Source organism: Tenrec ecaudatus, chromosome 13 (assembly GCF_050624435.1).
Source record: "Tenrec ecaudatus isolate mTenEca1 chromosome 13, mTenEca1.hap1, whole genome shotgun sequence".
Classification (NCBI taxonomy): domain Eukaryota; kingdom Metazoa; phylum Chordata; class Mammalia; order Afrosoricida; family Tenrecidae; genus Tenrec; species Tenrec ecaudatus.
The window spans coordinates 72,264,725-72,408,903 of record NC_134542.1 but is presented as its reverse complement, the minus strand read 5'-3'; the positions used below and the strand labels follow the sequence as shown (position 1 = coordinate 72,408,903).

Below are 144,179 nucleotides of genomic sequence, written 5' to 3'. Positions count from 1 at the left end.
GTTTTCATATGCCAATATTTTAAAAGTGGGAATGCCTAATGCTTTCAAAATAGCAGTTTCTAATTGATGCAAAATACTTGCCACATGACTTAGCTGGTAAAGGGGAAAAATAAAATAAAATATAGCTATTTTCCACCTAAGAACTATTCCATAGCCTTGGATTTGAGGGATGCAGTATACTGTTAGAAATGATGAGTGAGTTAAAAATTCTGGTTAAGCTATTAACCAAAAGGTTGAAGGTTCAACCCTAAAGATGTGACAGTCTGCGTCTTTAAAGCATTATCTCATTAGAAAACCCATGGAGCAGCTCCATGCACGACTCTAGGGCCACAATGAACGGGAATCAACTCCATGGAAACAGGTCTATGAATCACTCAGATCAACCTAAGTTGGAATTGCAGCTCACTCAGTTTTCTGATTGTGTGGACATGTGTTTTCCCTTTTCTAAGCTTGTTTCCAGATTTGAAACGTGAAGATGACAGTAGTGCCCATCCTTATAATTTTACTGTGTGCATTGCAATAGATCATGCATGCATGCAAAATAGCAAAACAAAAACCCAACTCATTGCCACCGAGTCAATGCTGACTCAAAGTGACCCTGTAGAGCAGGGGAGAACTGCCCCATTGGGTTTCTGAGATTCTACATCTTCATGGGAGTAGAAAGCCCCATCTTTCTCTCATGGAGTGACTGATGGTTTTGAACTTTGGACTCTGTGGCTAGCAGCCTATCTCATAACCACTACACCACCAGAGCTCCCAATGCAGGAAGAGTCATTCACTTTACACAGATCCATGTGAAGAGACTGGAGTGGCGCAGATTACAAGGGAAATTCAATAGATGTTAAATCTCCAAATGCTAAGGATTTAATCTTACACTTGTGTGACACAACTGGCTAGTGTCAAGGGAGACTGAGACTGCAATATGTCTCTCCATGGAGAACCACTGAGCGTTCCTATAGGGACCTACACCATAACACCAGTGTCAGTAGCACCACAGCACAATCAATTACACAACACAGGCTCAGACAAGTCACTGAAATGAGATTAGTCACTTCACATGACTCAGAATAAATGAAGCATCCTTAATAGCATTACTTGACCTATTTTAAATTTGATAAAACTTTGTAACATGATATTTCATTTGACTCAGAAAAATGCTAGAGGAGATACCAGAAAATAAAGTCAGTTAGTGAGAAGGCATCTTAAGGAACTCGGGATTTGCAATTGTTTGCATTAGCGAAGGAATAGTTCACCCTTCAACGAGTACTGAGCTTGGTCGCAAGACACCACAGAATGCCTTTGTAAGCTGTACACACACTCACCATACTTGCAACCAATCAGTAGAAACTAGATCTTGGGTAAAAGGCACCCCCCCAAAAAATTACCTGCTACTCTCCCTTCTAGAAATGCTCTCTAATTTATTTCAATACTCCCTTTCATGGGTTTCACAGAGCACCATCTAAAATCCCTTTTGCAAGTGGGAAAATAAAGGAATCAAGATAACCAACTCATAGCTGGAAATTTCCATCACAGCTGTGCCTGTGGATGTGGGAGGAGCAGGTCAGCAGACACAATTGGCTGCTGCTGATGGGAAGCAGGAACGCGGGTCTGAAAGCGTTGGAGTCACGCCCTTCATTGCAGTGGAAGCAGCCTTTTCTCAAGGCTCTGAAAGGGAGCTCAGACCACATTTCAGACCTCACGAAACTCATCAATTAGATTGGCGCTCTTTTTATGGTGAATGCACCCTCATTACTGCAGGGTGGGAACTATCAGAGCCACGCTGTGGAACAGGTATCTGGGTCTAAAGAGAGGCTTGAGCTCCATCAGGGAAAGCAAAAGGAGAGTGCCAAGCAAACTAGCGCTGCCTCTTGACTCAGTGGTACTCGAAGTTCTCTCCTGAATCTCCCCTCTGAGGCCGTCTTTAGGGCCTTTCACGACAGCACTCTTACTGAGGCGTGCCATGCATCCCTCAAGAGAATCATCAGCCTGGATTAGAGAAACTTACAGATGTGGACACCACTCTGGGAGGCCACAATTTCTGAAAAGTTTGATTGTGAGCCAGAGGTGCTGGGTGTTGTGCTAGATGTTGTTAGAAATACAATCTCTGATTCAATCTTTAGGTGCTAAAGATCAGACTTTCTATTCCCTTAACGACGGTCTCTGGGACCCACAGGAGCAGTTCTACCAAGACCTGTGGGGTCGCCTTGCATCGGAACGGACTCCATGGCAGAGTTTGGTTTGGGTACTAAACTTACAAGGAATATTGGGAGCACTATAGTATTAGCATATGACTGTGAGCCCAAGGTCAGCAGGTCAAACCCAGCATTCCCACTCTGAGTCACATACGTTGTCAGCTGCTGTAAAGAGGAACAGCAATGAAACCCTGTGTAAGGTTTCTCTGTTGGAATGGACGCCATGGCAGAGTTTTGTGTGCATATCTTACCCTGCCATCAAGTCATGGAGATTTATTCATGTGGTTCTGTGAGCGAAGGAGCAGAAATCTGCCATCAAGTTGAATCTGATCTGTAGTGACCTTGCAGAACAGAGTAGAAGTGCTGCTTTGGGTTTCTAAAACGTTAAAACAATAGACAGTCTCATCTGCTCCAGGGGAGCAACTAAGGGGTGCTAACTGATGACCTTGCCGTTCATAGCTCAAGGCAAAGCTAAACCTATCACCCTTTAAACCTGATTTGATCTCTTTACTTTGAAAACAAAACAAACAAAAAACACCAGAACAAAAACAAACGCCCTTTGCTGTGTTGTTTGGATCAGCAGGTTCTTTACAAAGGTGGACTAAACCTAGGGGAAAGGGAACCATGGCCTGAGAGGAGGATGGTGTTGTTGGTGCTGTGGAGTCAATATCTGCGCATAGCTACCCCACATCTGCGCATAGCTACCCCACATCTGCACATAGCTACCCCATGTCTGCGCATAGCTACCCCACGTGGCTAGGCTTTCATCTTTATGGAGACGAAGCCCTGGTGGCACTTCCAAGGAAGCATTAGCGTATTCACTACAAGGACAGTGTCTCATACCCACTGCATGCTCCTAGGGAGAGACGTCGAGGCTCTCTGCCCCTAGGAATATTTAACTAACTAACTTACCACCATAGAGGCCATGCCCCAGAAATCCTCTTTGGATGAGTCAGACTTGACAAAAAGACAGTGAATTTGTGTTTTTCCAATTTGTGATTTCCAAGATTGTGACGTTTCCAATCTTTGTGGGTGTAGACTGCAGTCTTCCCATTGTAGAGTGAGTGTCTGGGTAGGTATGAATTGCCAAGTTTTTACTTACCAGCCTAGTGCTTAAAAATGGAACTCCTGCAAATGAGTCAATTCCAACTCATAAAGACCCTAGAGGCCAGGGAAGGTTGCCCAGTGGGAAGTTTCCAAGACAATAACTCATTACAAGGGTAGAAAGCCTCATCTTCTTCTCTCAGAGTGCCTGGTGGTTTCGAACTGCTGACCTTGTTGTGCTTAGAAGCCCAATGTGTAACTACAATGACACCAGGGCTCCTTTATTGAGTAATAAAAACTCAATGCCATTGAGTTGATGCTGACTCTATAGGACAGGGTAGAACTGCCCTGGGGTGGGGGTGGGGGGGTTTCTGAGACTGCATCTATTTATGGAGATAGAAAGCCCTTCTCTTTCTCTTGAGGATCAGCTGGTGGAGAGTTAAAATTAAGAAGGTCCTGTTGACAGAGAAGGTCTTTGTTGCTTTACTCCTAAGGCCCCACAGTTCTACGTTGCCGTGATTAGGAACAAGATGACATCCTGGGTGTGTATCCCCTACCTCATTTTAAAACAGCTGTTTGGGAGCATGCTTATCCCATATCCTTCTATTCCCACCCCAGAGTCCGGTTTGGTTTTATCTATATATTCAAGCAGGCATTATAAAGTACATATTCTAGTATTGCTGAAAAAAGAGCTCCATCTACCAACCTCCTCTTATCTTGGGAGTATTCTGCACTTACAATGGCTACCATGGAACACATTGTCAAGTTCGAGGACATCAGGGCTGCTTCGTGGGATTTACAGGCTGAGGAGATTTTTAGTCATCAGCCCTGAAGCAGGCAGGGTGAGGAAAATGCTGTGCTACAGTATTAGGAAGGAGTTTCTCATTCTCCTGCTCCTCTGGGCCTTCTGGTGAGCCTGTTCCGGGTAATTTGTCTTTCCATTGCTAAAGCGAGTAAACAGACAAGGGAAGGAGGGCCTCTGGTGCCTGAACCCTTTCCCTCTTTCAGGCCAACATCATCTCTCACAAAGTTCCAGGGATGTAAATATCGTAAAGGCCAGTGGTTCAAACCTTCCTAATGCTGCAACCCTTTAAATCAGTTCCTCGTGTGGTGGTGACCCCCACCAACCATTAAATTATTTTCATTGCTCATTCATCACTGTAACTTTGCTATTGTTATGAATCAGGCAGCCCCTGTGAAAGGGTTGTTCGACCCCCAATGGGTTTGCCACCCACAGGTTGAGAACCGCTTGTATAGATCATCATGAAAATGGTCTCATTACTTAGATCTATCTTCCATTACAATATTTAATGTCAAAGGCCTTAGTATTCTCATGACCAGTTGTTGGTTTGGGTTATTGTTGTTAGATTCACTCACTGCCCCCCCCCCCACCCACACCCCCCAAAAAAAGAATTTATCATGACTCTGAATTTCTCACAGCCACCTCAATCTCAACTCTGGAACTGCAAACAGCTTGGATGCATCTCGACAAACACAAGAGCTTTAGTAATATTCCCAATGGTTTCCAGCAATGCAGTACTGTACGATATAAAATGTATTAGACATTTTAACGTATAGACTTCTTGAGCCTTGTCAATTATCGAGAGCTGGGTCTCTAGGGGCAATTCTTCTAATGAATGCGAGGCGCTCTGCCCAAGCTGGGGCTGGGGGGATGGATCACCTGTTTGTGAAAGATATGGTTCAGCTGCTACCCTGACAACAAAGCTGAGCACCTCAGTGACCCAAGGGACTCCAGAGATGCCTGCTACTGTTTGACTGCAAAAGGAATTGGAAACGTTCCAAAGACACAGCAGGTGCAAACAAAACAAGACAAACAAACAAACACCCCAATTTTATTCTCTTTAAAGCAATCATAGGTTCAGGCAGGAGTCTGGGTCACTGAGCAGGTGTACAATACATAAAAACACACTAGGAAAGTGTGTAAGATCTGACTGTCTTAAGGTTGTCTTCAAGTGCAGTCAGCTCCTGGAGACCCCGTGTGTGTCAGAGGAGCAGGGCTCCACAGGACTCTCAGCGGCTGATAGTTTAGAGACATACAGCCACCTCTTTCTTCAGAGGTGCCTCTGAGTGGGTGTAAACCTTTGATCTCTCAGTTGCCAGCCAAGCATGAATATCAGTTTTGCCACCTTAGGATTCCATAATCTCTGATAGTAGGTTAAAAAGCAACAACAGTAGAAGAAACACTCAACAAGACACAACCATAGGGAGAAACAACAACTTCACAATAGTTTGAGATCATCATTAAAGTCCCTTTGAGATTCGTACAGAACTGAACTCTATTTGCTGAAAAAAAGGGGAGAATTAGGACCAGCAACGAGGCAACATATCCCCCACACAATTTAGTGATATTCCTGGTCTCCTTTACTTTTCAATTAAAAAAATATATTTATTGTGTTGCTGCTGAACTAACAAGAACAAGAGAGAGAGAGCATGAATAAGAAGGACTGTTCTGAGAACTGGTTTAAAGTCTTAGGCACTGGTCTGACCACTCTTTCCATCTTTCTGGCCCATTCCCCTCTCCACCTAACACCATTCTGGGACCGTCTATGATGGGAATATTCTGCTGTTCCCATGCTGACTCATAACAGGAACCTTGACTTAAACAAGGCAAGTAACTATTTAAGGATACAGATGAAAATAACTTCACAAGACTGTATTCAGTCCAAGGGGGTTGTGAATCATTGCTCTTAGAAAGCCTTTGCCACCCAGGGAATTTGTGTGTGTGTGTGTGTGTGTGTGCGTGTGTGTGCGCGTGCAAGCAGGAGGTCACACAGGGAGATCAACCTTCCTAGTGGATAATGTATCGCCTGTCTGAGATCTGTTTGTGTCTCCCAGCCTTGTAAAGTGCTACTGAAATGGGACCCCACCCACCCCCACCCGCCCCCACCCCCAGCAATTGAGGCAAAAAGCCTTGAGTTCTATACTACTGGGCTGCTTCTCAAAGAAATGTTTTATTATTAACTAACTGATGCTCAAAACACACCTGCGGCACTGCTAGTAGGGCTCCGTCATTCTCCTGAGTGGTAAACACATTAAGGCTTTATGTGAAGTCATCAATAAGTGACAACACCAAAAGTAAATCTAGGAATCTGTGTCTAAAATGCCTACAGCGGACTGCTGGATTCTCCCTCTTCAGCCTCTATCCTTCACATCTCAAAGACCAACCAAATTCACTGCCATCTAGTCAAGTGCAATAGGGTTCACATGTACTTAAAATCCACGTATCCAAAATCTAAGGGAGAGTAACGCTAGTGGGAGGAGCTCTGGTAGTGTAGTGTATTACCTGTATGGCTGCCAACTCTGCAAGGTCCCCAATTTGAATTCACCGGCAGATCGGTAGGAAAATGATTAGACTTTCTACTCCCATAAAGATTTACAGCCTGGAAACCCACAGGGGCAGGTGTAAGCTGCCCAAAGGTTGTTCTGAGTTAGAACTGGCACAATGGCAGGAAGGTTGGTCTTTGACGTCCTGGCAGTGTAGCAGGAAGTCCTGGTGGTGCAGCGATGACACAATGGGCTGCCGTCTCAAGGTCAGCAGTTTTAAACCACCAGCCACTCCACGTAAGGAAGAGGAAGCTTTCTATTCCCACAAAGAGTTACAGTCTTTGAAACCCACAGGGGTTGTTCTAGCCTGTCCTGTAGAGTCATTTTGGGGTGGAACCAACTCAACAGTAGTGCCTTTGGTTGGGTGGTGGATTATGGTTTGAGCTACTAAGCAAACGGTTAGTGCTTGGAACCCAAAACCTGCTCCACAGGGGAAAGATGAGGCTGTCTGCTCCTGTGAGAATTCAAGTCTCAGAAATCATGAAGCAAGTCACTCTTGCTGCCCACTAGAGTCAGCGTGAGTCCAAGTTGACTTGATGGAAGTCCATTTGCTTGCTTGTTGGTAGCTTTGTTTTCATGTCCCCACAAGCAGCCCTAGAAATGTAGCTTCGGCCACAGGCTGCTAACCTGCCAGCCGCTGTCTGGCTGTCTGCTCCTGAAAAGATTTAAGGTCTCAGAAACCCAAAGTAGGGTCCATGAGTAGGAATCCACTTGACAGCAGTGAGTTTTTGGGTTTTTTTCTCATGTTTTGAGAAGGCGCTTTTAAAAAATCATTTTATTAGGGCCTCATACAACTCTTCTCACAATCCATACATACATCCATATACAACTCTTATCACAATCCAAATATACATCAATTGTGTAAAGCACATTTGTACATACACTGCCCTCATTCTCAAAACATTTGCTCTCCATTTAAGCCCCTGGAGTTTGTTTTGTGTTAGTAATCCTACATTTTAACTTAGAGATTTTTGTAATAGGACCCTCAGGTGACAGACTGTATCAGGTAGCAGGCATCAGAGGACCCCCCCACCTCAAAAAAAACAGGCATTTTCTTGTGAACAAGGGGGTTGGGGTCTCAGAATGGAGAACCAAAGCCCATTGGTAGACAATTGTACATCCCCTCACAGAAGAGTCACAAGGAAGGAACTAGCCAGCCAGGGTACAGTACAGCACCCACAAAGCAGTTATTTCATGCTTCCTTCCCCACTCCCACTCTCATGACTCCAGTTCTATCTTACAAATCTGGCTAGATCAGAGCATGACACTGCTACAGAAAAGAGGTCTTGACACACAGAATCCAGGACAGATAAACCCTTCAGGACCAATAATGAGAATAGCAATACTATGAAGGTAGGGGGAAGGTGGGGAGAGAATGGGGAAACTGATGGCAGTGATCGATGTACCACCCACCCCACAAGGGAAATGAACAACAGAAATGTGGGTGAAGTGAGACCGCACATGGTATAAAATATGAAAATAAAAATAATTTATAATTTATCAAGGGTTCATGGGGGTAGGAGGGTGGGGAAGGAAGGGGGAAAAAAAGGAGCTGATACCAAAGGCTCAAGAAGAAGGAAAATGTTTTGGAAATGATGATGGCAACATATGTACAAATGTTCTTGATACAACTGATGTATGGATTGTTATAACAGCTGTAAGAGCCCCCAATAAAATGATTTATCAACTCTTTTTAAAAGAAAAATTAGACTAGCATTTTCAAATGAAATATATGATGTCCAGTTAAATTTGAAATCCAGATAAACCCTGATTACTTTTTCAAAATATAAGTGGGCCCCTCTCAAGTACTCCCTCAACACAAGAACACTTTGTTCTAACAATTCAGCAGTCTGAGATGCTCACCGGCCTGGCATGATCACTGATGCCAATGGGTGCACAGGCAAATGTGGTGAAGAAAGCTGATGGTACCCGGCTACCAAAAGATATAGTACCTGAAGTCGCTGAAGACAATGGGTGCACAAGCAAATGTGGTGAAGAAAACTGATAGTGCCCAGCTATCAAAAGACATAGCACCTGAAGTCTTAAAGACCTGAAGATAAACAAGCAGCCATCTAGCTGAGAGACAACAAAACCCACATGAAAGAAGCACACCGGCCTGTCCTGGCTAGATCACTGAGGACAAAATGGGTGCACAAGCAAAAGTTGCGAACAAAGCTGATGGTGCCCAGCTATCAAATTATATAGCATCCGGGGTCTTAAAGGCTTGAAGACAATCAGGTGGCCATCTAACTAAGAAACAACAAAGCCCACAAGGAAGAAGCACACCAGCCTACCCCGATGCAAACGCTGAAGACAAAGCAGGTTCAAGGGCAAGTGCAGTGAAGAAAGCTGATGGTGCCCAGTTGTCAAAATATATAGAATCTGGGGTCCCATGGCTGGAAGATAAACAAGGGGGCATCTAACTGAGAAACAACAAAGCACACGTGGAAAATGCACACCAGCCTGTGAGATGACAAGGCATCGAAGGGATCAGGTGTCAGGCATCAAAGACAAAAAAAAATCATAGCATTGTGAATGAGGGGGAGTACAGAGTGGGAACCCAGGACCCATCTGGGGGAAATTGGACATCCCCTTACAGAAGGGCTCTGGGGAGGTGATGAGCCAGTCAGAGTGTAGTGTAGCAATGATAAAACATACAATTTTCCTTAGTTCTTAAATGCTTCCTTCCCCCACTATCATGATCCCAATTATACCTTAAATAACTGGCTGGACCAGAAGATGTACACTGGCACAGATAGGAATTGGAAATACAGGGAATCCAGGACAGATGAGCCCCTCAGGACCAGTGGTGAGAGTGGCGATATCGCGAAGGTGGAGGGAGGGTGAGGGAGAAATGGGAAACAGATGACAAGGTCTACATGTAACCTCCTCCCTGGAGGACAGACAGTGGAGAACTGGGTGAGGAAGACATCGGATAATGTAAGATATGATAAAATAATGATCATTTATAAATTATCAAGGGTTTGGGGGGAAGGAGGAGCAGGGAGGGAGGAGAAAATGAGGAGCTGATGCCAGGGGCTCAGGTGGAGAGTGGGTTTTTGAGAATGATGATGGCAGCATATGTACAAATGTGCTGGACACAAATGATGTATGTACAGATTGTAAAAAGAGTCATATGAGCCCTTAATAAAATGATATTTTAAAAAGTAAAATAACAATATACACTAGTTTATTGCTTTATTGATTATCATACACAGATATGCATCACTTAACATTCTGTGGAATCAGAATAGTATATGATTTGGACATTGTGTGAACATACTATTATACAGAATAGATACGTTTGTACAATATGTTACATAGAAAACCTGGTGGGAACTGTTTACATGTTGGGCTGCTAATCGCAAAGTCAGCAGTGCAAAACCACCAGCAGCGCCCCATAAAAAAGATGAGGCTTTCTACGCCCATGAAGAATTACAGTCTCAAAAACTCCCAGGTACCATTCTACCCTGTCCTATATGGTCGCTATGAGTCAGAATCAAATTGATGGCATTGAATTTGGTCTTGTTGCTGTTATGATATCATATTATACCGCAGATATACTCTATATATGAAAGAGTGCACCTGTCTGTATAACATATGTACTCTATATATTATCCAGGAAGAGATGGGGCTTTCTGCTCTCATAAAGCTTTACAAACTCAGCAACTAACAGGGGTAATTCTACCCTGTCATATGAGTCGGAATCGACTCAGTGGCAGTGAGTTTGGTTTGGGTTTATATATTACACAACAAAGATACTTCTACATATCTAAGTCACTTCCTGGCAAGTTGGTCTGGCTCTCTGTTATTGGAGCCTCAGGATTTGCAAACTTAAACCTGCCGTTGGCTTTGTGCTCTCTGAGAGCAGTCACTCGGAGCCAAGTCTGCATCCACAGTCCAGAATGCCAGAGTGCAGCAGCCACCTTCCAGCGTCTTTCCTCAGGCACAGGCCCACTGGACTGGGAAGGGCCCACACACCCTTAGCAGCCAGCAGTGGGAGCCCAGGCAGCTGTGGTTTGGCTGCCTCAGGTCTGGTCAAGAGGTGCAAGCCCTGGCGCCAGTGCCAGAGGCTGCAGGCCAGCTTGGGGAGTCCGCTTGTGGGCACCATATTCTACAATGGCCCCGCTTCCTGGTGCCCTTCCAAGCAAGCCCGCCCCGATCCTTTGGACTTTACCCAAATGGATGTTCTGCGGTGCATATCGGTAGTTTCCTTCAAAGCAAAAATAAAAAGGATTTCAACTGTAAAACATGACCAAAAAAATCAGAAATTTTCCTGACGTTCAGCAAACTCAGGTGTAATCTTTCTTATTTTTATCTTATCCCTCTCACTGTAATAACTGTAGTAACTAGTAGCCAGTACTAAAATGACAATCCATTTTAATCATTCAATACAATCTCATTTATTTCTGCATTAAATCAAAGGAGCCCAATGGCATAGTGGGTTGGTTAAACATTGGGCTGCTAGCTAGTCTCCAGTGTTCAAAAGACCAGGCACCCACAGGTGAGAGATGAGGCGTTTGCTTTTATTTCTCTGGAGATGTACAGCCTCAGAAACCCGCTGGCAGAGTTCTCGAGTCCCACTGAGCTGTGATTGATTCGACGGCAGAGATTGAGCTGTGGCTGCATCTAATCTGATTCTCTTCAGTCTACTCAGTAATTTCTCTTCATCTGCTAATTCAGGAGTAGCAACTAGTCTCACCAGCAGGGGAAGGAAGGAGAGAGAAAGAGTCAGAGAGAGAGAGGAGGAAAGAAAAGAGAGAGAGAGAGAACATTTCTGCACAGTAGAATACATTCAGTACATTTTAAGTTAAGGAACTTTTTTACAAAGAATGCTAAGTAGGTGACGGGGCAGGGTGCTAAAGAAGCCTCACCGCCATGAAGCAGATGCGGATGCATCGCGACCCTGTGGGACAGAGTGCAGCTGCCCCGGTGTGTTTCTGAGACGGGAACTCCGTATCAGACTAGAAAGTCTCTTCTTCCTCCCACGGTGGTTTCCAAGTGCTGACTTTATGGTTATCATCACAATGCATAATAACCAAGAAGGCAATAATTTGAAAATATTTCAAATGAGCATGTTTGATCTGCTCCATTTTCCAGTGGGGAGACTTTGCGTTGTTTGCAAATTTGTCTACCAGCTAGGTTAGTTATAATTAAACCAACTCATAGTACACACACATTTATGGACTGGGTAATTCGAACTAGGACGACTCTAAGGTTCTTTGCCATAGGAAAACTCTTGAGATTCTGTTTTCCCTACATCAGTCATTGGTAATTTGAGCCTTTAGCAGAATCAAGATGACCAAACAACGAAGGCATCCCGCACTAGCCCCCCAAATGACTCCACAACAAACTCACTGCCGTCAGTGGAGCCCGGCTCAAAGAGACCCGAGAGTGCAGAGTGGACCTGCCCCTGTAGATTTCCGAAGCTGCAAATCTTTAGGGAAGCAGAAAGCCTCATCTTTCTTCCGCAGAGCAACCAGTGGTTTCCAAGTACTGACCTTGTGATCAGCATCCTGAGGACTAACCCGGACCCCACTAAGGCTGCTCTCACATGCTTAGCCATCTCAGTGGCTTTCTGTTTCTGACACCCTTCTCCTGGTGGGCAAGAGCCCCACGAAGCCTTTCACGAAGGCAGGCTTCCCTACATGAGCCACTAGAGACTCACTGCCATAGAGTTGATGCTGACTCATAGTGGCCCTACTGTGAGTACACAGACTGTAACCCTTAATGGGAATAGAGCAGCTGGTGGTTTCACACTTCTCAGACCTTGCAGATGTCAGCCCAACACATAACCACTACACCATCAGGGCTCCCCCCAAACCCAACCCAATAAAACAGCTTGTTTGCCCATCCTTTAAGGGTTGAAGTATTAAATAGTATGGCTCAAGAATTCTGTGGCAGGGTTGGGAAATCAAAATGCATTAACTTTGGAAAATGACAAGTACTTTCTATTATTTCTTTAACTGTGTCTCTCCTATCCTAGACACATAGACTGAGCTCTTAGTGATTTATCCGCAAAGTAAGGACATAGAGTTATATGTTATGAGAATGTTTTCAACTTAGTCATCTGTGATTTCATGATTTTAAATACACTATCATTCATCATGCAGTTGCCAGCTGGTGGACACTAGGGCATAAGTGAAAGGTTATGCATGGTCTAAAAAGAACATCCCGAATGCCTACATTATCCAGTGCAAATGCAGTAATACATCATGAGCAGCACATTATTAAACAACATATGACTAACTAAGAGTGAAAATGGGAATTTCTAGAACTAGGAATATAGTCAGGGTGAATGTTATTGTGATAACATTTCTTTAAAATGAAACAATCTTTATTTTGGCAAAATTGTATGTAAAAAGCTTAGAATAATTTACACAGAAAATGTCTATTTTCTAATTGAAACCTAATATATGCACATACAAGTGGGACAAAAAAATCACCTAATATTTGGATACTAACAAAGAGTGCCATGTAAAGAATTAAAAACAACAAGCACAAAACTTGAAGAAAGACTCAAAATATACAGAACTGGAATTTAAAACAAAAACACACACAACAGGGTAGGGGAATAAGCAAGTCAGAAATGGTTCTTATATGTTTTATCATGCACATTATCATGCCTAAACCTTGTCATCAAAGTCCAGCTTCCTGATGCTGAGCTAAGGAATTCTGGGATGGTACATGTCAAAGGTGAAAGCATGTCTCCTTTTCGAGCAGGAGAGATGGGTCATGTGATGATGTTCTATTGCAATATCTCCATGGCTTCCTTGCCAAAAGCCTGATGCATATTTAATCACTTTATTTAATGGATGTGAGCTCTCAAGTCACAGCTTCCCATTAGGAAAGCTCTTGCTCCAGTTCAGCCGAGCACTCTCATTGCATTTCCTGACTTTGTGGTTTCTGAGAGGCAGAGCTGGTGGAGAATTCCCTGGCTGATCCATCTGTCTTCACTATAGACAAGAAAATATAAATCATCCAAGTCATTAAATGTGGGGGCTGGGTAGAATGTCCAAAACATTTGAGTCAGGTGCCCATAGAGCTAATTTTAATAACTAGAGAATAGATCCTGCCTTTCTCCCACCCCAATGCCTTATTGTACATATAGAATTTGTTGGATTGGCTGGTGTCTATTCTGCTGTGTTTAATCTTGAAAACAACAGCATCAAACATTTTAAAGATGACATAATTTAAAAGATCAATGAAGCACATATATGCATACAGAAGGAGAGTTTGGTAGCAAAGAAATGGTTCACACAGTTGCAGTGGCAGACAAAGCTCATGCCCATGCATCAGATGGCAGGCTCACGGCCTCTCTCTTAAATAAGGTTGCTGCATGGATGGTGATCAGCAGGTGAGAGAGCAGGCTAAATGAATGAATTCAGATAGGCAGGTAATATGGTATGCCTCTGTTCAATTCCAAAAAAGTGGAAGTCAGAGGATGAACCAGATGCAGGATCCAGACCCAGCAAAAAACAAGCAGGCTTTTCCATAGTATCCACTGAGGTTGGAAGCATGTCACACCCAGAGGAAACTTCCTTTCAATTGATTGGAGGAACACTGTAATCTGCTTCTCACCCTCACCTTCTCACAACTGGTTGGCTGCTCATAGCAGAGCCAAGTTAGAGGCGATTGTGTGGTGTTAGAGCACATCATGGGGATACTAGGTCTTAACTGTCAACCACCACGAACGCTAGCCCAGACAAGTTGACACAAATTTTATCACAATTCTATTCAACAAACATTCGCGTGGATGACATAGGCATCAGCCACCAATAAAATAAAATAGAACCTATAAAATAACAACAAATTTTCAAAAATTTAACCACCATCGCAAATTAGTGATAGCACAAACTAAAATCCTAACACTTAGTGAGAGCAAGAATATAGTAAAATTGAAACTAAGAAACTAGATAATGCATTAGCAAGGACATTAAATTCTGTATTGAAGTACATAGATCTTCAGAAAAACAATCTTCCAGCACAAAATATTAATCAGTAGACTAAAATATAAATGCTACTTTTACTCGGTGCACCTTCATTAGAATTTTAATGAATTGATCTAAATCTTTGTTTCGATCCTTTTCATTTTTCTCATAGTAATATTATAGGGGCTTTTCCTATAGATTGATCAAAAATAATATTTTCCTTCCATATCATTTGAAGAAAACTTTATGTTATTCAGATTAAAAGGGAATAAAAATAAAAGAATTTCAAAATTAAGCCTGTTCTAGGGACCTGAATATCCCACTTGGAAAAGGCATCTAGTTTCTAGGGCTGCTCTGTTCATATGCTTCCATCAATAGAAAGATCTTGGCATCATTTCTTTCTTTTTCTTCTTTTCCCCCAATTGATTTATTGAGATATAATGCACATGTCATACACTTCCATAATTCAGTCGTATTTAAAAAGAGTTGTGCATACATCACCATGATCAGTCCTAGTACATCCTCCCTCCTCTGCTATTCATTATTTGGTCCCCTTGCTTCCCTTCAACTTTCCCCCCAACCCCCAATAAGCAATTACATCAGTTATTGTCTGTACAAACCCGTCCCTTCAGTGGTTCATCAACAGGGAGATATACCAAAGAACAAAAGGGATTAAAAACTACACACACACACACACACACACACACACACACACACACACACACACACACACGCCAGAGAGAAACAAGGAAGGAAAACATATTAAACCTAGAAAAACTCCAGAATCTGTCAAGAGGGAGATCAAATGACCAGGTATCAAATTACACCTCAGTTCCATCTACCGTAATCAAGTTTATAATAGTCTCTCTGATAACAAGGCTGTCGTGGTCAGAAGGGCTCTTCCGGAGGCCTAATAAGAACAGGTACTCTGTAGACAGATTTTGGGCTTCCACTGTCCTCCAGAGTCTTCTATAAATTGATTGTTCACAGTTCATGCTCTGATACCTTTCCCTCCATCAGATTTGTATTTTGCTACGTGTCACCTTTGGATCATGTAGACCGGTGTGCTTCTTCCATGTGGGCTTAGTTGACACCTCTCTTAGATGGCTGCTTGTTGAAATACAAGCCTTTGTATTTAAGATCCCAGACACTACACTTTTTGACAGCTGGACACCATCAGCTTTCTTCGCCATAGTTTTCTGTAGCACCCATAGCTTCCGTGATTTCTTCATCAAGGAGAGTATGGAGCAGAGCCATGTCCTAAGAGCTAAATGTTCTTGGATTGGGACTAGAATTGTGAGAGCCCAGAATCCATTCACTTGTCTATGGATTACGTACACTCTGGTTCCATTTTTGTCCTTTTATGATAAAGAGCAATATTAATCATCCCCCTGATGTGTAAGACAATTCCCTTGATAGTGCCAATTTATCCAATGGCATAGAATTTAACATCCTGCTGAGAAAAAGAAGCAAGTATAGCCTAGCTGCGAACCGCAGTCCATGAGTTGTTGATTAGTATGATTGAATTCTTATGATTGAATAATTCAATAAGTATGATTGAATAATTGAGCTCTATTTACATTGACCATGGGGGTTGGTGCTAGGGGAAATTTTTCAGTAACATTCATTTCCAAGGGCAGATTGTTACCTATCAGATTAATAAAGGTTATATTAAAGTAAGGAGAATGTTAAAATTGTAAATACATGATGGTTCTAAGCCACCTTTCATGGGAAACCCACTAAGCCAGGCATCTTAACAAAGGCCCAACAACTTCCAATGCCCCGGCCTTGGGGCGTGTTCTCGCAACAGAGTATTTGTGTCTTAGTTCCTAGGGGTACAGGTAATTTTGTGGTAAGGTCCGGGAACTAATGAGATTGACTGTGTCAGTGGTTTTCAAATTAGGAGGCCCGGAGGTGTTCAAATCATGAACTGTTTTTTCTAAACTATGATTTAAAATTTCCAAGGACTCTACCTCTCTTTTACTTTTATTGTATCTTATTTTATCTGTTTGGGTTTTGCTGTCTTATTGAAGGGCGGTAGGCTCTGTTTAAGGAGTTATGTGATAGACTTGATTCGACACTGGGCGGTTAACAGCAAGATCAGCAGTGCAAACCTATCAGTGGCTACGTCAGAGAAGGATGAGACGACACTACCAGAAAATCTCATCTTTCCCCTTCAGAGGCCCTGGGGGGTTTGAACTGTTGGCCTTGAGGTTAGCAGCCTAATTTGTAACCCCCTATGCCATAAGGACTCCTTTTAGGGCCCTGGGAACTAAAAATAAATGCAGGCAGAAGCACTTTTTATAGAAGCACGTTTTACTTAAGGCCAATTAACTAGGATGTCCTATGAAACCATAACCCTAACCTCCAAACCAAAGCACCAAATCCCATAAGGTATTCTGTTGTACATTAGCAGTCTCAGCAGCTCCCTTCGGGAGGAGGGGTAGGAAGCATTGCTGCTAATGTATATATCACACAATTTTTGACAAATCAACTTTTCACATGTGCACCACTTATTGGCCACTCTATTTTATTTCTCCAAAGGCCAATCACAATGTTTTCTATTGCTTGCCTGTTCAAAATCCCACCTTTTTCTGCACTTTCACCTGTCCAGATCAACTAATTATTTATATTTCCATATTGAGCTTAACATTTCTTATGCAAAGGGGTCTGCCTGGCTTACCAAATGTCAAATATGAACTCTTTACTAGCTCATCCTGCCTGCATCACTCCTATCTGTTTCAGGCGCCCACCTGGCCCCAAATGTTGATTCTAGTTATGATGGTGCGCCATTTACTCAAACTTCTCCATGGCCCTCTCCTTCAACCACACTCTGAAATCCTTAAACAGAGATCTGTCTTAGGCATTGGCTTTTAAATTACATGACATTCAGTCCATCATAAGAACTTGTTAAATGCCTATTAAATAAAGACAACAAAATATTTCTGCCAACGCAAACAGCTGAAGAAGTAAACGCCTATCGTTTAGGTACCAAACCTGTCATATTGATTTATATGTAAATTTCAGTTCCTATGTTTTAGGTCATTATTGTGGCCACTGTGTCATTCCATCTCTTTGAGGATCTTCTGTTTCGCTGACCCGCTAATTGGCCAAGCAAGATGCCATCAACTAGAGCAGTGGTCCTCTACCTTCCTAATGCCGCAGCCCCTTAACACAGTTCCTCGTGTGTGGTGACCCCAACCATAACATTATGGTTGCTACTTCATTAACTGTCATTTTGCTACTGTTATGAACAGTCATGTAAATATCTGATAGGCAAGATGTATTTTCATTGTTACCAACCGAACACAACCAAGGCATAGTGATTACTCACACAAACAATATGGAATTATATATTGCGAAATATTTGTTTCTAATGACAAATAAATGAAATTCTGTCCTGAAGCATGGTGTAGCATGGGTAACAGTCTTCCGCCGGGTACTCTTATGTGGGCATATCTGCGTGTGGGTGGTTTTTCAGTTTCTAAGACCATCAGAAATATGTATTTTCCCATGTTCTTGGGCGACCCCTGTGAAAGGGCCGTTCGATTCCCAAAGGGGTCGCGACCCACAGGTTGAGAACCACTGCTCTAGAGACTGGTTCAGTCTACTAGTATGTGCAAAGTACATGAGAGGAAGTTTTGCCACTCGCTTCTGAGTAGCTTTCTGGCTACACCATTGTAAGAGAGATGTATTTATTCTTCTGCAAATCCACATATATTCCACATTCTTCACCAGCACCATAAACCCAAGGCATCGGTCCTTCTCTGGTCTTCTTTACTGTCCAACTTTCCCGTGCACACGAGGCCACTGAAAATACCACAATGTGGTCAGGGGCACCGTAATCCTCTAGTACTTCAAAGAGGTCATGTGCAATGGATGCGCCAAAGGCAATACATTCTTTGATTTCTTTATAGCTGCTTCCATGAGCTTGATTATAGATCCAAATAAAATGATATCTTTAACTTCAATGTTTTCTCTGTTTATCATGATGCTGAACCAGTTGTGAAGCTTTTTGTTTTCTTCATATTAAGTTGTAATCCACACACTTCCTCTTTGCTTTCTGCTGCCAAGGTTGTGTCACCTGCTTATGGGAGGTTGTTAATAAGCCTCTCTCCAATTCCAATTCCATACCAATTCTTCCATTTAGTCCAATGTCTCAGAAATTTGCTCAGAATATAGACCAAATAAATATGGTGAAAGAATCATACACTTTTCTTGATTTTGAGCCATGTGATTCACCTTGGTCCATTTGAAAATTTTCCTTTTGGTCTGTGTACAGCTTTCTCATGGGCACAATAGAGTGTTCTGCGAGTCCCCTTCTTCGCAATGTTAGCTATAATTTGTGATGAACCACACCCCAAATGCCTTTGCTTTAAAACGCAGGGCAGAGTTCTTCTGGCATTCTCTGCTTTCAGTCAAGATCCAGCTGAAATCAGCAATGACAGACCTCATACCATGGCCTCTTCGGAATCCAACTTTAATTTTTAGCAATTGCCTGTAGGTAGACTGCTGCAACTATTTTTGAATTATCTTCAGCAAAACTTTACTTGGGTATAATACTGATGATATGAGTGGGAAAGTTCTGCATTCTGTTGGATCACTTTTCTTTGGGGTATAGATTTCTATAAATGGAGATACATCACACATTTACCATTATGTTGTTGCTGCTAGGTACCACGGAGCTGGCTCCAATTCATAGGGACCCACCCGCTCGCTGTACATCAGAAGGAAACCTGGCCAGTCCTGTGTCATCTCACAATTGTTGTGATGTTCCACCTCCACTCCCAAGGGAGCTGTTAAAACTGCTAATATGTAACCAAACACCTATGGGATTTGGTGCAGATATAGCAACAAGAGGGCAGATCAGGAGTTTTAACATTTGGGTGAAGCAGAGCAGTGACCTGACTTGGAGAAATTGTGGTCTGAAGCCCGCTACAATCGTAATTCTCCTTCTGAGGGCACCACTCAAGTTTCATAGCAATAACATCACTGGCATAGGGAATAGGAAAGGTTTCTCGGCAGGCTGTACGGCTCTGAAAGTGTTAGCCTCGCCAAAATTTTACCACTCATCCGTCACCTGCATCAGGCTCCGGAAAGGGCTCCCTATGTCCCGTCCAATCCCCCGTTTCAGGGCTTGGGTCTGTAGTGGGTTCTATTCTGTTTCTCATTCTTGTTCAACCCAATTGTAAAACCTTGGTCTCTTCTGGTCTCACTGTTTGGCCATCACTGAACTCGTTCGATACCCCTGGATATCAATTTACCTGCTGAAGAATACCTTAGTTATTTCCAATTTTGACAATTATACATAAACATTTTTGGTGTGGGTGTTTATGTCAATATATGTTTTCACTTATTTGAGGAAATGCCTACTACGTGAAGGTTCTGTCTTATGCAAAGGCGGCAACTGTGACTATTTCAAAATGTTCTTTTTTTTCCTCCTTTTTTTCCCTAGTATGTCAGCTACCCTTTAATTTTGCTTCTCAGAAGCTTAGTTTTGAAAAAAAAATAACCAGAGTTACTAATGAAAGGAATTATATTCTAAGAAAATAATCACATTTGTTTGTATTCATTTTTAATAACGTAAGATCCATTTATTTTCTATATATAAGTTCTGAAATGAATGGTCTTTCCCCAAAAACATGTGCTGGATTCTTCATCCTTTACCTGTGAATAAAATCCCATTTAGAAATAGAGTTTTCTTTGTTATGTTTATGAGGACTTATCTGTGTGCCTTAAACTGACTCCATTTTGAGTTATAAAAAGGACAAATGAGGCCTTCAGAGGTAATGACAAAGGTGGAAAGACAGATGCTCTGTGGTGACTGCCAAGAACTCTGGAGAATTACAGAAAAGGATTTCCCCTTCGAGTGTCCTGGAGTGGACAGACAGACTTCCTCTAGTGTCTGAGCCCTGAACTCGCACTTCTAATTTGCTAAAGCATGAGAAAATAAATCTCTGCTATTTAAAGTCACCCACTTGTACTGTCCATCAGAGCGGTGCTCTGAAATTAAGATATGCATCAGCAGGAAGTCCCGGCTTAGGAAAGAAATAACCCCTGTGTCTCTGGGGTCTTGTCTGAAGCACAGAGAAGCTCTACCTCCCATGAAATTATCCAGCTCAACCTGTGCCTTCTCTTTTCTCAACGTTCGGTCACCCACCTCTTCAGATCCTCTGTCCGACCATTTTACATTTGGAATGTACTTCCAGATAGAATGAACTCCAGTTTTCAAAGCTTATACAATGTGATACATTGTAATACAGATTCTGCTCCTCAAAATCCTTTTACGTGTATTCTTTATGCAGTTACTAAAACTTATTCTAGATAATTCTGTGCACACGCTGGGTAAAATACAAAGCATACACCACACCAATAATGTAAACATGTACAATTCTGTACTACTGATCGTCTTCTTCCATTTGTGTAGCCATTCTCTATATTTTTCCAAATAATTTCATCACCTTTAACATAACCCCTGTGCCCTAATCAAAAACTCCTTCTTTTCCTCTACCACCTCAGGACAGATTTGGGGAACCCATTATTTGATTGCTTTCCTAGACTGCAGGGCAGGTAAATGCTTTCAAGAATACAGTATTTTTTTACCTTTCCTGGTTGAGTCCAAATTGTAGATTTATGACTTGGATTTCCCCCTAAACATTAATCTTTATTTTTGAAGAATAAGTAAAATCATAAAGCTCAAAAATATCTATAATGAGAAGTGTGTCTTCCTCTCTCCTCTGTTACCCAGATTCCGCACCCCAGAGGCAACCACTGGGAACAATCCCTTGTGTATTCATCTATCTATGTGTTTTTATAAACATGCATAACCTATTCATTTTCCTTTGTACACAAATAAGACTCCCTATGTATGTTGCTTTATGTCTTGCTTTTGTTACTTAAGTGTATAACTGAAAAACACTTCTACATTTCTATTTATAAATAAGTTTTATTTCAATGGTTTTATATAATTAAATGTTATGTGTGTATCATGAACTGAGAGGTCCTGGTGGCATGGTGGGTTATGTGTGGGCTGCTGACCTCACAGCAGTTTGAAACCACTAGCTGCTCTGCAGGAGAAATACTAGGCTTTGTACTCCTATAACGTGCTGTAGTCATGGAAACCCACAGTCAGACGACTCTGCCCCATAGGGTCAGTGAGTCGGAATGGCTTCGAAGGCAGTGAGTTTGAGGTGTTCCTAGCTGCTGAACATTTGTGTTGTTTCCAAAGCAGTAAGGATTATCTCCCTTTAAGTAGCTTCCAATGTGTGGAGTGACAATTGTAAGACAAGCACCTAAGAGCAAAATTTCTGGGTCATAACTGTATGTGTTTTTAATTTGGAAAAATATATACATTGCAAGTTGTTCTCTGCTGGACTTGCCCCAGTTCATACCCTTTAAGAGTGTATTGGGAATTATTTACATACAACAAATTCAACATTTTAAAAAATTTATTTAGTTTTCAATTTGGGGGAATGTTCATTTCCTGCAGTTGGAGTTTGCAGTGTAAAGACCTTTCTACAAACTCAGAAGTCACTGTGCTTGTTTATTTTAGAACTATCTGTCTAAAGATAGTATGAATTGTGTCCCCCACCCCCAAATACATGGGACTTACGAAAAGTTATGGAAAAAGGCGTTAAAAGATAATGAACGGCTCTGCTTACTGTCTGAAGTCCCTTCCTATGTATTGAAATCTTAACCACAGTACATGTAAATATCACTTTATTTGGAAATAAACCAAGAAAGTAAGGAAAAAAGATCCCATTACTACGGAGTTGACTCTGAACCATACTGTCTCTATACAGGGTTTCCAAAAGTAGATCACCTCAACTTTCCCCTGGTGGCTTAGAACCATGAACCTTGTGACATATGGCTTATCTTTAGAGTTATGAGGCGTAAAGGTTTTGGGTATTTTTTAACACTAATGATGACATACCAGTGTAATGTGGGTACTACATCTAAGCATTTATTTATCAAAAGAACTAAAGCAGAAATAAACACATAGGAGGAAGGGAAAGACAGGTGAGGTAGAGAGCTAAAGGCAGAAATGCCAAGTATGGATGGCAATTCCTAGACGCTGAATAGACCAAGAAGGACCTATTCGTAGAGCTACATCCTGAATAGGAATTCCTTGTCTCCTGAAGGTTAAAAAAATAATGTTTTTATTTTAATAAATCATTTTATTGGGGGTTCTTACTGCTCTTATAACAATCCAAACATCCATTGTATCAAGTACATTTGTACATGTGTTGCCAACATCATTTCTAAAACATTCTCTTTCTACTTAAGCCCTTGGTATCACCTCCTCTTTTTTCTGCTCCCTCCCATACCCATGAACCCTTGATAATTTATAAATTATTTTTATTTTCATATTTTATACCATCTGCTGTCTCCCTTCACCCACGTTTCTACTGTTCATGAAAAATAAATTTCTATTCTTTAGAACCATCATCCATTTGTAACATATCTGTGATGGCAGCACTATGTAATTAATACTTTATTCATCTTTTTACTGGAGTGCTAGTCCATTTCTTATTAATTTTATGAATTCTTAACATATTAATAGAATTAGCCCTCGCCTGCAATATAAAATGCAAGTATTTTTATCAGGTTGCTGCTTGGGACGAAGAGCAGACTAATGGCCCCTTTTACCTTTCAAAGCTTTAGTTTTTTAAATAAAGACAAATCCATCAATTCTTTCTCTAATTACTATGGTGGATATTTTTGTTCAATTTTTCATTTTCGAAAAGAGAAAATTTTCCTCTAATGCTTTTGTTGCTTACTGTATATACTCAAATATAAGCTGATCTGAGTATAAGCCGGGGTACCTAATTATTACCTGGGAAACCAAAAAAACTGATTGACATGAGTATAAACTTAGGGTGGAAAGTGCAGAAGCTATTGGTGAGTTTCAATAATCAAAACAAATGAAAATAAAATTACTAAAAATTGAGACATCAGTGGGGTAAAGTACTTAAATATTTATTTTAAATAAAAAACATAAATAAAAGGACAAATCATTTAACATTAGTAAATCAGCACAGCAAGTGGAAAATAGGTTCAACAAAAGCAATAAGGTATCAACAATGATACCTTAAGAGTACTATTCCCTGAGCTCAATCAGCAACTAAGCTGAAATGTAAAGAGTTAAAATCCTTCAAAACTGGATTCTTCATCATCATCCGTATCCCAGTGCAGAGCTTCAGCTGGTGTGAGGTCATCATAGACGCTGTCCTCACTAAGATTGCCGCCATCACCATCACTGCTGTCCTTTTCATACAAAGCGCAGTCTTCACTGCTATCCATAGCATTACTAATACTACATTTCTGGAAGGCACGTCGCACCATGTCTTCTGGAATGTCTTCCCATGCATCTCGAACCCATTTTGCTATTAACTCTGTCAGGCTGCATGAGATTTCCTCCTTTTGTTAGTCGGGCTTGACCAGATGGCATCCATTCATGCCACATCCTTCGCACACGGTCTTTAAAAGGCTTATTCAAAGATACATCCAGAGGCTGCAGTACAGATGTAAGCCCACCTGGAATAACGGCTACAGTAACTTTACTAGATTTTGCCAATTTTTTATGTCATCTGATAGGTGGGCTCTGAACATATCCCACACAAGTAACAATGGCTTTTTCTTTAAGGCTGCTCCTGGTTGTCGGTTCCAAATTTCTTCCAGCCATTTTTTTGTTCCGTCTTCATCCATCCAGCCTTTAACATGTGCACGCACAGTAATTATTGGTGGGAAATTGATCTTTTTAGGCAAGGTCTTTCTTTTAAAAATAATAACAGGATGCAGCTTAGTTCCATTAGCAAAACATGACAGACAAAGAACAACTGTAAAGTGTTTTTTTCATTTCCTGTGGTTTTGAGAAAAATGGTTTCTTTTCCTAAACTTGCCACAGTTCTGTTGCTTGGAAGATCAAAAGTCATGGCAGTTTCATCCAAATGCCAATATCTGCCAGGTCATAATTATAAATCCTTCTTTATTTTATAATAAATGCCTGGAATGACATAATTTTTTCTTCAAGTTCTTATGGCGATTTCTGGGAAATCTTTGTTCTTTGTCTCAAACATAGTAAGTCAAACCTATTCATGAAGTGGGTACACCATCCTGCTGACGCAGCAAATTGTTCAATGCCTGGTGCTTTATATTTGTCATCCTTAGCCATTTGTAGAGCATGTATGTGGATTCCCATGCGTGTTATGCAGTAACCATTTTGACGACACTCCATAACCCATTTATGCAATTCACTCTCTAGAGCTCCATAAAAAGACGTTAAACCACGATGAGCTTTGTTAACTTTTGGAATCTGTTCCAAGTCAACCTTCATTTTCCACCACTCCCTCACTTGCTTTTCGTCAACACAGAATTCCCTCCCTACTTGCAATGCTGTTATTGCTCTCTTCTGCTCTTGAGACAACCTACATTTTGAAACCAGCCTCATATGACCGGCGTTTTTGTTTTGATTCAAGAATATCCATTTCTAATAGGATAAAAAAATAAGACTTTGAAAAAGAACTTTCATGGTAATACTCCCTCCCCTGCCCTCTGTGATGTGTTAGCTGAGAGGGGTGGGGGGAGTCTGTGTGGGTGGGGGATGCAGGATGTGAATTAACACAGAGACCAGTGGGGAGAGATGGAGCACAGCCACAGCCTCATCCTTACCAGTTCAGCTGCTGGCATAAGTGAATCACTAGGGGTGCTTCTGCGAATTGGAGCCGTCCACATCATAGGACAGCTCTGATTGGTCAGATGTGAGCAAATAAACAAACATTCAAAGCCCTGCAGTGTCAGTGGGACTTTGAATGAACAGCAGAGAAACGGCAATCACCCGCGAGATAATGGGCACTCGTCCAGTTACCTGGGTGGGGAGGGGAGGGGCAACGAGATGTTACACCTCTACACCTTGCTGGGGTACCACTGACCTGTGTATAAGCCGAACTCCAGTTTTTCAGCACATTTTTTGTGTGCTGAAAAACTCGGCTTGTACACGAGTATATACGGTACATGCATTACAAAATCATTGTGTGTACAACATAAAAAATCCAATAATTATTCCAAAATCTAAAAAGTATCTTGATTTGTTAATGATAAATAAACCCTTTAATCAACTAAAAACATAGACTTCTTTTGGCAACAGTTAATATTGTGATTTACGACATATTTTCAGGATCAAATGTGAGTATCATTTCATAGTACTCTTAAGTAGTTTCACACTTCTATTTAGGTATGTCCAGATTACTAGTTTCCAGTGTAGGACAAAATAATGTTTCAGATGTCTTCTATCTTCCTTTTTTTCTTGTCCTGCACACAATCACATTATTTCCTCCATTCTTCCATCCACAAGTACTACTACATTGCAATCTTATTCTCAGTGTTGTCCATTTTATCGCCCATAGATGCATAAACTGCACCCTAAACAATTACATACACAGATTTCTTTTCTTTTCATAGTTAAGTCTTATGTATTTTTAAATGCACCAATAAATGTATTTATTTATAAATTATACAAGTGTATAATTGTATAATATTTTATGTACATTGTAAAACACAAAAAATAGACATTTAAAAGGATGAGATTACATACAAATGACCACTGTAACATTTTTCCAGTGGGTGTAATCATCTGTGTATAACTGGGATATATACATCCCTACCCCCACTCTGCCCTACCCCACCTGAAGCCATTGCTATTGAGTGTCAATGATGATCACTGCATTTGGATTGTGAGCTCAGATTTCAGAAAAATATACAAAGGCACAGCGTTTTCCTTTCTTTTTTTAATCCTCCTTTCCATTTTGTAAAATGGCCCTAGAAATGAGTTTAAATATGATATGATACTTGATGCCAACTCCTTGAGACAAACTAGGTCCAATCACTACTCAGCTGGTAAGTGTCACTTGGTGGCTCTTTGTTAGCTGTATGCTTTAAGGCAGACTACATAGGCGATGTGTCTCCTAACTGTACTACAACATTCATTCCGGAGGAGTCCCTTGGATCATCTTGTAAGGTTCTTGTTCCCAGTTGACCCTTAATATGCTATTTCCCTAGAGGTAAAAACTAGGAGGCAAAGGGTCTAAATATAGAGGTCTAAATACAGGCATGTACATATGTAAATATATTTATGTAGGATGATGGGGAAATACATCTATGTGCATATATTTTTAGGTTTAGTATTAAGGTAGCAGATGGACATTGGGCTTCGACTCAAGTACTCCCTCACTTTGTTCTATTAAACTGGCATTCCATAATCCTCACCTTCCAGACATGATCGCTGAAGACAAAGCGGTTGCATAAGCAAATGTGGTAAATAAAGCTGATGGTGCCTGGCTATCAAAAGATAGAGTGTCTGGGGTCTAAAAGGATTGAAGATAAACACATGCCTATCTAGCTGAGAAGCAACAAAGCGCACATGGAAGAAGCACACCAACCTGTGTGATCAAGAAGTGTCAATGGGATCAGGTATCAGGCATCAAAGAACAAAAAAATCATATCATTGTGAGCTGAATGAGTGTGGAGTGGGGACCCAAAGCCAACATCCCCTTACAGAAGGGTCGTGAGGAGGAGAGGAGCCAGTCAGGGCACAGTGTAGCAACCATAAAACATACATCTTTCCTCCAGGGTTTTTATGATTCCTCCCCCGCTATCATAATCCCAATTCTATCTTACAAATCCGGGTAGACCAGAACATGTAGCCTGGTACAGACAGGAACTGGAAATACAGGGAATTCGGGACAGATGAGCCTCTTAGGATCAGTAGTGAGAGTGGCGATACTGGGAGAGTGGAGGGAAGGTGTGGTAGAAAGAGGGAACCAATTACAAGGAACTACATATAACCTCCTCCCAGGGGGATGGACAACAGAAAAGTGGGTGAAGGGAGAGACGTTGGATAGTGTAACAAAATAATAATTTCTAAATTATCAAGGGTTCATGAGGGAAAGGGGCGGGGAGGGAGGTGAGAAAATGAGGAGCTGATATCAAGGGCTCAAGTAGAAAGAAAATGTTTTGAGAATGATGATGGCAACAAATGTACAAATGTGCTTGATACAATGGATTGTGATGAGTTGTATGAGCCCCCAATAAAATTTTTTAAAAAGGTGTTATTTCCCTGTCCTTACACAATTTAACATAAGAGTTTTGCACAGAATAAAAATTATTTATTATATTTGAAGTCTCTATTTTAAAATGTGTTATTCCACAGAAAGTGTTAGCCACAAAAGTAGATGCCACAATTTTTACCCTGAGAAAACATTCATTTTATTTCGGTCCTCACAGAAAGTGAAGACATAATTTATAAATAAAATTTTCTATTAAAAATGTAATGTAGTTAATAAATGTATTCTTACCCTATGACATACGGGCAGCACTACTCATTGGACTAGAAAGACTAGTAAGTTAGTGGAGTTCAAGTGAATATAAACCCACTGCCACTGAGTCCGTTGTGACTCACAGCGAACCTGTAGGGCAGGTTAGATATTCCCCTGTGGATTTCTGAGACTGTAACTCTTTGTGGAATTCAGAAGCCCCTTCATTCTCTCATGGAGCCACCAGTGGTTTTGAACTGTTGACCTTCAGTTAGCAGCCCAATGAGTGACCATTTCCACCAGGGCTCCTCTATAAGAACATACAATAGGATTTTTCATTGTTTTAAAATGTTTTTTCTCATTTTTCCATAAATATCTCTCTGTGTAAATATTAACTTGTATATTTGCTTCTTTTTTAGGGGTGTGTGTGTGTTAAAATTGTAGACCCTAAAAGTAGAGTTATTAAAAGTACATTAAATTCAAATTAGATTATGTCTCACTGTTATTGAACCAATGCTGACTTATAGTGACGCCCCAGCCCCCACCCACCAATGGGTTTGCGAGACTGTAACTGTTTACAGGAGCAGAAAGCCCAGTCTTTCTCCCACAGAGCAGCTGGTGCTTTTGAACTGCCAACCCTGAGGATCTAAGCCCAATACGTAATCACTAATCACCAGAGCTCCTGATGGTGACAAGTTGGTAAAAGTTAACAGATGTTAAATCCAACAAAATCACCCTTATTTAAAAAGAAAACAAACAAAAAACTATATAATGTAGATCATTATTCTGACATAATTCATAGAAACTTTTATCATAAACTTGCCAAAATATTTTACTTATATTTTAATGCAAAAAATTCCTCTTTAAGTTCTGAATCTATTTCTCCAATAGTTCTCCAATTATTTGTACTAATAGTTTGCCCTGATTGTTAAAACGCCCATTGCTGGAGTATATACCAAGGTTCCATAGGACGCGAGACAAGAAGAGCACACCGGAAAGGGAAAGAAGCAAGCCTTGCAGAGGAGGAGGGCTGGATTACTGGCAGTGTCCTCTTTCCTTCTAAATTTCCAGGTGAGCAATCAGATGCAATTAGAGCTTTATTGTATTTTTGATAAATGATGCAAAGAGCTTTGTAGAAAATCCAAGGAAGACATTTTCAAGAAATTTATGATCAATAATAGCACTTGACAAAACAATAGGAAATCACAATATGAATAGTAATGAAATCACAATTATGGTGATGGTATATTTTAATGATAACTTAGGGCATTTTTGGCTCCCTATTATATCACTATAAAAATTCAATGGTATTCCATTTTCTGTATTAAAGAAGCAATAACGTTTGACTTAAAATACAATTGCTTTAAAGAGAGAGGGGAGGAAAGAACTATCTTCTTAGTGGAGGTAAAAGGATATAGAGCAATTTGATTCCATAATGTCATCTGTGGCAGAATAATTATGTTTACTGGCATTGGTCAAGGCATGCTCTGCCTTTCTGTCCTCCTTATCATCGCCTGGCATTTTTCCTTACCACCCTGAATGATTTAATTCCTCCAAACTCCATTCCATGTCTAGCTGCCAATAGCTAAAGGCTCTCCCTCTAGGCTGAGGTCATTTCCTTTCCAGGTACAAAAAGGGGGAAGAGCAAGTAAAACCTTCAATGAAGACATTTTTTCCAGATGGCAAGGCACCAAGACTGTCCTCTCATAATCCACAAACGCATTCCACTCACCTTCTCTGAATAGTCTTCTATACATTTTCTTATTATTTTCATGTAATTTTCTTTTTTTATTAAATCATTTTATTGGGGGCTCATACAACTCAGCACAATCCATACATCCATTGTGTCAAGCACATTTGTACATTTGTTGCCATCATCATTCTCAAAACATTTGCTTTCTACTTGAGCCCTTGATATCAGCTCCTCATTTTCCCCTGCCCTCCCCGCTCACCCCTCCCTCATAAACCCTTGATAATTTATAAATTATTATTGGTTTCTCATATCTTACACTGTCCAATGTCTGCCATCACCCACTTTTCTGTTGTCCATCCCCCAGGGAGGAGGTTATCTGTAAATCCTTGTGATTAGTTCCCCCTTTCCACCCTCCACCCTCCCGGTATGGTCACTCTCACCACTGGTCCTGAAAGGATCATCTGTCCTGGATTCCCTGTGTTTCCAGTTCCTATCTGTACCAGTGTACATCCTCTGGTCTAGCCAGATTTGTAAGGTAGAATTGGGATCATGATAGTTGGGGGGAGGGGGGAAAGCACTTAAGAACTAGAGGAAAGTTGTACGTTTCATCGTTGCTACCCTGCACCCTGACTGACTCATCTCCTCCCTGTAACCCTTCTGTAAGGGAATGTCTAGTTGCCTATAGATGGGCTTTGGGTTTACGCCCTGCACTCACCCTCATTTACAATGATATGATTTTTTTGTTCTTTGATGCCTGATACCCAATCCCTTCGACACCTCGTGGTCACAGAGACTGGTGTGCTCCTTCCATAGGAGCTTTGTTGCTTCTGAGTTAGATGGCCACTTGTTTATCTTCAAGTCTTTAAGACCCCAGACACTATATCTTTTGATAGCGGGGCACCATCAGTTTTCTTTACCACATTTGCTAATGCACACATTTGTTTTCAGTGATTGTGTTGGGAAGGTGTGCATCATGGAATGCCAATTTAATAAAACAAAGTGTTCTTGCATTGAAGAAGTACTTGAGTAGAGGTACAATGTCCACCTACTGCCTTAATACTAAACCTATAAATATATGCACGTAGATCTATTTCCCCACCATCTTGTATGAATATATTTACATATGTACATGCCTGTATTTAGACCTCTATAAATGCCCTTTGACTCCTAATTCTTTCCTCTATGTCCTTTTACTTTCCCCTTGTCCCACTATCATGCTCAGCCTTCATTTGGGTTTCAGTAATTTCTCTTGGTTGCATTGCCCTTGATAAAGCCATGCCAGGCCTCTCACACCCTCCTTGTCACTAATTTTGGATCACTTGTTGCTCTCTTGTCCCTGGGTTTGTCAACACCCCTCCTTTCCCCCACTTCCTCCTATCCCTTGTCCCCCTGTAACCATTGGCCCAATTGTTTTCCCCTCCAGACTGTTCATCAAGCCTATGTTATCTAGATAGACCTACAGAGATAATAGCGTGCACCAAAAAACAAGGCATAGCAAGACACAGCAACAACAGAGAACACAACAATCACAACAAAAAAGAAAACCAATGACCCAGCAAAGAATGATTTTAAAAAGGAAAAAAAAATTAAATTAAAAAAAGAAAGGAAACCCTGTAAATAGATTAAGGTCTAATTTTTTACCTCTAAGCATGTCCTCCAGTCAAGTCCTACGGGGTGCCACGCTCTGGTCCCAAAGCCTATCTTTTGCACTTTCTCGGGAATTCCCTGCTCTGCTCCTCCCATTGCTCTGAAGCACACCTTTAGTGTTTTGGCTCGGTTTCGCGGGGTGTAATTTTCATTTTATAAAACGTTGCTGTCAGTGGTTTTAGTCTAACTCGGTGATTCTGAAGAAGGAAGGCCCTCGCACGGTGTCAGAAGCGATTAGCTAATCTGATGGCTATGGGCCACTTTCAATTAGCACACAGACGCACACCAGCAAACTGGAATAACCATGATGCTTAATGCTACTGGCAATCCTAACACAACCCCTGGTGACAATTCGTGACACAACTGAATCCTTCAAGACTAAACGTAATTGCTGAATTCTTTTAAAAATGAATAAAAGTCAGTTTGCCAGATATACACATACATATATAAATCATTAATCTAGTCACCTTACTAAGAACTAAATTCCCAAGCAACATTTAAGAGCAAAATACTTTCAATTATATTTTAAATACACTAGCTCAAAATAATTAAAGGAGAACAAATCCCTGCACTCTGACCTTATCATTGCCTAGCATGAATTTTGAAGTGGCCTTCCAATGTGGATGAGTCCACATCGTCTCTCTGAGCACCCAGGGGGCGTTTGGCTGTTGGGAGATAGTTTGCAGTTGGGCCAGAAAAAAACACTAAGCTGAATCAAGCACACCTGCAATCTATGCCCTCAGTCTCACCTGAACTCACTAAGTGTCCAAAATTATGACAATATAACATTTTTTATTTAGTCGTCATTGAGTGATTGATCTTTCCTATTCTTTTTGAAGGACACAGAATGAATCCTAACTAACAAAGCCATTATTGTAGATTAGCAGTCATTCAAACTAAAATCATACGGGTTCAGGTATGCCAATTTTCTCTTTAAATACATACTAATTTAGCTTAATTTGGTCCATCCCTTCCTGAGAATGCTCACTGTTGTTAGATGCTCTTGAGTCGGTTCCGACTCAAAGAAACTCTGTGTACGACAGAGCAAAACAGCTCGTGGGCCTGCACCCACCTCACAACTGTTCCTCTGTGAGCCCACAATTGCCGCCCCTTGTGTCACCCCATCTTGGTGAGACCTTCCTCTTCCCTGCCAAGCCCCCCCACACTTCTCGAGGTCCTTCTCCAGACACTGGTCTGTCCTGAAAACATGTCCAAAGTACGTGAGAATGAATGCTACATATATTATAATCTATCCTTGAACCCTATGGTGAAATAACTCATATCTTTTATAGTTTGTTTTTTACATACCTATTACCAACCTCCTATTCTTTTACACCAGGTACTGTGCAGGAGGCTGAATCCACGTTAAAGAGATGGTGTCCCTTTCTTTGGGAAATTCAGCATACAAATCCACAAAACATCTGTACGCCATAATAAGCACTGGGATTGGACCACACAAGGAACCGAGCTAGAGTCACAGGGCACAGCCTGCACTCACAAGATGGTCAAGAAAGATGTTCGAGAATGTGTGAAGAAGAGAACTTTAAACTGAGATTTAAATTTGGGGAAGGAGCTAGCCAACAAGAGAAGGGAACAGTGCAGGCACTAGGACCAGCATTTGAGAAGGCTTTTATTCAAAGGAAGACAATTGTCCTGGGTGTTCTTGGTTCAGAAGCCAAAAGTGGCAACACGAACATACATGAAGGACAGGGGTTCATTCCACGGAGGCTGAGGACGTGGCCAGAGCTGGGAGTGAGCTGTGAATGACAAGACAGAGTTTGCTGTTTTTGTTGTAGTTCATCAGTTTCTGTGTTTCTCTTTTTCTAGGCAGTCAGGAGCCAGTGGACCATTTTAAGGGAGACATGATGTCATCATTGCTTGAATGGAAGTCGAGAGACCAATGTGAACACTGTAACAGGATCTCAGGTAAATTATGATGATAACCTGAACAAATGTATTGGCAATTTGATCTAGAAGAGAGACTGGAAGACGTACATCAGAAATGTACGACTACATAGAGATAATTAGAAAGACAGATAGCTAGAACTCAGTTTTAACTGAATAGGGAGGCAATGGGATCATGGAGTCAACACAGCATTCAAAGGTGACTTGAATACTTGGTAGGTTGGGGAGGCATTATTCAAATGAAAAACTGAGGGCAAGAGACCTGAAACAGAGTTTGAAGAAAAATCCTAATGACCCATCCATCTACAATAATATACTTTAAATCTCCAGAAAAGGTTGGGCTTTTCCTTAAAAGAAGCCCACACAATCGTCCCAGTACTTCACTCACTTTCACGTGCTCACAGGAATTGGAAAGGTTGCCACGCATACAAAATGCAAGGTTCTACAAAAATGTCTTGTCACAGTAACAGTGGGTTGGTCATATTAAATAAAGTGATGAGGACCCCCCATTGGTTTTCTCTCTGATATTCTTTTTCTTTGCTACCAAAAGCCCCTTCAGCAACAGGTAGGAAAAACAGAGAAGCATTCCCAGGGGTGAACCCGCATGGCTAAGCTACCTTCTGTCTCTAGGAGAGGAAGGCAGGCACAGCCAAGCTTCTGGCAAGAACCCAGAACTGACTCATCTTTGTTCTGTAAAATAAAATCACATCTTGGGAGAGTCCTGACCTGCACCTTAAGCATCATGGCAGATCATAAACTTGCCTTTGTAAAAATACGTCACTATGTCCCTGTGATGGAGTGAATCACTTCTACCATGGGACTTCTAAAACCAGCTATTATGAAAAACCCACGTGTTTATTATTATTATTATTATTTTATTTTCATCTTAAGCAAAACTGAGATCCCCATTGCCTGAATGGAGGGCAGATCTTCCATTACATCTAATGTTTTCTTCTAGCTTTTTTTTGCATACGTGAATAAGCTATTCCAGCAATCATAATTATCCCACACATAACTATCCTAAAATACCAGCTTCCAATAATTAGTAAAACTGAAGAGAGGGAGAGAGAGAGAGAGCTCTACTTACCATAGATTCTAAGAAAACTAATTTTGGTTCAAAATGTTTCAAATAGTGGAAAAGACAGAAAAAAACTTGTTAAGAAGATGGAAAATGAAATCACTGGATTTGGACTATCGCCTATCAACATATGGATAGGTTTTACAGATGTTAAAACATAATTCATGGGACTTTATTTTGAATTTCCAAAAGCAAGCGACCCAAAGAGGGCTACTTCTTCCAAACCTTAACAGGCAAGAGAAATGCAGAAATAACATCAGTGGGGTTTCTGAAAAAAAAAAAACGCAACCACCAAACACAGACTTCAAACTCTTAGAAATCCACCCTCCCTCTAAACAGCTAATGTGGATTTCCTCTTTACAGACCTGAGCACTGGAGACCCACCGGAAGCCACTCACACACAGGAGAATTGTTCTAGGAGTCGTACATTCTTATGAGCGATGCAACTTAAAAACTAAAGCGCTAAGTCAACGAGCAGACTGTTTGCTATATAATCACTTACAAAAGTTGGCTTTCACTGTTTCTAGCTTGGTCAAGTGGCTTGGATCATTTCATTCGTCTTTAATACGAGTCACAGAATGGTCTGTCTTTGGAAGGGACCGCTGCAGCCCGAACACGAGGTTAAGAAAAGAGGATTCTGAATGCTACCTAAAGTCCTCTCCGTGGGTTTTCAAAAGCACAAGGGCAGGGACGAGGCTGGGTAAGCGGCCTGTGTAAGCATGAGCATCCCTGAGCTCCAAAGGGCGCGGCGCGGCGCGGTGCGGCGCTCTCGGCGCAGGTAGTGTCGGCTCTGCCCGTTCTGCCACCTCAGCTTGGCTGATGGGCTTATAACGCATGTCTTTTACCGGGAAAGAGAACGGATGGGACCGACCACGAAGCCCCTCGAAAGACCAGGGTAGCGAAGCCTGAAAGAAAGCAAAGACCTACAGGTCCCTCTGAGTTCTCCTCCACATTTGCCGAGCCTGGAGGCAGACGCGCACGCCGCCTAGGACTGGCTTTGCCAATCGAAATAGTTGTCTTTCTAATCCCCCCTCTTCATCCCGTCGCTGGGACACTCCCTCCCCCCCCACACACACACACACCGCCACCAAGCTTCGCTCCCCGGAACTTTCAAGGTGCGTGGCACAGGGGGGCCAAAACCAAGCGATGAGAAACAGACACAGGTGGGTGTGGCGCTCGACAGGAGCCGAGCCCAAACTGGGGCTCCGTTCCTTCCCGCCAGGCGACAGGAGCAGGAGGAAGAGCGCTTACCTGCAACCGGGCCCTCCGGCCGTGTCCACCCAGGAACCTGCGGGGTCCGCCCCGGAGGAGCGGGTCTCCGCGGAACCCTCCCGGCGGCCCCTGGCGATTTCTCGGCCCTTCTCCCTCTTTGGGGGTTGGGGGGCTCCTGTTGCTCAGCAGACTGCCGCCGCGACCGACCGCTGGCACCCCGGCTGCCAGCCAGGCGTGAGGGTGGAGTTGGACAGCAGACACCCGCAGCAGGAGCCGACGGCCGTCCCTCCCAGACGCGCCCTGGAAAGCCGGAGCCCCGCCCACCGCGCGGCAGAGCCCGCCCCTCCCTCCGGCCCTCCCAAGGGCGGTGCGGGGCGGGGTCGCGGCTCTGGGCGCGGCGGGGGCCCTTGAGCATCCTCTGCACCGAGCGCTCCTCGCTGAGCTGGGCGGGCGTTGCGGGACCCCCTCCTCTCCCTCTCTGTTGGGAAGGATGGACACGGTGTGTCCGTGCTGGGGGCGGGGACGGCGTGCACACTCCAGGGCCGATCTGCAGCTTGGAGAACCTTTGGGCACTGCCCCCCGCCCCCACCATCCACGCCCCCTCTTCCTGCTCTGCAGAATCTCTTAGCGTTTCCGAGAAGCCACTTAGTGCGGCTTGGCGGCTGGGGACCGGGAGAGCCACTCCGGAGGAGGGGGAGACCACTGCAAAGGCCATGAGTAGGGGCGGAGGCCAGAGCCAGCCGGCCTCCGCTAGCACAGTGCCTCTGAGACTCCGGGCTCCTGGGATTGGAGGCTGGGAATCCGTTCTCCCCTGGGGCTTTGCCCATGGAGACTGGGGCGGTAGCGCACCAGACCGGTCTCTAGGCAGCAAGCTTTCTTTTTTTTTTTAAACCGGCCATCGATTTGCAGAGCCTTCTAGGCGGGTCTAGAATGCATTGCGTCTGTCTCCATCCCTTCCTTGCCCGCCCTCAGCACCCCTCCCCGCTCTGGGTGGATTGAAGGCTCAGGGGTTGGCATAGGTGGGGAAGGAGATTGGGACTGGGCACTGGAGGCTGCCTTTCTCAGATTTGGGATTCACTCACTGGATGCGACCTCTGTTAGCAGTCTTTGGGTTCTGGGTTTCAAAGCTGGGCAGGGGCAACTTCAAAAGAGAGCCTCACAATTCATTGTAGGGGGGAAGGGGGTTCAACATCTGGTAGAAATAGAATTGAGCTATCTTTACAGATGAGAAACAGGCCCTTTCTACCTAGTGGGTGCTCCGAGGAAGACAGTGGAACAGGTTGGATTTGAGGATTCGGGACATAGAGAGGGCAGACGGTTTCAAGTAGAAACGGAGTAGTGGGTGTTTTCAGATATAGAGTTACTCACGTTCACACCTTTTCTTTAGCAAGTAGAGTGTAGCAGGGATCCCTGGTGGCCTAGTAGGTTAGGAGGGGGCCTGCTAACCTCACGGTGCACCGAAACCACCATTCAGCTGTATACTCCTGTTCTGTCAGGTGCCATCCACTCGGTTAGACTCTCAGCCGCTCGATGTACTTACTACACAATGCAACACCATCTGGCCCTATACCATCCTCATAATTGTGCTTCTGTTTGAGCCCATTGTTTGTTTGTTTATTACATACTTTTATTGGGGGCTCTCACATCTCATCACAATCCATACATTCATCCAAATGTGTCAAGCACATTTGCATCTTTGGTCATTCTCAGTGTCACGTGACGGCCAGGACAAGTCCGTTGCTGAGATAGAAAGAGGAGCGCTGATGGAAGAACAATGAAACTTATCAATGTCATTTAATTAAAAAAATCATTTCATTGGAGGCTCATACAACTCTTATCACAATCCATACATCCATCAATCATGTCAAGCACATTTGTGCATGTGTTGCTATCATCATTTCCAAAACATTCTCTTTCTACTTGAGCCCTTGGTATCATTTCCTCATTTTTTCCCTCTCACACGATCCCTCGCTCATGAACCCATAATAATTTATAAATTATTAGTATTTTTTCATGTTTTATACTGACCAATGTCTCCTTTAACCCACTTTTCTGTTGTCCATCCCCCAGGGAAGGGGTTATAGATAGATCATTGTGATCAGTTCCCTCTTTCTCCCCCCACCTTCTTCTTACCCTCCTGGTATCGCTACTCTCAATATTGGTCCTGAAGTGTTTGTCTGTTCTGGAATCCCTGTATTTCCAGCTCTTATCTGTACCTGTGTACATGCTCTGGTCTAGCCAGATTAGTAAAGTAGAATTGGGGTCATGATAGTGGAGGGAGGAAGCATTAAAGAACCAGAGGAACTTTGTATGTTTCATCAGTGCTATATAGCACCCTGGCTGACTCACCTCCTCCCTATGACCTTTCTGTAAGGGGACGTCCAGTTGCCTACAGATGGGTTTTGGGTCTCCACTCCGAACTTCCCCTAATTCACAATGATACAATTTTTTATACTGGCTTGTGTTAATCTGGGTACTTTAGAGAAACAATTCCACAGAAACTCATGTATAAAAGAGAGCTTTATATAAAGGTTAAGTGTGCATCAAGGAAACATCCCAACCCAACCCAGTGTGCCCAAACCCATAAGTCCAACATTAACCCGTATGTCAGACACCAATCCACGAAGTCCTCCTCCATCTCACAAAACACACACTATGACACCTACTACAGGAGGAAAACTGAATCAGTGAACGTGTAAGCATCTCAGTACTGGCAGGGGTCTCCACATGGCTGCTCCAGCACCCAGGGCTGCATCAGGGTAGGTCCATGTGGCTGCTCCTTGGGAATGTCTTCCAGAAAGTGATCTTTGCCAGCTGAAGCAGGAAACTGACTAAGGCAGCTGCACCCTGGTGCAACCATCACAAAGCATGAGATGAGAAATAGAAATGTGATGCTCACCAAGCCATTTATCTCTCCACCCTTCAATTAACCCCTTATGTGTTTATTGGTCAGTTTGGCACAATTAACTACCTCATGGGTCTTTGCTGCCTGATACCTGAACCTATCAACACCTCGTGATCGCACAGGCTGGTGTGCTTCTTCCATGTGGGCTTTGTTGCTTCTCAGCTACATGGCCACTTGTTTATCTTCAAGTCTTTATGATCACAGATGCTATATCTTTTGATAGCAAGACACCTTTTGCTTTCTTCGCCACATTTGCTTATTTATCCACTTTGCTTCAGCAATTGTTTTGGGAGGGTGAGCATCATGGAAAGCCAGGTTAATAGATCCAAGTGTTCTTACATTGAGGGAATACTTACGTGGAAGCCCAATGTCCATCTGCTACTAATACTAAACCTATATGTACATGTACATAGATCTATTTCCCCATGTTCTATATTAATTTATTTGCATATGTACATGACTGTATTAGATCTTTATAAATGCCCTTTGCCTCCTAGTTCTTTCCTTTATTTCCTTTTACTTTCCTCTTGTTCCACTATCATATTCAACTTTCATTTGGGTTTCAATAATTCTTCTCAGTACATTCTCCCTCAATTATTAATAAATATGGTACAAAATTAATAAAAATATATATTTGAATTGAACTGATAAAGAATGGTTTTATATGGATTCATTATGGGATGTTAGGCTCAGATTTTATTGTTAACACCACAATCCACTACCTGCAAAGCATCACTCGAGATACCTACATATATTGTGCAGAATCATCCATTGTGTTAGTGAACTATGGTATTGTTGAGTTGGTGAGTCTGTTCCAAATCATAGTCACTCATGTGACAGACTCAAACTGCCCTATTGTGTTTAAAAGAATAATATTTCTAAATGCAGATTGCCAAATCTTTCTCCCTAGGAGCTGCTATGTGGATTTGAGCTTCCAGCAGCCATTGTGACAACAGTTCTCCGTTGATGAAATGTAGCCATTTTTAATAAGAAAGAAGAATATTTTCTCTTGTGTTGTGAATAGATTGGTATCCAACTTCTGTTGCCACTAACGCCTAATATAACCATTTGGATATATCCATATAATAAGGTAAGTCAAAAATTATTTCTATAAAATCATATTGTTGTTCTTGGGTTCACTTAAGTTGGTTCTGACGGATAGCAACTATATGTATAGCAGAACGAAACATCGCCTGGTATTCATCATCCTCAAAATTTGTATTATATTTGAACCCATTATTGCAGATAGTGCATCAATCACTGCCATTGAGTCGCCGGAGGATCTCTCTATCTTTGGTGATCCCCTGTTTACCCAGAATCTTGTCCTTTTCCAGGAACGGACCGCTCCTAATAACATGTCCAAAGTACTTGAATGGCTTGCCTTACTCACTTCTAAGGGACATTCTGGCTGTATTTATTCCAGGATAGATTTGATTATCCTTCTGATAGTTCATCGTATTTTCAGTATTATTCCTCAGCACCAGAATTCAAATCCACTAGTTCTTCCATGCACCTCCTTATTCGCTGTCCAGCATTTATGTGCATGTGAGGCAACTGAAAATGCCATGGTCCAAGTCAGGTGCACCTGTGTCTTCAAAGTGAAGTCTTTGCTCTTCAACCTCTGAAGAGGTCGTGTGAAATAGACTTTCCCAATGCAAAATGTAGCGTGATTTCTTGGCTACTATGTCCATAAATTTTTACTGTGGATCCAAATAAAATGCAATCCTTAGCAACTTTGATCTTTTCTCCATTTATCATTGTTGTATATTTGCCCAATTGTGAGGACTTTTCTTTTCGCTACACTGAAGGCTCCATGCTTTGATAGTCACATGAAAGTGCCTCATGTCTTCTTCACTTTTAGCAATTAAGATGGTGTCATTCGAATAAGCCTTCCTCCAATACTGATGCCACGTTCTTGCAGAAGTCATTGATTTGTATCATTAGGATACATTTTCCAACTGCTGTTCCTTCGACTATATTTTCATCATTCATATACCACTTACTAATAATTGCCAATAAACCTTGATTGCATGCTTGATCAGGCTGAAGAATTGGTAGAATTCTTCAAGTTCTTCATCATTGGCTTTAGAGTTTGGTGTGTAAATTTGAATAATAGTTGTATGAACTTGGCTTCTTTAGCATAGTACTTCAAAATACATCTTAAAATGTTCTTTCTGGTAATGAATGTTACACTATTCCTCATGAATTTGTCATAGTCAACCATATGATTGGCATCAAAATGTCAACATCAGCCAATTTTAGCTACTTAATATTGAGGATATAGATAAAATGATTGAACTATTGAATTGTATGATGTGTAAATTACTTGCACATAAAACTGCTGAGAATAAGGAAAGTCATAGACACCTTTATTAAAGAGAAATATAAAATTGTGACTGGACTTTTCCTTCTTCTGGGGCTACACCTTTTGAATACTATGCATAGATGAATTGAGACCATAGAAATAATCTCTTTTTACTTCTCCTCACCTCTCTTTCTCTGTCTCTTTATACACATGCACACAAGCACACACACACGCACACACACACACGCTCACACGCACGCACACACGCGCGCACACACACGCTCACACACGCACACACACACTCACACATATCTGTATGCTAACTGCTCACTCACAAGGACGTACCATTCTTAGCATAGACCTAGGTTCTTGGTAGAGGTTTTCAAAAATAAAATCTATTTGTTCTTTCTTATAAACTTGATGACATATGTCATTATCCTTTCTTAGTTACCTTTCTCTTTCTACCCCTGTATTTTCTCTCCATCAATTTATATTGTATGCCGTTCTTAGTCTCCAGAACATTCTATAATATGTTGCTTTTAGTCTATGTGGTCTTTGTTTTTATTGTTCTTCCAACAGGTTTAGGATATTTGTTTTAGAGTTTAAACCCAGAAAAATACTATCTGAAAAATATATATTAAATATTTAATAATATTTATTAAATATTATACTAGAAATCTTCGCGAATTCACCAAACACTAAGTGATGATGTCACATACAGATATAAGTAGATAATGCCTTTTGTGAAGTTAAAAGAAAAGGTTGATTGAGGAAGCAAAGAGGACACCTCGTAGAACAAATCTTAAGCAATCATGAAAATAATTTATAAAGTGAGTTAGATCTGATCTTATATAATTTAAGCAGATAGAAAAAGTAGAGTTTTGTGTTTAGAAAATGTCACACATCGAAACTAGAACAAAGCTGAGGGCTCGTCCTCCACACCAGCTATGTGGACAACTGCCCCTCACCCCAGAAGAATTTACTTGAGAGGACGGCACTGAAGCTGCAGCTAGGGGAGAGGGGCATGTCTGATCAGAGCAAATGGGAGCAAATGAAGGGGGAGGAAGAGAGAGTGGAGCTCATCTTGGTCCATCAGGCCTGGAGGACGATATCCTCACTCTGAACAGCCAATGGACAGAGTGGACAATATGGAAGATCTCACTACAAGGCACACTGTCCCTTGATAGCTCAGGGCCCTAAGGGGGACAACACTGGAGACTCAGTGTCGGGACTGGACCAAACTGACCTTGTGACATGGAGGTAAACCACTAAAAGCGTGGGGCAGAGCAACCGTGGGAGCAGAGCAGGGAGCCCCTGAGGGAGTACAAAGGACAGACTCTGGAGCCAGAGCATGGTACCCCATTGGACCTGACTGAAGGACACGCCTAGAGATCAAAAATCAGACCTTGATCTATTTATAGGTTTTTCTTTCTTTCTAAATATTTTTCTTTTAATTAATTTATTCTTCTATGGGTAATTGGTTCCCTTTTTGTTGTCATCGCTGTGTTCTCACCCAGCACCTATCTGGCTATGGCTTGATTTTTGGTGTATATTATTACCTCTACAGATCTACCCAAATAAGATAGACAGGATGAATAGTCTGGAGGAGAAAACAATGGGACCAATGGTTCCAGGGAAGGGGGGGGGACACACAGGAGAGGGGCAGGAGGGGGTAAGGAGGTGGTGTTGACCAACCTAGGGACGGGGGAACAATAAGTGATCCAAAATCAGTGGCAAGGAGGGTGTGAGAGGCCTGGTAGAGATTCAGCAAGGGCAAGGTAACTGAGAGAAATTACTGAAACCCAAATGAAGGCTGAGCATGATAGTGGAACAAGAGGAAAGTGTAAGGAAATAGAGGAAAGAACTAGGTGATTAAGAGTATTTACAGGGGTCTAAAGACTGGAATGTACATATGTAAATATATTTATATAAGAGTGTGGTGAAACAAATCTATGTGCATATATTTATACGTTTAGTATTAAGGCAGCAGATGGATGTTAGGCCTCCACTCAAGCACTGACTCAATGCTAAAACACGTTGTTCTATTAAATCGTCATTACAGGATGCACACCTTCCCAACACGATTGCTGAAGAAAAATGTGTGCATAAGCAAATGTGGTGAAGAAAGCTGATGGTGCCCAGCTATCAAAAGATATAATGTCTGGGGTATTAAAGGCTTGAAGATAAACAAGCAGCCATCTAGCTGAGAAGTATCAACACCCACATGGAGGAAGCACACCATCCTGTCTGACCATGAGGCGTAGAAGGGACCAGTTATCAGACATCAAAGAACTAAAAATCATATCAGTGGGTGCCCACCGACCTGATACGATCAATGAATACAAACGTGTGAATACACAAATGTGGTGAAGAAAGCTGATGATTCCCGGCTATCAAAAGATATAGCGTCTGGGGTCTTGGAGGCTCGAAGTTACAAGTGGCCATTTAGTTCAGAAGCAACAAAGCCCATGTGGAAGAAACACACCAGCCTGTATGGCCACAAGCTGTCGAAGGGACCAGGTATCAAGCATCAAGGAACAAAAATTCATATCACTGTAAATGTGTGAGTGCAGAATGGAGACTCAAAGCCCATTGGCAGCCAGCCAGACACCCCCTTACTGAAGGGATGTGGGGAGGTGATGAGCCAGTGAGGGTGCAGGGTAGCAACGAAGAAACATATAACTTTCCTCTAGTTCTTAAATACTTCCTCCCCACCACTATTATGATCCCAATTCTACTTTACAAATCTGGCTAGACCAGAGGATGTACACTGGTACAGATAGCAACTGGAAACACAGGGAATCCAGGACAGATGACTCCTCCAGGACCAGTGGTGATGCCTGGAGGGTGGAGGGAATGTGAGATAGAAAAGGGGAACTGATTACAAGAATATACATATAGCCTCCTCTCTGGGGGATGGACAGTAGAGAAGAGGGCAGGGGGAGATGTCAGACAGTGTCACATATGACAAAATAATAACAATTTATGAATTATGAAGGGTTTATGAGGTAGGGGAGTGGGGAGGAAAGGGCAAAACGAGCAGCTGATATTAAGGGCTCAAATGGAAGATAAATGTTTTGAGAATGATGATGGCAACAAATGTACACATGCGCTCGACGCAATGGATGTATGTATGGATAGTGATAAGAATTGTATGAGCCCCAAATAAAATTATCAAAAAATATATTTTTTAAAAACTAGAACAAAGATAGGAGATTTACTTTAAATTGGTTGTTAACATAGAAATTCACATTTTTATCTTTGTCATGATTGCTACTCCAAATTCCAAAGCTAAAATGTTTCTGGAAGAGAGGTAAATATAAATTTAAAATAACATATTTAAATAATATAGAACTAGCACAGTTCATTTTTGTTGATTAAAAAGTTTTTCCTTATAGAATTAGAATAGATTCATCTTCTAATATTTGTTAATGGCAATGGCCCACCATAAGAAAAAAATATGTGAAAATGGAAGAACAGAGCTAAGTTTATGTGTGTGTATTTCACAATAGTATTCAAAAGCAAAGTTTCAAAGTAGAATTAAAAGGAAATAAAAGTGTTATTAAAACATGGGTATAACAGTGAAGATTCTCAGACAGCCACTGAAATGCTAAGAAAGAAAGGTCACTTTTGTATAATGAAGCAGATGAAGAACATGATTTCCTAGATGTGTCAACCTCAGAATGGTTGCAAGTCTTCTATGGTGCCGTCCAGCAGTTTTACTCTAAGGCTGGTCTGTTTCTGAGCAACAGCTAATAGAAAACAGTAGGTGGAAACATCCCTGGATATACCCCCTAACACACACACACACACACACACACACACACACACACGCACGCGCGCGCGCGCACAACATATTGATTGATTAATAATTCATGAAGAATTCTCTCTATAAGGTTAAACAGTCCCCTGAAAAGATTCTTCATCAAGACCATGCTTCTGCAGATATTGTTGCGGATTACATACACATTACATAACAATGCCATTACTGACTTCTCTTTCTGTCTGAAGTCTTAAGCAACTGAACGAGAAAACAGTGTTTTCAGATATGATACTCAAGCATGAGTATCAAGCCTGAGAGAAGATGAGCCTGTGGGTCAGAGTTCCTTAAAGAATAGAACTGTTACTGGGAAAGTGCACCAGAGTTCTAGAATCAGGTTCTCATGCTACTGGCTTACAACTGATCTGTGGCAGGGTGTGTTAGTCTGTGATGACTAAAGAAACAAATTCAAAGATACTCATATGTGAATAAGAAAGCTCTTTATATATAAAAGAAGTTGAATATTGAGAAAACTCCCCAGCCCAGTCCAGATCAAGTCCATAAGTCTGATGTTAGCCTATATGTCTGATACCAATCTATAAAGTCCTCTACAGATGCACGCAACCCATGCAATGACGCCAAATGCAGGACGATCACAGGCCAGTGGGTGGAAAGTCTTGTGGATCCAGTGTCAGTGGAAACATCTCAGTGCTGGCAGGGGTCTCCACATAATTCCTTTAGCTCCAGGGCTCTAGTGTAGCTCCATGTGTCTTGTCTGCAGAAAAGTCTCACAAGTAGAGTGTCTGTGTGTCCTGCCTCCAGCAAGTTATTTATCTCCTTAGCGCCTCCAAATGAGGGCATCAAGCTGCAACCTGATTGACAGGCTTAACTCTACCCCTTCACTCTTAAGTCTCAAATTGACAACAGAGTATCTAACTACCAGACAAGGCAAGAACTAATACAAAAGAGCAAGTTAAAAACATCCCTGGATAACACACACACACACACACACACACACACACACACCCCAAACCCTACTGTCACGGAGCCCATTCCACCCCATCGCCACACTATGTATGGTTACAGATGCAGCAAAACTTTATGGGAACAGATAGCCTCATCTTTCGCTCATGGACAGTGGGTGGTGGATATACTTACTTAATCCATTGAAATATAACAGGGTATAATTTTAATGTATTAGGTAAGCGTAGTATCTTGAAATATTTTTTACAAAGATCAAGATTATCACAGCTTCTTGTTCTATTGTTTCAAATAATACCAATAATATATTTGTCTGCATGGACAAATATAAGCCTGGAAATAAATTAATCAAGCTATTAAAAAACAAATTGTGAGTGAAATATGGAATAACAAGGGTTAGTAATATTCTGTTTTGCATATATATTTGAAAACATCTGTATATATAGAATCTATATAACCTTTAAATGTTGTACTTAGTATTATTTATTTAAATAGTAACTTTTCGCTTCAGACATGGTTTTCCCATAGAGACGACACATGATCTGAAATTCAGGAGGCATTCTTGTGGTACAATGGTTAAAGAGCTCACTGGTCACACAAAGGTCAGTGGTTGGATCCAAGGGAGCCAGTTGTGGTGGTCTGCTTTCTTATACATTCACAGCTCTAGAAATCCTATGGGGCAGTTTCACTCTGACTTATAGGTACATGATGAATCAGAATCTACTTTATGATAAATAGCTTGAGGTTTTGTCTCTTCTTATATTTTAAGGGATATGTAATTTTCATAGGTGGCACAAACCATTAGTACTCGACCTCAAGGTTGACATTTCTAATCCACTCAGTGGGGCTGCAGACCAAATGCCTGATGGTCTGTTTCTGTAAACATCGTAGTCAAGAGAATTTAAGGACACAGTTCTACTCTATAACTCATGGCATTGTCATGTGTTGGAATCAACTCAATAGCACCAGATTTGGTTTTGGTTGGACACAAGTAGAAATTTCAAAGGATCTTCTAGAATAAGACAGACTAGGAAGAAAGGTCTGGCTTTCAACTTACCCAAGGCAGCTAATGAAAACCCTACAGTAGGTTGTGCAATTATTCATGGGAATCAAGCCAAGCTGGGCGATGTTTCTTTCTGTTGTTCAAAGGATAGCCATGAATGTTTGCAGTGAATAGGGATGGCAACGAAGAGAGAGGTGAGGCTGGGACTGGCTGCAGAGGCCCAAAGTTCAAAGAGATTTTGATGGATGGCTAAAAAATGTGTGCTATTTAAAGATCCTCCCATTTTTAAGTACTAAGTTTGTTACTTAAAGATTCCTCAAATGCATCTTTTCATAATGTAAATAATTAATTAAAAGTTTTCTTTGAAACCTCAGACTTATAAATAATCAGACTAGCACTTCTTGTCCTTTGAAAAATATATCTTTTTGTTATGGCCTGATATTCTCAAATATATATTTCTTCTTCTATCATAAGCAATTGAGTCAATAAACTTAAACCTGTATAACACTAAAAGGCAAACACTAAATACACCAGATTAAAAAAAATTTAATGTTTTGATTTAAAACTTTAAGTTTTATAATCAATGAATGTATGTGATAAGGGGTTTAAACATGACCTATTCCAAAGAAATGTGTTAGGGGAAAATCTGACACCTCTATAATATATGTTTTAGAAATTGTTAAGTAGCAATATTTTGTGTATTATAAGGAGCTTACTTTTCTCAACAAAACAAGGCAAAGCAAAACAAAACAAAACAGAGGGTGTCAGGGAAGGGTTCTGGGACCAGTGACACGTTAGCCCAAGGAAGTAAGGGATGAGCCCTGCAGATAGACCAGCTTCAGGCAGCTGGAGCAGCAAATGCAGAGCCTGAGGGCGACGAGATAGTCCTGACGTTTTTGAGGAATGACAGAAAGCCTGGTTGGAGCAGATCCAGTGCCAGAAGATGAGCCCCACGGTTGGGAGACACAAAAACATGACTAGGGGAAGGCTGCCACCTCGGAGTACATCTGGTCTTGAGAACATGGATGGTGAAGAGCTTTTCAAATCTTTATTCGCTAATGAGGAATGGCTTAAACAGGAGAAGAAATATCTGAAACCACCACGAATAATGAGAACACAGAAGGCACCACGTTTGAATTTGGAAAAATGGAAGTAATAAAAAGTTAAATGAAAAGTAGAAAGATCAGTATCCTAGGCTGAAGTTGACTGATTTGAGTCATTTTAAATTGGGCAGTCATATGGTTTACTATACCAGAAATGAATCATTTAAGAGGAATGCCAGTACATCCTTGGTCACAATGAATATTTCAAGATCTGTCTTGAAATGCAATACTGTATATGATAGGAGTATATCTACATATCCACAAAGAAGATCAGTTAATATAACTATTATTTCAATGTATGCACCAACCACTAAAGGCAATGAAAAAGAAATTGAAGAATACTATCAACGTCTTTGATATGAAATTGATCAAGCATGCAATCAAGATGCATGGATAATTACTGGAAATTGGAACATGAAGGGTGGAAGCAAAGAGGAAGAACAGTAGTTGGAAATATGACCTTGGTGATGGAAGCTAATCTGGAGATCACATGGTGAAATTTTGCAAGACTAGAAACTTCTCCATTTCAGATAACTTTTTCAACAACCTAAATAGCAACTGTATACATGGTACTTCCAGACAGAATACACAGGAATCAAATTGACTGTCTGTGTGGAAAAAGCAGATAGAGAAGTTTAATATCATCAGCCAAAACTAGCTCAGGGGTCTACTATGCAAAAGCCCATCCATTTCGTCACATGCAATGTTGAATTTGAAGAAAATTAAAACAAGTCTTCAAGAGCCAAATATGACCTTAAACCTTTCAAAAACATATTTAATACATTGAGGACTAATGACAGAAGGCCTGACAGGGTGGATGACATGAAGAACATCATACCTGTGCCCATTCATAGGAAAGGAGACCCAATGTACGTGGAAGTTATCAAGCAATATAATTAATACCACATGCACATAGACTTTCACTGAAGACAACTTAAAAAAATGTTACAACAATACGTTGACAGAAACTGCCAGAAGTTCCAGCCATACTCTGAAGAGGACATAGAACAAAGATGCCATTGCTGAGGTCAGATGGATCTTAGCTGAAGGCAGAGAACACTGAAAAAGGTCCCTTACATTGGATTGACTCTACAAAGGCATTTGACTTTGAGAAAATATCAAACTATGGGTAGCATCACAAAGAATGCACATTCCAGAACACTAAATTGTGCTCACATAGAACCAGTCCATAGACCAAGAGGCAGTCCTTTGAACAGAACAAGGGGGTTTGCCTGGGTAACAATTTTTAAAAAGCTGTGTGTCAGGGTTTTATCCTTTCACCAATTTATGAAATCTGTATTCTGAGCAAATAATCTGAGAAGTGGACCATATCAAGAACTTAGCATCAGGACTGGAGGAAATTGCATTAACATCCTGCAATATGCAGATGATACAACCTTGCAGGCTGAAAATGAGGAGGACTTGAAGCAATTACTGAGAAAGATCACTGCTCAGTACAAAGAGAACAAAAAGCCTTAGAACTGATCAAAAGATAACATCATGAAAGAGAGAGAAAGGATTCAAGTTGCTAAGGATTTCATTTCACGTGTTTCCACAATACATGCTCATATAAGCACAGACACACGTGAGAGTTGGGCAAGGAACAAAGGCGACTAGACGAACATCGAAGCCTTTGCATTGCAGTGTTGGCAAGGAACATTGAATAGATCATAAACTGTCAGAAGAATAAATAATTATTTCTTGGAAGATGTACAGCCAGAATGTTCCTTGGAAGTGAATATGGCAAGACTTATCTAAAATGTTTTGAATATGTTACCAGAAAGGACCAGTCACTAGAGAGAGGAACTACACCATGTGGGGTCTCTCTCCCAGCTCTGGCTGATTGCCAGGGGTCTCCTGCATGTTTTTGCTTGGAGATAGTATTTTTTTGCTCCTGTGTGGATGTCTGATCTCAGTTCTGCTTTTTTCCTTCCCTAAACCACCACTCATCAGTGATTAGGTGGAGGAGTTACCTTAGTTTAGGATACCCAGGTTGATGAAACAAAAGAAAACTTTTATTTCCAAACAAGGTCACATTCACAGGTGTAGGATTAGGACTTCCATATTTCTTTTTGGAGGACACAATCTAATCAATAGCAATGATACTATATTTATCTAGTTGAGGTGAAATACACATGTAGAAAATATTGTTCAGGCAATATGTGGTCTATGTAGAAGAAAAAAGAAACATAAACAAATGGGTCTTGGTCATTCATGGATTCTCAAATAACCTGGTGTCTCAGATCAATTTCATTTCTGCCAGAGAAATGAAATAGCATCATAGTACAATACAGTGGAAAAAGTATGGAAGCTGGATTCTGACTTGCTATTTTCTCCATTTCTGTACATGTGTTTTAAAATCTCTATGTATTTCTATTCTCTCTTCCATGATTGGAAAGTTTTGTTCTAAGTTACAATGAAAGGCCTTTCTTCGCTTACATTTTAAATTTGTTTCTTTGAGCAACATCTATTCATGTTTCCTCTGTAAGGGTCTCTTAATAGGTGTTGCCAAAATGATAGATCAATGTTTTTTTTAATACAATTTAAAGTAAATAATTAAATGAGGCCTCGGTGTTAAATATTTAGTTATTATTATTAAGTATCGAGGTATAGCATAATCTGGTGTCCACTTGAGACTATTAAGAGCAAAGGGGGGAAGTTTAGCCTGCCAGTTAGGTCACAGAGTGATGACCTTATTTGGAGGCACAGAGGAGCTAGATAGCTCACTGGAGGCCAGGCCCACTCTCTTGCTGATTCTTTTCCTGTTAACAAGCCACATGGACCTATGCTTCTGGAGCCAGAGCCCTAGAGCAGGAGGAGCTATGTGAAGACCCATGCCAGTGCTGAGATGCTTTGACCACCATTGAATCCACAATCCTTTCCACCTACTTGGTGTGATCTTCCTGAATTTGATGTCATTACATGTGTTGCATGAGTCTGAAGAGGAATTTATAGACTAATATTGAACACAGGGGCTAATATCGGAATTATGGACTTGATCTGGACTGGGCTGGGACGTTTTCTTAATATTCAATTACTCTTTGATATAAAGTTCTTTCTTATACACATATGAGTGTCTATGAATTTGTTTCTCTAGTCGACCTTACACTAACACATTATGGTACCTTGGGAGTGGCGGACTAGAGAAACAAATCACAAAGATGGAGAGCAGATGCTTGTTTGACTTCTGGCTCATGGTAGTTTTTCTCATTTGGCTAGCCAGGGGTCATGAATAGTATAATAGTTTACTTGGTTGCTTTCTGGAAAGAATGTGGGAATTTAAATATTTTATTCCTGGAAATTGTGTTTGGTTAATCCTATCTGAAATGGTGAAAATGATTGTGATAAATGTGAATCTTGAGTTCTGGTGGCAAAATCGCCTTTTCAACTTTTCTGAGGCCATGCTGCTTAGTGAAAATGGCTGACTGAGGTCAAAATGCGTGACAGAAGGTCCCGCTCTGGTTTGAGGCAATGAAGCCAGAGTCACAAGGCCATATTTTCTATCAGTGGAATTGTTTAAATACGGATTAAGATAAGATAGATAAGAATTGAACTTGATTATTTTAAGAATTAAGTTTAGGATTCAACTGTACTAGGTTTATATTGTTTTCTTTTGACTATTGTTAGTGATATAATGATTGATAGAAATGATTATTGGGAAATATAAATAGAGAGTTTAGAAGTTGTTTCAGCCACCAATTTGAATCTATAAATGGTTCCGGACAGACCTGCAAAGAAGGCTCTGAAAAGCTAAGTCCCACCTGATGTCTTGAGTGCTCTGGACATTCAAAGGTGAAGAGATTTGCTTAGGGGGCTGTTGACAGGTTGAAGCGAAAAAGGAACAATTTTGGTTTTTGAGTTTTGGTCTAGTGGTTTGTATCAGAAGCTTTAAAATATTTGGAGCCATAGAAGGACCTCTGCTCTAGGACTGGATGTTAAAGGAAGCCTGTGGGCAGGCTGAAATGCTTGCTATATGACCACCTGGATCCACTTGTTGAGTGGAAATAGGAGAAATGCAGCAATAAAGAGACGGGTTGAGTCTGGCCACTGACACCTGTGGACCTGGTTCATGGGGAGCAGAGGAGAAAACAAGAGTGGCTGACTAGTCTGAAGTTCATGATCCAGCACAGGGGGGCAAGGGTTGTTGAGAATTTGTGGTGGGGCACATGGTTGAAAGGCAAGGCAGCCAATGGGCACCCTGGTGAGGCTAAGTGAGGCAGCCCACACTGAATTGACTAAAACCTGATCAGATGAAGAGATTTTTCAGCCTGTGAACTGGTACATTTTACTGCTATCTTTATGAACCACCTGTCCTGATTTGACTTTGCTTATGGATGCAATAAGGCTTCACTGGGTTCTAATTGGATTGAAGATTCTTCACATCAAAGGCCATTCTTATCTCCTCAGAAAGCTGGGTTGATATAAGTGGGCAGTATAGAAATTCGATACCAGAGTGGATAAAGGCATGAAGTGGCTGTCTGTAAAGCTTTCAGAGGTGGGGGAACATATTCATATGATTAAAGGATTAAGGTGTAGGTGTTACTTAACTGCAATTGTTGGGTAACGAATATTGTTGTTTTGCTCACTTATAAAATATTATGTTTAAATGAAGATGCCAGATATTGAATTGTATGTATTTAATTCTATCCTGTTAGGTACAGATATGTTTTTATTATTGTTTGTTTGAAACTATATATGGTTAAACAGTTGTGTGAAAGTGTCAAGTTGACAAGAAGTGGTCGTGGTAGTTACATAATCTGGTGTCCACTTGAGACTATTAAGAATGAAGGGATTGACGGTTGTCTGTCTATCAGTTTGCAGCTTTGATGACCTCATTTAGAGGTGCTATGGAGATAAATAGCTCTCTGAAGGCCAGACCCACTTTCTTGCTGCTTGTTTCCTTGCTGATAAGCCACATGGAGCTATGCTGATGGAGCCAGAGCCCTGGAGTTGGAGGAGCTCCAGGAGACTCAGGCCAGTGCTGAGATGCTTCCACCTCCACTGGATCTACAAGATATTCCATCCACTGGCCTGTGATCTTCCTGCATTTGACATCATTGCATGTGTTGTGTGTGTCTGAAGAGAAGTAGACTGGTGTGGTAGTTAGATGATCTGTTGTCAATTTGAAGGATTAAGAGTGAAGGGGTGGAGTTTAGCCTGTCAACCAGGTTGCAGCTTGATGACCTCATTTAGGAGGCTCTAAGGAGACACAGGCGCACTCCCTTGGAGACTCTTTAATAACAAGGGTCATTCCCTGCGAGATATTGCAGCTAACAAGACACATGAAACCACACTAATGCCCTGAGCTGAAGGAGCCACATGGAGACTCCTGCTAGCACAGAGATGCTTACAATGCCCCTGCATCCACAAGACATCCCACCCACTGGCCTGTGATATTCCTGCATTTGGCACCATTGTATGTGTTTCATGAGTCTGAAGAGGACTTTCAGATTGGTATCTGATATATGGGCTAATATCAGACGTACGGACTTGGTTTGGACTCGGCTGGGATGTTTTCTTAACATACAATTATCCTTTGATACAAAGATCTTTCTTATACACACGAGTGTCCATGAATTTGTTTTTCCAGTCCAGTGGTTGTCAACCTTCCTAGTGCTGCGACCCTTAAAACAGTTCCTCATGTGGTGGTGACCCCCCCAACCAAAAAATTATTTTTGTTGCTACTTCATCACTGTAATTTTGCTATTGTTATGAATTGGGCGACCCCTGTGAAAGGGTCGTTCCATCCCCAAAGGGATAGCCACGCACAGGTTGAGAATCGCTGCTCTAGTCAACCGTGATTAACACAAATAGTGACATGGGACAGTTTCCTTCTGATGCGACTCGCGACTAATTCTATCACATTGCATAGAGTGGATACTTATCGTATCCTCTTAATTTTCATACAGAAAGTGCAAAAATCAGTTTATTCTGCACTCATATCCATTTTTTAAATAAAAGCTGCAACTACTGCCACCTGGTGTCGAATATTAGTCTTTCGTCTGTACAAAAGTCATCAGAAAACATTTCTATCCTAGTCTCCTTCCATTGGAAGCAAGGGCGAAGTGTGTCTGGTTGTTGCTCAGATTTAAGCACCACCCTGAGTTGGAAGGAGCCAAGGGAACCACTTCTTGGTATTTCTAAGTAAATTTTAGCGAAGTTCTTACAGGTAGTAAATTTGAATGATTTGATTTGGATTCTTGCTTTCTCCTTTTTAAAAACACATATAACCTCGCTCCATTGAGGCCATGCTGACTCAGCCACCTGCTGTGGATTCCAAGACTCTAACTGTCTGAGGGAGGAGAAAGGCCAGACTTTCCTCCTGAGAGATGCGGCGTCTGTGAAACGCTGACCATGTGGATCGCAGCCCAACTTTTAAACGTCTAAGGGCTTCAAATAGTTTGTGAAAGCGTCTATGTATTATCTTTTAATTTCAGTTCCACTAATTTTTTGACATACTCTTATGGTTTCAATACATTTTTAAGTGTTTTACAGAACCTTTACTTTGTCCACCTGTGATGCTTCACCACAAAATTTATTTCATTCACATTTGGGGAATATACAGTTTAGAGAGGAACCTAATTGAATTGCATAATTTTTATTACATTTTCTCCCGATTTAAAGCAAACAAACCAAAACAAATATAAAAAATGATTTTATTGGGGGAAATTAGAGCTCATATAACGATTCAGACATCAATTGTATTGCCATCATCATTTTCAAAACATTTTCTCTCTACTTGAGCCCTTGGTATCAGCTCCTCTTTTTCCCTCCCTCGCCACCTTCCCACCCTCAGGGACCCTTGATAAATTATGAATTATTATTATTTTCATATCCTTCCCTATCTGCGGTCTCCCTTCACCCATGCTTCTGTTGTTCATTCCCCTCAGTGGAGGTTGGGGCAGGCGATGCCTTATACATTGATCATTGCAATTGATTTCCCTTTCTCCCCATTCTCCCCACACCTTCTCCTTCCCTCAAAATTTTTTAAGATAGAAAATACACCATCTAATAGATATATAAATTTAAAAACAAGGGAAAGGAAAAGTCAAAATACCTGTAGAAATTAAGATATGGCTTCTCAAATATTTCATTAGGAAAAATGTGAATGTAATGAAACTTTTATACCATATAATTTAATTTTTAAATATGTTTTTGTTAGTTGTCATTGAGTTGGTTCTCATTCATAGTGACATCATATATCACAGGACAAAACCTTGCCTGACTTTGCACCTGATTTGCAATCGTGGTGATGTTTGAACTCACCGGTGTGACTCCACCACCTGCCTCTCACTTTGGCGTGCGTGGTGGCTTGCACGCTGTGAAGCGACATGGAGGTTCCACCTCGGCTGCACCATGGTTGTTTCAAATACCCTCAGAGTCGCCCTTGCTACTATTGTTAGGTGCTGTCGAGTTGTGTCCATCTCAGTGACCTATGTACAATAGAATGTAGCACTACCTGGTCCTGCGCCACCTTCATGATTGCTGTTATGTTTAAGCCTGTGGAGAGAATGTCTAAGTTATGCAAGACAAAGCCTCGCAATCATTGCCTCTAAGGAACATTCTGGGTGCACTTCTTCCAAGCCAGATTAGTGGGTTCGTTGGGCAGTCCATGATATTTCATCATTCTTCACCAGCACTGCGATTCAAATGTATGGATCCTTCTTGTCTCCTTTTGTCAATGTTCACCTTTCACACACACATGAGGCAACTGAAAATGCCATAGTTTGGGTAAGACACACCTTAGTTTTCTTTGCATTTCAGCACATTCTAGAGAACTTGTGCAGGAAAGTTTAGGAGAAAGATGAGGCCTTCTATTCCCACACAGTTACAGCCTTGGGAACTCTTGGGGGGTTGGGGGGGAAGGCGGCACTTCTACCCTGTCCTGAGGGTTGATAAGAATCTGAATTGACTCCATGGGAATAAGTTTTGTGCAGATTTACCTAATGCAGTCCACCATTTGGCCTCTTGATTACTGCTTCCATGACAAATAATTGTGGATTCAAGCAAAATGAAATCTTTGACAATTTCTATCTTTTCTCTGTTCATCATGATATTATCTATTCTTCTAGTTGTTAGGATTTGGGTTTTCTTAAGTGGAGTTTTAATCTCACTGAGGCCTGAAATCTTGATCTTCGTCAGCAAGTGCTTCCATTCCTCCTCAGTGTCAGGAAGCAAGGTTGTATCTTCTGCATATCACAGGTTGTTCATAAACCTTCCCCCCAATCCTGACATTGCATTCTGCTATCTAATCCAGCTTCTCTAATTATTTGCTTGGCATAAAGATTGATTAAGTATGGTGAGAGGATATGACCCTGATGCATAGGTTTCAACAGTTTCTAGACTGAGGCGGATGAGGAGAAAAGGCCTGGCATGCTACTTCTGAATGTTAGCCTACGAATTACGACAGACAATTTAATAGCGTCTCAAGTCAAATATGTTGGGATTTATGAAAAAGATATTTTTGTTTATTCCATTTACAATATAACAGATGGAAATTAAAGATAAGGTTGTTAGGGCCACTACCTAGAATCATTGGCTAGACAAGAAATTAAAGAGTGGAATAAGGTAAACGCTCATGGAATGAAAGTAGTGTTGGAGGAGAGATGAGGGAAGTGGGTAGCTAATACTGCCTGTGGAGAAGTCATGCTTTAGAAAAGATAAGCCTTCAGCTCCCCAGGAGATGCTATTGAATTCCTGGGACCCTGTGGTTTGGCTGGAATTATTCTTCAAATTTCATGTGCCTGAGTATGCAAAGATTTGAACAGTCTCTAATTGATTTCTAAGAGTGACTAAACAAGAACGAAATCCACCACCATCTGCCTGATTTGATTCAGAGAGAGAGAGAGAGAGAGAGAGAGAGAGAGTAAAAATGCAAATCATTACAGGAAGAATCAGCATAATCTCTTGCCTACAGAGCAGCTGGTGGATTTGAACTTCCAACCTTGTGGGCTCACACTCACCTGCAGAACTCATTGTGTCACCAAACCTCCTTACAGAGACATATGTTCTGAATAAACTCAAACCAAACCCAGGCTTAATGCCGTCAGGTCAACTCTGACACATGGTTATGTCATGCATTACAGAGTGGAGGTAAATCTATTTTATTTTAAACCAAGTAGTTGTCGGGACACAAGACTGAAGGACTCTTCATCTTGGCACCTACACTTACACCTTTTCACTTTGCCCTCCACTGCGGCATGAGTGAACTGCTTAAAATCATCTCTCTCCCTCTAGGTCTATTTTTCTTTTTTTTGATTTGTATTTCCTTTATTTATTTTTTTTTAACAATTTATTGGGGCTGATACAATTCTTTTCACAGTTCATACATATACATACATCAATTGTATAAAGCACATCTGTACAGTCTTTGCCCTAATCATTTTTTTCTCTTTTCTTCTTTTACATTTTATTAGGGACTCCAACAACTCTTACCACAATCCATACATATACATACATCAATTGTATAAAGCACATCCATACATTCCCTGCCCCAATCATTCTCAAGGCATTTGCTCTCCACTTAAGCCCCTTGCATCAGGTCCTCTTTTTTTTCCCCCCCTCCCTCCCCTTTCCCCCCTCCCTTATATGCCCTTGGTAATTTATACCTCGTTATTTTGTCATATCTTGCCCTATTCGGGGTCTCCCTTCCCCCCTTCTCTGCTGTCCCTCTCCCAGGGAAGAGGTCACATGTGGCTCCTTGTAATCAGTTCCCCCTTTCCAACCCACTCACCCTCCACTCTCCCAGCATCGTCCCTCACGCCCTTGGTCCTGAAGGTATCATCCACCCTGGATTCCCTGTACCTCCAACCCTCATATGTACCAGTGTACAGCCTCTGTCCTATCCAGCTCTGCAAGGTAGAATTCGGATCATGGTAGTTGGGGGGAGGAAGCATCCAGGATCTGGGGGAAAGCTGTGTTCTTCATCGATACTACCTCACACCCTAATTAACCCATCTCCTCTCCTAAGCCCCTCTATGAGGGGATCTCCATTGGCCGACACTTGGGCCTTGGGTCTCCACTCTGCACTTCCCCCTTCATTAAATATAATATATATATACACATACATATATACATATACACATATATACACATACATACACACACTTATATCTTTTTTTTTTTTTTGCATGATGCCTTATATCTGGTCCCTTGGGCACCTCGTGATCGCACTGGCCGGTGTGCTTCTTCCATGTGGGCTTATTTGTTTCTGAGCGAGATGGCCGCTTGTTCACCTTCAAGCCTTTAAGTAGGTCTATTTTTCTTAAGAACTTTAGCCTGAGAGACTAGAGAGATGAACTCAAGGCACTGGCTTGTGGGCAAAGTCCCCTTCATCTCCCTCTCATAGCAGTCCTGGGCTTGCATACTCATCAACACCTCATATTTGTTCTTGTGTAAGATTATGTTTAAGATTCATTTTACTCAGATATTGCTCATCAACACAACTTTTGGGATGAGACAATAGCAAATGCTTTTCAGAGGGAATAAAATTCATTCCTTTTAAAATCTAGGTATCTATCTCAACCTGAGGGAGTTCATGAACTGTAGGCAGCTCTTTCATAAGTATATGTGGCACTGAAGTAAAAATGAAATGAAAATAAAACTGTCATAGTCGCATTTAAAGGACATTATTCAGATAATGGTAATTTTGTTTGTAAAGATGTGTTTATGGCTCTCAAATAATTTTTAAATGTTGTGAAGGACAGGATTGGCTCTTCCATCTCCAAAGTTTGCTGACCTCTGATCTAGACCCCAAAATCCCACCACACTCTCTGCCTCATTCTGACTCATAGTAACCCTATTGTACAGGGTAGAACTGCCCTGTGGGTGTCTGAGACTATAATTCGTTATGGGTGTAAAAAGCCTCATCTTTCTCCCAAGGAATGGCTGGTGGTTTTGAACTGCTGACCTTGAAGTTAGTAACCTAAAGTGCAACCAATGCACCATCAACCTTCATCTATAAAGATAGGTTTATCCAAACATAAAACCACACTCACTGCCATCGAGAGCCCCTTGCTGACAAAGATTAAGCTTTACAGCGTCCAATATGGGTTAGAGCTCACTGTAAAGAAAACAAACCCTTCACAGTTGGGCCAGTAGGAAACATCATGGTACACAGAGGAAAGATTGACATTGTTCAGGAATTCATCTTGCTTGGGTCCACAATCAATGCTACTGGAGGTAGCAGTCGAGAAATCAAATGCTTTGGTTTGAATAAATTGACTGTGTGAGACCCTTTTAAAGTTTTGGAGAAGAAGGAGATATCATTTTGAGGCCAGAGTTATGCCTGACCCAAGCCTTGGTGTTTTCAATCTCATATGTTTGTGCTGTTTAGATGTTAAATAAGGAAGACGGAAGAGGATTTATGCATTTACATTTTGGTGTGGGCAAACCATCTTCACATTACCGTGGGTTGCCAAAAGAACAAACAAGTATGTCTTGGAAGAAGAAGTACATTTTATTAGGGACTCATACGATCCTTATCACAAGCCATCCATCCATTGTGGCAAGGATATTTGTACATTTGTTTCCCTCATCATTCTCAATATATTTGTTTTCTACTTGAGCCCTTGGTATCAGCTCCTCATTTTCCCCCTTATAGGCAAGGCTAGCAAGGCTTAGTCCTGTGTCCTTTTGACACATTATCAGGAGAAACTACTCTCTGGTAAAGCAGAAAGACAGCGAACAGAGAGGAAGAGCCTCCAGTAGATGGACTGACATGGTGGCCTCAAAGATAACAATATTGAGGATGGCCCAGAACCAGAGTCACTATAAGTCAGGACCAACTAAAGGCACCTTACAACAGTAATTTATACACACATGTAAGCCGTATGTATGCATACTAATATATATGTATAATTTATTAATTCAAATTAACCTACAACTTAATTTTCTTTTGACAGTTACACTATGTGTACTTATTTTCCTCATTTGTGCTTAGCATTTTGCTCATGCTGTGTTCTGTTCAATTAAGTGCTACTTAGAGCGATCCAATGACATAAAGTAGTATTGCGTCACAAGATGCCCAAGGCTATCATATTAACCGAGCAGATAACCGTGTACACATTTCTCCTCCAGAAGGATGATAGGTTTCAGCTGCTAACTTTGGTTAGTAGCCATGCTTAACCATTGAGCCACCAGGGTGCATTTTGCTGGGGACTTTGTTGCTAGGTGCCGTTCAGTTGGTTCCACCTGACAGGGAACCTATGTATAACAAAATGACACTCTCCAGTCTCGAGCCATCTTCACAATTATTATATTTGAAACCTGCATGCAGCATCCAGAGAAGGAAGAAAGAAAGTATATAGGGTCACTGCCCCCAAAAGTGCTATGTCAACCATCTCAAGAGATAATGTACGATCAAGAACAAATGGAACTGAAGGAAGAAGTCCAAGCTGAAGCTTCCTCCAATCTTGATTCAACATTCTTCTTCACATAGGACAGCTTCTGGTATACATATTTTTAATTAAAATATCATTTTATTGGGGGATCTTACAACTCTTATTACAATCCATACAACAATTGTATTCGGCATATTTGTACATATGTTGCCATAATTCTTTTTTAGACATTTACTTTCTACTGGGCCTTTGGTATCAGCTCCTCTTTTTACCCTCCCTCCCTCCACCCTCGTGACCCCTTGATAGATTATAAATTATTATTTTCATGTGTCACACTGACCGCTGTCTCCCTTCCCCCTTGGTTTCTGTTGTTCTTCCTCCTGGAGAGGGGTGTATGGTTATGTGTCAATCATTGTGATCTGATCCCCTTTCCTTTCCTCCTCTCCCTGCCTTCCCCCTACCGTCTTGTTATCACCGTTCCCATTCCTGCTCCTGGATCCCATTTGCTGTGAGTGCTTATCTTTTATCTACACCTGTGTACCTGCTCCGGTCCAGCCCAAAGGGAGGGGCACCACTGGGACCATGAGAGTGGTGGTTGAGGAAGCCTCAAGGAACTAGAGGAATATTGTGTTTCATTTGTGCTTTACTGCAGCCTGATTGACCCATCCCTTCCCTGTGAACCCTCTATGGGGGGATGTTCCATTGTCTACAGAAGGACTTTGAGTCTCTTCTCTGAGCCCCCTCATTCTTAATGATATGTTTTTGTTTGTTTGTTTGTTATGGGTCTTCTGATGTCTGTTACCTGATCCTGATGACATCTCATGATCGCACCAGCTGGTGTGCTTCTTGCATGTAGGCTTGTTGCTTCTCTGCTAGATGACCTCTTGGTAACTTCAAGTCTGTAAGACTCCAGATGTATAGCTTATGGTATTATTTGCTCAGCAAACATTAAATAAGCATGGTGACACTATAAAGCTCTGACACACAACATTCCTTGTTTTAAACCAAACAGCACTCCCTCGTTCACACACACACACACACACACACACACACACACACACACACACATAATGTTCTGAGTGAGCACAATTAAGCGTTCTGGAATTCCCATTCTTCTCAGTGATGCCCATAATTTATTATGATCCACATATAGTCAGTAGAACACAAGTAAACATTTTTCTAGTATTCTTTGCTGTCGGTCAGGCACCACCTGGTATCAGCAGTGATATCCCTACTGCCAAGCGTTCTTCTGAACTAGTCTTGAAGGTCTTGCATCACTCTGTGGTTTTTGTTGTAACTGGGGTGGCTTTGAGGAGATATACTGCTGTGAAAGTTTCTAAAGTATCTCCAGCATAACTTTATTTGCATGTGGTAATAATGACATTGTGTGATTTTGCATCCTGTTGGGTCTATAGTCCTAGTTGTGTTCAGAGGATAACAAAGCTTGTAATAGTTAACCTTTCATGAATGGAAATACAAGGGCCTGTGTGTGGTGTTGTATTTTTTGCATTGTTTTGGTGTCATAATTTCTTAAATGATTTATCATTTTAAAAGCAAGAATAAATTGAAGTCAAAATGGTAATTTCCTAGTGCTTATCAGATTTATAGGGCAGGATTCTATTTTAGCAATTTTCATAGCTAACATATTACTATGTAGAAAATAATTTTAGTGCTATTAACTCTAAATATGAGAAAACTTGTGAAATATGTTGAGTTAATGTATGGGGCTTTTAATTTTTACATGTACATATGTATTTAAATAGATAGCTGGGTAGATAGATGGAGCTTTCCCAGTCATCATACTCCATGCTGAAGCAACTTAGAATCTCATTTTTTTCACTCCTTATATTAGCACATTTAATTTTGATATCTTAAATAAACAAATATAAACAGGAATCTCTAAGTTATGAGACAATAATGATAACACAGCAATGATATAAATTAGACTTTCTATTGTCAGTGTCCACCAGGCTGTCCAGAGAACCAAAATGAATAATTCCATCTTGTAGTTTTAGAGAAAACAGGATCGTTGATACTTAATATTATTACATAGCAGTGATAACAAGCACTGAAGTGAAAGGATACGAAACCAAACCACGCATGGGGATGTGCATGTCACTGGTTTGATGATCACTGAGTGGGTCACATCCCACAGCTTCTCTACACACGGCCCCATCAGCAATTACCCGTGATAATGTGGACACCTCACAACTGCTGCACAGTGGAAGAATTACTCGTGATTTCCACACTCGTGTCTCTGAAATGTTTTACATCAGTCTGGTTTATTGCTACGATTTCCAGAGTTTTCTTTAGAAAATAATGTAGGTCAAAGAGGACTAATGCACAGACAATCAATACCTTGGAAGGCTTTCAATCCCTTTTTCTTCCTGCCTGGATCAATTGCTATTGAAGGTATGTGATTCCGTCCCTCAGAGCGTCTTTGGGAATAGCTTTAAGTGAAGAGAGCTTGCTACGACCCCCTGTTTATAAGTGTACGTTATTCATGATATATATCCTTTGACCTGACAGCCACAGCAGCAGAGACTCCTGGCGGATCTTGGATAGTTTGCTGGAATTGCTCTGCAGTACAACCTGTGTACTGGGAAGACCCAGTGATTTCTTCTGCGTAAAGCAATGTGAGAACACCGAGTATAAACCGACCCAAATATCAGCTGAGGCACCTAATTTTACCACAAAAACTACATTTAAAAATGTGCTGAAAACTCGGCTTATACACGAGTATATATGGTAAATATATTTTAGGAGGACAGCAGATATCTTAGAGATGAATCTTGGCCATCTTTTGTGTTGTAAAAGGAAAACAAATCAGCAAGCCTCTTTCTTCAAATGGATGTTGCTGCTGTGGAGTATTGCTTGGCACAAACACGTCGGTGCTTCACCATGATGTACAAAAGCAGGTCTACTCGGGCGGGAGAACACATTCTTTTCTTGATCAGAACTATTAAGCATGATTGATAGGACAATTGGAGAGACGTACTCAGCAAACAAGGTGGCTCTTTGTGACAGTGTGGGATATCTAATGATTGCAAAAAGGCATTCTTGCTTTACACTGAACTAAGCTGAGATTACAACAATTTTCCTACCAATTGAGTTGTAAGACTATGTCATGAAGTTGGACAAGATAAATAGAGAATTGTCTTCTTTCTTGCTTGGCTAAGCCCCACTATAAACTCTGCAAGTGGTCCAAAAGGCAACTCAAGAGGAAGAGAGAGAAAGATGGTTGGAGGAAGGCAGGCTGGTTGGAAACACACAGATGGGAGGAGCATCTCAAATTCCACTGGCCAATCAAAGGACACCAAGCCTGCCATTTTCTTACCTGATTTAGCAATAGAAAGCAGCCTAGGTAGGTTTATTCCTCTCTGAGTCAAATAGACATTTCTTTGGTAACATTTGTATGTCTGACAAGGAAGAGCAGTTAGAAGGCTCACGCATAATCTAGGGGTCTGAGACTCCCTCTTTTTAAGGAAGATACTGAGGTGCGCAGGTGGCATTACCTACCCACCTCAGTATCTTTCCCACGCTACAGCAAGTGGAGAAGATTCTTTTATCCTGTGGTTGTTACATACCGTATATACTCGAGTATAAGTCGACCCGAACATCAGCAGAGGAACCTGATTTTACCACAAAAACTTTGTTAAAAAATATGCTGAAAAACTTGGTTTATACACAAGTATACACGGTAGTATGGTGTGAATTTGAGACTATTAAGAGTGAAGGGGTGGAGTTTAGCCTGTCAATCAGATCGTAGCTTGATGACCTTGTTTACAGGCCCAATGGAGAGAGCTTACTGGAAGCCAGAGACACTCACGTCCTATGAGACATTCCTGTTGACAAACCACATGGAGTTACGCTGATAAAGACAGAGCCGTGGAGCTGGAGGAGCCACATGGAGACCCACGCCAGTGCTGAGATGCTTCCACCATCACTGGTTCCACCTACTGCCTGTGATCTTCCTGAATTCAGCGATATTGCATGACTGCGTCAGTCTAAAGAGGAATTTATGGACTAGTAGCGACGTATGGGGCAATATTGGACTTATGGACTTGATCTGGATGGGGTTGGGATGTTTTCTTAATGTACAATTGTTCTCTGGTATGAGGTTCTCTCTTACACACACATGCATGTTTATGAATTTGTTTCTCTAGTCCACCCTGACTAACACAGACCCTGAGGACGAGGCTCCCCTTCTTTGCTCACAAACCCCAGGGTCAGCAGATCCCAGCAACAAAGAAGGTACAATTACAAGCTCTCCAATAAGGCCTTGGTCTCAAAGGAAGCCAGTAGCAATGAAGGATCCCACAGATTCCTTCTCCCTGGAGAGCTATCTGGGGAGCTGGCCTCAGGGGCCCTCTCCTGTTCCCTCAGGCAACACCTGAAGAAGCACCGCATTACCCAAAGACTAAAAGAATTTTATGATCACTGCGAAAATTATACTAAAAATTATGCTGAAAATGTAACCTAAAATGAATTACTAGCTGATAAAATTAAAGATCTAAATAGCATTCAATCTCCTTTACATAACAATAAAATATTCTGTATATATGAAGAGTCATCCAGCATCACAGGAACCCCAGTTCACAAATTGATTGAGACAGGCAATTGGTTGATACCAGTACTGAGATGAATAAAACGTTAGGATTAACCAAGAAGGAGTTTAAAACAACCCTTCTAACAAAAATGAATCCATCATATATATTTTCATGAATCAACTAGAAAGAAAAGCTATACAGAATAATAGGATTTATTAAAAATGAAATTTATAGAACTGAAACTTACAATAACAGTATAAGAAAACAAAATTGGACTGAATGAACCTAATAGAAGAATAGAAATGACAGATCCTATAGGACTGTTGTATCTGAGGACAAAACAAGAAAATGCATCCAATCTGGAGGACATAAAAAACAGGAAATAGGTTGAAGTGAAAAAAAAATTAGCAGTGATTTAGGAAATCGAAACAATAACAAAGAGAATAAGTAAACTCCATCATTCATATGGCATCATCCCAGTAAGAAGAGACAGTGACTAAATATATTTGATAAAATAATGACTGAAAATGGTCTAATTTTGGTGAACCTGAGTGACCCTCAGGAGCTCTGGTGGTGTAGTTACACACTGGGCTTCTAATCGCAGGTCCATAGTTTGAAACCACTGACTGCTCCACGGGAGAAAGAGGAGACTTTCTATTCTTTTAAAGAGTTAGAGTCTCAGGAATCCACCATGGCAGTCAGTTCTACCCGATCCTATAGGATTGCTTATGAGTCATAATTAACTTGATGGAAGTTAGGGTTTAGGATTTTTTTGGCTTTGTGTGACCGTCACAGGATAAACCAACTAATCCACAGAACACACAATGATTAAAATCTTGCAAACAAATAATAAAGCAATATATATATATATCCTATTATATATTATCTCCAAGATAGTTGGAGGAGAAGAGTCACTCAGGGTTCAGTGTAGCATCGATGAAACATACAACGTTCCTTTAGTTCCTAAATGCTTCCTACCCCCCACCCCCACTATCATGATCCCAATTCTACCTTACAAATCTGACTGGACCAGAGGATGCACACTGGTGTAGATAGGAACTGGAAACACAGGGAATCCAGGGCGGATGACCCCTTCAGGACCAGTGGTGAGAGTGGCGATACCAGGAGGATGGAGGGATGGTAGGATACAAAGGGGGAACCGAATACTAGGATCCACATATAAACTCCTCCCTGAGGGATAGACAACAGTAAAATGGGTGAAGGGAGACATTGGACAGTGTAAGATATGATAAAATAATAATAATTTATAAATTATCAAGGGTTCATGGGGTGGGGAGCAGGGAAGGAGGGGAAAAATGAGGAGCTGATACCAAGACCTCAAGTGGAAAGCAAATGTTTTGAGAATGGTGATGACAACAAATGTACAAACGTGCTTGACACAATGGATGTATATATGGATTGTGATAAGAGTTGTATGAGCCCCCAATAAAATGATTTAAATTAAAATAAATAAAAGTAAATTACCTGCAAAAAAGGAGAAATTTTCTGTGTCGAATGAGAAAAGCCCTGGTAACAAGGTCAGTGGTTCAAACCTACAAGTCCTTCCAAGGGAGCAAGCTGAAGCAGTCCACTCCTATAAAGACTGACAGGCTTGGAAACCCCATGGAGCAGTTCTCCTCTGTCATTATAAATTGGAATCCTTTCGGTGGAAGCTGGTTTTGAGGGGGCTTGTGTTGAATGAATTTACTTTTTTCACTATCTGATAAAATATCACTTCAGGCACGTTCTTTGTCAGCCTCACTTCTAAGTATACCCATGATGATGAATTATAAACACTTGTATAGTTATGTTTCCCCCAGTAGGCAGTGAGTTCTTTAAGTTGAGATTCATAATTGTACGCATAGATAGATTCTGACTATTTACCTTAAGCGTCTAGTCTTCAGTAAATGTTGAATGAGAACACATTTATCTTCCCACCCTCCCAGGTTTGTCTCCATTTAAAAAATCCCCTCCACTGATGAGGGGAGGGAAGAGATAGAAAGAAAAATCCTTATTTTGTCTCAGCAGTTTAATTCATTGAAAACTTCTGTCTCCATCCAGGTAGTGTATTATGAGAGACTTAGTGTGCAGAATGGTTAAGGTTCTGAAGCTAGGTCTGATTTGGTGTGGAGTCCTGGATTTGTCACTTCAAGTTCTGTGCTGTATACAGCCTTTCACAATGTTTTAAGCCTGACCGTTTCCATTTATAAAAGGAGTGAGATCATTGCTTGATGGGTTGTGGTGAGCACGAACTGTGATCATATGTGGTAACTACTTCATGCAAGGATCAGAATGCTCAAGAAAAGGTAGCTATTTCTATTATCTGTAAAAACACTTCATACAACGTTATATGGAGGGGTGAAATATACAGAGAAATGTTAAAGAAGCAAAAATTATCATGTAAGCATTGGACTGCTAATCACTTGACCACTGGTTCAAACCTACCAGCTGCTCCCCAGGCTAAAGATGAGGCTGTGTGCTCCCTTAAAGACTTATAGTCTCAGAAATCCCATAGAGGGTCCCTATGAGTTGTGGATTGGATGGCAGTGGGTTAATGCACCATAGATTTGATTTTAGCAATGTCTCCCATAAGGCAAGCAGATATATATAGTAAAATTATAGTTTGGTAAGAGGAATTCCTTTTTACAATTTAACAGTTTTTAGTTGGTTCTTGGAAACTTGTTAACATTTTATTAAAAGAAAAAAAGTGTTCTAAAAAATACCATGTTTGGTTTTTGTGTTTTGAACCTGAGGTAAGATTTTAGCAAGTAACTTATGGTTTTTATTTTCTTTTAATGCAAAGCTATCAACCTGATTTATTGAAAGAAAAACAAAACATGGTTAACAAGTTGTGTTTATTCTTTTCTATTGTATCGAAAAGTAAAATATATTGAAATACTTTGTTAAAAATAAGTCTTTACATGGTTTTTAGAAGTTGAGTGGCAAACACAGTTTACAGGTAAAACTAAATTTTTCAAACAAAATCAGTTGGTGGTGTTTATGAAATTACAGAAGCAAGTTGTGATCCAGTTTAAGTATCTGAAGCAGTTCCCACATTAAGACATTCTCAAGAAATAGAGAACAGAGAAACTTAGGTAAAGCACCAGCTGTCACCAGGTTATCTAGTGAACGCGGATTTCTCCCTGGCTCCCACCACGTGGACGGAGAACGGGAGGAGAAAAGGAAGGAGCAATTATAGAAAGCAGCAGGACCCTGAAATCATATTTGCTCAAGGAATCTCCCAAAGGCAACATGGTCACGTGATTACATTTCTGAGGAGCAGAACATGTTATAATAAGTAAGGCTCAAGATCATGCATGCATAATAAAATACAGTTACTGACACAGTTACTGGCACTAAATGTAATACAACACATTTAAAGCCAATGATATAGACATATTTTCTTAATGAATCCCTTAGTCTATCACAGGAATGTTGAAACCAATCTTCATACAAAGGGAATCTCTAACGCCAGAATATCTAACTGCATGGGTGTGATTGTTTCTATTTTTCTAAAGAAGTCAAGAGACCAACTATTTGTACCTATCTTTCAAAAACATTTCCACAGTGACAACGCACTTTTAGGGTTTTCAAGTTGTTCAAATCGGAAATGTTTTCTACAGCCATTATTTTTCATTATTATATGATGCGATAAAAAGCAATAAAAATAACCTAAATGGAGAGAGATGATGTAAAAGCTAACTTGCATATACTAATGTTATCAAACAATAAAAATAATGACCAGCATCAATTTTTATCTTCTAGTTTGCAGCCCTCAGAGTTTGAGGATCATCTTCTTCCTCTGAACTGTAAAAGTCATCAAGTTCAATGGCAAGTATTTCAAAGCGACCACAGTTTCCAATTAAGGACCAACTATAGCCCTCAACTTGCCTTATTCATACTGTGACATGCATCTGGCAGATCTAATATAGCTGATGTAACGTTCTGAATAAATGGTAAACCACTTGGTTTTACAGTTAGGTAAAGCTTATGTCTATTAACGTACTCTATCACAACATTTTAGTGAACGTATACTTTAGAAAAGTGTAGAAGGAAACAAAGTAGGCCACAACTCTAGTTCACGATAAACTCTCCATTCTATAACCGATTCTCTTTTAGAGTTGGAGTTTAGGGAGGATTACCCAGAGAGATGAGAACTAAGGAGACAGAGAAGAATGAACAGTGTTATTTCTTATGAGCCAAACAAAATAACAATAACAACAAAAACCAAGCAAACAAGGCCCTCTGCAACTGAACTGAATGGCAACTTCTAAGGAATCCCTCACAAAAATTTATATTTTTCTTGGCAAGTTAATGATTTAATGACTCATGCCATCTCATTCTGATGGAAACACCATGGGACATTCAGAAAGGACGTATTTGTAGCTAAGTCCTACTAGTGGTACCTGGAGGCCGAGCACATTAGATAGCAGGTCTACCAGAAAGGCCCCGTTGGGGTCTGGAGTCTGTAGCAAGGCCTTTCCCTCCCTCCAGAAGTGCCGTTCTCGGGCAGAGAGAAAATGCGCAGCACACTGTCCAGTGTCAACGTGAAGCACATGACCACTCTGCCGCAGTAAGGGCGCTGTCTTTCCTGACAGACTGATTAGATTGGATCTTTACGAGCAGGGTGCGAATTTGGCCTTGAGCCTTGTGAATGCATGCTTAGTGTCCGTGACCTGGAAACAGTTCATCTTTCCTTTTATTTCACTGATCTTCACCTTTTGATTTATGACTTAAACTTTGAACATATTGTGGTATATGAGGAAGGTGAAGGGGTTGCTTTAAATTGTTGATCTTCCCTCAGCTTTACCCAAATGTTTTTCTTCTTTAGTAGCCTTGACATCTTCATCATCATCTATCATATGAATGTCTGATGTATTTTTGACATTTTGCCTCAAACGATAACTTTTATAAGCTCGTTGAATGATAGTGGCTGAGACGGTTTCCTGTTTTCGTTTTAGAGTAGTTGTAATTGGCTCATATGTGATCTTAAAAGGATTGGCTAGCATGAACCCCGTTTCTATCTCTGAAAGCACTTTCTCCATCCTCTCATCTTTACCCAAAACTCTCCTCGTCAAAGCAAGTAAGATGTCAAGGCAATGAATTCGGTCCCCAACTGCCATGGGAAGGTCCATAGCAACGAGCTGGCCCTTGTTTGGTTTTGCCATGAGAAGAGGGGGAGGCAGAGCCGCTGCCAAGTCTGAAAGCTTGCTAGAGTCTATGTACTGGGTCTTCTCAGGATCAAACCTCTCCCACACCTGGAAAAACCTCCTAAAATCATCTTCACTCAATGTTTTGGCTTTTTTTTTAGAAACAATATTGAAAAACTCCATGATAACCACAATGTACATATTGACAATGATCAGCCACGCTATGAAGATATAACTGACAAAGTAAGCAATCCCAACGTAGGGGTTGCCACAATCGCCTCGAATCTGGGTCCCAGGGTTAATTTTATCAGGATCGCAGTCAGACCATTTACTGTGGAAAATTGTATTGAGCATCCCGTCCCATCCAGCAAATATGGTAACCTGAAAAATGCAAAGCATACTGCTGCCAAAAGTTTCAAAGTTGGATACATCATTGATTCCAAGTTCCTTTTTAAGATAGGCAAAGTTGTACATCCCCAAAATGGCATAAGCAAACATGACCAGGAATATGAGAAGACTGAGGTTCAGCAGTGCTGGGAGGGAGAACATCAGAGGAAGAAGAAGATTGTGGAACACTTTCGGTCCTTTCCCAAGACGCAGGACGTGGATGATCCTTGAAAGAAGAATCAGTTGGGTGAGGGTGGGAGAAATAAGGTAGTCTGTCATCACATGGAGAGCTATGCCTGAAGTGGACAAAAGATAAAAGAGTAGATGAAATTATTCAAATCCATTTTCATTTAGAAGAATATAAATGGTTTATATTTCATTGTTGTTTATACATTATGCTGGCTTGATGAAATGATTAGTCCCTCCTGTTTTATGGTGGCACACATTGAAAGTTGGGGGTAGCCAAATTCCCATTGTGGCAATTGCTAAACTCTTTTAAGATTACGATGGATTAAATACTTCTGGAATCGTGTGGCCCTAATCTATAGAGTCGGATGGTAAGTCTATTTTATATCGCTTTTGGCTCAGGAAATTTAGTTAATTCCAACCTTTGATGAATTTTTAATAGTCATTCCAATATGCAAAGACTAATGACATAGTTTGCCCTCATAAACCTTATCATTTAGAAATCAAATATTGTAACTAATTATAATATGAGGCAGAAAGACATAGTTTGTAAATGTTGTTACAGAATTGACATAAAGTGATTCAAGCATTATAATTGAATTAAATACACTTATTTCATAAGTAGCTTTTGGGTCTTTAGGCCCACTAAATGTGAATTGCCTAAGGGATTCTCTATCCTCATGGAACTTTTTTCTAAAAGTGGTGGGTCCACAGGGACGGATGGGAATGAGATGTTGGTGTCAGTACAAAACAGAGTAAAATATAATTTCTGTAATGAAAGAAAGCTTTAAAGGTGCTCTTTGGGAGTGCCAGAGAGAATGTGGTTCTTTTTTTCAGTGTGAAGGTGATGAAGAGAGACTCCCGTGAAGCTTATGAGATGATACGTTTGCTGAAACTGGAAGGATCATGCTTCACACTTCTATTAAAATGTGGTCACTATCCAAGATGTCAGTCCCTCTAATGTTCTGTCTAGCAATGCCCTCATTTTGTATAGCTCGTGTGAAGCTTTGTTCAGATCCAAGTTCTCATCCCTCAATTATCTTCTGAACACTTAGTTTATGCATGAGACATCCCTACTTTATTGTAAATGAATTGTCCTACATTATCATTAACCTTTCAACTCTTTTTCCCCCTCCTTTTTTTTTTTCAGAATGTGAAATCTGACTCCATCCTAAGGACCTGAATTTCCTTTTAGTCCTCTCAGATATTGACAGCTCTCTCCTCCACTCCATGTTTCTCAGGGTACAAAGATACAAAAAGCTGTTTTCATTTTCCCAATGTGATTTCAAAATCATTCCTCTTCCCTGGTCTTGAAATTTCTAATACTTTGTAAATAATGTCATTCACCTACATAATCTCTACCGTTTAATGATCTACTGATTTCCCTTTAATTATATTCATTGACTATTTTAAATGCTTGACTGATTGTCTCCCTCTAGATGCCTGTACCCACAATCAACAGTCAACAGCCCATCCCAAAGTTAGCCTCTCAGTCTTCAACATACTCAACTTCATAATTTTCTATCTGTAGCCACATTCTAAATCCAGGAAACAAACCTGTCTTAAATTTCTAATTCAAATAGCCCTGTCTGACAACAATTTCCTCTTTTTACAAATCTTTGACTTTTAATCCCATGTTCTTGTTAGGTGTTATCCAGTAGACTTCTACTCATAGCAGCCTCCTATGATGGAGAATACGTGCCCTGTAGGGTGTAAGCTGGAGTCTTTACAGGAGCAAAACGCCAGGTCTTTTTCCCATGGACCACTGAGTGGTTAAACTAACACTTAACACCAGGCTCTTTGATTTTATAATTCCTCTGTTTTCTTTCTATTGGTCCCCTTTTGTTTCCATATTCTTTATTACATTTCTTTTACATTCTTATCAATAATTAATGACAGTTTCAGCGAATTTCTAGGAGCATAAATGGAAAGGCAGTTTATATATTTTATTACTTTAAATACCTAGAGCTGTGCATGGCATGTAATAAAAACTCAAATATCGCCCCTACGCCCGTGAAGCTTACATTCTAGTATATATGTTATGGGAAGACATACATAAAACAAATTCCTCTCTCCTTCAAAATGTTGTCTCTTCAATCTTTTGTTAAGCTATCTCCTTATCTAATAGATTTCTGTTTGGATTTCACATCTGCTAGGAAATCTTCTGTGACCTCTGCTTAAGCATCCTACACTCTGTTATGTTGTGGTCACACATCATAGCCTTGAGCAAACCATCTTAACATGAAGAGTTTAATTATCTGTGTCTCTTAGTAGAAAATAAACTAGGAGCAGGCAAAAGTTATGCTTATGTTTTTATAACTGATTTTTTTGCATATAGCATAATATCTACTCACAAAGAGAGTAGTAAAATATTTGTTAAAGAGTGAAATCGAATATTTGTTAAGGAAAGACTGTAAGGAATAACTCAGAAACAAAAACAAAGCTACTGCCATCTAGTCCATTCCAGCTCCTAGTGACCCTGTGGAACAGAGTAGAACTAGACTCTTAATCAGCACACTACCGTCCTCCTCTTCTTCCTCCCGCTTCAGCACCTGGGAGTTCCAGCCTCTGACCTGGTGATTAGCAGGTCAGGAGGAAACTGGTAACAAATTAATTAATGCCTACACTCTTTTTACCCTAAACTCTGGAAGCTTTCACAGTTAGAAGGGATGATCATAAGTTTTAAAGACTGTGTCATGGTAAGGCATGTGCACAGGCATACATGCACAAAAAGGGGGTAGTGGTTCATATGAGAAGCAAAAAGTGTCGCCACCTCTTTCACAAACCATCATTTTCTTATGTTGTAGTGCTTGGAAACGATTTTCCTACTACTTCAAATATAAGCAGGTCACCATGTAAGCAGGTTGTACAGAAATTCCAGCCAACACAGTCTAGGAAGAAAGTCGTGCAATCTACTTCTAAAAATTAGCCAATGTAAACCTTTTTGGCCTGAATATTGTCTGAATCTGTTGCTTTGGATACATCACAAGTGATTCGTTGCTAGACAGAGACATCATGTCCCATGCAGAAGCGAGCCAGTTAGACGGATGGGCACAATGCCTCTGTGGTGAGCGACAATTCTGAGGAGACTGAAGGATGGGCAACATTTTGTTCTGTTGTACAGAAGTTTGCAATGATTAGCAGTTGACTAGACAGTAGCTAAGAAAAACCTCTTACATGTTGATAGATTGTGTCTCATATTTGTTCTAGTTCTTAACATTTTCTGCTTTCTTTTCAGTTGAAGTTTTTCTCTGTTCTACTGCCTTATTTTTGTTTTTGTAAGATTTTCTGTGTGTGAAATCCAGGATAAGTAAATCGATAGGGACAGTGACTGGATTCATGGTTCCGTGGGGGTGTGGTGGGGGGATGGGGAGATAAGTGGGGCGCTAATAGAAGAAAATGTTCCAAAATTGTCTGTGGTGATGATTGTACAACTCTTCTTCATGTGACTGAACTACTGAATTGTATGACATGGGAATTATATATCAAGAAAACTGTTAAAGCTACATCACCTATAAGATAATTTCTGATATAAGATTACTATAAAAGAAAATAGGGCTGAGCACAATTGTACCTGTAATGGAAAAAACGACCACCATAAAATCAAAAATATTCCATCCAATGGTAAAATAGTAACAACGGAAAGCGATGACTTTCAATAAAAATTCTCCAGTATACAGCAAAGCAAAAATGGTGGTAATCCAGAAGGAAGCAATTTTCATTTGTTGGCTCTCATTATCACTTTCTATCACCAGGGTTAGTGCATAGGCAAAGATAAGAACCAGGATGATGACATTAAAAATTTGACTTGTCACCATGCCAAAGATGAATCCTTGGAACTTGTTCTATGTAGGGAAAAGATATAACAATCTCATTAATAGCACACACAATCACACACATACACACATAATCTTTAAATTCTAGAACTTATTTTCTAACATGAATTGATGAAAAGGGAAAACCGTAATTAAAAAAATAAATTAAAAAAAACATTTAAAGTTTGAAAAATCATTTTATTGGGGGTTCATACAACTCTTATCACAATCTATACATCCATCCATTGTGTCAAGCACATTTGTACATATGTTGCCATCATCATTCTCAAAATATTTGCTTTCTACTTGAGCCCTTGGTATAAGCTCCTCATTTTCCCCCTTTCTCCTCACTCCCCCTCCCCCATGAACCCTTGATAATTTATAAATTATTATTATTGTGTCATATCTTACACCATCCGATGTCTTCCTTCACCCACTTCTCCGCTGTCTGTCCCCCAGGGAGGAGGTTATATGTAGATCCTTGTAATCTGTTCCCCCATTCTCCCTACCTTCCCTCCACCCTTCTGACATTTACAGTTTTATCAAAGACCATGTTCTTAAATTTTAATCAATTAATTTTTATAGAAAATATTCATTTTAAGACAATATATAGAGGAAACAAGACAATATATAGAGGAAACTGTTTTTTAAACATCAACAGCTCTTACTCTTGGGCGAGGTATGGGTCTTTGAGAATCCTCAGACATCAGCCTCTTTAATCCACGGCACTGTCTCTTCTGTTTAACTGTTATAAAAATATTTGACCCTCCCTGGTAAAGAAATATAGAAAAATATTAAAAGCAAATTGAATACAAATCCCCCCTTATATCGTTAACTTTATGGGCCTGTATGTTGTTTGGCTGAATGGTGATCACTAGAGGGCCTTAGTTTTGTGTCTGAATCGTGCCTAAGGGGCAAATCTAGTGGGTTCCGCCATTCCCTAGTAGAACTAATTGGACTTGATCAAGGAAGTGGACTGTGGTAACCGGGTACCATCTAGTATTTCTGGTTTCTGGATAGTGAGGCCTGTGGCTCACATACTTCATTAGTTCTTTGGATTAGTTTCTTGATTCTTTGATTTTCTTTATTCTTCCTTGTTCCCGAGAGAAACCAAGAGTTCCATCTTAAATGGCTGTCTGACAGTGTTTAAGATCCCAGTCACCACCCATCATAGCGGGATGCAGAGCATAGTGTTTGTCAACTGTGCTATGTCAAATGACTCAGATGCTCCCTGAGACAGTGGCTGTAAATTCCTAAGCCCAGTAACTCAGTTTCTCAAAGGTTTTATTTATGGCTGAGCTGTTGTCATAAACTCCCCTCTGTATGCTCTACTTACACAAGGATATGCTTGCAGTGCATGAGAATATGCCTCTATCAAAGCTGGTCAGGGGTGGAATCCTCTTTGCTTTCTCATCCCTATTCAGCTTGCCTATCCATGCTTGTGTCCCTTCATTGCTTATCGTCGGCAATTATTGTTATTGTTACTGTAATATTGTATAAGTAATAGTATTTATTATTGTTATCTGAAACTCCTGTGCCCTTTCAGTGTCTTCCTTTATTATGTGCGTATTGTGCTAACCTTCCCCTTATTGTTTATAATGGCAATGGGTTTAATGTTACTTTATTTTTCAAATACTATCTGAAAATATTGTTTACAATTTATTATGCCCAAAGTTCCAGTGTTGCCTCTTTATATCACCTTCTACATCTTAATTCATATTTGTGTTTCTAGGGCTAATTTCTATATATTATATAATACATACAACATGAATAAGTCATACACATTTAATATTTTTTAGTTTCATAATTTGGAGTTGTTACTGGTTTACATCAGGCCCTCTGCACTTAAAATTTTACAAGTGTCACCAACTTGAACCCCAAAGCACATCCTAGAGTCTGGTTGAAGTTCTTCGGAAGTAGAAGCCTCGAACACAGGCATAGTCAACCCCTGATTTCTCTCCTCGCAACTGAAAAAGGCACACTGGGTGACCATAGATGAAGAGGGAATTTAAGTATTAAACTCAACTTTTCTTGATTTTTAAAAACTCTCCCACACCTAATAGGAAACAGACCTTGTGGCACAAAATAAGACTTAGATGGTTCGTGTGGCCTTTGCCTGTATTTGGAGACAGCACCGAATAGTGTTCAAGCAATTTGGCCGGTGAATTCTCTCTCAATAATTGCTTGCACTGCGATTTAGGCCATCAATTTGGATTTCTGACTCACTCTACTTTTAAAAGATGGAGCTACTCTAACTTCCATAGAGGTCCATCGAGGTTATTACTCTGAAGGCTTTGATTATATCAGAGTAAATGAGTTTCCCTCCATAGCCTCCCCCCGAGCTCTGAAAGTATTTGTTTCCATATATTTTAATATTACTTCTTTATTTTATCATTATTATATATATATGAATTGCATGACCTTTAACTATTGATTCAAGTTGTGTATATTTTAAATGCAGAAAATAAATGCAATTATGAACATTTTAGAAATGTTAAAGATAGCAAAAATTTTAATACAAATAAAATAATCTAGATAATATAATAAGAATAAAATCTAGTTAACAATAATTAAATAAAATAATAAAATAAAACAACATTATGCTTCATTGAAAACAAATAAGTTATTTGAGGCAAAGTGTTTTCACAGCAGTATATGATTTTGTCACACATTGAACAAGCCAAGAATATTCATACTTACCTTTATTTTAAGTTTGTTGAAATTAGCAACTATCGCACCAATCAACATACTCAGGGGGAGAAATAATCCACAAATAATAAAGCTGATAAAATAACAGTACATATAGATGTTGTCTTCAAAATTAGGCTGCAGATTTATCTAAAAGTTAATTTAAAAATCAAAATTTTGATATCAACTTTCAAAACTTCAATTGATGAAATAATGACAAACAAGTCCAACAAGGTTATCAAGGATATCATGAGAAAGAGGTATCATTGTTTCCTTTAGTTAAATTTAATTTAAATTTTTTAACCAAAAATTAAATAAAATTTTAACTTAAAAAGTTTTATTAAAATATAAAACACACATCAGACACTTCAATAATTCAATCCTATTAAAATGAATTGTACAATCATCACTACCATCAATTGTAAAACATTTTCTTCCCTCTGGTACACATTGGTATCAGCTCCCCATTGTCCCTCAAAATTTTATTGGTTTGTGTTAATCATTCTTACAAAGTCTGACAATTTTTCCTGCTGAACTGATAGGCCTTCGACCATTGTTCATACATACTCAAACAGTCTGTAGGATATTTAATTTCAATCTAGCACAAACATTTAATTTTAACCATTTTAATTATTTATTGCTTGATCTGCAAAAAGGACTTTGCTTGACTGACCCTTAACAATGAGTCTTAAATTATATTGTACTTACATCAATAGAATCCACTGCAGAATTCATAATATCAATCCAGCCATTAAATGTTGCCTGTAAAAATGACATGTTTTTTACTCTAATGGGCATCTGATGGCTCATGACAAATAAAATGTAAAATTTAATAAGTTAGTCATAATACTAAAATGTTTAATTAGGAAGGCTCGTCATGCTTCTATAACCACGTACCTTTAACCTTTTAATTATTATATTCATGTAATATTAAACAATGATTTTAAACTATTTAGTCTATTTGTAATTAATAGATTTAAATATGCTAAGATATTTTAATGGATAAATCATTAAGTAAATAAATATGTGCTCTCCATAACTGGAAGACAGCTGCCTGGCAAATTAACAGGCCAAATCTGTGCCCAATCCAAAGAAAAAGTGACCCAACAGAATGCAGAAATGATTGAAGAAAATCATTCACGTCACATGTTCCTGGTAATAACTACCCATGTGTTTTCTATCGAGGAAAGATGGAGATGTCTCCTTCGTCACCTATGCTGGGCGAGGAGCGGCCATTTATTAAAGTATGATTGCGATCTACTACCTGATCAATGGTGGAAGACAGCAGTTTCGCCAGTACCTGCCAATTCCTACCTTCAGCAGCCCTTTCTTCTCACCACAGGGCAGGGCCTGCGTTTCTCTTTCATGCGCCCAACAGAGCCTCCCACAGTGCTTCATCATATTTATTCACTAATTAATATTTTCTAAGCATATGTTATAACTAAATTCACTAGAACTTTAACTTCATCTAACAATATGGATGAACATTTCATTGACTTAAAAATAAAAATAACTTACTACTTGAAGAAGTGAAAGGAAGCCATTGCCAACATTATCAAAGTTCATCTCTGCATTCTCCCATGGCATGGAGTCATTAAACAAAAGACTTTCACACTGACTCTTATTTTGAACTTCAGATACAGGAAACCTTTCTCCACTTGTTGGGTCAATGCACTCATAAAACTTGCCAGCAAATAACTGTACCCCCATGATGCTGAAAGCCAGCCAGATCACAAGGCAGACCAGAAACACGCTCACAGTAGGTAAAGTTGTTTTTATCAAAGCTCTCACAACGACCTGGCATACAGAAATGGAACATGTAAGCGTTAGAAAAGAGTTGCAAAACTATGTTCACATCTACTCAAATTGAAAATGCTAATTAATGTGATCTGTCAATGAAAGAAATGACCACCAGTCATATTCTGATATCTGAATAATCAAAATGACAATTCAATTTAGATTAGAGATATGCATAAAAGTACACATACTCATATCGTCATATTGAAAACACAATTAAATGCAGAAGAGTTGCTTAGGATAAATGCTGGAAATAATTATTTAGCTGACCTTCCACGCACATTCTTAATTTCCTGTAGTATGCAGGAATGGGAAAGATAGTGAACCCTGTGTGTCTATATGCGATTATCTAGAAAGCATATAAAATGAGAATGAGCCCAGAATTAAATCTTGAGTATTCTAATCTCTAAGTGATGAGCACACTCGGAAACCATTGAAGGAGTGGTGGAAGAAATATGAGGTGTAATCAGAGATTGTAACAGCAATGAAATCTAGGGAGGGGTTGTTTAAGAAATACTGTATGGGCAGCTGTACTTTGGAACATCTGTACCCTCGCACTGATCTATGCCAGTGATGAACCACAATGGAACATGTGGAGGAGGCTTCATTGCCAAATCTGGAAGAACAGCAGTGTAACCACTGTATGGAGCCTTGACTTACTGTGGGCTAAGCCTGAGACTGAGAGCGTCAAGGCTGGCCTTTCAAACACAGCAGCAGCTCTGAGGGAGAAAAGCGAAGCTGTCTGCTTCTGAAAGATGTATAGATCTGGAAACTTTACAGACGGTGACGAAACTTGGAATCAACTCGGTGGAAATGGGTTTGGGTTTGTTTTAAAATCAACGTGGCCATTTCTTCCATCCCTTTAGCCATTAACATTACAATCAAAATGGTATGCTTATGACCACATGGTGCCATGACAAATGGGAACCTCTAGTGAAATCCAGGAGACTATTTTAATATTCACTGTATTTCACCTTTCTCTCAGCATTTATACTTTGACTCACCTCTCCCTCACCCTAACACAATCTCTTTTCTTTTGTACCCGTTTAATCATTTCTTACCTCAAATCTTGCTCCACCTTGTCTTCTCACCTAGAGCTCGATTCTTATATTCCTTAGTTTTCAATCATAACTTTTAATATTTCTTTTAACAGTACTTTATTTCTAGAAATACATCTCAGATATTTTTGATCCTCTAGATATTGTAAGAAGTGAACTGGTACTTTTAGTAACCAAAAAAATCCACACCTGTTAGAAATACTCATACATAAAAAAAATAATGGCTACAATTGACACAAATATTTTAGTAATAACAAGTACAGCGAGGCCTGTAGCTTATTAAATAAATAAATAAACATAATCTTTATTCATGTAGCTTTAAAAATACTCTTTACTATAGCTTCAAAGATAATTTAAGTACAGAACTTCTAGAAGTTGAGCTGATGCTTCCGACCTGGCAATGGCATTGACCTAATCGTGGCTTCTACTTAACCTGACCTTTATCTGACCATGGCTACGATTTCATTGTTTTCCTATAATTGTATACCTTCAAGTGGTATAATGCTTGATTTCTGACAGACACAGCTTCACCAGCAAATTGCTGCATGCTAATTCTACATTGGAAACTGAAAATGTGCAGATTTGGGTAACTTTTGTTCCCCCTACACTCCACAAAACTACATTTAAAAAAACCCAGTAAGAGTGACATTTTAGTTATATTCAATTATATAAGTTGTTATCCTTTTATTTTTGTTGATTCAATAGATCGTCTACATAGCTCTAGAATCTTCTCTGTAGTTTTCTTACCATTAGATTGTAGCTGTGCTAGAAAAATGAACTATTTCATCATTTTACCTTAATACTACACTCTTTTTCCATCATTTCCCCCCTCTCAGCCATTCCCACTGTATCTTGGTTTAGAAGCATTGGGAAAGTTTTCTTTCTGACAGTTATATTTGAAAATTGGAGGCAATTGTATTAATATTCATATATATATATATCCACATCAATTAGAATGGTACTGTTTTTCAACCACAGCCCCAGAATCACCTGTCAAGTTTTCCTATCAATTATTTTCTCTGAATTGTTTGCTGTTTTGTTTATCTTAGTTATGTTCATATAGTATGAGTATAAATGACTTGAAATATAAAGAGTAATGAGTAACAAAAGTATTCCTTTTTATTTTTAAATAGTACAACACATGGGTTTTGCCTCATTTAAACTTTTAAAAGATACAAAGTTTATCAATTTGTGGAATTTTACTTTAGCTATAGAAAATAAAAACCTATGATTTATTGTTGGAAATTTAACTTACCTTCATTCTTTCAAATTGAGATAGAACTCTGAGGGCACGAAGAAATTTAGTTGATGTAAGTGGTCTTAGATCTTCTCGAGACTTCCCTATTAAATTAAGGCAAAAGACCTACACACAGAGAAAGGGTGGATATAATTTAATTTTAATAAAAATAACATGTACAATTCAAATTACATTTGTATTAAAGAAGATACAGAATCAGAGTCTACCAAGAGATCTGCAAATGATTTGAGACTATGTTTAAAATATCTAAATAAAGACATAGAAATTGTAACAAAATAATTCTGTCTTAAAATTATTTTAACAAAGATGAAAGTATTTTCTGATAATAAGGATGTAATTAGGATAAAATATGCATATTCAATAGTCTTTATATTTTTTATAATCAAAGCTCAATATTTGTATTCATTTTTCTGTTTGGAAACATTCATAATCTTTTGAAAGTTTCAGTTTCATCATTATTGTGATACAGTGATAACATGCCATGTATGGGAGAAAATTAAATTTTCAACTATATTTACATATGCCACTGTTGCAAGGGATAAAAGCAAAAAAGGATTTCAGAGGACAGGTAACAAGGAGGTGATAAATATTATTAAATTAAAAGTTAATTAGAGAAAAGGAAACCTGATATGAAGGTGATTTTAAAATGTTTATTTCTCAACTCTCAATGTGACTGTATTTATTTTTATATTGACTACTGCTCCATTGTTATACTGTCTTTTTAAAATTGTGTTATTAATTGGGTGTTAATATATATATCATATCACTCCTTAATTCAATCACATCAAGCACTATTTTACACTTGGTACCACAATCAGTTTCCAAATATTTGATTTTAAAGTAATGTGCAATATTCTGTATATTTGGTACATTCTGTAGCATTGAGCTTGTAGATGATTATTATAATAATTTATAATTTAGTTGCCGAACTTTATAGATTTTGGACTAAGGAGAAAAGAATATAGAATATTACACATGAATAAAGGTGGAATGCTGAGGACTGAAAATATAGGAAGAGAAGGGAAAGAAAGATCCAGGTAAATGAAAGGGTAAGTGAAAGAGCAAGAGTAATCTGTGAACTAAAAAAGAACTTTACTTAAAAAATACATACAATTACAACCAGGAAGTCCAGTCTGTACCATGCATTACTGAAATAGGCTTTAAAACCATATGCCATCCACTTTAGAAGCATTTCCAGAATGAAGATATACGTGAAGATCATGTCAGCATATTCCAGTAAGATCTTAATAGTCTTTCTCTGATTGATATATATATCTTCAAAAGCCTGTGAGAAAAAATACTGTTCAGCATATAATTTTTCAAAAATTACCTTGGCATAACAAGATAATGAACTTGTTCTTATAATTGTTCTAAATAGTGACCTCAAAGTCCCCCTCTAAATATAGTTAAGGAGAGTTAATATAGATGAAATTTTTAGCTATGTCTAATAGGAAAGCTATCTTTAATTTCAGGACCCGAACTCACACACAGTTGGCAACTGTTACAGAATAACAAGATTTAAGGAAAAAATACGTATCTTTAGAAATCCTTATAGTTAATACAAGAAAAATCCGTAGTCAGTTTTACTGTAGGAATTATATGGTGAACTAGGGCATGCACATGAATATAAATTAAAACTTTAATAATTTCTTCCAAGGTTTTCAGTGCTGATAGGTCAACCTTAATTTTATTATGTGATATGAACATTTTAATAGCTTGGATTTAAGTTCTGATGTGATTATATCAATCTCATAAATGCTTGCTTACCCTGGAAAAAAAGGGAAGGCAATGCACTAATAACCTCAGGCAGACTTTCATTGTTGAAGAGTACACAAACAAAATAATAAATAAGGATTGACATTATTTTTGGTAAGGAATGGCGGGATTTTGAAATATATACCTTTAAATATAAATAAATATGAAATAACAGTAGAATGGCTCACTTTAGATTTAGAAAGCAATGAACTCCTGGAAGAGAAAATGCCCCACACATTATATGGTGATACACAAACAAAGAAATCAGTTGAGTCTAAAAGATGAGGAAATAGAATGACAGAGCTGACATAAGGCACCAACACCAGCAGGTGGAACTCATACCCACAGGGCATCGGGAGCGGCACAGGAGATCCTGGTGTTGCCTTTTCAGTGCCCTTAATCAGCAGGTCCACTGACTCTACCGCTACTGCAAATGTTGGCTGACAGCAGAAAGTCTATCTAGAACATGGCTTCTGCAAAATAAGAGCCAACCCCTTCAAGAGACTACATTTCTGGGGGCTGGAATGGGGTCTGGGGGGTGGGCAGGGGCCATTTCCACTAATGGCTGACTGATTCACAAATGTGTGAGTCCCACATGGTGGGACTAACTCTAGTGCAATCACATTTCTGAGTTTCCCTACCCGATCGCATGAGGACCTGAGTGAAGGGGATATTTTAAAAATGATCTCTGGCCTTTTTAAGGTCTCTACTGACCCTCTTCCCACAGCAGATACACTAATCAGGACAAATATCACCGTAATGTGGCTGGAGAAGAACGGAGATTTCTCAGAGAGCAGGCTTATACACCAGAGGACTGGCATGACATGCACTGAGAGGAAATAGCTGCTATAACAAATTACCACCAATTTAATGACTTAAAATAAAATGACTCTTTCCCCATGCTGGAGGGCATATGTCTGAAATCATTTTCAACGGGGCTAGCTAGAGTCAAGGTGCTAGAAGGACCGGCACTTTCTGGAAAATTCTTTGCCTTTTTCAGCTTCTAGAATTGGCAAGTTGGGCAGCTAACATCAAGGTCAGTAGTTTGAAAGCACCAGCTGCTCCATGGGATGAAGGCCAGGCTTTCGACTCCCACCAGGAGTCACCGCCTCAGAAGCCCAGAGGCAGCTGGACTCTCTTCTACAGGGTCCCTTGAGTAGCAGTCTATTCTAAGGCAGCGAGTTAAGTCTTTTTCCCCTTGGCTTGTGACACCTACATCATCTTTTAAACATGTCACTTCAAATCTACTTCCAACCTTTTGCTCAGATTTTGATGGATGGTTTTTACTTCCTTATAGCCCTTGCGGTGAAGGTGGTTATGCACTAGGCTGCTAACCATAAGGATAAATGTAGAATATTGAAAATGCATAAAAATGGGATGTTGTCAAAACACCAGCAGTTGGGAATCACCAGCTACTCTACAGGGTAAAACTGTGGCAGACAGCCTCGTCTTTCTCTGGAAGAGCAACTGGCAGATTTAAATCTCTCAACTGATTGTTAGAAGTTCAGTGAGTACCTCACTTTGCCAACCAGAAGTTCTATTACAGACCATCCCTCATTCAATACATATCAAAGTACCATATGCTGAATATGTCCTTATTCTATATGTCCATATTGAACTTTTTTCATGTATGAAACTCCCTTGAGGTCATAATTACTGGGTATTTATTAAATTTTCTTTTAGTTTTGTTACTACTGCATTATGTATTCACAGACTTTTTAAGAGAATGTAATATAGGATTTGCTGAACTAATGTAACAACATGAAATTAGGTGCTAAGGTATATATTCTTTGCAATAGTAATTTGGCATTAAGAGAATTATGACACATTTTCTCCTATAAAACCCTCCTCCACTTACCAGAGCACCTGTGCTGAGCAGAGTCACAAGGCCAATAAAACACTTAAACCAACTGTTTTCTACTATTTTGCAGCAAGTTTTCCTTATGTTCTGCCAAATTTTTCTTTTCTTGTTCTCTCGACCAATTTGACCAGGTGAAGACCTCCGTCCATTACCTACTAAGAACAACAGCGTTAAAACCCCAAACCCGGAAAACACATCAAATAGAAAAACTTCAAAATGGCTTCCCTCATCTCTAACCAAATCGAGATCATTGTCATCAAGTCGATTGTAATTCATAGCAAGCCCATAGGACAGAGTAGAGCTGCTCCTGTGAATTTCCAATATTCTAAATATTGAGATAGAAAGCCTTGTGTTTCTCCTGCAGAGTGACTAGTGGTTTTGAACTTCAGGCCTAGTGAGTAGCAATGCAATTCACCAGGTCTTTCCATGAACTTTATCACTAAACTCACTGCCATCAAATTGATGCCCACTCACAGGACACCAAAGGACAGAGTAGAACTGTCCCTGCGACTGTACCTGTTTATGGGGCTGTGAAGCCCCGTCTTTCTCCCAGGGCGCCTCTTTAGTAATTATTTACTTACAGATTCTAGTGGTGTAGCGGTTATGCATTGGGCTGCTAACCACATGGTCAGCTGTTCAAATCTACCAGTTGCTCTGAGGGAGAAAGAGGCTTTCTACTCCCGTGAAGAGTTGGAATCTCAACAACTCACAGGAACTGTCCTATCCTATTCTCTAGGGTGGCTACGAGTCAGAAGTCACTCAATGGCACTGAGTTCCTTTCATTTTTATTATAGATAAGGGTTCACTTATTTATAAACACTTAGTTTTAACTCCTTTTGCATTAACCATTGCTCCCCTGTGAAAATGGAGGGGGGGGGTGCGGCAAAAACAAGGTGTGAAAGGCAGAGATAGTTTAGAGCTAAAGTTCCCAAACTATTTGGCCTAAGACCTCTTTAAAAAATCCCTGAGAGCCTTCTGGCCATAAGCCCCAATGTGCTTTAGCACAGAATCGGGAGACAGTGCAGGCATCTGCTGGGCTGCCCGGGATTGCTCGGGCATCTACCAGGGCAGCAGGGAGGGTAGGACTGCCCACTTTGCAAGATACTGGTTTGGACAAGCAACTTTTCATCTCCAGGACCCAAGTCTCAAAGTGAAATTATCAATCACCCCCAATAGGGGAAAGTAGGGCTAGCAAGTATAATATGGGTTTGGCGGGTAGTGGTGATGGTGTTGGTGTGTGTGTGTGGGGGGTGAGTTTACAGTACTGGGAAGGGTTACAGAGATGAAAGAGCGAGGATGTCAAGGAACCCAGGAAGAAAAGGAATGTTTGGAAACTGATTGTGGAAGCAATTGTGCAAAACTGCTTGGCATGACTGAAGGATGGAATGATATGATATATGGATTAAATCTCACTAATACTTTAAAAATTATAGAAACCTTTAATAAAATAATACATCAAAATCTGGGGAGAATGCACACACAAAATAATCTAAATGTTACATTTCGCATAATGTGTAAGATTTTATATTCTGAAGATTCACTTGGAATAATAAGCAGTTTTATTTAAAATATAAATATTTATGAGATGTTGAAAGGCATAATTTACCTTTTAAGTCAGTTAAATTGCTTTGATCCATGTCAGAGGTGGCATGTAAACAGGAATTTTGATTGGGACTAAGGAGCTAACTTGCATAATTGAGTACTCAGAGGGTAAGGTGCTTGTATTTGAAGGTGGTCAGAGGGGTAGTATAAGGAAAGCCTGAGATTTGAGAAGAAAGCGATCAGAATGGGGAGAATGAAGAAATGGAGTGAATTCAGTTTGAAGTCAAAACATTTGATTTTATAATTTTTCTTAGTGTCAAATTATAAAATTCTCAAAGAAATTTAAGAAGTATTTCATCCCTATGTTAGATATTAAAAGTCCTTAGACAAAATCCAAGCTAGTGAGGGAGAATTCTTATTTAGAATATAGGAATTTGAGCATTTAATAGTTAGCATTTTGTTGATAATTTCAATAGATCCAGGACCTGGAGTAATTTGTTAATCTTGGTAGGAAACAAATGATAATCACAATATCAGGAGTTTAAAATAATATGTCTCATGAGCCAACCAACTGATGAATCCTCATAGATGTCTAAATATTCAATATGGAATATAAAATATATCACTAGTATCATTTATAGCTTCTTTCCGATGAAAAGTATAACATGTTTTCATATGAATATTTTAAATAATGACCTCATTGTATGGAGTATAAATTACTTTATTTCACTTTAACAAATAATCACTCTGTGATTCTGCATTATCTATTACCCCTACATAATCTCTATTCTAATGTACACAGTTACCACAGTTAAATTAAATGGGAATTTTTAATATATTTTTCCAATATTTATTCTAGCATGAACAGTGTTTTGAAATCAATCTTATCAGTAATATTCCATTTATGCAATATCACTACACTTCACTTCTCCATTAACTCACTACCATCATCTTCTTAAAGTAAGTTAATGAAGAAGGATGTTGATGATGATGATAACTAGTATGATGTGCTAAATATGTGTATTTTCCAGGTTTTTGTCAAAGATTACATGTGCACACACATAGATATAGTTATGTCTTACTTTATCCACATTACACATATCAAGAAATAAGAAAAAAGTTAAGTAGAAGCTAAAATGGGTGGTGAAAACTTGAATGCAGTTCACCTTTACTCCAGAACCAATAGTTGTAACTATTACACTGATTCTCTAGGACACAGGTTTTACCCTCATTTTTTTCTTGACACTGATTAGTGTATTCTAGGACACACACACATGGATTAATAAGTATATTAAACCTTTGAAAATAAAAAAATCGAATGCTATTTATTTTAATTACTTAATTTAAAAGATATTTAGCCTTATTTCACGTCAATGATCAAAGGAACTTATTTTTCTTACCATTTTGGGGATGCTTTGGCTTTTCACGTTCATAGATCATTTCTTCTTCTTCAGAAATGGCAATATCAACGGTACTGCATTCTGATGAGCTAGATGGCTTTATTTTCTACAAAGCAAAGTCCCATGTAAATCTGTGACTCAAAGTTCATTTATACACTTTAATCAAAGCTTATTTCATTTCCAGAAGAAAATAATGTTTAGAAGGAATATTATCAGGGTTAAAAGATCTTAGGACAATTAATCAGTGACATTAAAATATATACAGATTAATATGAGTTGACCTATATGAAAATTATTTTAAAGTAATGAAAGGAAAATACTTGAAATGAAAATTAACATTTAATTAATAACATTCTCTTCCCAAAACAAATAGGCTCTCACCAATTTACTAAAATGTTGGGACACCAAATTATTTCCACAATGTTCCTATTTATGATTTTTTTATTTAAATGAGCAGAATAAAAATACAAGTACACAATAGTGTTTTCAATTCTATATCATTGGCTAAATTAATGACACTATCAATAGAATTAACCCTATGCCCCAGGGGAGTGATTGATAATATTCTTTAACATAAAATAACAAGGATCTCTCTAAGACGAACCAGAGACAGAAACCATAGATATCTGAATGGATTTTGATATCACATTTAATTCCAGGCCCAGCCTAAGAACAATGATTTCTTACAACATGGCGCTGCTTGATGCTCGTTGTCATGAAGAGATCACCAAAGATATGGTGCTACAGAAAAGGGTGGTGAAGAAAGTAGATGGTACTTGACTTTCAGAAAGAATAGTGTCTGGGATATGAAAGGCTTGTTTTCAAACAAACAGCGATGTAAGTAAGGCATCAAATAAGTTCATGTAGAAGAAGCACACCAGACTGTGTGATTAAGAATTGTAAAAAATATAATCCAAATCTGAAGGAGGAAGTGGTATCAACTTAAATTGTTTGCACCTGGTTTGCAGGAGCTATGGACAACAGTGGAAGCCCAGAATCCATTTGCAGCGCCCACACATGGACTAAGATTCCAGGGAGTTCCTTCTGACCATAGTTGAGGGAGGTGAATAAGCGTGTAATTAGACAGAGAGCACTGTAAAGTCAATTATGGCGGATCTAGTTATTTTACAATGTACATACTATTGTACTATTTGACCTCTTTTTTATCCATTTAAAGTTGTTTCCATTAAAAAAATAATAACGAAGGGAAAATACACCTGGATTAAGCCTCTGGGGAATTCTCTCTGACCATAAAACAGGGACGTGAATGGCCTTGCTATCACGCAGAGTGCACTGCAAAGTGGATTACTGGGGACGTAGTTAGGTTACAATGTAACACTTATCCTTGGATCTCCCTTTTGATCCATTTTAAATTTGTTCTGGTTTTTAAATTTTCCCGACTTATTTGCACTTGAGTTTATTTTTCCTGTTTTCCTTAATCATTTTGCTGGTATGATTAATGACATTCAGTATAGGTACACCTGCAGAGGCAGTGGCTGATTGATGGATTCTTCAGTGTGTGGCAGGGAGGTTAGGGAGAAATGGAGGCAAGAACAATGAGTACATGAAAACAGAAAATGTTCTACAATGGACTGTGGTGACAAGTGGGTTATATGCCAATACAACTTTAAAACATAAAATGAAAAAATATGAGTATTTGACTGTATCTGACCTAAATCTAGACGCCACCTAAAGAATATTTTGGATACATTGTGCACTGACTGCAGGCCACACAAGTTAGGGTGATGATATCCAGGCTATTGCTGAGGAAGAAAGCAAAAGGTCATTAATGAGACAGGAAAGAAAAGACTGGGCTAAATAAATGTCAGGTGAGATTTTGAAACATGCTATTGAATGGAGAGTAGCTATAATAAATGCAAGAAACTATGACGTGAAATATCTGAACAGAAATATTCAAATTGTCAATTGAGAAGACAGAATGAAGTGTTGCAATCAAATGCGCAAAGGCCTAGAATTAGAAAACCAAATGGAAAGAACCCACTCAACATGCCTCAAGCTGAAAGAGTTGAAGAACTAAATAGTCAAGACTACTTGAAATATTAAAGGATTCTGTGGACAAAACACTGAATGCTGCAGGAAGCTTTAAACGAAGACGAAAGAAATACACAGAGTGAATCCCAACAAGAACAGATTGATGTTCAACAATTTTAAGAGGCAGCATATGATCAAGACCAATGGTATTAAAGGAAGAAGTCCAAGTTGCACTGAAGGCACTGGGGAATTTTAAGGCTTCACACTTGACAGATTACCAATAGAAATGTTTTGTCAACGGGGTACAATTCTGGATGCGTGTGGTAGTTACATAATTTCATGCCAACTTGATAAATAAGAATGAGGGGGTGGAGTCTAGCCTGTCGGACAGGTCATAGCCTCGGAATCCCTCCTTGGAGGCTTGGTCTTCTCATGAGGATTCTGGGACTTCCTGTCTTCATCCCTTACGGTGGGACACAGTCTCCCTGCTACACATGGAGCACAAGCCACATGGAGCCACGCTGATGGCAGCTAGAGCCCTGGAGATGTTTCTACCACCACTGGATCCACGAGATTTTCCACTCAGAGACCTGTGATCTTCCATTTTTGGCATCATTGTATTGTGTGAGTCTGAACAGGAATTTATAGCCAAATATTGAACATATGGGCTAATATCAGACATATGGACTTGATCTGGACTGGGCTGGGATGTTTTCTCAATAAACAATTACTCTTTGATATAAAACTCTCTCTTACACACACATGATTGTCTCTGGGTTTGTTTCTTGATCTGGGTTTGTTTTTGAGTCTACCTAGACTAACACAATGTGCGTACTTGTCTATACCAAGAAATGTAGAAGGCCAAGTGACTCAAAGAGACCCATGTTTGCATCTATTATGAATAAAGGTGATTGAAGAAGTTAGTTTATTGTGCCAGCCTGGCTGATAAACACCTGTGGGATTAATTGAAGGGCAGAGAGATAAATGGCTCGGCGAGCCTTGCCTTTCCTGTCTCTCGCTCTTTGATCATCAGACCAGTGTGCAGCTGCCTTGCTTGTTCTGTGCCTCAATTTGCAAGCTATACTACCTATGGGATGCCTAACCTTGGTAAAGTATAAGGTCAATAAAAAAGAGGATAATTTCAGTGTGATAGGTTGACCCAGTGTGATGGATTGCAGCAAAGGGTTTACACATTACAAAAATTATGAGGATCATATAGGGAAGGCAATGTTTTGTTTGGCTGTATATGTGTCTCTATGATTAGTAATCAATTCTACAGCAGCTAACAACAAATAGCCTAAAATAAATCACTCAGTGATGTGACAGTTGAGTAGATAATGGTACACATTGTCTTTAAAAAATCTAGATCAGGCATTCTTTTGTATGTCATCTTAGCACAGAATTGATAGTTATCCCAACGTGAGATGAAAGAATGGCACAGAATAAGTCACTACCATCTGGTCCATTCGGACAAATAGTGACCCGATAGAACAGGGCAGAACTGCCCCTCTGAGTTTATGACAGATATATCTAGAAAAATAGTATCAATCCTTTGGATGGAGGTGAGGGATTGGCCACTCTTTCCCCTTTTTACTTCATGACTACACATTCAAGGCTGGTTAGGACAACTGGACATTTTCTTGCATGCGTGGTGATAATGCAAATAATATATTTTGCTTTTGTCGGTACTGATTTTTTTAAACAACTCTTTAATTTTATTTTACAATGACTATTCATTTTGGTAACAGTGTACACAGTGTTACAATGCATACATTTAAAATCACCAAGAACCTGAATTTAATAACCTATAACTCATGTTATCTAATTAAAACAAGACAAAATATTTAAATATTTGGAAACCAGTCAAATTTCTTAAGAATCAAGCCCTAATTAAAGTAAAATATATAACACGGAAATAATAAATGTCCTCTTTCCTGACACTCTCTAAGCCCTGTGTGTGGGATGGCGGCCCTGCGAGTTCTAAGACAAGGAGTGCGTGGTGCAGCTCCGATCTGTTATTTCTTGATTGAATTATACTTTTTTCTAAGATATACTGCTGTCTGCCATGGAGAGCACAGAACTGTCCCCAGTAAGGTAGACCTTTTGGGAGCTAAGGGAACTGCATCTATTCTTCTTTCCATGGGAGTCTTGCTTTTCCCCTTCTAGGGGTTAGTATCCAGGAGAAAGATGGGGCTTTCTGCTCCCGTGAAGAATTACAGCCTCAGAAACGCTATTCAAGGCCACTAGCAGCCAGAGCCCACACAGTGGGTTAATAACGCCACACAGTTCTCACAATTCAAATGGAATGGCTTTCTTTAGTCTTTTAGTCAATCCAGTGATTAAATGTTCATATGTTGTGATTATATGACTATTCTTTTGTTCAATCACATGTAGATATATGATCGTATGTTAGAGAAATCTTAGAACATTATCAGGAAAGACTCGTAGTAGTCTAGTTTAGCCTCATATTTTAAGGATTATACAACCCAGAGGAAGGAATTTAATGATTTCTTTTTTCCTTTCAACACACAGCGCTTTTTAGTCTCTTTGGTGCACTTTCCATCAAAATATATTGTCTCCTTAATCATTTAGTTGCTCGCAGATACTGTTCCAGGCCAACGGAAACTTCCACAGGTTCCCTGACGTGCTGGCTTCCGTGCGACCACGCGCCCGGAGTGGCGGAGGGAGGGTAACAGGAGGTTCTGCCCGACAGAGTCTGCCACAGCGACTCACTCCCTAGTGGGATACATGACGCCATTCAGCAACACGAAGTCATTAGTTTAGGCATGCATCTTACCTCTTTGCTGCTCCTGTCCCCTGACTTGCTCCGGAGGTCCTTGTTATCCGGGTTTTCTAGATCAGATTCTCCGGAGGCGATCGGCACAGTTTCGGAGAGTGTCGGGCTGGGGATCAGAGACTGGCTCTCCTTCTCCGTCAAGGTGTTCAGCTCCGAGCCGCTGCTCTTCTCCTTGTCCCTGGGGAACTCCTGAGTGTTGCTCAAGGCAGACAGGGTATTGTCAGAGGTCGTCTCTTGCACATACACATCATGAACGTTGTCTACCCTCTCCTTTAGAACCTTTGCTTTCTTGCAGGATGATCTCAAAAGCACATTGTTGATTCCTTCTTTGATCCTGGCCATGGCGAGTTGGACATTTTTGGCCTCATTGCTCTCTTCAATTGCTGCAGACTGGTAGGCGCTGAAGGAGCTCACCAAAGCCACAAACAGGTATAAAATCTAAAAAAGAAGCAAAAGGAGGCTAAACACATCTCTTTTGTTGTTTTTGATGCTATAGAAAAATCCTTAAAACCTCCTGGCCTGAGGTCTGAACAGGTGAACACCCACCAATCCATTGGCATTCAGTTTTCGTCCATGATAGGCCAGATGATGTTCTAGGAATTTGTGTAACCAGACCTCATGCTGAGTCATCACAGTCCACTAACTGTTATTTCTTCATATTTTTTGGATGAAAAAAGACAAGGTTTAATGATGACAAAAACTGAATATCTAGCAGGTTTGAACAGTTCAAGTTTGTCTTACTGCAATATTCAGTTTCTTTCACAGAACCAGGCTGCCTCTCCCAAAGGTGCAAATATTAGTTACTATTCCAGGGCTTTGGGTTCACATTAGCCCTATCCCTGTAAGACATTTTGAGTCTATGCACCTTTGAGGATCCTCATGAGGTGGAAACTAACCATGCTCCTAATGTCCATGGTGATTCTCTGTTATCATCAATTTGGTCAAACCAAGAAAGAGGCAACAAAAGGATCACTCCTAATATTTTTAAAGCCATCTTGAGCCTCTGGATGGTCTGTGTTTTGATCTTCACTGTTGTTGAGAAAGAGAGAAGCATATCTACTTCCCTGAGACTCGGTGTTACTCTTATTTGTACTTGGAGGGTGTAGACTGGCTTTGATTCTCATGTTGGAAATTCAGAATGACCACTTTCTTACAGGACTAATTTGAACTTTATGTCTATTTTGACAGTTTTACAAGGAGACTTCAGAGAGTTCTGGAAAAATGAAATTGAGTATCATGGAATTTTCCACACACTTTTTGATACCCCCTCACGCTCTTTTGTCATATATTCTAGTTTCTGAATATTCCTTCATTTTTATGCTTCACATATTATTCGTAGAGGGAAATGTCTAAATGTTATATGTACATTATGCTTATATATTGAATGTATGCATTGTGTTTAAGACCATATGTACATATATAAATGAACATACATAACATATATCTGGTGGCACAATAAGTTAAACATTGGGCTGTTAACTGAAAGATGAGCAGTTTAAAACTCAGATACAGCTTCGTGGGAAAAATATGAGGCTATCTGATCCCCCCCAAATATATCTAACCTCAGAAATCCTATAAGCAGTTCCACTTTTTCCTATAGGGTTTCATATGTGTTGGAATCAAAATATACCCATGAACATAAAAAACCCATGTTTCTTGCCTTACATATCTTTCTGATATATAAGGAGCCCTGGTAGTGCTGTCCAGTAAGCAATGGATTGCTAACCACAAGGTTAGGGGTTCAAATCCATCAATCACTTCATGGGAGAAAGTTCAGACTTTGCTCTGGTAAAGAACTACAGTGTAAGAAACCCATTATAGGGTTCCTATGAGTCACAGCTTTTTATAATTCTGATTTATTAACATACTGGAATCTTTTAAGAAATTATATTTATTATTTTTATATACATTAAAAATTAGGTATACTAGGGATCCAAGCACTCATATTAAAACGTCTTTATGGAATCTGCACCTTTTCTACAATTAACATTTCACACAATTATATAAAAGTCACTTTTAAAAATATTTCATTTTGCATATGCTTATATTTTTAAAAATATTTCTGCTTAAAGCTGATAATCAGTGCTGAAATGCTATATTTCCAGGTATAACACAAAACTTTTAAATATATGTGTTATTTTCCTCACAGCCTTTACTTCTGAGAATAAGAAATGCATTTTATGTGGGACTTCTCATTCTTCATTATAAGGTACATAACTGGAAGAGTTCTGAGCGGGTGAACACAATCAGCCATCCTCCACTTTGGGGAGAAGACGCTCGTTGAGAAGTGAGCGTGCAAATCAAATGGAACTCACGATACTGGAACACAGTGCAGTGGCTGCGAGGCGAGAAATCCTGCCTAGGGTTGGACTTGCTACAATAGGAAGGTTGGAATACAGCAGCCACCTTAATGCTACTGAGGATAGCAGCTGGCAAGCAGAATAGGAAAAGATAGACCGGAGGTGCGTGTGTGTGTGTGTGTGTGTGTGTGTGTGTGTTAGCCAGTTTGAATCGGGTTTTAAGTCACTGTGAGTTGAAAGAATTCTAGTAGATATAAAGACCATGATGTTTTTCCATTTTATTTGACTTGGTTTTGGTTTCGTTAGAATATTTGTCCTTGTTGCTCATTGTTCCAGGATTTAATATAGAGAAGGATCCAGTTTGGTAACGAGGCTATCCAAGCACATTAGAAACTGAGCATCCTCCCTTACTGCACGTATATGCTAGAAGTATGACCGGAGTGCCCTAGCAAAGAGGAAGGGCACCAATGCACTCGTATCTACCCTGTGTGGCCAGTCAGCCCTTTTTGGTTTATGGACTTGATGTGTCTGATTGATGAGTTAAGAGCAAGTAGCAAAGTGTTTTTCTCCCCCTATAAGAACAGTCATATACCAGACCCCTGCCTCATCAAAGAATGCACCCAGCAGCATAGGGCCCCCAAACCCACCTTCTTCCCTTCTGGCCCCAGGGACTAAACCTGAGCTGGGGCTACCCTCCCGGTGGGTGCCCCATTGAAGCTGTGCTCCTTTCAGGCCTAACCAAAAAAGGGTACCCTGCCCTGCACCTCCAGGCCCATAACCCAGGGGGCCTCAGGCCCTGAGTTGTACAGTTTCCTGTATACATATGTACAAACATAAATAAAGTACATCAGTGCTGTGTGCAAAAAAAAGAACAGTCATATAAATAATTCCTATTTCTCAGAATAAGTGAGTGACTTATTCAAAAGTATGTAGCGTCCCTGTAATAAATAATCATTTAAAAAACCAAAATTCACTGCCATCAGTCAATACCAACTCCTATCGACCCTACAGCACAGTGTAGAACTACCTCTGAGTCTTTGAAATGGCAATGCTTCCTGGGAGTGGAAAGCCCAGCCTTTCTCCCAAGGAGTAGCTGGTGGTTTCGAACTGCTGGCCCTGCATATTGTAGCCCAAAGATTTCACTCCTAGATAATGCATAACACGTTTATGAGCCAGTGGTTTTTAAAATGTGCTGCATAATACCCAACTGAATATCTTAAACAGATGTGAAACAATCTCTGGGAGTGGGTCCAAGGAATCAGTATAGGTATTCCCTGGATAATTTCAAGGTATATCTAATTTGGGACAGACAATGTTACATTTAAGGTACTCTTAAAATTTAAGGTTTACACATATAACCTGGGCATATTGTTAAAATGCAGGGTTTACTTCCATAGGTCTAAAAGAGGTCCGAGAGTTTGCGTTTCTAGGAGGTCTCCTGCCAAGTGAATGCTAGCAACAACAGCAACGCTGTAAACCACATTATCCTATACAAATATGATTCAGACTACAAAATCTATTTTCAATTTCTATACTCAAAAAAGTAGAAAAAGCAAAGTGATATTAAAATGTATTTTATATCTCTCAATATGAAAGTCACTATTTTAAATTTTATCCAATATAAAGTTATTAATTAAATCATTCACATTTATGACCACTTTTTCTTCATATGCAGATTATATTTCACACTTACAAGATTTTCTATTTGAATCAGTCATAGTTCAAATGATGATAGTCTCATGCGGCTAGTGGTCATCATCGTATTGAATAGCCTAGCTGTAGACCAATGGATTCCATCATTGTACATCATGAAAAAAAACTATTTTATGTCATTACCCCCCCAAGGAAATATGATTACTTACCACTAGGTTTCCAATTAAAATAATCATTATGTAAAAAGGAATACAGGTGATTTGGCTTGCCACCTCAAAGCATTCCCATAAAGTCTCTATCCATTCTCCACAGAGAATCCGGAACACGGTCAGGAAAGAATGGAAGAAGTCGTGCATGTGCCAGCGAGGGAGTTGGCAGTCCTCGTCTACCTTGCAAACACAGTGTTCATAACTTCCACTAAAGACTTTCAGCCCAAGAACAGCAGAGAAGAAAATGAACATGACCAACAGCACGATCACATTTTTCAGGGCCACCAGTGAATGGCCGAGAGTCCACATCAGCTTCGTAAAGGTTGGCCAGTATTTCCCCAACTTGAAAATTCGCAGCTAAGAGAATAATGTAAAAAAAAGATAAAAAAAACCAAGAAACAGACAAGTTAACAAAAACCTTGTTAGCATTTGCTCTGAAGAGTATCTAAAATTTGTATGAATATTATACATTTAGTCTTCAATATTCAGTTTTTAGCAATAACACTAACCACTGGGATTTCATTTTATAAGACACAAAACATCTAATTCTATAACTGTATACATTAAATTCATATATAATCTCATCAGTTTTTCAATCCCCTGTCCACTATTATACTATTATAATTACTCTAGTTTAGCTTATGTTTAGATGACTAGTAAGTGCAAATATTTATTCTTTGTTGTTTTTTTAGATTATGTTGCTTTTCTAGAGTTTCACATCTTCATTGAAGTTCCTATTGTGCATATCTTTTTAAGAAACTATTGTAATAAAATATTTAAAACAAAAATTTGCCATTCAATGAATGGGACTATACTCATGAATGTATTATATAGTTTGACAATAAACTTACATATGCTGCAAATGTATCTATGAATATAATAAATAGAGCATACAGAAAGCAAAGCTGTACAATTTTCTTAACCTAGCCAAACACCTTGAGGGAATGATTTGCTGAGCCTAGGGTCCTAGGACCATAGTTTTTTGGTGACGAAAAGTTCTACTGGCTTAATGTAGTAACCAAGAATAATTTTCTAAGAATTCTACCAGCATCTTCATTCTGCAATGGATCAAATATGAAATCAAGATGCATTGATCATTATGATTGGAATGCAAATGTTGGAGGCAAAGAGGAAGAAACAGTAGTTGGAAAATATGGCCTTGTAGAGAGAAGGGAAGCTTGAAATCAGATGATATATCATTTTGAAAAACCAACAACTTCTTCATTACAAATAGGTGGATTTCAGCAGAAGAAATATACTGAAAGCAAATTGACTGCATTTGTGGAAAGAGAAGATGGAGCAGCTCAATATCAGCAGCTAAAATCAGGCCCAGGGCTAACTGTGGAACAGATCATATATAAGTTCAAGTTGAAGCTGAAGAAAATGAAATTTCTATAAGAGCCCAAAATGACTGTGAATGAATCCCACCTGAATTTAGAGAATATATCAAAAACAGATTTGATGAATTGGACACTAATAACAGAACTGATGAGCTGTGGGGATACGTAAGAGGATTAATCATGAAAGCAAAAGGTCATTAAAATGACAGAAAGAAAGAACAGATCAAGTAGATATCAGAAGAGACTCTGAAACTTACTCTTAATCATAGAGCAGCTAAGACACATGGGAGAAATAATGAGGTTAAAGAACTGAACAAACATTTCCCAGGATAATTTAAGAAGACAAGGTAAAAAAGAAATGTGCAAAGACCTAGAGTTAGAAAACCAAGAAGAAAGAACACACCTAGTGTATCTTAAGTTGAAAGAACCAAAGTTGGGGGCAGGGGGGAGGGAATCAAGCATCAAGTTGCAACATTGAAAGATATTGTGGGCAAAATATCAAATGATGCTGGAAACATCGAAAGAAGATGGCAAAGAAAAATAAGTGCTCAACATTGAACCACTTAAGAGGTTGCTTGTGATCAAGAGCCCATGGTCCTGAGGGAGGAAGTTCAAGTAGCACTGGATGCATTAGCTAAACACATGGCTCCAAGGGTTGATAGAATACTAATTGATATGTTTCAACAGCTGATGAAGCACCGGAAGCACGTAAGTCAGAAAGTTTGGAAGGCAGCTCCTTGGCCAATTACTGGAAGAGGTCTATATTTATTTTGTTATAGGTAAGTTTATTGTGCCAACCTGGCCAATAAACACATGGAGGATTAATGCAGTTTCCGTTTAATTGAAGTGCAAAGAAATAAATGTCTCAGCGAGACTTGCCTTTCTGCCTCTTGCTCTCTGATGATCAGCCAAGTGTGCAACTGCCTTAGCTAGCTCTCTGCCTCAACTTGCAAGCTTCACTACCTGTGGGACACCCAATCCGTGGACCATATCTCTATAGTTTGAGGTTCCTTTGAGACCTGCTTTGCCACACTGCTGGTGAATACATCACTTGAGCTGGGGACTGTCGGACCCTGTCATCTGGCTGACTGTTGGTGACTCACCCTGCTGTTTGCTGCCTGTGGCCAGACTGCCTGTATTTCTCTACAGAAGACTCAGCTGTCTGCTTCCTGGACTTGTACCCAGCAGCCCTGGTGAGTTGAAGGACTGCCAGTATATTAACTGTCTCACAATAGTGAGTTGAACAACGGAGTCCTCTGTACTGCTTTGTGGACTAATTAGCTGTTTATTTCTTCGTGCTGTATATATCTTATATACAATATCTATATGTATTATATATAAATATATTTATATAGAGATATAAAATCATAAGTGTCCTGGTTTTGTTTCTTTTGAGAGCCCTGTCTAACACAATATCCATCCCAAAGAAAAGTAACCCAACAGAATACTCAAATTATAAAAACAATAAAACTGATATCACATGCCAGTAAAATTTTTGTGTTTATCATCCCAATTATTTCAGCAGTATGTTGACAGAGAGCTGTCAGAGATGTTCAGGCTGGATTCAGAAGATGATGTGGAACAAATAATATCTTTTTGATGTCAGATGGATCTTGGATCAAAGCAGAGATTACCAGAAAGATGCTTACTTGTGTTTTATTGACTATGCAAAGGCATTCAACTGTGTGGACCATAACAAACTATGGGTAGCCTTGAGAAGAATGGGAATTCCTGAATATTTGATTCTGCTTATTCAGAACTTGTACATGGATCAAGAGGCTATTGTGCAAACATAACAAGGAAATACTTCATTTAAAATCAGGAAAGATGTGTGTCGCGTATATCCTCTCACCACAATTGCTCAATCTGTATGGTGAAGCTGGCTCATATGAAGAAGAACACAGCATCAAGAAGAGAGGAAGTCTTAGTAACTGCCTGTGATATGCAGATGACACAACCTTGTTCACAGAAATTGAGGAGGACTTGAAGGACTTGCTGATTAAGATAAAGGATTACAGCCTTCAGTATGGATTACAATTCAATGTCAAGAAGACCCAAATCCTCACAACTGGACCAACAGGTACTATCATGATAAGTGGAGAAATGATGTAATTTGTCAAGGATTTTATTTTGCTTTGATTCATAATCAATGCTCATGGAAGCAGTAGTCAGAGATCAAATGAAGCATTGCATTGAGTAAATATGATACACAAGGCTTTTAAGGTGTTGAAGAACAATATTACTTTGAGGGCTAAAGTTTGCCTGACCCAAGCCATGATATTTTCAATAGTCTTATACCCATGTGAAAGTTGGACACAAAAGATGAATTGATGCATTTGAATTATGGTGCTGGCAAAGAATACTGAAAGACTCATGGAATCTCAAAAACAAACAATCTCTCTTGGATAAAGTATAACCAGAATGCTCCTTAGAAACAAGGATGCTCTGGACTTTGTCTCACATACTTTGAAGGAGAGACCAGCTCCTGGAAAAGGACCTCATGCTTGGTAAAATAGAGGGGCTGGGAAAATGAAGACCCTCAATAAGATGGATTGACACAGTGACTGTAACAACAGGTTCAAACATAGGAACAATGGTGAGGCTGGCACAGGACTGAGATGTGTTTGTTCTGTTGTAATAGGGTCACTATGGGTTTGAATTGACTTGTCACCTAGCAATAATGACTAAACACTTTAAGCCATTTGCATATCATTCACATATCATGGTGAGGAAACATTTATTCAAAATCTCTGAACAGTTTTGATTAGGTTGTTTGTCTTTTTGTTGTTAAGCTGAAGGTTATAGATACATCTAATCTTACCCAACATTAAACCTTCATCAGATATACAGATCTTACATTTTTTCCCCTTAAAATTTATAGGTTGTTTCTGTACTTTCTCAATAAAATACTTCAACGCACAAAATTCTTCACTTTGATGATGTACATCTTTCTAATTTACACTTTGTCCTTCATATTTTAATGTAACATCTGAAGTACATTTTCTAAAACAAGGCCTTGAAATTTTAGCAATATTTTTTCTTCCAAGTCTTGAAAATTTGCATCTCTGTTTTCTTCTAAGAGTTTTATTGTTTATATTTTGGCTATTGATTGCTTTCTAGGTAATTCTGCAACATAATGTGAGGTATTGCTCCAAACCTACTCTTTTGAATGTGGATACATAATAATCTCACCTCCACTATTGATGAGTCAATCCTTTCTCCATTGAATATTCTTCGTAACCCTGTCAAAAATCAATTGACGAGGGATGTGCCTCTCAACCCTGACCTTAAGCCATTTATTTTGATTCTTACAGATAACAAATTCACTGATTTAGCCTCTTTTCTTCCAAGCACACTTCATGGAAGCCTGGTCCAACATATTAATTTCTCCCCTCACCTTGTTAAAGGAGCCCTATGGTTCTATGAGTTTTCACTGGGCTGCTATCAACAAGCTGGGCACCATGGGCATCCCTGTAGGAGAAATATGTCTGTTCCCATGGGCCTTCACAGTCTTACAAACCCGGAGTAGGCGTGCTATCAGTCTGAATCAACTACATGCCAGTGGGCTTGGTCTGGCTAACCCTGCTCTCTTCCTTTATATAGTTTTCTACATTTCACTTAGAAATACTTGGAAATCCCAGCTCCTTAGTTCCATATCACCCTTTAACTCCCAAGACTCATCATTATCTTGCTTAGCAAAAAGTGTCTGGTAATGGTCACCCCATTTCAAGTTTGCTACAAATATGGCCTCATTTATTCTAGGTTTTAGTCAAATATCATCTATGAAAATCGTTCATTCTCTTAGTTTTCCGAACATTCTAACATGCAAGGTATTACTATTTTCGTACTTTATGCCTGAGGAAACTGAGATACATTGAATAGCAAGCCGTTGGGGGTCTACTTACCATTCTGAATAATCGAACAATAGAGAGTCCTTCAGTAGCCATCAGAAAAATTTCAGTTAACCCAAGGAACACAACGATGCTATCAAATATGTTCCAACCTGCGTGGAAGTACCCATATGGATGCATGGCAATGATTTTCAAAATCATTTCTGCTGTGAAAATCCCAATAAAGACCTACATTAAAAATAAAACAAATGAGCGAAGACAGATTCCAACAGTCCCATCCCCAAATGAATGTAGACAAAATGACTCTTCATGCTGAATTCTTCATTGTTTTTCCAATTTGTTTTGGAGACTGTACTAAAAGGACATGCTCACACCTTTTATTGAACAATCCTATGTGAAACATTTTATACTGAACCATTAATGATTTTTAAAAAAGATATCCTAGAAGAAAACAAAGGAATATTTTGTGGTGAAAATCTTTGCATTTTTATACTTTCTTATGAGATATGGAGTGCATGTTAAGTTATGGAATTTTACAACTTCTGAGAGAATAAAAGTGGTGTGCATATGACCCAGATAAAAACAGTGCGAACCAAGATAGAATGTACTGTGGCAACTGTACTGGCAGAAATAACTAAATCACTGTTTTATTTTCAAAGGATCATTCAAAGCTTGAATGTGGTTTGTTTTACCTTCATAGAAATTTGTCACTATCTTTTTCTTGGCATATGAAAAATGGATAGCTAAATCTCAAATATATCTTGTCAAAATGAAACAAACAAGAAGGATTAGAAGAGCCACGGCCAGTTGCCGGTGTGGTCCAGATTCTGAGCCTCGTACCAGTGAAGACCTTGCGTATCTTATTTGACCTTTGCCCCACTCTGATCAATGGGGCTGTGGTCTCAGGAGATTGTGTGCTTGGGAAGGAAGGGAGCAGGCAACATACCCTCTCCTCACTTGTCAACACACTTAGGACCCACATTTGAGAAAAATCGACATGTGAAAATGGAGGATGAGCGTATCAGATTCTAAGATGGAGGATGAGTCCATCATCACATAACTACCAACCTGCCAAAAGTCAGAGACCGGCTGGGTTGACACGTACCTGTAAAGCAGCCCAGCCAGCATGGCCTTGCCTCATAACCAGGTGCTCATGAATGCCAGGCATGCACTGCTAATGTACAAAAATAATTGGATAGTATATGTTTAACTATCGCCATGAGAGTGTGGCAGTCAGTATGTGAGTCCAGGGTCGATGGTGAAGCCCATGAGTGCAGGAGCTGGAGGGGAATATTTGGTTTCTTCAGGTTTTGCACACTTCCTGTCTTCCACAGGTGCGGCATTCTCATTTTCCATCACTCCCTAAGTGGAAACCATTTCCGTCTTTCTCCCCTGCCAGGTTTTCTCCTCAGACAGGATCTAGCACTCACAGACTTTACTGTGATTCACACTTAACCTAATTGCAAAGCACTTGGTGGATAATCCCTTGTTTAAATGGCAGAACGCTCAGCTGCAGCTATAAGATTACACAATAATAAGAAGAGTTACTCAGGAGGTGGTGGGGAGAATGGATAATTAGTCCAGTCCTAATTCTATCCTAATGCTTGGTCCAACCCTAATAGAATGAAGTTAAAATGTATTGGCATAATCAAATCAAATCGTGGGGATAGTTACAATGAAAGAAAAGTATAACAGCAAATGAAATAATGAAGTGTGAACATTTTACCAAGTTTCCAATGCTGAGAAGGTTGTTGGTTTCTTCATTCATTGGATGATGTTCCAACGCCAGAAATAGTATGTTTAAAATGATGCATATGAGAAGGGCAAGATCAGTAAATGGGTCCATTATGATTTTATGGACAAACTCTTTCAATTTTAGCCAACAAGGAGAACAATTCCAAATGAAGAAGGTTTTAGCAAACTTGTACCAACACAATGGACATGCTTTCCCAGTTCCTTTGACATCTGAAAGAATAGAAACGCCAAATGTTACAGTATATTTTGTTTTCCTTCCTAATTAGTGACCAGAGTTTGACTTTTTGAAAGTAGAGGAATGGTTGAAACTAAACTTCCGTGTAGAATTAGCAAATTCAAAATTACTATGTTAATAAAAAATATAACCAAGTTCATTTCCTCTATTTCGATCATGCTTCCTGAGGCAAATTGTGAATTGGAAGCAAAACAAAGAAATATATCTCAAAAATATAAATATGAAATATAGTTTCAAATATGATTTATAATTTCAGGATTTATAAACTTTTAGAAAGAAATGCTTCTTGATACTATCCATCATGAAGCATGCTCATTATATATTACGAAAGCAAGCAGAAGTCTACAAAAGGCCTGGAGATGTTAATCCCACGCCCTCCAAATCTATTTGTGGTCTCAGGTTATATTTCCATATCGCATTCCATGTGAAACAAAGGCAATTATTTGGCCAACTCTGGCAAAGCCATCCAATATTTATAAAAGTAGGCTTATACAATTCTTCTGTATTTTCCTTCTGAAAATTCTCATTTTAGCCCTTACAGTTCATTTGCCCTCAACTAAAATTCTGGAACAATTGTAAGATTTATTTTAAAGTGAATCTTACTATTGATAATCCCTTTCATACTAACTAAGTAATTTGGGTTTACCTTCTTTCTGTCTGAGCGTGGCATCATCCAACATATCCACAGTTGTGCTTACAGAAGGTGAAGGTCTTTTCTTCATTTCTATTTGTGTGGTTTTGTTCTGAAAAAAATTTTGACAAGAGTAATACTGGTTTAAGGAGCCTTGACTTGGTTAAGCACTTGACTGCCAGCCAGCGGTCACTGGTTAAATCCCAACTGCGCCACAAGAACGAGGTGCGGCAATCGGCTTCCGCAAAGATTACAATCCTGGAAACCCTGCTCAGCAGTTCCCACTGACTGTGAGTTGGCATCTACTCAAGCACACACAGCATCAACAACACTGAATTTTGTTAATTGTTTCCATACATCACAGCTGCAACTCTGGTAGACCAGCTATTGTCTTTGCATCCACTCCTTCTCTACTTCCTAAAAGGAGAGACCGGACAGAAACCATAAACAAAAACAAAAAGAAACAAAGAAGAAAACAGATTATCAAGGGCTCATGAGGGAGGGGGGAGTGGGGAGGGGGGGGGGAAGAAGACCTGATGCAAAGGGCTTAAGTGGAGAGCAAATGCTTTGAAAATGATGAGGGCAAAGAATGTACAGATGTGCTTTATACAATTGATGTGTGCATATGTATGGATTGTGATAAGAGTTGTATGAGCCCCTAATAAATGTTTAAAAAATAAGATAAAGAATGGAAAGAAAACACCACCAACAATATTTAAAAAGCCAGAAAAATTTTCAGGAAGTGTATGTGGGGGTTGCGGGGGTAATTAAGGAGCAATCAGTGGATGAAGGAGGGATAGGGAGTATTAGAGCTGATTGTGATGATGTACATATAAGTATTTTTAGAAGTGATTTAACTTATGGAAATTTATAATATGTGACTATTATCTCAAGAGAACCATTAAAAGAAAAAAATAAACCAAGCTTGACCTATTGTTTCCATGGTTGAAGGAGGAAGAATTTTGGCACCGAGCTCATTTTATTGGTGGTGGAACAATTTGAAGAGGAAGAACAGTAATGGTTGTGCCACACAGAGTGTAGTCAATGGCACTGAGTTCTACATGTAGAAGTCGTTGAATTGGAGAATGTTTTCTTGTATGTATTTTTGCAAAAATTGAAAAAATTTACATTAATAATATCAGTATGAGGAAAAAGAAAATGTTCTAAAATGGATTGTGCTAAAGATTGTACAACACGTCTTGATATGGTTGAATTATTGAATTGTACGACATGTGAAAGAAGTGCCAATAAAACTGTTTTAAAAAAGGAACTGGGAAAATACAGAAACAAATAAAGAAAAAAAACTAACTCTAAGAAGTACTATAACTTTGTTGAAAATATTGCTTGTGGAAATCTTTCTGGGTTCCATTACTGATGACTTTAGGATTATTTCACATATATGTGCATTAAATTAAAGAGTATCATGATCACCTAATACTACAAGGTCAATTGTAAAAGGAGTCAAGGCTGTGTATGAGTAATATTATCTACATTTGATATTGCATAGGCTAATAGAATCTTGCAGTTATCAGTTGGTTAACACATTACTGACGAACCACAGAAGCTGTTGTGAAGCTTCTCTGTGGGGAGATAAGCAAAGGGATGCACCAGATCTTACTTCTAGCATCTAGCAAGGAATCCCCGCGGGGTTCATCTCAGCCTCGGCCTTGCTTGCTACTCTGCACTTAAGAAGATGTAATGACCAACGATAGCTGGTTGACAAAGATGCAGCATCAAAGCTAAAATGTCAATTCCAAAGAACAACCTTTTTGAGCTCAAATAAACTTTTACATTTTTCTCTGTTTCTATTATCTCTTGCCTCTACTGCACGTATCACAGTTTCATTTTTTTTTTAGAGTAAACCACCAAGTACTCAACCTCTAGCTTCTCATTTTTTCCATTATTCCTTCCTACTTCTTCCCGAACATATTTTAAAAAACATTCAGACATCTTACTCTTTTCAACTATATAATTTTCTCATAAGGCTTGATTTTTTAAAAAAATCAGAATACCATTATCACAAAAGATTTTTTAAAGCAATTTATTCATGTCACTCAATATCAAGACCATTCTCAACTTTTTTCACTGCTCAAAGATATTTTTATAGCTGATTTATTCAAATCAAAAGTACATTATTTAACATGTGATTTTTATTTATTTTTCTAATTGTCATTCATTTACATATACTGGAGCATTTATTCTGTAGAACTGTCTACAGGATAGCACCAGGATCGCAACAGAATTTGACTGATGTTTTTTAGTCTTGTTTCATATATTCTTTCCTCTACGGTTCCTGAAAAAAAAAATCAGAGCTAGAGGTTTATTAGATTCAGTTTCAAATTTTGGTTTAAACACATATTCAGTGATATTTTATGTTTCATGTTTATATATTAATATGCACATATTATCTAGTTGTCCCAGACCTACAATTTTTTGTTTATGATAATACATATATTTTTTATCAGGCTACTTGTTTGATGAAGGTATATGTTGTATCTATCTATCTTTAATTTAAAAATACCCACCATCTCTATGGCTTAGCACAATGTCTATGACATAGTAGTCAAATTAATTTTAATTGATTAAGTAGATGCACTATAAGATTGTCACTGTAGTTGGAGAAAATATTTGTATTCGTCATTGTGCATATTTCATTCTCTTTTTCAGATTTTTCCAATAGTTGGCCATTCATTGGAAACTTTCCACATACACACTGTGTGTTCTATAGCAAATTGTCATTTCAGCATTGAATCCCCACACAATGAAGAAAAGTGAGGAGCGGTGAGTTTTGCTCTCAGTGTTGAGAAATCAGATACTAGTAACAATTCCACACTGAACTCCCTGCCATTGAGTCGATTCTGTTTCTTAGTGGCCCTATGGGACAGAGTACAGCTGCTGCTGTGGGTTTCTGAGGATGCAAATCTCTATATTGGAAAGCCTCCTAGACACTAATATGGTTAGACTCAAACTTAGACTGAAATTACCCAAGGAGGATAGATGCGGCCCTGCACAGAGACACTGACGACAAGCCTGGTTGGCACTCAGTGAATGCTATACGCCATTGATTTTAATTATCCCCCAAATAAAGATATAAGGAGATCTGGTGTCATAGTGTGGGTTGTTATATGTAGGGCTGCTAAGTCACCACAAGGTCAGCAGTTTGAAACCAGTAGCCGCTCCCCACAAGAAAGAAGAGACTTTTTGCTCCCTTAAAGAATGACAGTTCAGGAAACCCACAGGGCAGCTTTATCCTGTCTGCTAGGGTAGAACTACTTGATAGCAGTGAAGTTTTGTTAAAATGGAAATATAGCAGAAGATTTAAGCATTTTATTCTCCAAATAGACTGCTGTTTGCTTTTGGCCAATTGTTTAATTTTGGCACCAGCTCTGCATTTAAAGGTTTAAAGATGAAACCTCTCCTCTCTCATATGCCATATTGGAGCAAATCCTACAAGGAGAGAATGTGATATTTTATGTGAAATATTTATCATTTTTTTCAGATTCACAGAAAATAATTGGACATATCACATGATAATGGTATTGTTTTAAATATTTTATTTCTAAAATGTTAGCTTATTCAACAATGAACACTTTTGTTCTTTAAAGATCAAGTGTCTCTAATGTAGATTTCTAAGGGTGATAGTTTAGGTAAAACCTAGCATTAATATAACATGTAACATCGACTCAAACCAAAACATACCAAGTCACAGCACCGCTATAGGACACCGATACTGTTGATCTGGATCTTTGGGAGTGCCTGAGTTCAGATTACTGACCTTGTGGTTAACAGTCCAACATGTCTATCTGCCGGGGCTCCTTACCATATGAGCATGTTATCATGACTCTGCTAGTAGTTATCTGTAATATACTTTCCATTGATAAATATAACCTAAGAAAGGTCCTAAGAGTTTCACCTGCATTATATCATTATAATATAACAATAAAATATGAGACAGGCTCTAAATGTACATACATTTTATAGACAGAAGATTCTGGAGATTGGTGAATTGGCAAGTAACTGACATTTAGTAAATGGCTAAAATAAGCTGAAATCTGTATTGACCTTGCTGAAAAATTGTGCTTTTAGCCAATAGAATCTTCTGCTTTCCTATAATGTTCCATCTAAGTAATCCCCCTGCAACTCCAACACAGAGTTGGAATCTTAAAAGTCTTAATTCAGTCACCTGAAGAGTTCTAAGTAGGTTTGATTTAAAATTTTGTGAAAATGGTATTCAGTTTCATTTCCCAGAAAACTTCTGCATCACCAAATGTCCTAGTACTTTTCCAGGAAAAAAAATCCTTTATAATTGAAATGTTTTAAATTAAAATCAGAAAAGCATTGTGTGATTCACAATGAATGGAGATATTTGGGAATTCGGAAATACACCAAGTTCTTTAAAAACAGAGAGGGTAGCTCATCTTGGGATAATAAAAGTATTGTTGCCCTCTTGGAAACATTTGTGGATAGTTATAAATCCTTGAAGCTCTGAAATGCCAGTTCAGAACAAATTGTACATTCAACACATCATTTAGACCCTATTTACTCCAGCTGAAGGACCCCAGACTCACTGCTAAATACAGACAGCTTTTGTCAGTTGATTTTCCATGACTTACTCATGGGTGATATAATGGCGATAGTCAATAGACTCCTTTGAACTGATTTTTCCCTTCATTTGGTCTATAATGGTTTCTTGTTTCATCGGTATGCGTGTTATGCACCTTGTGGACACAAGTACTTGTCAAGAACGTGTCACTGGTACTAGGGGGCTTCAAAAAGGTTGTGACAAATGGAGTGAAAGGGGAATGGCATTTTTCCACAAACTTTTTGAAGCTCCCTCGGATAACGTGACGTCATTGTATTCAGGCACCACTTTTTGTCAGAATGACTATCTTAGAGCAGCTTCATGGATGACGAATGGCTGTGGAAGTAAGTCAATAATTTCCACTTTTCCACCCACACACCAGAAGCCAGACTCACTGTCCCTGAGTGAATTCCGACTCATAGCAACTCTACAGGTCTCTAAGAGTTCTCTCACATTATATCGTTGGCACACTGAATCCTTGCACCAGCTTTTCTGCACATCCCAACTATTGCCAAGTGGGGGCACTAGCCTTTCTGTTTCTTCCTCCCTGTCTGTCCTCTTTGGAGTGAGGATCCTGAGGATCCTTTGTCAAAGCCCTTGGAGAGAGCAAATCCTTTGGACTCAGATCCTAGAAAAGGAAGTGGGGAACAGTTCTTTCCTCGAGTCAGCAGTAGTGTGCAATAAAGCACGAAGCAGTTCTATGCTGTGACTGATGGGTTGGCTCGAGGGTAATTTAAACAACAAAAAGAGAATTCTTTGTCTTCTGCCTCAGTTTTGATCCTTTGTTCTTCCAACCAGATTAAGGTCAGTGTGAGGTAGCCGGGTGAGATCACAAGGTCCTGCAGATACAAAAATGCTACTTCTGCTTGTTTCCCTGGATCCTATTGTTTTTGTAAGCATACTTGTGACAGAATGTGGGTTTTTAAAGACAATTTTACACAACTTCCTAAATTCTGATCATGCCTTTATGTTTATATACCAATCTTTTCCTATGAGGTGAGAGGTTTGAAGATGCTCCCACTCAGTACTGAAGTAGATGCAAATTAAAGTAACTTTCCTAAATCTCAGTAATCATAGATTGAATTATCCCATTCATACAACAAATCTCACAACTGCGTGAGGATGAACAGTGTCTTTCCTCAGAAAATAACTAGAAAGCCAAATCTAATCATCTTTTCTTCTATTTTTATAACTCTAGTAGTTTAATTTTAGCAATTACATGAAGATAAATGAATTTTTAAAAAGATAGCATATTCACAATTTATCAGAAGAAGTGATTTGCATTTTAAAAATAAAAGATCTAAAATATTTCTATATTAGAGATGTCTTTAAATATGATGCCTCCTTTCACCACAGTCCATTAAGGGAAATGTGTTATGTAGAAAAGGGACACCTCATATAAATCAATATTGATCTCCCAACCACACACCAACACTAAGCCACTAGCAAGGAAACAGGGAGTGAGACATTCATAGAAAACCCATATTATCTTTTATTCAATATTCTCACAAGTTTCAAATCCCTCATATAGTACCAGGACTTGAAATGATATATCTATTGTTTTAAAAAGTGTTAAAAAAATCATCCTGAAAACTCATCCTACCTGAGCGTCAGCTTTTCCTTCTTGAAGTTGTTTTAAATTCTGCTGATAACCTGGCTCCATCTTCTTCGCTCTTTCAGCCCTTTCCTGCTTTTCTTCTTCATGGGCCACAGCAAGGATGCCCAAGAACAGGCTTGCCATATAAAAAGCAAACCAAAAACTTACCACAACAAAAAATACCATGTAGATTTTTCCAGAAGCATAAAGAATCTAGTGAAAGGTAGAAAACAGGACAAAAGAGGAAAGCATGATTTATCTTCCCGTAGCCTCTTTTTTTAAAATGACAAGCGTAATTTTGTTATGAAAGTGATTCAGTCTTAAGTGGAAGGTAACAAGACACTCTAAGCACTAGCTCTCCCTGAGGAAAGAAATGAAAAGCTCTCCACATTTAGACAGATCTAGGTAAGGTCGCCAGTGCACCAAGGCAATAATGACTCATTTATATTTGGGGAGAGCGTTTAATTCTTGCCTTTGTCAAGAAAGGAAACAGTTTAAAGGAAAAAATTTCAATTTTCAAAGCTAGGTAGTTTGTATATGGAAGGTTATTTCCTGTGGAGTAGGATAAATAGATGAAATTTTTCAAGCCAAAGACTTTCTTCTGATTATTATCATATGGGGAAAAACACAGCAAGGTGAAAATGAGGTCTACACAAATAAGTGGGAAGTAGACAACTTTTATGCCTGTCAGAATGCCTATTCTGATGACAGACTAATGGGAAAAATCACATGGAAAATTTAGGTAATTTACTTACATGAAGTCATCAAAGTAGGCTATATTTATGGCTAGAAAAAGACAAAATTTTAGATTTCTAAACTGAACACAAACGAGCTTTAACTCCATTGAAATTAGATAGATCAGAAAATGTAAAGATCTATAAAAATGTACATAGCATATTACAAAGTCAAAAATATCTTTAACTGGTTTAGCCTTATTGAGTAAAAATATGGGAATAAAAATAAAGAAAACAAATAGTGATCATTTTCATTTTTAAACATCCATTTCAATGAATAGATAAGTATTTGCTACAGAAAATATTGTGTTGATACAAGTCTTTTGAATAGATACAAAAAAATCAGGAATTTCAATACTCTATCACAAATACTGAATTATTAACCTAGAATGTATTAGACTTTTAACATATTTTTAGTAAACTCCACGATGGCAGTGAATCAGCTATTTTTGATTTAGCTAAATGTTTTACCATGTCATTAGCTCTTACTACAGTTATAATTTCAGTAGTCAGTAAAGGTATTTTGAAACATTCCCTGAAGTGTGTACACATTCATAAATACTTTATGCACATTAGCTCATTCACTCTGTTCAATTTATTTATGTTGCATTTGTTATTAATTCCAATCTATTGGAGGAGAAAGTAAAATAAGAAAGACAAAATAGCTTGCTGGTGAAAGATGAAAGTATCTATTTTGTTAAGACAGAGTGTATAAATTCTAGTTATAGTAAATTATAGCACAACAATTGAAGTCCATTATAGCCCCTACTTCATACATTTGTTTTGGAGAGCCAATTATACACATAAAGATCTTGGCATATGACATGTTCATGATACAGTTTTTGGGTGCTTTTTTTTTTCTTTCACTTTTGAACCCATGCATCACCAAAGATATTTGGGTAAAATACCCATTTATTGACAGAGCAGAGAATAATATTTTTAAGCATAAGTTGTATTCTTTGGGAATAATTGCCTAATTTTCCTACAGTTTAGACAATGCTCCAAATACAAATTTAGACCTAATCAAGGCCCACTTATTTATAAGCAAAAAATTATAAGTCTATTAATGCATGGAGCTGATACACAAATTCTAAGGCCAGGACACTCTCAGCTGGCTCCTACTTCTTAACTAGAGGGGAATAGTTTTAGTAAGCCAAGCTGCCTGGTCTTTGTGATGCTGAATTTTGCTCCACATTTTTCTTCCATTCTATCCCAGAAGCTTCTAGCTGTGGTCCCTTCCACAGCAGTTGGTAGTGGTGGCTAGGCACCATCTAGTTCTGTTGGTCCCAGAGTCATGCAGATGGATGTCCACATGGTCCAGCAATTCATTGGCCTCATTCTTTACATGTGCTTTTGAATCGCATCATGTTTCTTTCCTCCAGCAATGGAGACCAATAATTTCACTGTATGTATGCACACCCATCCCATAATGTACCTTATCAGCCCAATAAAACCAGAGCTCTTTCAAACTAGAATTTGTTTCTTCAGCTCTAAACAAGTTTGTGATTTAGAACAGTTCATCTAGTATTTCTCTATAGTAACCAGATTGCTGATAGAGCAGCATGCACAGTTTATTGAGTGTTAACTCGTCCACAGAATCAATACCAAGCCTCAAACCAAATCCATGGCTGTCAGACCGATTCTGATTCACTGTGACCCCATACAGGCTTTCAGAGATTGTGACTCTTTGAGGGAGCACACTTTGACTTTTATTTGGGTTATAGCTTTCAGAACGATATATAGCCTATCTGATTATTAGTGTCCTATTACTAGTGCGTATTTCTGCAATAGAAACTCATACTAAGCATATAGAATTGTTGTAAGGATTAAGTGAAATCCCATAAAGAACAGTGACCTACAGATAGTTTTGAGTGCATGATTTGACAGTAATTCTGGCAGCCCCCTTTTCAAGCCTAAAATCCTTCTCTCTCTAAAAATGTAAGACTGACCATTATTGTAGTCATGTGGGGTATGTCATCTTGCTGAAGTGCAGTGGAGCAGTTTTTATCTGTTCTTACCTGGTGATAAAGGGCTTCAGGATAGTCCTGGGTCATTAACCGAAATAAGGCCAAAAAGGCCCAGCCAAAATTGTCAAAATTTGTGTAGCCATAATCAGGGTTTCTGCCATCTTTTACACAAATATAGCCTTCAGGACATTGACTGAAGAAAACAAAGAAAAGAAAAACTGCTTACTACATATTCTTGGATTATAGATAACTCATACATATAATACATTTGCCTGTGAAGAGTTGGGCCGCTCTTTTCCACAGAGAATATTTAGTCTTCTCTCTAGTTTCCATTAAGAAAGCTGCAAATGAGCTTAATGTTGCATCAATGTAAAGTGAACAGTGTTCATTAAACTTTAAAACAAAAAGTGTCTACAAATAGTGTGTGCCGAGGCTTTGTTCGTGATTTCTTTACTAGTCAATGTCAAAGTGGCAGCACTTGTGAAAGTACAACTGATGAAAAGTCACTTAAAGAAAAGTAAAACGGAAGTCATTCAGAAAATAGTGTTCAGGTCCTCCTCCCTCAAGGAGTAGGAGCTGCATTCTTGAAGAATGAGAAAACATTGACCCCATTGGTACTATAAGAAGGGTACCAGCTCTTCTCCAAGAATCAGAGGAAACGTTTATTTCATGTCCCTTCATAGAGGCATGAGACATTTACCCACAGAGGGGACTTGTGCAGTTGCGGTTGATTATTACCATAGTTGATTAATAGATCATGATTCTCTATAGCCACCCTCTTAATAGTGTCCCAACCTACATGATTCTGCCTTGAATAAATGTTGACAGGGAAAAATGTAATGTGATGCAAACAGAGATTTAAAAAGTGCTTGTGCATTGGATATTGTACCTCTCTTGAGATCCTGAGACTATCAGTCAAAGAAGCCTGGCTTAGCTCCACTGAGGAGAAGGCTTACGGAGATAAGTGTCTAGAAAATAAGATCATGGGAAGAGAGAAACCCAACATCCCCAGTCATCCAGCCACTCCAACAAGGTCCCAGAATTAGGTGAGGCCATCTTAGCTCACCCAGCCTCTGTCCTGTTGTCAGATTGAAGCTTCATGGGCAATTTGAGGTGGGAACACCAGAAGTATAGCTCCATTGAATTTTTCCTAAATTATTGACCTCCAGAATCAGAGCAAAGACATTAGTTGTTGCTGTCAAGCAATTAACTTTGGAGATATTTTCCCTGACTGCAAAGAATATCTGTGCTAAATTAAACTGCATGGAACAGAACACAGCAGTGTTACAGCACCGCACCCTCGTCTCTTTTTGCCTTGAAAGGTACCATTGTGATCCTGACTAGTCAAGACTTGATCTCCACTTCCAGACCCATTTAAGGTTCTATTTGAATTTGGGATGAACATGGTTATAGGAATAGGATGGGTCAGATAGTGTGATGGATTTGACAATTTAAAGGGAAAACCTAGCAGCAGCTGAGAAAAACAAAAACAAACTGCCAAGAACGCAACCCCAAACCAAACCTAGGGTCACTGCATTCATACCAACTCACAGTGGCCCGTGCAACAAGATACAAAATGTCTCCATCACTTGAATATTAAACAAACTAAATAATTCATGCTTTTCTTCCTTGTGTTCCTTGTATTAAACTTGGCCCTAAAATTTAAGAAGGAGTTGTTCCTACTGATGGGTTTGAAGCCACTCCAACTAAAGAAAGGATAGAAAGATTGGGTACTGGTGTGGGTCCTGACGCTGCTGAGAAGCACTCTTTGCCTACTTCGTCTCTATTTGAATTTATAGGACAATAAGACATGAGCCATCTCACTAAGGAATTATTTACCAATAAAAACCAGTAAGCTTTTTACCACTATAAATTAATCATAAACAATAGACAAAATATAAAATGAATAAAGGGTGGCATATCTTTGATAGTATTTTTCTTCAAAAGCGCTAACTAAATGGTAGATTTTATCTTATTTCTCTTGGGAGTTGTCTCTGGCTCTGGGCAAAATGAAAATAGTTAGAAGATTCTAGTTTAAGTTCAACTCTGCCATTCGTTAGATTTTTTTATATAGCTTTTTGACCTGAACTAAATTATTTCATCCATCTACTAATTTTTCTGTAAAGTTTATGAACAAATGCAATATTACAATCAAATATGAGTCATTAGTAAAAGCAAGGGTCATTGAATAAATATTTATTGGCTGCAGAGGCTGTCTTGTTAGAATAAAACATTAACACTGCTTACCTAGCATCGGTTCTTTTGCCACAGAGCAGAGCATCTCTTTCTCCTTCCAAATAATAATAGTTTTCCATTTCTGAAAAACAACCAACAATAGAACATTCTACATCTCTAATCCAGAGATAAGCAGATATCTGAAGTCCATTTAGACCAACACAGAAGGTGAACATCCTTTTCTATAGCCAAGATGAAAAGAATGTACATCTTGATCGCTTCTTATCTAGAAGTCTGCTCTAGCATCTGATGCACAGGACAAATAACGGTGGGAATCCACATGCTTCCTTGCCCCCAAAGTTACAAAACTCAACAGAAAAAGGAACATTTAAATCAAAATCAAGGTTCAGGGAAGTGGGTAAAACCAATAAGGTATGGTCAGATCACCTGTAGGAAAACTCCAAAGATTAAGCCATTTGAAACACAAAGATCTTTTCCTTCCAGAGTTTATTTCTGATAATCTTAGTGAGCATGCGGGTACATTCTTCTATCTCTGAGTTAAATACGCATTTTCCTGCTACCATGCTGCTTAATCTTCTACTGCGAATATTCAATGCCAGTTGCTTGACTCTGTGTCCTAATTTTAATGCAACCCAGCCTAATGTAAACCACACTCTGTAGACTTGGCCCACAAATTCTAATCTGCTTCCCATCAAGTATAAATTGTGTACTTATATATACTAGTCACTATGGCTGAGGGTAGTACATCTGGGGGCATTGATTTTATGCTCCAAACTTAAATCACAGAAGCCAAACCCATAAGAGAACTCTGATATATAGAACATAGAAAACTGAATTCTCCACATCAAATTATGTCATGTTAATTTGTCCCATAAAATAATTTTAGAATCTATATTTTTAATTCAATAATAGATTGACACTATTGATCAAACTTTTGCAATGATGGTAAAAAAGAGGCAAATCAAATATGATATTAGCATTATAGGGAAGTCCCATGTCTTCTTTTAAATGCATTAAGTGACATGGTAATTAAGTTGTTAATAGTTTTCAAGCATAATATTTTCAGCAATTGACTAATGAATGTTTTCATGAAATAGAATTATTAGGATTGGGCAAATTTATGAAGATAATCTTTAAAAAGTGATTTCTTTGAACATAATACTGTACATTAACAAAGGTAAAAGAGAACCTTTTATTAACAATAATGCATGAATTAGAGAATTATTGCAATTTTAAAGGAGCAACAAAGGAACCTCAATATTTCTATTGAAGAAATGTAACATAATTATATTATAAGAGATATGAGATAAGCACCATTCCTTTACCTCAGTATTAGATTTAAAACCATGACACAATCACATAAGAAAATATTTCATATAATCATACAGTAGTACTTTTCTACCATCTGTAATTGTAACTGTGTTGTGGAATAAAGCGTAGGGTAAGAGCTAGTAAGACTTGGATTAGAACATATGGAATTCAGTGTCTATCATGAAGAGCATTAAAAAGGCCTGTGGAAAATGCAATACAAAAAAAATAACAGCATTTTACGTATACATTTGGAGCTCCTTTCTATGGGAACGTAATATGGAAGAGCTCTATAAGATTTCTCACACTCTTATTGATGATTGTGGAATAAATTTTTCCCTGAAAACTCACAGAAAAGATGTGCATTTTCATGAGAGAAATAAAAGAATCCAGTGGGAGGATGGTGCAGGGTTTGAGGCCAGAGCAAACTGGGCTGGAATCCTGTTTCATCTGCATCTCGTTCTCTTTGAGCCTTCATCTCTCAGGTTTTGGCAAAGAGGAGATAAAGCAGAGACATACCTTGTATCAAAACTGAACAGTACTGATGAGGCACTATTGTTCTCGTCGTCACTATTTTTCATTATTTCATTATTTTCACTATTAGCATTATAGGGAAGTCCCATGTCTTCTTTTAAATGCATTAAGTGACATGGTAATTAAGTTGTTAATAGTTCTTCACTATTTTCATTATTTCTAGCAAATTACAGCTCAAAGCCTGTTCAATGGAAGCTACCATTGGAATACAACGATTGGAGTGCCTTATTAGAGGGTTTCAGTCTTTTTTAAACTTTTAAGGCCATCTTACAACTTTCCATGAGTATATCACTTATTTGAATGAACAGCTCTAGAATAAGGGTAATAGGGGAAGGCTCTGTAGCACTCTCTGAAGACATTTCAAAGAAGATTTTGGTTTTATTTATTTTTCTAATGATAAGATGTGCCAAGTCTAGGAATTCCAGATTGAGGTTCCCCTGGTTGCACTGTCGGAGACTGGGAACTTTACATGAACTGGAAGCAAATTTTGCACGAGTCCAGAGTTCAGCATTTCTACGAAGCCTCGTCTTTCAGAAGTATTCCACTTTTGAGATGGAAGTTCCTCTTACCTCGACTGTAGTACGGGTTTGCAGTTCTGTTGTACAGAGTCCCATTGTCACTTTCCTGGGGCCACCGCAGACACTTATGCTTCAGGTTGCCCATGAAGAGCCCCATTCCGATCAGAGAAAATACACTTAGAGAAAGCATAGTTAGGGCAACAACACCACCGAGTTTCTTCCAGCAATCGTCATTCAGTTTCCCCACGAGAGACTTCACACCTGAGAAGACAAGGCTTGTTTCTGAAGAACAAAATACTTCATCCAGGCAGCCTTAAACAGCACGGCTACTGTAAGTGCATGCCCTATTTCAACCAACAGACTTCTATCTGATTTTACTTTATCTCCGTCTAATAAGTAGAGAATGAAAAGCCAAACTTTGAGGTTTTGATTTATAACACCTGGAAAAAGACTTCAACTGCAAAATTTCACGGTGAGTTACGGGTCTCTGGGTTTTTACTCAATAAGGAGCAGTCGGTTTCTTCGCTGGGTCACTGTATGCGTATGATCCACCATGCTTCACAGCATAAAGAGGAGCAGAGTTAAGTATAAAAATGGGCCGAAAGTGTTGTGGAAACAAGAAATGGTTTCAAATAATCATATTTTATACTACCTTTCACTAACCTTGGATGAATTCAATTTTTGGAATTGAATTGTGAACTTACAACCATTCTTTAGAAACATTATTAGAAAGAGAATATTATAGGATCATCATTTATGCATCCGGTGTTTATATGAGAACATTTATTAAGCAAGCATTCAACTTTCAAGTTTGTTTTATGTAAGGATATTCAAGGATTTATTTAAAGATTATTATTACTTATTAAATAATGTGCTAAATGCTAAAATATTGAAAACATGAAATAACAAAGAAAAATAAAATGCATTTATTCATCATAAATGAAAATTCTGCTCACATTCTTGTGAATAAACATGCATTTTCCCTCCTTCCTGGTGTCTTCCTCCTCTGTCTTCCCTTCCTCTTGGATCTGAGTGTACTTAGGATTCTAATAACTACTGAACAACAAGGGTACAAAGTCCTAGCTCTGTGACATTGAGTAAATGATTTAATATTTCTTCACCCCATATTCCTTATCTTTAAAATGAGTGATGATATATTTTGTATACTATTGTGAGCAATAAAGATCGATTTTTTTAAATAGCCTGTTCAGATAAGTTATTTCTTTTGTGAAATAGGGTAGGGTAAAAATAGAGTCAAAGAAATGTCATATCTGTGTTGCATAAATAATTTTAATTTATACCAAGCTGTAAGGCATGTTGATTGCCTACGTTTGCCACTTAGAATTACATCATTAATATTTTTCTTTATAAGTAAGTGTTTTACTGGAATTGGCATTCTACTTCAAAAATATGACAATATTTAAGTAGTGATTATATGTTTAAATTGTTTTTTGCCTCAATGCATGCAATCCAATCTGTGTATCTCCTGAAGTCTTCATATTTTAAAAAGTCATTGCCAATTTATTAGAAAAACATTGCTTCACTTTACCAATGTAATACCTGTGATACCATTATGAATTATAATTATATCATGAATTATTTTAAGCAAATACATTTGTATTACTGAGTTTTCAGTATATGTGCATGATTTTCTTATGGAAAATTTTCTTTTCTCTTTTTCAGTTCCAATTTTACTTTTCCTCTTTTTTATAGGAATATTTATCTAATTCATATTGTTTGTTGGGATTATGGTTAGGAATAGCTATTCTAAAATGAAAACATCATTCTGTCTATCCTTGTATCCACATTACATCCACAGTGTCTTGTGCACTTTTATACATTTTTAGTGACATTTTGAAGAGAAAATATCACCTTTAAATTTGAACATAATTAATTTTATTAATAACTTTATTAAGAGTTTAATGTTATATTTAGATAAGTCTAAGCCACATGACAATTTTTATTCAGATTTCCCCATCATTTACTTTTAACCTTTCATTTTGCTTTATTTTAATATAAACTTATTTCTAATTTCACATTGGTTCCTCCTTCGAAAGAAAAAAAACAGCACAATAGCATTCTTTTCATGTTAACTTGACCTTTGCATGTGCTCTTAACACTTTAATTTTTAAGTGTCCTTTAAAATTTGCTCTATGTATCATTTCTAAGTGAATTTTATTTTTTCCTCTACTAATCTTATTTCAGATACAATATATCTGAGATGGTCTAATTTAACATGTTTCAGAAATACCACTGTAGCTATCATCATTCGACCAGTTTCCGTAAAGAATTTGTTAGGTTCCAGCTCCAGACCATGAAGGGGTGCTACACCTAGGTGGCCGTCACACCTGGATGGGCCGATTAGGCCAGGTGAATTTGATTCAGCCAATGGGTTGACCGATATCGCTGACCACGCCCCCTAACGTGGCCCTGAAAAGGCGGAGGTTTTACTCAGGCGCTCTTTCTCCCAGCGGCTTCGCACACAGGCCATGCCGCATCCGCCAACCATGCTGCAGTCTGTCCTGCTTGTGTTTCATTTCCTTACAACTGAAACTGCTTCTAATGCTCATAAAAGTCACTTGGATCACAAACCAGGCTTCAGCGTGAATTCTTCGTAGGCAAGCCAAGGACTGAGGTGTCTCTCTCCTATAAGAGAGATCTAACACAATGACTATATTTCTCACATTTCCCTTACGTCTAAGTTCTCTTAAATAATTTAGGAATTTTGACCTATTTATGACTGCTCATTTTTTATAACTTTTGTATTACATATTGTCTCATGATCGGTAGTCCTGGTGACACAGTGGACTTGCTAATGCTGAAGTCAACGGTTGGACCCTGGCACTCAGAGAGAGAAAGAGGTGCTCCAGTCCAATTTCTAGTCTATAAGGTCACTCTGGTTAGAAATCTCGCCCAGGGCAGTGGTTTGAGTTTTCTCATAGAGGTAAGTTCCCAAACTTATTTAAACTACTGCTACCTTTTCAGGGGAAAAAAAAAGGGGGGGGGGGACTTTTACCTAGTGCTACCTGGCATTGAAAAACATTTGGACTATAGCTCGTCATTCAGGATTAGTATTATTATAACTATGCGGCCCGACCCGGATTTTTCTAATGGCCCAGGGAGCGTTATAGTCCATCCAGGAAACACTAAAAATAAAACAAAAATAACCAAACTCATGGCAATCGAGAGACACTCTAAAAACCCCATACTCACGGCCATCGGTCCATGCCGACTCATAGTGACCCCTGTGGGTTTCTGAGGCTGTAACTGTTTATGGGAGTAGAAAACCGATTCTTTTCCCCACTGAGAGACTGGTGGTTTCGAACTGGGGATCACAGCCCCGTGTGTAATCGCTATACCACCAGGGCTCCTTTGGGAAACACTAGGAAGGGATAAATAACGATTTCTGCAAGGAGTTGTTGGGGAAGCAGATTCATGCAAAACAAAGAGATGCATATGGAGTGGAGGCTGGATTGGGATTTCTACTCCCATAAAAAGTTAGAGCTTTGGAAACTCACTGGGGAAATTTTACCATGTCCTATAAGGTCGCTATGAATTGGCATCAATTTGATGCAGTGAATTTGGTTTGCATTTTGCTCTATCGGAGCCCTGGTAGTGTAATAGGTACACACTGGACAGGTTAACTGCAAGGTCACCTGTTCAAAACCACCAGGAGCTCTGCCGGGGGAAAGCTGAGACTTTCTTTTCTCCTAAGAGTTACCGTTTCAGAAACCCACAAGGGCACTGCGACTCTGCCCTGTAGGGTCACTATGATTTGGATTCCACCCACTGCCAGGGAGCGGCGAGTGTGCGGGGAAGAAAGACCTGCAGAGCGCTTGCACGCACTCACTGCCAAGAAAGCCCTACGGAGCAATTCTACTCTGAGGCCTCCCTGCAGTGGACCTAACTGGGGGTCAACTGGCTAAGTAAGAAACTAGAGTCCTAGTTTGGTGTAAACAATGCTCAACTTCTCTCTTTCTCAGAAATATAAGGAGAATTTTTAAAACTCATATTTAAGATGTGAAATTAAAAAAACTAATAATATAATTTTATTGATCCCTGCATTGATAGTATACATATGGAAACCATCTTACATGAATAAATCAACTGCGATTTTTTCACTTTTCCAAAAATGGATTTAAATATTACAAATGTAATGATTTTAGAGAAACTTTTTTCAAATGTCATATGCAATTACTTCATAGAAATATATAAAATAGAAGCATATTCTCCAGCAACAAGAGGAGAGTACAAAGTACATGCATAAAAATGAATAACAGGAGTTGAAAGCTATATCTTACCTTGACATAAAGGTATGATTTTCAAAATCCTCAAAGTTCTTGCAGTAACAAGGATTGAAGAAGAGCCTGGCAATGATCTCATTATAAACCTGTGGGTAATTAAATTAGAGTTATTCAAAATTCACATTGGGTCCATGCTACCTATTTTTGGCCTTTTATGCTCTTTGAAATGTACTTTTAAAGCAATATTTTCAATCATTTTCCTTCCTTCATTCTTTAATTTTACAGTTTTATTATCGATTACAAGGGAAATTATTTATAGAGTGCAAGGTAGGCAGATTACTTACATTATGAGAGTTTTTAAAGTTTGATATCAGTATTTAAAGTTTGATATCAGTATTTACAGTTTGATATCAGTCCATAGCAAATTATGTACGTTATATTTGCAAATATTTTCCTAAGTAATAACTGAAAAATAATTTTTAAGGGATGTGATTTATTTCAAATATTTAAACTTTCAATCATGATTGTTATTTAATGATGGATATTGGTAATAGCGATGGTTATAGAAACTACATGTATAGCAGTTCAGAGTCAAAATCCAGGCTCTAGTATGTACTAGCTGTGCCAGTTAAGGAAATTACGTAATCTTCCCTGTCTCAGTTTCCTCAGCTATAAATAGGGCTCATCCTTCCTGATTGAGAGACTTTCTCATCAAGGTTAAATAAATTAATATATGTAAAGTATTTAGAGGGCACCTGGTACCTAGAAAGCACCTCCTAAGTTTCAGCTCTCCGAAGTAATGATGGCACCAATAGTTAGGAAAATAATGATAATACTTAAATGACATTAGTATCATTTTTAATGGTTTACAACACAGGAGGCAATTGCTTCCTGTGTTTTTACCAAGATTATTGCTTTTAAAAACCTTGAAAGAATTTGGAAATCTAACATCATTTAAAATAATCTGTCATGCCAATGACATGTTTTAGCCACAAAAGTGGGAGTACACTACATAGAAGCATTAAAAATATAGACATGTAAAGTGCTATGATTTAGTGTTACACTTTAGACAATGTGTAGATGTGTATGTTTACAATATCTCAATTTTATTGTTTATCTCTGAAGCAATGTGGTTAAATGAGACATAGATTAAGGGCCATGAGTCACATAAGCCAAGACCCCATCCTTAGTATTCAGTGGTCTCTTAAATTAAAATGCACAATTTAACCTCGATCTTTATTGCTTTTACTAGAAAACAGATAATATGCCATCATTTTCATTATCATGATATACTCTGAGAATTAGCTCCCTTAAAGCTGCCTAAAATAAGTCCCATGATTACAAGTTATGGGATATTTATTACTCACAACATTTTGAAAGGCAGTCAACTTTTCAGATGTCTTATGAAAAACATTTGCTTAGCAAGATGCTAATTTAGATACTTACTCAAACAAAGTGACACTGAAATCAAGCCAGTTCCAGGGATCCCCAAAGAAAGAAAAGGGTCCTGCCCAGATGCCTCTTGCAATGAGTTTTACAAGTATTTCCAATGTATAAATTCCAAGCAAGGTATTCCTGGAGAAATGTTTTCATATAAATATTAAAGGTGAGAAAAGAAACCAATATGAACTCTGAAATCTGAATACTCTATCATGATAACTCTGGAAATTGAGAATCATTCACTAGAATGGTGAAAATAGGTGTGTTTGAAAGGTCAAAAATCAATCAACAAACAACCCAACAAAATTAAACATCCATGTGACATTTGAATGTTTGCCTAGGGATGTAGATAGGGCTTCTAGAGTGGGCTCAGTCATAATATATTAGTCACAAAATTTGGCTAGTCCTACATTAGAGGTGGTTGTCTTAGATATTTATCTAGCTATATGAAGAAAATATTAAATATCACCTTTATTTCACCTAGAATTAACTGAATTGTGAGTATGAAAGACATATATAAGCAAAAATCCATTTAAAAATAGTTTTATTGGCATATACTTCTCCTCTCAATTTAATCATTCAACGGTACTACGAAGACTTGCACAAGTGTCTTCTTAAACTCATGGTTTTCAGCTATTTCTCCCCATCCTCCCTTGCCATGCCCCTAGGTAATTATCAATCCAGTTATTGCCTCTATAGATTTAGCTTTCCTGGATTTCACATACAGAAAATCATACAAAACCCAAACTGGCAGCAAGCTAGCAAACAAATAAGTAAAAAAAAACAAACCCCAACAACAATGACTAGGCAAAACATAGAAAAATCGCAATCAAAAAGAAGGCAGAAAATATTAAAAACAAACAGTTTTAAAAATGAGTCAAAAGGGAGATCAATTGATAAGGTATTTGATTTAATCTAACTACTTTTGCCATAATTGATGTCATAATATTTTCTGTCTGAAAGCAAAGCTATCCACTCCCCTGGGCTATAAACAGAGGTGATTCTCTGTAGACATGACAGTGAATTCACCACACATGTGTAGACCCTGGAGATAGGGCTTGGGTTTCCACTGTCATCCGTAGTCATCTGCAATTTGGGTGTTCAAAATATCGGCTCTGATGGCATCCCATCCTTTGGATTTGAATTTTATTACTTACGACTCTTGGATCGCACAGGCTGGTGTGGACTTGTGGACTTTGTTGACACTTCACTTAGATGGCTGCTTGTTTTAAGACAAGCCTTCAAGACTCAGATGTTATTCTTTCTTATAGTGAGGTACATCTGGTTTTTTCACCTGCTATTACACCAGTATCTTCAGTGATCCTTTCATGAGGGCAAGTGTTGGGCAGAACCATGTCATAAGAACGAATTTTTAAAGACACTTGACAATGTTTCAGCTTAGTGCTGGGCTGCTAACCAAACGCTTGGTAAATTAAACGCACACAGCAGCTCTATAGGAAAAGACCTTGAGATCTGCTCCTATGAAATGTACTCTCTAGAATTTCTAAGGGAGATTCTATTCTGTTTCATGGGGTCAATATGAGTTAAAATTGACTTAGTGAAATGTAACAGTAACAGCAACTAGTATTTCTTGTGGCGAGTCGGAGTTATAGTCACATTCCAGCATTAGGCCTAGGACCCAGGAGATAGTTTCCAGAGAGCCTCGTGTCCAAGAAAATGTAATGGTCCTTTCCATCACTGCAGTCTGATGCAAATCAAACTGCTCGTGTCCTTCAGGCAAAGGAGTATAAGGGAAAAGAGCAGGAAAAGATCATTTGCTTAAGGAAAGAAAAGAAGTCAAGGAACCAAAGAAACGAAGTGTGGGGTTTCAATAGTAAGGAAGATGTGATACATGGAAACATTACACTGGGATCAGTAATGGTCTTTGGAGGAGGGCCTCATTTATGTGACATCATGGACATGACTATATAGCTAAAGTCCCAGATTTTTATAATGTGTAATCCTAGCATGCTGTGAAACAGAATGTTTAAAAGTGAATCGAAACCGAAGAGTCTTGATAGAGTAATGCTTAATTAAGCATTGGGCTACTCACCTCAAGGTCAGCACTTAGAAACCACCAGAGGCCACTCAGGAGAAAGATGGGGCTTTCTACCTCCATAAAGAGCTAGAATCTTGGAAACACAGGGGCAGTGCTACCCTGTCCTGTAAGGTCCCTGTGTGTCAGCCTCAACTCACTGGCAAGGAGTTTTAAAATCAAAATTAATGAAAAGGCAGGATGAAATGTCAAAACTGAGTAATCCTGTGATGTGTGCTCAAATCACCAACCTTGTGCTTAGGAGTCGATTTCTTAACCATATGGGTCACCTAAGGAAATGTATATGTACACACACACAAACATAATTTTTAGGAAACATATGAATGGATTTCAAAAATTGAAGTTTATGGAAAACTAAAAGATAATGGAGATTTCTAAAGAATTTTTGAAGCCTGCTCAAGTATATGTGTGTGTGTTTATAGAATTATCTTGGAAAATTCATTCATTGAGGTATATATATAAATCTTATATTACAAATCAATGATAAATATATAAAATATGACTACTACATTTTATGTTATTATACATAACTTAATGCAATCTATCAAATATAATTATAAATAACAAAAGTGTATAACTTACTCCAATATTGTTATCCAATCTACAAAGTTGTTTTTGGTCATAAATATGCAGTCAGTCAGGACACTAATTAGAATGAACAGTCGGAAAAAGGTAGACTTCAGTCAAGGAATAACAGATGAGACTGTTGGAAAATACATATTCTCTAATATGTTTTATTTATACACCTATAAGATAAAATAGCTGTTAATGCTGAAAGGTACATCCTTTTTCTAACTGCAAAACAATGGGTTTGGTCATTGTTAGTATTGACTAATACTGTATATACTAGAAAATAGATCTGTAAACACTTGACAAACCAAGCCGATTGCCATGAATCAGTTGATTCTGATTCAGGAATCCAAAGGAACAGACTGAGGTTACCCCATAGAGTTTTCAAGGCCTAATTTTTTTTCCTGTGTTGTTTGTTGTCAAAACCATTTTACATCACATCATTCCCATAATTCAATCATATCAAGCAGGACTGCACAATGGCTACCACAATCCGTTTCAAAACATTCGCTTTCTCTTTGAACTCCTTCATGTTGGCTTCCCTTGACCCTGCTTGCCTCCACCTCTGAACCACCCAGGAGCTCCTATTCTACTTGCTGTCTCTGTAGGTTCATCAACCCTGGGTTTCATACACTGAAAAACAGAAAAACATATAACACAACTTCAAGAGGATTATTCCCAATGACAAATTACATCTGAGATAAACCCCAATACGAAACAGACAAACCAACAAAAATACCACGGAAAATGTTGAAAACCAGATCAAACCCAATGTGCATCAGAGGGGGATCAACTGACAAGGTTTTAACCGTTCAATTCAGGTTTGTCATTTCGATCTATAGTCATCTCTCAAGTGCACTCTGGTACTGGTTTCTTCCCATCCCTTTATTACAGACAGCGGAAAATCACTGGGGACATATTTCCTGTGGAGATGTCACAAATATATCTTGGGCTTCGACTGCCACCCATAGCCTTCTGCACACCAGAATCTCACAATTTAGGCTCTGTTACTATTCCTTCCTTTGGTTTGGGATGATATGATTTACAATCTTATTGTCACTAATGCTGGCATGCTTTTTCCATGTGGACTTAGTTGACATCTTAGAAGGCTGCTTGTTTGGAAACTAGCCTTTAAGACCCAGATACTATTTTATCTGATAGCTTGGCACCATTTAATTTCTTCACCACACTTTGCTATAGCACCCATATCTTCTGTGTTCCCTTCCTGTGGGCGGATATCACGCAGGACCATGATATAAAAACCAATTGTCCTTAAATTAGAAGTAGGATTTAGTACGATCCCCAAACCCATTCCTGGAACTAAGTTTGTTTTTTTTTAATCTGCCTTTGGCTCCTTTTAGGACCTTCTTGTTAGTTGATGGTAGAGAATTCAAGGTCTAATATTGACAGAAGCATCTTTCTTCAATAGAGAAGCTGATTGGTTAGAATTTGAATATGCTGTGTGATTTTAACGCGGCACCCTCAGGCCTGCTTCTGGAAAATACAGTGTGGTCGTAATTCATATCTCAATGACGTTTCAGGGTACAAAATAAATATAGGGACATTTGAAAAATAGAATTACTGCATGTGTTAGTGGCATGGTCTAAAGTGCAACCGATAAGCCAATAGAAAAGGATATGGATGTACCAAAACCTTAATCAATGTTCTTCTAACAGAATCAAAAGGTGACAAAGTACAACAGGTGGAAGTAGCATTAAATCTGAAGATTGTTCTGTTTTTATTTAATACCATGAATGTCTGTGGGAAAGAAAAAAGAACAAGTGATATTGGAACTCAGAACCATAACATACACCATTCACTAGACACCAAATAACCAATGATTGTGGATTCTACCAATTATTCTCTCCTTATCGACTGATATTATTCTAAATTAAATAAAATGACTATAAAACAGTATTTAATACATATTTATGCATCTCTACCATTTTTTCCTTATGCCTGTGTTATAACCAAGAAAGTCACTTGGCATGCGCCAATGCCCGTCTTCCCACAGAGTTTCCCTGTGGAAGAAAGCTATATTCTGGTGGTTCACAGAGATGCGTATAATAGCACCAGAAGTGGTTTGTCTCAAAAATCATAAAGATAAGAAAAGTAATTTCATTAAAGCAAATGAGATATAAGATTACAATAGTACAGAAGATTCAATACAACATAATGTTACAGTCATCATTAGTAATAACCTTGGAAATGAAATACCACTTGTCATCATAGACTGATAGATATAACTTCTTTGGCCAAACATTTTTAAAAATCCATGTTGAGACCTCCTTTATGTCATCACATTTCCCACAACTGGTAATACAGGTGCAGAATTCCATTTATGCCAACACCCTTTCTATTCCCCATTGTAGATGCATCCATTTCTTCTCTTGCCTGTTCATAGAATGCCTTCACTTTGAGTTATAAAAATTTAAAGTAGGGGGGGGTGTTAAAAAAAATTTAAAGTGCTTTTAAGTTATAATGCTAATTCTACTTTATTAGTTAAGATTTTAAAAAAAATTTTCCCATTCACCCAGATCTTTGCTTTTTCTAAATATAATTATTCAATACATATCTTAGTGTGTGTTTTCTTTGTTGATATATTTGACAATTGTCTCAAATTGTTCTAGCAATATGATACATGTGAATGTCTGAATAACTAAAAGTTGTGTTTTATAAAGTGACTTTACTAATTATTAAGTAGGCTCATGAAGTTTAGTGTTTAAAATTGCAGAAGATATTTTAGACATCCCATAGTTATGCAAATTGATAGCTGTAGATGACTAATTCCCATGATTGTGATTCCCATGATGCCATAAAATATGTTATGTTCATTAAGGCAAATAGTATGTGTATCCCAAGGTAAATTCACAAAGGCAAGCTAAACATTCAGGAAATGAATCAATTTAAAAATGAATCTCAAAATTATGTGCTCCAAAAAATAAGGCATCTTTTATATTCCTTAATAATTTACAATTGCCTCTTATCCTGTCTTCTTTTTCTTCTTATTCTATCTATAAACACAAGTGTGTACTTTTTACATGCTTGGAAAGGAAAACAGAAATTCAGATGTTATAAATTGAACTATTTCTCACATTTTTATTGTAGTATGGGTCCACATCTTCCAACGGCGCTGACACCAATTCTGGAGAAAGGTTTCCATAAGCAGATGAAAGCACTCTGCCAACTTCCAAGTCGATATTTGGCTCTAAGTCATCTTCATGTTCCTCATTGTGTTTTTTAGCAATACGCTGTTTCATAAGTTCAAGAGACTCTTTTGTGAAAGGGACAAGGCCCTTAGGCTCTGGGGACTCCAACATTTCGAGTTTTGTACCTACAATACATTACATTTCTTCAGTTTTATGTAAGTTGGTCAGCAGCTCTATATAAACTGGATACATAAAATTATAGAAAGTTGGGATATGAAGAAAAGAGAGCAGGAAAGTGAATATGTGCATTCAAAGAATACATCCCTGAGTTTTGTAGAGATCTGAGTTATCCTGACTAGATGTTGTTGTACTTAATATTCAACTTAATTTTTAATTTTCTGTACATTCTATTCATTTATTTGCCTTGAGTGATTTGTCGTTTACTAAAATATACCTTTCAAACTCTTTATATCAATAGAAAAGTTTTAAAATTGTTAGAGATAATATTCTGTATCAAACCAATTATTTTACTCTCAGCTGAGTTGGTCATTGATTGTATTTTCCTTCCCTAAATTTAGTCTTCATTGGTCCTGAGCCCTGCTCTTCTGGAAATCCACTGATATTTCACTCTTTCCTCAGCTCTTCCTCTCAAATCCTAATCCCTTTATACCCATTTCTGGTGACGGCGTGAGCAGAGTAGTGATCATTCTTGTTTATGGGCACTAGTAGGTTTCCTAATACTCTTCCACCAGATATCTAGACAGCAAAGCCACTCAAAGCAGCAAGTTAACTAGGGAAAACAATGTTCACTCTCTTTTCCACGACTAAATTTTGTAATAATTATGAAAGAAAAACCAAAACACACGGTCATTATCCTGACTTTTCATGAAATTAAATTGTTCTCATCAGTCCCTTTAAACAAAACATATTTTCTGTCATTTCTCATTATACACCTTCTAGATTAGCCATTGTTTATCTATCTACTCTAATGTAGTTGTCTTTATAATTTTATAAATTAGTTGCTCAAGTTGTCTGCAGATTTTTCTCACCTCTTGTCTTTACTTACCGTATATACTTGTGTATAAGCTGAGTTTTTCAGCACAAAAAATGTTCTGAAAAATTGGGGTTCGGCTATACACAGATCAGTGGTACCCCAGCGAGGTGGAACACCTTGTTGCCCCCCCCCCCAGGTAACGGGACGAGCGCCCGTTATCTTGCGGGTGATTGCCATTTCTCCGCTGTTCATTCAAAGTCCCGCTGACACTGCAGGGCTTTGAATGTTAGTTTACTCACATCTAACCAATCAGAGCCATCCTATGACATGGATGGCTCCAATTCGCAGAAACACCCTTAGTGATTCACTTACACTGGCAACTGAACTAGTAAGGATGTGTCTATGGCTGCGTTCCATCTCTCCCCTCTGGTCTCTGTGCTAATTCACATCTTGCACACCCCTGCCCCCACAGACTCTCCCCCTCTTCCTGGCTAACAAGTCTTGGGGGTTGGGGGGCATTACCATGAAAGTTCTTTTTCAAAGTCTTGTTTTTTTATCCTATTAGGAATGGATACTCTTGAACCAAAACAAAAACGCCAGTCATATGAGGCTGGTTTCAAAATGAAGGTTGTGTCAAGAGCAGAAGAGAGCAATAACAGTATTGCAAGTAGGGAATTCTGGTTTGACAAAAAGCAAATGAGGGAGTTGCGGAAAATGAAGGCTGACTTGGAACAGATTCCAAAAGCTAAAAAAGCTCATTGTGGTTTAATGTCTTTTTATGGAGCTCTAGAGAGTGAATTGCATAAATGGGTTATGGAGTGTCGTCAAAATGGTTAATGCGTAATATGCATGGGAATCTGCATACGTGCTCTACAAATGGCTAAGGATGACAAATATAAAGCACCAGGCATTGAAAAATGTGCTGCATCAGCAGGATGGTGTACCTGCTTCATCAGTAGGTTTGGCCTATGTTTGAGACAAAGAACAAAGATTTCCCAGAAATTGCCACAAGAACTTGAAGAAAAAATTATGTCATTCTAGTAATTTATTATAAAACAAAGAAGGATTTATAATTACGACTTGGCAGAGATTGGGAATATGGATGAAACTGCCATGACTTTCATCTTCCAAGCACCAGAACTGTGGCAAGTTTAGGAGAAAAAATCATTTTTCTGAAAGCCACAGGAAATGAAAATAAACACTTTACAGTTGTTCTATCATGTTTGGCTAATGGAACTAAGCTGCATCCTGTCATTATTTTTAAAAGAAAAACCTTGCCTAAAAAGATCAATTTCCCACCAAGAATTACTGTGCGTGCACATGTTAAAGGCTGGATGGATGAAGACGGAACAAAAAACTGGCTGGAAGAAATTTGGAACCGACGACCAGGAACAGAAGAAATTTGGAACAGACGACCAGGAACAGCCTTAAAGAAAAAGCCATTATTGCAGATACAGGGGAGTGTCTGTCCCCCAATGGGGAGAGCAATTGTAACGTGTCTGCTCCTATAGATACAGCTGCCGGCTAGATAGCAATCAGCCATGTGCTTCTAAGAGGTAACTTTAAGGCACCAATATTACGGGAGGATCTTATGGGGATTAATATTAATTATGATAATGTGATGGGCTTATTTCTAACTCACAAGTGTAAAGGCCTCCCTCCACCCCAGAATCCTGGCCTGCCAGGCTTCTTAATATATGAGAATAAAGAATTCATCTGCACACACACAAAAAAGAAAAAGCCATTGTTACTTGTTTGGGATATGTTCAGAGCCCACCTATCAGATGACATAAAAAATGGCAAAATCTAGTAAGTTACATTATTCCACGTGGGCTTACATCTGGACTGCAGCCTCTGGATGTATCTTTGAATAAGCCTTTTAAAGATCGTGTGCGAAGGATGTGACATGAATGGATGCCATCTGGTAAAACCCGACTAACAAAAGGAGGAAATCTCATGAAGCCTGACATAGCAAAGTGGGTTTGAGATGCATGGGAAGACATTCCAGAAGATATGGTGTGACGTGCATTCCAGAAATGTAGTATTAGTAATGCTATGGATGGCAGTGAAGATTGCGCTTTGTATGAAAATGACAGCAGTGATGGTGATGATGGCGATATCAGTGAGGACAGCGTCTATGATGACCTCACACCAGCTGAATCTCTGCATTGGGATACAGATGATGAGGAGGAATCCAGTTCTGAAGGATTTTAACTCTTTACATGTTAGCTTGGTTGCTGATTGAGCTCAGGGAATAGTACTCTTAAGGTATCATTGTTGATACCTTATTGTTTTTATTGAACTTATTTTCCACTTACTGTGCTGGTTTACTAATGTTAAATGACTTGCTATCCTTTTATTTATGTTTTTTTATTTAGAATAAATATTTAAATATATTACCCCACTGATATCTCAATTTTTAGTAATTTTATTTTCATTTGTTTTGATTATTGAAACTCACCAATAGCTTCTGCATTTTCCACCCTAGGCTTATACTTGAGTCAATTAGTTTTTCTGGTTTCCCAGGTAATAATTAGGTACCTCGGCTTATACTCGGGTCGGCTTATATTTGAGTATATATGGTATATTAAGTCATCCTGTGAGTCACTCAAAGCATCTTCATCAAATGTAATTTCATTTACCTGTGCCCTATTCACAAGGCTTGTTCTTTCTCTGCATAGACAACTATGTTCTCTACTGGGTCCTCTCCATCCAATTCTTGACAAAACTTAGTCACAGAGCGATCCTCCTTGGTGGCGACCGGTTGACTGGTTTTTATTTCCTACCTCCAAATCCTCTTCAGAATTTTATTATTGAAATTAACACAATTTTATAGTTAATATCATGGCAGTTTGTTTGTCTACCTTTTGTCTCTTATAGTTCTGACACTAGCTGATACCCATCTATGAAGAATTTTCTATGAGAAAAGTCATACATACACAGAAGTTCTATTCTACAATTTGAACTGTTGTACAATTGAGTTCCTTAATAGTTGAATCCACTACTTGGTTATAGATGGGATGTACAATATAAATTAATTAATCTTAATGAGAGACCAATCACTGCAAGAATATAACTGCTAGTATATGTAAATGGACGTTTGGGATTATTTTAAAGATCAAGAAGGCCATCTCATTGGCATTTGAGGGGAATGTCTATAGTTCATTTGTCATAGGAAATTAAAATGGAAATCCAATTCCTGGACCGATTTTTATGCCTTCCATGGGATAACACATTTTCTAGGCTTTCTTCTTTCTTTTCATATATGTTGCTTTCTACCTAAAAGATGATTTCAATTGCATCATTCTCAGTGAAGAAACCAAAATGACACTCCAGCCTCAACTTTACTTGATTTTCCATTTGAAGTCCTTGACTGGATCTCAAAAATTTTATAAATAGGTAATTTGATTGGCCCAGCTCAATTTATGGATGAATTCCCCCTTTGTCAATCAGTTGTATATAGAGATTGTCTCAAAACTCTTACTGCCATTGAGTCATTTCTTGTTCATAATGACCTTATATGACAGGGTAGCATTGTCCCTGTGGGTTTCCATGACGGTAACTCTTCACTGGAGTTAAAGCCTCATCTTTCTCCTGTGAAGCAGCTGGTGGTTTCCAACTGTGGACCTTGTGCTTAGCAGCAGAACATGTAACTTCTACCCCATCAGGGCTAGAATAGCACAGATAGATATAAATATAAGGCTTTAGAATTTGGATTAAAGCAACCTACCTGCACAAGGACAATGTGGAAGAGATATGCTTTTGCAGCAGAGAAAAATGCTAGAGTATGTGAATTAACAGCAAGTGTAATGCACATTGATACTGATTGTGTCTTCCAAAAATGCCAAAATATTTCTTTGTACTGAAGGTGGATAAAAGAGGCAGTCCTCTATTATATAAGGATTCCTGAACATCCTACCCCAAAAGCCTATTGGTAGGTAAACTGGAGGGTCTTCAAATGGAACCAACATGTTGTTGCTTGATGTGAAAAACACACCATTTATATACGTATGCTTTCTGGGAAACTTGTGTTGAAACTAAAGATGAAAAAACAGATGTTAGGTTATCTTTGCCAAAAACAATTATGAAATATTAGTCTATGCCAGATAATTACTTGATTTTTATTTATCTTTCTAATATGTTTCCAAGATATTTAGATTATGTTGTAAGGATATAGAAAGAGCAAGATAAATTAAATTGAGGAAAATGCAGCAAATTAAAAATTTAAGACAATGAAACCATGTAGAGTAAGGATAATATCTCAACTGTCAACATCACTCTGGCCTGGAATAGGATTTGGAGGGTGAAATGATTTACCATGCCTCACTTGAAAGAGTTAGGATCTGCATCGGACATGAAGACTGCAGAATTGCTCCCTCTAGCATGGAGAGTGGAAAGGGCCTATTGCACCATGACTTTACGATGGTTGTAAAAACATTAAGGATAATGATGTTACCACTGACAAACCAGTTAACTTCAGGACCTAGAAGGTGCTTCCTGCAGAAGTTAAGAAGACGCAGTTAAGATGATCATTAAGTGAATTATATATGATAGAGAATGTAGAGGCCACACCTGCTTTACTGAAATAATCTTTTTTTTCTTCAAGAAGCTTTTGATTAAAAAAATGTAGTCCATCTTTTTGTTGACTAGGGACAGTAAACTGTACTCATGAGACATATTCAGATCTATGGTTCGTCTTTTCCCCATTCTAAGATAACTCAGCCAAATGATCTGACGCACTCCCTCCCTTGGAGTCTCCTGGGCAAGTCCTTTTTCTGAAAGGGCTAAGAAATAATATCATGCTATCTGCATTGTTTTGCCCTATGGGATATCCAACAATATTCCCCTTATCTCTTAGGAAGAAGACTGTGATGAAAGGTGATTGAAACTAATGAAATTCTAAAGGTTAGGGATAATGTTAACTCAGTAATATTAAAGCTCTTGAGACACAATTGACATTCATCTCAATGGATGTGACCTTTAGTAGTTTGGGAGCTGGAAGTACTGAGCAGCTTCACATGTTTTAGAATAGCATTATAACTGGTGCAGTATTTCTGAACGGCAGTAGTTTCTAAATGCCGAAGGTACTCTGACTAAGCTTCCCCACAACTGTTCTGCTTGACGTTTTGAGAAGGCATGCTAGCAAAGATATTAATGATATCATATTTTCAATTTAAAAGACTAGAAACCAGTAAAGTATCTACCATAAGAGGTCAATACCATACATCTTAGTATGTCACTAGCATAGAATACTTCACAGTAAGAAGGTAATAAGACAAGTATAGATGAGGTCTTAGGAAAAGATCACCCAATTAAATTAAGAGAGAAAGTGATATTGACAGCAGCGTGCATGGTTGATATTTGAATGAAAGGATTTATAAAGATCATGAGTTCGATATGTTGGTGCATGTATCGTGTTTCCCACCCCCCCTGGAAGCAGTTGGACTAACGAGAGTAGAGGGACTAAAATGTGCCAGGGGTGTTGTGGCTGTCCAGTTAAAATGTTTCTATTGCGTGACTGTTACAGCCAAGTGTGTGTGTGTAAAAGCTTACACCCCAGAGGTTTAGGCCACAGTCTGACTGAAATGGTGTCAGTCCACCTGTAGAATCTGTGAGTGTACGTGAGTAGATGTCCCCTAATCATGAGCCAGACTACTCAATGGCAGTGAGTTTGTTTTGCTTTTTAACTTCCCTCTGGGTTTCAATACATTTGGATTTTGACTTTTCGATTATTCTTTCACTTAAGTTGATTACTTCTAATTTGATTTAGACTGCCTCATTTTTATTCTTTTACTTGTCCTTGACAAGCAGTTTATCTAGCTTCACTTAATTGACTCTTGCACTGGCCTTGGATTCAGACTCCAGCTGTGCTCTGTCCACAAATCAACTCATTTTGGCTTCAGGTCCTGTTCCTCAATATATGCACTTAACTCTGACTCAACTCTCTCACTTGGATTATTTTAGCCAACACATTCCTAGAATATTATATTTTGCAATGGGAAATTATAAATAAGAAGTTTTAAAAGCACTTTACCATGTCATGCCACTTTGTTTTGATTGCCTTCCTTAAGATTTCTAATTCAGACAGGCCTCTAAATTCAGCGACCACCTTATAAATAAACAAGTACTAGAGAAAACCAAGAGGGGCGGACTTTATCTTTCCCCAAATAAAAAGGTATCTTTTAAGAAGTGAACTCCCCCACAAAGTCTACTCAACTTGGACTCCACTGATGGTTCCTTAAGAAAATTAATAAATCAGAAATTATTGTTGAGGAATTTAGTTCATTCACATGCAGCATGCTGTGGGCAACTGAGATAGTTAAAGTTTATTGTCCAACCTGGCCAATAAATACATGTGGGGTTAATTGAAGGGCAGAGAGCTAAATGGCTCAGTAAGCCTTGCCTTTCTAGTTCTCGGGTCTCTTGCTTTGTGGTCGGAAAAGGGTGCGGCTGCCTTAGCCAGTTTTCTACTTCAGCTGGCAAGGCTCACTTCCTGCAATACATCCCAAGGAGAAACTGCATGGACCTACCCCGATGCAGCCCTGGGTGCTGGAGCAGCCTTGTGGAGACTCCTGCCAGGGCTGAGATGCTTACACATTCACTGACTTGGCTTTCCTCCTGCAGTCAGCATCATAGTGTGTGTTTTGTGAGACGGAGGAGGACTTTGTGGATGGGTGTCGGACATATGGGTTAATGTTGGACTTGTGGGATTGGGCAGCACTGGGTTGGGATGTTTCTTGATGTGCACTTAACTTTTATATAAAACTCTTTCTTATACATATGAGTTTCTGTGGATTTGTTTCTTTGAAGTATCCAGTCAAACACAGCAACTTACACTGGAAGAGTACAAGACAAAACGGACATAGGACAAAGCCCCAGCATCTAAGCACAAATTCACTTCGATCAGGTGCTCAGAGGTCACTCAATGTAAAGTTCAGCTGCCTGTAGAAGAACTCACAAAACAGTCAGTAGAGACGGAGTCTCCAGAGGGCGAAACCATATGCCTGGAAAAGCAATCAGGGTGTGAAAAACTTCCAGGGTCATGAGGAGACCTAAGTTAGGGCCTTCCCTTCTTGAACTTCTGCAGGACCACCTCATGGGTCACTGGAAGGGCCTCTTGTTTCTACGGATATGATGGAAATGCCCACTCTGTGCGTGTCCAGTGCATGAAAACAAGCATATTGGGGGAAAGCCAGAATTTTGCCAGAATGAACTGTGCTGTGACCCTCGGCTGTCAGACCCTGGACCCGTAGAATCTGGCCAGACGCCATCTAAGAGCTCAAGAGAGAGGAATGTATTCTTCCGTTTCCCAGAAGAATACAAAGGCTTTCCTGTTAGACATGCAACTCCTATTTTCACCAGCACCAGGCAACCTTTTGACCTGTGGTTTTAGATGCCACTGGCTCTCTGGAATGCAAAACACAAAATAAAAAATCAGAACTGGCACATTCGTTAGAACCCCGGAGTCATCATAGATGGATCTCCACCTCTGCTTCTGGTCACTTCGAAAGCGTCTTTGCTTTTCCAGTCTCCTCCAGCCACAAGCCACCCAGACTTTCAAACAGAATGAAGCATGCGGATGCCCACCCCACTCCTCCCACTGGAAAGCAAGCAGAGGCGACTTGAAGCACATTACAAGGAGCATGGTTAGTTTCTGTCTCACTCTGAGATGGGCACAAGCAGAGACTAGATATGGATCAGAGCCAAAATGACAGCATAGAGCCTCTGAAAGTAGGCACAGGGTGAAAGACTGTTGGGTCCAGAGCTTTGCATGGAAGCCTGGTAGAGAAGGCAAAAGAAAAAGAACATTCCAATCAACATAATAGATTCAATCAGGGGCATTGAGCTCCACCTTTTTCTAATTATCATCTCATTTAAAACCAAAGGCCCTCTACCAATCAATGACCCTTAAAATCCGAATTTTATTGGATGAACCCCCTGTTTCAGCACGTCCATCAGCCTCTTATTTGATGCTGATGAAGTAAATCTGGCCCGTGGCTCTTAACCTCCACCAGAGCTGTCCACCGCCAAGCTACCCATTCTCAGTCAGCACCAGGCTGAGCCAACCCTTTTAGAGATACTGCATGTGTGTTTTCCCAGCACACGAGGATTCCCTGTCTCAGGATGGAGCACAGTTTATTAAATTGAGCATGGTTTATTAAAAGCAGTGGTTGAACAAATATGTTAAAATCGTGATCCAAGTTGGACCAAGATATATGGGACAGCAGACATAAAAAACTGTCAAAAGCCCTTTGATGAAAACACTCTCTTCAACTGCAGCATGTTTCACCTTTCAATGTTGCAGAAGGGCAGAACTGGTTTATTTGACAGTGGTTAGCCTGCTTAACAGGCAATTCCAGGGAGGGGCGGGGGGGACAGGGGGCAGAATGAGAGCTTGCTATACAAGTTAATCCCTGTATAGGTGGGTGATCCTATCTTGCTGATGGTTATTAGGCATGGTAGTGGTTACAGATCTCTACCTCAGAAATTGACCAATATTGATGTTGCGTAGTGGTGATAATTAGATTACATTCTAACAATTTAAGAATGCTCCTTCAATGCTAAAGCTTCTACCATAAACTCCCAAGGGAGAACATATACTAGTAGACAGAATATTATGTACCAGTCTCTGAGTATCCCATTTGCCTGAAATAGTTTCCTTGATGTAGCCCTATGCCAAAGAGAGCAGGAGCCTGGGGAAGAATAGGGGCTTATTCCCTAATTAAGGTGTTGAATAATATATTGTAGTATCTATTTACAGTGTGTTTTAAACTTGTATTTATCCCACCTGGACACAATCAGGGAGCATGTACTTCCACTAGTTTAACTGTAATGCATGAACCATTGGAGGTCGTGGAGACAGGGTCAGGGTGAGGCTTCTGACCCTGTCACCCAGACTCTATTGGTCCCTGTTCCTGAGCCCAAATCTTACTTTAGGGCTTTCTCTTATCATTTTAAATCATTGATGATTCAGGAGCTGCTCACCATACATTTAATCTGAGTGGAGGATTGTATGCATCTCACTGGTCAAGAAGGGAGTATTTTTGCCTAAATTTCTATTTCTCCTATACACCTAGACAAAATAAATTCTGCAATATCCAATATTCTTTAGGTTTTACTCCCAAAGATGAAGAAAAATGTGCTTAAAACAAAACAACAACTTAAAAAACAAAGTTTAAAGCATACTTTGAAAATATTCAAAATGCATAAGTATGAACGGATCACCACAGTATACAATTTTGCAAGGGTAGAGGCAGTTAGAACACGCTTGGAGAGCTGTGCAGATAGCGAGAGACTGAGCCTTGGATCTGAATTTCACTTCCTCCCGTGCGTTCTAGGAAGGCCTGACAGAGCCCCCTGTAACTCCCACAGTGTGCTTCGTTCAGAATGACAGACGAGGATAACAGAATAATGAACAGGAAGATGCCTTAGACAAGTTATAGTCAACAGCATAGTAAATTTGCAGAAACCTGGCATGTGATCTTTTTTATTTAGTCCTTACTAGGACTTTCCAAAGAAAGAAAATCAAGTGTGATTAAGCAGAATAGTGTTTCACGTGTCAGAAAAACCCATAGTCTTCCACCTCAATATTGACTAGGCAGGTCATCTTACAAAACCATTCCTTCTCAGGCTCTTTGTTCACTTTAATGAAATAGGAGTTAAAGGACAGAGTCCTTAAGTAGGGTTGGTTTTAGGTATGGTGCCAACACTGTGGTGGGCACATGGCCCCAACTTCCTTCTACTTGAAATAAACTGAAATCCTGAGCAATAGCTAGGAGAGAATATCCACACACGAAAGCACCACCTAATCTCCTGCCCACTGCAAGGGATGTTCCTGGCCCAGGCCCAAACTTGACTCCATCATCCGCATTAAGGTAAGGGCTATCAGTGTCTCATTCCACATGCATTCATCATCCGGCTTCCTGGTCCAACAGCCTCAGAGTGAGTTAGCTAGAGCCATGTGAAAATAGCATTACTTCTTTTTTTTTTTAAAAAAAACATTTTATTAGGGACTCATACAACTCTTATCACAATCCATACATACATCAATTGTATAAAGCACATCTGTACATTCTTTGCCCTCATCATTTTCAGAGCATTTGCTCTCCACTTAGGTCCTTTGCATCAAGTCCTCTTTTTACCCCTCCCTCCCCGCTCCCCCCCTAAAAGAACACTTGTAGAAGGGATGCATTTTACGCAACTCAACCATGCCCAAACCTGTCGGCCCGCACTACAGCAAAATGCCCAGAGGATTGCGCTGCACATTTCTGGTCACGTTTACATATCAACTATCAAACCAACAATTCTTAAAGGAGAAATAGCGATCTTTCAATTGACACATTAAGTAAAATAAGAGATGGGATTCCACAGAACAAGCATTTACTCCCGCCGTACGATCATTGTCATACTCTACAGTCATCATCGCTGAGGGTTTCTAGAATTCTTACTCCAACCGAAAGAAGCTTAGGTGGTCGAACGAATAGACAGATCAAACAGTGCAGCGCAAACACCCACTGACCATCCCAGCTCTCGAAGCAGGAAAACATAAAAATGTATCTTTTGCTCTCTTCGTTTATGTCTAGAATCTGAATCTCCATCCTCCTGCTGGATCCTGAGGATGTGAACCGGGTGGGGCCGGTGGGAGAGATGGAAGGGCTGGTAGCCAGTAGCAGCTACCACCATGCCAGTATCTGAAAAACTAGCAAGGAAAAGCCACTTACTTGCTCCCATGTGACAGGTCTCCACCAGCACCCCAGGGAACCCTGAAACCCAGGGCTCCTGGGAGCCCCGTCCTCCTGGGCGGCTTTCTCTCTCTTGGCGGAAACTCCCAGGTTTCCCGAGCTCTGGCTGCCTAGGTGGGTTGCTAGGCTGATGTCTGACCTCACCAACGACAGAAGCTGTGAAAAGCCCTCTGAAGCTCCAGTTAAAACCCCAGTAATTGGGGCGGCTGCCGGGCCACTGACCCAGAGACCCCTCCTTCCCAGATACTCAGAGGAGCCCCGCCCACAGCTGGGAAGCTGCTCGGGTCTCCTTTCCATCCTCCCTCCCTCTGCTCTCCCAGCCCCCCCACCCCCCCATCTCCAGGCCGCGCTGGGCTTCTCTGGGCTTCTGCATCCGACCTGGCGTGGGCGAGCCTGATGTTGACAGAGCCCAGCAGCAGCGGCTGAGGAGGCAACCACAACAGCAGCTGCAGTGGCTCCTGGACCAGCTGCCAGGGAAAGGGCGGGCGGGGGGAGGGTGGGAAGGAAGGCCGACGAGGTAAATCTGTGAGGCTGTCCTCTGGGGAAAGGGCCTGGGGGAGGGGGTGAAGGAAGTCAGGACTGAGAAAAGGCACAGAGGACTGAAAGAGGAGGGATGCTGGCGGGAAAGGAGGAAGGCAGGAGAGAAAGTGGCCAGGGAAACCTTTACCTTTTTTTCTCTCTCCAATCAATGGCTTTCTCTTTGCTCCTAACTTGGTGCCTCAGCAGAGGGCCCTCTGCCCGCCTGCTGCCCTCACATGCGGACAGCGCTGCAGCGAGGGCCTTGCGGTGCTGCCGCCTTGGGTGCGCAGGTTTGTAGGTGTGTGGGGAAGAGTCAGCAAGCGCGATGATAACCTCACTGTAAATCTCTTTCTCACTCCACTTATTTGATGCGCAGGGGGTTGGGGGTGTGCGCGTGTTTTGGAAAACCGGTGAGCTACCCAGTGCGTGCAATCCGAGGGTGAAAGGAAGATGTGGTGGCCTCTGTTCCAAAGGGAGTTGGGGACATTTTCTCACAACAATACAACACTCTTTATAACCCCACATTATTATTGTGAGAGAAGGGGCTCCTATTGACTGAGCTGCTCATCAGGAGATGAGCAGCTGAAACCCACTAAGGAGGCTGAATGAACCCGGTTTTCTTGAGACAGTGAAGTTTTCCTAAAAAAAAAAAAAAGTTGTCGCAACTTTCCAAGAAAACTTTTGAAAACGTGGAAAGGTTAAAAACAAAAAGTGTAAATAGATGTTCTGAGGTGGGGAAGGTCCCGAGCCTTGTTTGCATACTGGTTAGCATCAAGCCACTGACACAAGGTCAACAGCTCAAAATCACCAGCTGCTCCCCAAGAGAAATAAGAGGCTTTTACTCAGGTACAGAGTTACAGTCTCAGAACCCCACAGCCAATGGGTAGCCTCTGCCTTCTCCAATGGTCAGTATGACTCAGAAAGGGCTCAATGGCAATGAGTAGTTGTTTTAATGAAGGTGTAGAAAAGAACATTTATGTTAATTGCTGTGGGGAACAAAGGGTTTGGGGTAAACAATTTAAGATTGAAAATCCAAAGCCATCTAACGGTGCCAAGGAAAAAAGGCTTGGCAATCCATGGCTGTAAAATCAGAGTTATTGAAAAACAGACGGAACGCCATTTGTATCTGGAAATACGTGGGACTCATTGCCATGAGTCAGAATCAACTTGACGGTGGGCTGGTTGGTTTGGGGACAGAGTGATTGTTTGGGGCTGCAAACTGCAAAGCTAGCAGTTTGAAACCACCGGCTGCTCTGCACGAGAAAGATGAGACTTTCTACTCTCCTGAAGACTGACAGTCTCAGAAAGTCAGGGGGCCAAGTTGACTCTGTCCTAGAAGGTCACTAAGGAGCCCTGATGGTTGTACATTTGGCTGCTATAGGACACACACTGCGTTGGAATCGACTTGATAGCAGTGAGTTTGGGTTTTTAATACAAACTATGTCAGGAAAACCATGCTTCACCAATTACACAAACAAAAATCCCTGTTAGATTGTTTCTCCTTAATTATGTGCTCATTATGAAAACTTCCATCAATATATTAATGTAGAAACAATAATTGGCTCCAGCATACTCTTTAAAAGGATGGCTTCTTATCAGCAAAAAAACCAATTTTGTTTCATTTATATCCCAAACTTCTATCTTGAATTAATTGAAGATTAGCCCAACTATTAATTTCATTTGACAATAGGTTAACAAATATTCTTGGAATATCAGAACAAATATTTTAGGAAAAATATAGCGAAATATAATTATGACACTTAAAATAAACAATGATTAATTTGTCACCAAATATTCAGTTAATTTTCCTTTTGACATAATTTGATTCATATGGTTGTTGTGGAGACTACAGACAGCAAATCATAGACCAGGTCAATGATTTCTCTATGTATCATTTAGTGACATTGATTAAATCCTTCAAGTTTGGCAACCATTTCCACCCTTGTTTCTGAGTTGTTTGTCTCCTATTAGCCTAAACTCACTGCCCCCTAAGATTCCGACATGCTCTCTGGAGTGGATTTCGCAACATTGATCCCCTACAGATCGTTCTTTTAAAACCTTCCTGCCTAAACCACAATTTTTTTTTTTACTAGTGAAAGTAAACTATTGTGCTCTTTAATCACGGGACCTTAATTCATAAAAAAAAAAAGAAAGTAAACTATTGCTTATTTTTGAGAGGACTCCCGGGTGGGGCTTAAGGTTTAAAGATTACTTCAGAGCAACAGTTTCAGGCATTATCCAACCTTGTTGGCTCCAGGAAGTCTGGGGTCATGATAATCCGAACGTCTGCTCTGTGCTTTCCTTCTTTTGGTGAGGATCCTTCCATGGCATTTTTAAATCAAAATGTACAGTAATATTTGCCGGGCACCATCCAGTGCTTCTGGCCTCATGGCAGAGGAGGGAGGTGTTCATGGAAACAACAATTTGTACGTTCCAGATTATCCTTTTGTTCCTAACTCTCTTGCTCTTGTCCCAGGCAAATAGAGGGTCTGGTGTGTTTGTTTTGTTTTTATCTATCTGGTGCCTTGGCCGGCAGCATGCAATCTTTAGACCTTGGGTGCTATGCAACAGACTGGAAGAAACGAGGGGGTTAAACAGGCTGTTGAACCAGTCAACTGAAATGTTCCATGAAGCCATAGCCCTAAACCTCCAAACCAAGAACGAAATCCCAGGAGGTTTTTCACTGTATATCCTCAGCTTCAGCAGCTTTGGGTGGCATAGTGGGTTACCAGCTAAGCTGCCAACTTCAAGGCCAGCACTTCCAACCCACCAGCCTCTCTGAGGAAGAAAGATGAGGCTTTCTCTTTCTGTAAAGATTTAGTCTCAGAAACCCACATGGGGCAGGTTGACTCTGTCCTAGAGTTGCTTTGAGTTAGATTTGACTCATTGACAGTAAGTTTTTGGAAATTCAAATATATCTAGCACACAATTTTGTCAATTGATTTCTGTGCAAATGTATAACTTTTGACGGCAATTGGAATAATCAGTTGTACACTTAAATTTTCTAGGCCAGAGAGTTTTTTTTATGGAACAATATGCTTTGTGCAGCCAGTCAACTCCAGAG

General features: G+C 39.3%; 1 protein-coding gene across 2 annotated transcripts; it reads right to left on the bottom strand.

Annotated features, from left to right (window-relative positions):
• Nucleotides 1-67,224: 67,224 nt before the first annotated feature.
• SCN7A (sodium voltage-gated channel alpha subunit 7) lies at nucleotides 67,225-140,806 on the bottom strand. Of its 2 annotated transcripts, XM_075529627.1 has the most exons (25): nucleotides 140,576-140,806; nucleotides 128,807-129,045; nucleotides 127,351-127,469; nucleotides 125,724-125,813; nucleotides 123,092-123,220; nucleotides 121,703-121,791; nucleotides 117,453-117,662; nucleotides 115,093-115,162; nucleotides 112,897-113,038; nucleotides 110,151-110,357; nucleotides 103,981-104,077; nucleotides 103,071-103,309; nucleotides 101,399-101,572; nucleotides 96,154-96,510; nucleotides 91,992-92,429; nucleotides 87,203-87,308; nucleotides 84,258-84,412; nucleotides 81,756-81,929; nucleotides 80,642-80,749; nucleotides 78,050-78,328; nucleotides 77,240-77,293; nucleotides 76,544-76,681; nucleotides 74,512-74,613; nucleotides 73,603-73,873; nucleotides 67,225-70,138 (listed from the first exon to the last, which is right to left on the bottom strand). In XM_075529627.1, exons 1-25 carry the CDS (start codon nucleotides 140,583-140,585, stop codon nucleotides 69,087-69,089), a joined length of 5,049 nt encoding a protein of 1,682 aa, XP_075385742.1. In that variant the 5' UTR covers nucleotides 140,586-140,806; the 3' UTR covers nucleotides 67,225-69,086. The 2 variants fall into 2 exon arrangements, with proteins under 2 accessions (XP_075385742.1, XP_075385741.1); XM_075529626.1 differs by lacking the exons at nucleotides 127,351-127,469; nucleotides 128,807-129,045; nucleotides 140,576-140,806 and having other exon boundaries at nucleotides 84,258-84,415; nucleotides 125,724-125,806.
• Nucleotides 140,807-144,179: the final 3,373 nt, after the last annotated feature.

Bases quoted from the DNA above. Each gene is read 5' to 3' on its own strand.
- SCN7A (XM_075529627.1), bottom strand. The intron at 121,792-123,091 runs GTAAGTATCTAA...AATTACCCACAG, and splicing joins TTCAGTGTCACTTTGTTTGA to GTTTATAATGAGATCATTGC. The intron at 77,294-78,049 runs GTAAGTTATTTT...TCATTTTTACAG, and splicing joins TCCTTTCACTTCTTCAAGTA to GCAACATTTAATGGCTGGAT.